Source organism: Molothrus ater, chromosome 3, assembly GCF_012460135.2.
Source record: "Molothrus ater isolate BHLD 08-10-18 breed brown headed cowbird chromosome 3, BPBGC_Mater_1.1, whole genome shotgun sequence".
Lineage (NCBI taxonomy): Eukaryota > Metazoa > Chordata > Aves > Passeriformes > Icteridae > Molothrus > Molothrus ater.
In genome coordinates, this window is record NC_050480.2 from 41,363,432 (window position 1) to 41,505,713 (window position 142,282).

At 42.7% G+C, this 142,282-nt stretch overlaps 7 protein-coding genes across 9 annotated transcripts; 3 read left to right on the forward strand and 4 right to left on the reverse strand.

Moving 5' to 3' along the window:
• Positions 1–8,740: 8,740 nt before the first annotated feature.
• Positions 8,741–15,322, reverse strand: PSMB1 (proteasome 20S subunit beta 1). Its single transcript, XM_036380944.2, has 6 exons — positions 15,172–15,322; positions 13,848–13,955; positions 12,605–12,686; positions 12,031–12,160; positions 10,384–10,490; positions 8,741–9,021 (listed from the first exon to the last, which is right to left on the reverse strand). The coding sequence occupies exons 1-6, from the start codon at positions 15,273–15,275 to the stop codon at positions 8,836–8,838; spliced, it is 717 nt and encodes a 238-aa protein (XP_036236837.1). The 5' UTR covers positions 15,276–15,322; the 3' UTR covers positions 8,741–8,835.
• Positions 15,323–17,265: 1,943 nt separating this feature from the next.
• Positions 17,266–26,977, forward strand: TBP (TATA-box binding protein). The gene is made up of 8 exons (XM_036380112.2): positions 17,266–17,327; positions 18,928–19,164; positions 19,742–20,073; positions 21,139–21,226; positions 23,203–23,294; positions 24,463–24,630; positions 24,936–25,030; positions 26,256–26,977. Exons 2-8 carry the CDS (start codon positions 19,111–19,113, stop codon positions 26,333–26,335), a joined length of 909 nt encoding a protein of 302 aa, XP_036236005.1. The 5' UTR covers positions 17,266–17,327; positions 18,928–19,110; the 3' UTR covers positions 26,336–26,977.
• Positions 26,978–28,599: 1,622 nt separating this feature from the next.
• Positions 28,600–33,363, reverse strand: PDCD2 (programmed cell death 2). The gene is made up of 6 exons (XM_036380111.2): positions 33,047–33,363; positions 32,712–32,963; positions 32,166–32,342; positions 31,031–31,146; positions 29,715–29,831; positions 28,600–29,209 (listed from the first exon to the last, which is right to left on the reverse strand). The coding sequence occupies exons 1-6, from the start codon at positions 33,345–33,347 to the stop codon at positions 29,045–29,047; spliced, it is 1,128 nt and encodes a 375-aa protein (XP_036236004.1). The 5' UTR covers positions 33,348–33,363; the 3' UTR covers positions 28,600–29,044.
• A 238-nt stretch (positions 33,364–33,601) lies between these two features.
• Positions 33,602–53,655, reverse strand: GNPAT (glyceronephosphate O-acyltransferase). 2 transcript variants are annotated; one of them, XM_036379892.2, is made up of 16 exons: positions 53,410–53,655; positions 49,811–49,999; positions 47,226–47,402; positions 46,259–46,388; positions 43,940–44,067; positions 43,408–43,483; positions 42,666–42,817; positions 42,445–42,575; positions 41,537–41,760; positions 39,126–39,371; positions 38,633–38,712; positions 36,769–36,909; positions 35,778–35,877; positions 35,591–35,684; positions 34,590–34,651; positions 33,602–34,297 (listed from the first exon to the last, which is right to left on the reverse strand). In XM_036379892.2, exons 1-16 carry the CDS (start codon positions 53,638–53,640, stop codon positions 34,254–34,256), a joined length of 2,205 nt encoding a protein of 734 aa, XP_036235785.2. In that variant the 5' UTR covers positions 53,641–53,655; the 3' UTR covers positions 33,602–34,253. The 2 variants fall into 2 exon arrangements, with proteins under 2 accessions (XP_036235785.2, XP_036235784.1); XM_036379891.2 differs by having other exon boundaries at positions 49,811–50,002.
• On the forward strand, positions 53,639–60,346 carry C3H1orf131 (chromosome 3 C1orf131 homolog). The gene is made up of 6 exons (XM_054514227.1): positions 53,639–53,896; positions 56,291–56,347; positions 57,406–57,501; positions 58,196–58,282; positions 59,289–59,341; positions 59,998–60,346. Exons 1-6 carry the CDS (start codon positions 53,639–53,641, stop codon positions 60,125–60,127), a joined length of 681 nt encoding a protein of 226 aa, XP_054370202.1. The 3' UTR covers positions 60,128–60,346.
• A 2,156-nt stretch (positions 60,347–62,502) lies between these two features.
• On the reverse strand, positions 62,503–103,279 carry TRIM67 (tripartite motif containing 67). Of its 2 annotated transcripts, none has more exons than XM_036380908.2 (10): positions 102,200–103,279; positions 96,872–96,967; positions 92,971–93,093; positions 91,617–91,727; positions 89,300–89,453; positions 81,721–81,866; positions 78,117–78,255; positions 76,847–77,150; positions 69,452–69,614; positions 62,503–68,416 (listed from the first exon to the last, which is right to left on the reverse strand). In XM_036380908.2, the coding sequence occupies exons 1-10, from the start codon at positions 103,121–103,123 to the stop codon at positions 68,351–68,353; spliced, it is 2,226 nt and encodes a 741-aa protein (XP_036236801.1). In that variant the 5' UTR covers positions 103,124–103,279; the 3' UTR covers positions 62,503–68,350. The 2 variants fall into 2 exon arrangements, with proteins under 2 accessions (XP_036236801.1, XP_036236800.1); XM_036380907.2 differs by having other exon boundaries at positions 89,294–89,453.
• Positions 103,280–130,736: 27,457 nt separating this feature from the next.
• FAM89A (family with sequence similarity 89 member A) lies at positions 130,737–137,406 on the forward strand. Its single transcript, XM_036381165.2, has 2 exons — positions 130,737–131,417; positions 135,407–137,406. Exons 1-2 carry the CDS (start codon positions 131,154–131,156, stop codon positions 135,563–135,565), a joined length of 423 nt encoding a protein of 140 aa, XP_036237058.1. The 5' UTR covers positions 130,737–131,153; the 3' UTR covers positions 135,566–137,406.
• Positions 137,407–142,282: the final 4,876 nt, after the last annotated feature.

The window sequence follows — 142,282 nt, forward strand, 5'->3', positions numbered from 1 at the left end:
CACATCCTTTGGTTTCAGTGATGCTACCAGGCACTGGGATGTCATTTACTGCCGTGGTAGCTGGGTACCAATTTATTGAAAACTACCTAGTTATGTGCCAATGGCCTGCTGCTTAACGGAATATTTTACCCCACAGAAACAAATATAGACACGCTAAAGGTTGCTCTTTGCTCACAAGGGTTGGGGTAGCTCTGCTTGGACTTGTTAAGGCAAAATTCCCACTCTGACATGTTGTGGTCTGTTGGATCTGAGAGGCTGTCAAGAGCTGGCATAGGTACTTCACATGGTGTCAAGTGATTTATACTAACATGAAAAGCAGGCTGAGAGTTTTCAGCCTGTGGTGGCCTGCGTTGCAGCTCCAGCTATGTTATGGTTACTGGATCTGAGACAGAAACCACAGCATGGTGCCTCAGTCCTTGGTGGATGCTTCCTACCAATAGCTTACTGAGACAGGGCTCAGTCAGAGCTGATGGCAAAGGAGGTGGCTCTGTGTAATATCTCTTTGAATAATGACTAGCAGTAGGCTGGGAAGAGAGACTTGGACAGCATATATGGGGCAGAACAGATGTTCCACACAGTCACATGTGCCCCTGCCCCTCGATCTTCTCAGTGTACAACAGCATCACAGGGGTCCCCTTCACTCTCATGAGTAACAGACACAAAGTGTCCTCTCAGCACCAGCTCAGGTCTTGAGATTTGCTTTTATGATCTGTGTGTCATGCAGTCCAAGAGGGGTGTGTTTATGGGTCTTTAATTTGGGGGAAATAACTTTGACAAGCCACAGTGAATTTTGGAGCTAGCAACTTTCATTACTCTGTTAGTCTTGGATCCTCCTCGACACATTTTTAAAAATAAGGCTAAGTGGCTCATTTGGAAAGAAGAGATTTGTAAAATGCTCTCTGGTTTGACAAGCAGGACTTTGCCATGCCTGTGGGACCTCCTCTGATGTCTCTTTCAGCGTCAGCAGAAGAGGATTGTAACCACTGAGAACCGCTCAATGCACACTCTGCAAAAGAAATTTTATCTTGGGAGCATCACCCAAACACTCCATGGATTGGATTGTGTCCTAGTGACATTTAAGGTGTTGTGCTCAACATGCTGAAAACAAGTGAGACCTTGCCTGTAGCAAGCTGTGGGGATGGCCAGACTCCTAGCTCAAACCAGGAGGGACAGCAGGTATATGAATATATATGAACTGCTACCCAAGGGAGGATGAAGACACAAAATTCTGAAATCCATATCCCAAATCCTCTGCATGGATCACACCTGCAAGTCAGGGTGTGGAGTGATAAAAATTTCCTCTGGCTTTCAGGAAGGAAATGCCTTGTGGGTGTAGTTGGATCAGTGAATAGAGCCCTGTGTATCAGTTGGTAGCTATAGGACAATGTAACGCACTGCCTGGCACAAGTGATTTCATATATGTGCATTTTTGCAAAGGCCATGCTATACCTCTCTGTAGGCTCTGTTGGACCAATAATACAGTGGTATTTCATAGATGGCACCTGTGCCCATTCTGAGTGTTAGAAAGGGAAAAATCAGTACTTGGATTAATTCCTTTCACTTGTTTCTGCTTTACTCTCAGTGCCCTTCCCCTTGCTCCACAGCCTGTGGGTGATGTTGTTGTTTGCAGGGCTGTGTGCGAGCTGTTCTGTGACTTTTCTTTAATAGCAGTTCTTTGAAATTCTGCTGCTCCTGTAATGGGGGCTGAGCGCGGTTGCGTCACTGTTGTGATGGTCTGTCAAGCCATCTAATTGGTTTGTCTCATTAAAACTTACAATTGGCATTTACAAGGCAGCAGTCCTGTAGTCCAACACTGTAGCTGGAGCCACGCTGGCTGACCAAGCACTTGCACGTGGGTTTTGGGATGTGGATGGAAAACTGTGTCTCTCATGAATTCATCCCACAGCTCCTAAGATAAATCTTGAATGTATCAGACCATCTCTGACTTCACCTTCTCTGTAGTAAGACTAACTGGAGGAATTCACTTAAAATCAACAAACAGCTGGCTTTTAATGTCCAGTTCAGAGCCAAGACTACTGAGATCTCAAATGGGACACTCAAGGGCCATCCATGAGTTGCTGTTGGATAGCTTGGCCTGTTGGATGTTCTTTTGTTGGCAAGAGGGTAAGGAGGAAATGGTGCAAGAAGAGGGCAGATTTGTGTAGCCTCTGATAGAAACTAAATTCTTGGAGTAGTTCCAAAATGCATTTTGGCTTTGAATGGAAACTTTCATGAAAACAACCCTCCACCTGTGCAGGTCAAAATATTAGTTAAAACACTGCAAGTGCATTCTCTTATGAGAAGTCTATTTTTTTTATTTTATTTTTAATCTGAGCCAACTAGTCAAAAGGACCTCACTTACTTCAGGAGTCTGATTCATTATTGTCCTTTTTAAATTTAAATTGCAATGATGACTTCTGGCAGCATAGTTAAATTTATCTGAGAGCATGAATTAGAGTTCAGAGCTCTAGGTTTGTGCAGAGAATGAATATCAGTGTAGCTTTTCTGCTAACACTGGGCTTAAACTAAGCACTGGGCTTAAACTAAACCACCAGAACCTCCTGTTAAATGTTTGTCAGGAACTTTGCGGGTCAAATTAGGCATGTGAATGCCAGCATATAGATACTGCTTTGGCCACTGTAACTTCCCAGCTCTTCAGAGAAGAGCATCTTGTCTGTTTGGTGTTTCACTGTGTTTGATGGAGAGTGTCCCTTTGACAGAGAAGTATCTTAACAGAGGTGAAGGGCACCACAGCCACTGACTTTAAAGGCTGTAGAGTCAAACAAAATCCATTGAGTGGTTTGGATGTAACAGCCTGCACTGAATCAAGAGTCTCTCTATTCAAGGCTGTAAGCTCAACAGCTCTGCACTGAGAGCCTGGAGGAACGAGGAGGAATCGAGCTACATACCAGCTGAAAACACTTTGCATCACCCTTTAAAATGTTTTCACTTCAAATGGTGCAGGTTAGCTCAGGGTAAGCACTTCTCTTGGCTTTTGAGAAAAGCCATAAAACCCTAGACTTTGTGACTTATTTTAAATCAGAGAATGAAAATACATCGCATTCCAAAGACAAATTATCTTTAATTTTTAAAAATCCCATCTAATTGTCATTAATCAAGCCATCCCCTGTGCTAATAAGATGAAGGCAGGGAATGGCATGCCATTCCAGCTCAGGCAGCTGTTGTGCATGTCAACCAGTTTCAAAATGCTTGGCAAAAGTTGTAAATGCAGTTCTAATGAGATCGGCTTGTCTGCAACTAGCAAACACATACCAGCCGCACCAAAATGTTTGTTTGCTGTGGGACTAAGTGGAGATTGTGTTAACTGTTCTGCATTCAGGGTACATGTCAAGAAAAGTTCAAATCAAGCACAAGGCAGTGACACTGGAATGCAGCTTTCTCCAGAACGGTCACTTACATAAACCCTGAAAAAAGCCTCCACCTCAGTTCATAGTTTTTGTTGTGCATGGGGGGCACATCAGGACTCTTGACTTTCTGGTATCTCAGTGCAAGAGGTTCTCTGCAGAGGCTGCATAAGTGAGCTACGAACAGAAGTGTGTTTCCTACTGGGATGTTTGAATATGGACTCCTGGTAGGGGACCAACTTCCAAGGCATTCTACAGCATCTCTCTCCTGCCAGGTAGCTCCAGCTGGTTATGCCTCCCTCAGCGGCCCAGGATGGAGAGGAGGTGCTCAGCTGAGCCAACCAGGGGCTCCAGGGTGGGAGCATAGCCTTGAAAGAGCAATGACCAGCTCAATCATCCCCCCCAGCCTGACTGCCAAGCTCATCATAGCCAGTTCCTCAAAGCCCGGTTAAACAGAGCATTGCTCCAGAGGGGCTGCAGTCCTGTTCAGCTAAGCCACCTCAGTGGGCCAGGCACCATGGGTGTCACATACCCACAGCTGGCTGGGCACCTAGGTGAATCAGCACATCGGTGACTTCTAGTAGAACCATCAAGCAGTTCACCAAACCTGTGTAGCTGCAGAAAGCTAAGCAACATAAATAGCTATGCTTCAGAGAAGTCAAATCTTAGGAAAGTCAATAGCAGTTTACCTCAACCATGAATTATCTATGTAACACCACAAGCTTCAACACCTTGTTCCTTTTCCTCAGCACAAAAGGGAATCCTATTTTTTAACTTTCCTTTTAAGGTTCTTTGAGCTTAAGTACAAAGGACTGGTTAAATTTCTGGTACCGTGACTACTCTCTTGCCAGTAGCCCTTTAATTTGTATCTTGTGCCAAAGAATATTAATTATTGTAGGCTGCAGTGAAGTCCATCCCTACCCCCACTTGAGCCTCTGAAATGAACAGTGAAGTTGAACTTTGCCAGCAACTGTTAGGAAAGGGGCCAAGAACAGCTTAACAGGAAAGATACTCAGGATTTTTTGTTTGTTTTTTCTGCTAAACCATGTTTTTGTAATTATGAATACTTTGTTGAAATTGCTTGGAAAAGGAAGTACACAGAAAACGGTCCATACAATTAAACTAACTACATATTAGTGTTGAAAGAATATAAAACTGGTCTCACTCTCTTGCACTCATCAGACAAAACCCCTTCTCAGAAGGAATTTGGCTTGAGAAGAGAGATCTGGAGACAAATCTTAGTTAACTTCAGGCCCATGTGCCTTATTGTCTGGTTTACGACTGCCCCAAATGGCCTAAAAGCAAAGGACATTCACACGAAACAAAAGCAAAGGCTGAAAGAAAGAGAAAAGAGGAATTTGAAAGCTGTCATTTCCAAACTCCTTCTACTCAAAAGTTGATTCCTGACTTTCCATAAGGAACCCTGAATAAGGCAGCAGTTACTTTATACTCCTAAAAACTATCTTCAACTAGACTGGAGAGAAGCAGAACTACTTTTATCTGCTTGGATTCACATGAATGCTGCTTTAATCAGTCCCCATTTGCTTCTGCCACCTTTCCCCAAGTTTAGGTTTGTAAAATCCTGAATTGATTGCTAAATATACAGAAAGAAATTGCCCAAGCAGCTTTCTAGGATGTATGATTACAGTGTATCAAAAAAGGTTTATCAAATGTGGAAAATTACAACTTTGTCCCCTAAGTTAATAAATACTTAAGAATATAAAGGAGTAAGATGCAGTAGGACCACTTCAAACTACTGTACTTCATATAGTATTTTTTAATTTCCATTTAAATGGTTTTCTCTAGTCAGCAGCCTGGTCCTGGCTCCCATCACTCTAAGGCGTATGTAGTGTTACACGCATATCTCAGTGTAAAAGGAAAAATGTCACCCTAGAGTGAGAAAGTTCGGTATTTGGATTATATAACAACATCTTATGATTCAGCCTCAATAAAGTCTTGGTTTTAGTTAAAAGAAAATTAAACTTATCCTTGACTGATATAGTGAACTAAGCTTTTAGAAGGATATATGCAATATTTATGTCCTGTGAAGCACTTTCACTTTCCATAGTAACAGGCCCCCTCTTCAGTACTTAAAATGGATTTGATGCATAAACAATATTGCTGAAAACACATCCAAAAATAGTGAAGAAGACTTTGCTTTACAAAACTAGATTTTAAGACTGGTTATGACCTTGTACAGTCCTTTACACAAGCAAAGGTACACAGCCATTCGGCTGAGATCAAAATAAAGCCTCCCATCTCCTCAACAAACAGTATCCCAAAGCGCATTACAGCGGGACACTGGGAAGCGTGTATGGCTATTTCCACCCGCCCCGCGGGAATTGTGCCGAGACCTGCGAGAGCAAGCAGCTATTGCCACCTTAGGGCGGCCCTTAGTACTGCTGCAGGTGAAGTGGAGCTGCCTGCTCCTGCTCCTGCTCTCGTTGTACACCCTCAGAGCTGACAGTGATCACTCCAAGGTCATTCCAATCCTGCAGCACACCCTCTCTCGAAAGGTACATACATTTAAAATTAATAGAAGGTTTCAAGATGAACATTTTTGCTCTCTCTCCTTTCTTTTACATGAAATTGTATTAAAGATGTCTAATCCCCGTCCAAGCAGATCTGCCAAACCCAGCCCTTTGCTTCTAGCATGTCTAAGTGGCATTGTTACAATTGTTTTGCCTAGCTGCACCTCTGTAGCCTGCCTAGACAGTTCTGTAACCAAGTAAGGCTCAAAATGCCTTCATAAACTGTTAATGTATATGGCAGGCACAGTGCTAGATGAATACTAAGCTGATTTACACCTGGGAAGTACAGGCATGGAACTAAGGAGAGCTGCAGACAGCTGGGCAGCTCTCCTTCCCACCTCTCATCCTGAGGTGATGACAATCTTCAGAAACCAAGTTAGGGAATATGGTGGATTAAAAAAAAAAAAAGCCTTTCATCCATAATATACATCTGATATTTGGGGTGTTTTAATACTAATAAGCAAGTAACTTCTAGCTGAACAGCCTGTGAATACTTTTTACTCACACATCTCCTGTCACTCCTGCAACTCTTCACTCAGAGCACAAGCAGTGATGGCATCAGGGCAGGGCATAAGTGCAAAGTTAAAAATGTGGAAAACAATCCTCCCCATCTCACTGGTAGCAAAACCCATCCACAAAGGGAGTGGACACAGTACTACATTCTTTGGTGAAAGAAACTTGGTATTTTCAGTCCAATGGGCCTGTGAAAACACTTCTTTTCCTGCTGGTTCTTCAGCTAGATGTACTCTGCAGGGAAATCTGAAAAGGAGACAAAATGGCCATCTCACATTGGTGCAAGTGCACCAACAGGATGGCACGGAGTCGAAACAGGTACCTGCTCTTATATCTCTTCTGAGACTGCAAATTACACCTGAAAATTCTAATTACCTTGTTTTCTACTGAAAGAACTTACAGAGGCAAGACTAGCCACATCAAACTAAAGCCAGTAATTACCAAAATCTGTCAATAGGCATTTATTTTGGATGTAAAATATACCCTTAAATATAAGAGCAGCCAAATTTATCAAAACTTTTCAGTTAAATCATTGCAACTCTCCTATATGTCTAGCATCCTGTAAGAACATTGAATTAGTTCACATAGAAATTAGATAGTTCCCCTTGTTTGTTGCTCTTCACTGTTTAGACCTTATATATTGCAAACAGACCTGTCCAAAAGGCAAGCATGTGAATTTGTTACCCTCTCCTGCTTTTCTTTGCAACTGAAACACTATTTAGTTTAGTTTCAGTAGATTTCAACAATTTTGCATAAAACCCCAACAGCCTATTGTGAAATGCTTGAGCAATTCAACATAAATCTGGTATCAAAGAGAAGTGAATTTGAGCTGCTTTAATTTAACTTTACAGATGTAACAGAGCAGGTATTTAATTCAGTATTGCTGATTTTTATTTTAAACAGGCACAGGCTTTCTGTTCTTAGAGAATTATTGCATTGTGTGCCATTTGCTCAGTACAGACAGCATACAGCTACAGTCATTTATACAATCAACCTTGTCCAGCTAAGATGACTTTTGAAAATGTTAAACATCCCTTTAAGACACTTGAACGTATCTGGAAGTTCTGACTTGTGTGCCCAAGTGACTTCAGCCACAGCGTTACTCAGACTGAGATGCTGCATGCCTTTCTTACAGCCCAAGCACCCGGGACTGATCTGTTCCCTCCTTACCCGGCCCAACACTGGCACCCAGCGGCCAAGCGCCTTCACAAACACCTCGGAGAGCTGGTGGATTTCCTGAACACAGCCAGAGTCCGTTTAACAGCACTGGTTGTTCGATTACTGATGTTCAAAATGTTACCCACTATTGAAACTGTCTACAAAGCCTGGGACAGCCATCTCTGGTCAAGATCAGCCAGAGCCAGGAATAAAGCACTGCACCCAAATGCTGCTCTGAAATCAGCCAGTCGCATCCAAACAAGAGATAACAATGTTACCATAGAGTCAAGCATGTCAGCAAAATTGTTCTTTTTAAGGAACTAGTGTGCCACCTGAAGCAACGAGATATTTTATATGTCCTTTTTTAAAGAGCTACAGACTGTGAAAAGACTCTTGGACAAGAGAAAACTATCTTGCCCTTGACGATGCAGCTCTCTTTTTCTAAAGGTCCTAATACTGAAGCCAATATCCAGGACTGCGATACAGCACATCAATTTCCCAAATTTTGATGCAATTTCCCAAGCAACAGGCCTAACAAAGGACCCAGGCATTAAAAAGGCACTCAGGAATCTCCATTCTAAGTTATTTTCCATCAGTAGCCACAAGGGGACAATGCTTCAAATTCTGGGCATTAACCTAGCAGAAACATGCAGAGGTGAGCCCAGATGCAGAGTCCAGGACTAAACTCTGAAAGATTCCATTTAACATTCTCCCCTCTAACACAGTGATGATACTGGTTTCAGATGACCAATACAGTCTTTGCAAATAAACAAAGTCAAATGTCAGGACAGCACATCAGAGAAATAATGTCAGCTGACAGCATGTCAAGAGAAATAAAGAAGACAGGAAAAAAGCAAGCTATGAAGTGCAGAGAAAGCAGCATGAACAGAGCAAATGCTTTACTCAGTAAATCAAGACTGAACTGAAAGGATTATCAGAATATGCTGAACTATGGGAGGGTATTAAAATTTAGGCTCACAGACTAAATTTTAATACCCTCCCATAGTTCAGCATATGGGATTGTGAGAAGGGGATTAAACTTCCACTAGAATTAGCCTGATTGATAGATTAAGATGAGATTAAGGAAACAGACTTGTAGCTTTAAGCTGCTTCCTCACCACAAACTGCTCTGGTTTCTAAAAAACACAACTTCTAACAAAGACAGCACCACAGTTGTTGAACTTCTTGAAAAAATTTTAATTGGACAAATGTCCTCATAACACAGGTAAATTGTACATCACACATAACTTGCTTACACATGAACTGAATTAGTCTTTTCGTAACTGGATAGTTTGCTCTTTAATTCCATCTTTTGTGACAATGCAAATCTTTAGTGCATCCCCAGTGTACACATCTCTCTCAGCAGCAGAAATGAAGACATCCTTAACCAGCTGCAAAGCCTTTTCCAGGGTCAGAGGTACATGCTCCACATTTTGCATGTTCTTGAAGCCAATCTATGAAAAGATAAAAGTGTATTTTATCCATCTATGAAAACTGATTCAGTCTCTGCACTAGAAAAAACAGATTTAGATGAATTAAAAAGAAGAAATGACCCATCTATTTTAAAAACCCCAAAGCTGAAGTATTCCTCCAAAGTATTCCTCCAAACAGTTTACAGTTGAGAGCTTTGCCAATACATACACTCTTAGAAAAATTACCTAGAAGCAGATCCAATATACAGCCAGCATAGCTCCTCCTGCTCATTCAGCATGTACAAGATCACAATGAACATCTGGATCTGATCTAATTCTTCATAAACTTCTCACAACTTTGGCAGTACCAGAACTGCACATGAGTCTTTTTTTCTCTGGTCACTTGTAGTTAGGAACATTTCTTAAAAGCAAATATTCCCTGAGATACCTAGACTTCAAAACTAAGTCTATATTGGAGCATATCTGGTCCTACCAAACAGCATTAAATTAGCTCATAAATATAAGCATCAACTTAACCATCAGAACAGGAAAAGGAGAAGAGTCCCATGTTTTGCCTGAAACCCATAAGCAATAAAAAATTATTTATGACAACTTGTTTTTTGCAGAATATATTTCCTTCAGTTAATAAAGTTTAAAAAAAAAGGAAATATTCTATTCCTTTCTCATCTGGTAAGAATCAAGAATGCTTCCTGCTTTTCTAAGCACAAAAGCTGTGATGGCATCACGTTCAAGTGACTAAATACCAACACCAATGTCAAAAACTTAAAATTTGTAAAACACGCTTTGGTATTTCTCCCATTCAATTATTAACAGCTTCAGCTAAATATGAAAATACTATTCAAGTATTTCAGACAGATTTAGCTGAATAAGTTTCCAGCAGTTTTATGTAAGAACACTCTTACTAAAAATGGTATCTGAATTGTACAAAACTGAAGACTTAAACAAGGCTATGTTAAATGATAAAATGTATTAATTAATTCTATCTTCTTAATTTGGTATTATCTCATACTAAGTAACAGGCATATTTATGTTGTCAGCCAGGAAAAAACTCCCAAAACCCAGAAAAAAACCCTCCAAACAACTTCTAGGATAAACATAACTCCCCAATTAAAACACTTCTGCCTTTAAACAGGCACTGCAAATACAAATAATGTATTAAAAACCTCAAGAGATCCCAAAGCAAAACTTTGATTTCTCTTGAGAAAGTAAAGCCACATAATTTATAAATGTATGGATTACCAGGTCCTACCTGGGTAATAGATTTAAAACTTCTCTCAAAAGTAATATTCTCCAGAAGTAAAGCTACATTAATTTGAATGTCACAAATCTTTACTGAAATAAAGTAAAAACCAAACCAAAACAAAAGCCAACAAGCTATTTTACCTGGTTATCCAGCAAAGGCTGCAACATTGCACTTGCTGATCCACCTGCTTTAAAAGTACTTCTCTCATAGGAGCCCACTGGATCAAAGCTATAAACTGCTCCCTTTCCTGAAGAAAAAAAAAAAAAAAAAGAATTAGTATGTAATTCAGAAAGCTGCCCAACACTGACAAGCATCTTCAGCAAAACCAGCTCTCTGGATAAGTAGTATCTGGAACATTGCAGATCCCAGTAAACCTTTACCAAACAACACTGAGTATGTTCAGATGATGCTTTTTACAGAAGACTCACTATGGCTGCAGCCTGGTACAATATCCAATGTTATTTTCTTTATTTAAGCCGCAATATCATGCTTCAACAAATGTTTCCCACACTACTTACCACAGAAAAAGTGTTGATGCAGAGTAATCAAAGCAGAAAAATGAGCTAGAGTGTAGTGCTGAACAAAGAGCCCCAGGGGTTCCAAGGCTAACACAAGCAGCTGAGATCGTTCCTGGATGATACATTTCTTGAATTACCTCCAGAAAGCACACCTGGATGCCTCTGCATCAAACTCCCAGGACCAGGGATGATGCTCTGGTCTCTTGCACACTTCCCTTTGAAGCCAGACCAGGTGGTGCAAAGTTTACTGGCTTGCACCAACATCAGAGGCACAGACACACTGTAGCCCTGAAGCATCAGCGTTTGATGAGAACATGCCAGTCAGAATGCAGCAGCTGGCCAAGCCCAGCCCTTCTGTGCAGACAGGCTGCACCCAATTCAATCAACTGGCCAGTGCCCTTGGCAGCAGAGCACAGGAGCTGAACAGCCCTGAGAAAGCCAGCCAAATCAACAATCAATCTTGCTGGACCCTAATTTAGTCCTTGCAAGCAAACCTGCACACTGATTCTTATCAGCTGCTACAACACCCTTATAATCTGAGATTTACCATTATGCAGGGCAGACTAATCCCCTGCCAGATCCCACAAATCACAGACATGTCTTAGCAAGACTGGGAAAGCAGTATAACTTACTGGTACAAACAAATTGCATGGAATGGCTAAAATTATCCAAACAAGACCACCTCTGAGCTCCATCTCAAAGCCAGACAACACTACTCAACCAAATCACTGGACAGCGACCCAGTAAGTTCTGGAAGAGCTGTAGATTAAACTACAGCTTCTGTGTAGAACTCATGATTTTCATTAGAGGTTAGTTAACGCTTTGAAATAACTTTGTAGAAACCTGTCTCTGGAGTAAGTCTTCATATTAAATAGTCTTTACCACACTCACAGGTCTGAATGAAACATATACAATTTTACTGGTGACATCTACTGTAAAGATGCAATTTAAAAATCCAGCAAAACCACTGTAAAATTTTCCAGTCTAAGGTATTAATTATTTCACTTTAGAGATTTTATTTGTGATCAAATAATTATAACATAGCTTTTAGACCTTCAGAAATGGAAAAATCAAGTGAATAACAAAAACTAGGAAATGAGCCAGATGCACTGTATTCAATCTGTGTAAGTACCGTAATGGCTAAAGGCGGGTGTTGGGAATAGCAACACAAACTTCGTTATTCAATCAGTACACCTCAGATGTAAAGGAACAGCTATCCATCCACAGAAATGCAGCTTCTCTTTTCCCTTTTTCTGTTTGAAGTCTTACCTTCTTCATCAAGTCCACCAATTATATTGTAAACATAGTAGGGAAAGAAACGTCGAGAGTACAGGATTGTAGACAGCATTGCTGCAATAGCCCCTGTAGTCATGGTCTTGTTGTTGGAATGCTTGTACATCTGCCAGTGGTAGAGCACATCCAAGAAGAAAGTCAAACACTAAAGCTGACATTCAACTAGAATTACATTTTCTGTAACCTCAATACAGAAGAATCTGACACTAAGCAAAATTATTAACCAGGACAATTAGTGAAAACATGCTGGTCTAAAAGGTAAAGCCTCTTTACAAGCCAAAGATTAACATATCTCTAAATTTGTGTAATTAGTAGGTGTTGCCTCATTTACAATATCCTTTCCAGCTCTTCCACTCTATACATTTGTGGTGTCACACTTAATGAGAACACATCACCAATCTTCCCTGCCAGATCTTTCACTAGCAAAACAGTTATGATACAAACACTCGGAAAAAAACAGCAGAAGTTATAGTTAAAACATGTCATATTATTGGTCTCAAATATAATATTAAGAATCTAAGTTTCTAAATGCAGTAAGATTCGTAGTTACCTTCAATCTGGCTTCAATAATTTTAGTAAGGGTAAGGCAGTCTCCATGGAACCCAGTGCATCCAATGACAGTTTGTTCTGTTCTGAAAAACATAACATTTTGTTGCAATTTTAGACTTAGCATGAACTACAGTAATTTCTTATACAGTAGGTTATTATGAAAACACCAAATGTATTTTCAGTTTTTTTCCAGAGGGCTGCATTAAGCTTGTACAATGGTTATGTGACATTTATGGCTTTGATGGCTTCTGTCAGCACAAACAGAAGTTATGTGGCTGCAGATGCACTACAGAAGCTTGGCTCTCTGCTCAGTTTTGAAATGTTTTATGAACACTAACCATGGAAACACACACTTGAAATTTTAATTCTAGGAAATAGAAAAGAGTCTAGAAACATTAACACACACTGACCAACCCAAAGTAGTCATTCAGAAAACATCTTAAAACAAAATCTTCTCTCAGCCTGTCACTAGAATTACACAAAGCCACCATGTGCAGTATGTATCCTGTACCAGACTAATCTCCATCTGGACAGTATCAAAGTCAAACATATAGCAGTAACAAGTTAGACAGGAGAAACCAAGTTATTTTGATTTCACGTCATCAATTCAGAAAAAGAAACAATAACCCTGATAAAAAAAAAAAAATGTTTATGTAGTTGATGACAGCCTATAAGACAAGCACCTGCTGCAGTAAAATGAACATAAGTATAATGTAGGTGTAAACTAAGGAGATTCTACCCAGGTGAGTTAACCTAAGCCTAAAATGAACATAGAAAGTTCAATTATGGAATGACTCATAGGTTTACCTCCCCTAAAACAAACCCCTCTAAAGTGCCAGGTAATTAACCAGAGAGATACAGTACAACTGGCAGCAGTGGGCACAGTTGTGTACCATCGCCAGATCTCCTGATGAAACAGAATGAGTTATCATAGGATTAAGTTTAGCTACAGTTAAATTAAAAATTCTTCTGATTATCCAGCCAAAAAACTCCATGTTAAGGTTTGTATCATGCGAAAAATGTTCTGTTCTCTCTTAACTTCAAGAGCATGAAACAAGAAATCTGGCTATATTTAGAACATCACATCACATCTTGCATTACAGCAAAGGTCACCACGAGTCCAAAATCTACTTTGTTACTGGGCTTTTTCTTCTAAGAATTCTGCTTAAAGTAGGAAGCAGGTGACATAGTCAGCAGTACAAAAGATTTTCCATCTTTTTGAATCCTTGCAGATCTGGACTTACAGCTTGTAGCATTTTGGGCTGTCCCGGGAGTGAATGGAGTAGCCTTCACTCAGACGTGTGTCAGAGGCAACGATACAAAAGTCTTCTCCAGCAATCGCCAGCACAGTCCTTAAAAAAAGAGTATTGATAAATCATGGCCTTCAGCACAAGCATCTTCTTAGACAACACAGAAACAAACTAGATAGTAATTCTACACACAGGCTCATGTTTTGTCAAGTATCTTACACTCTTTGCTATGCTTCCCACTATGCACATCCCTACTCAACACCAAGGGAAGAAGGCAATAGACAGACTGAAGAAAATATGTGCATGTGGCCCTCTACTCAGATTTAAACTGTATGGAAACTTGGTAAAACAGAGACTCCACACCAGGCAAGAACCAGACCCAATGGATGAGGTATTTTATATGCCTGATAATAACTCATCCTTCTAATACAAGCAAAGTACTGAGCAACAGTATCACTACACTAAAATAAATGTCACTTTTAAAATCTGGTGTTATTACTTCCTAACAACTAGTATTGTGATCACCACAGGTGTACCACCATTAAGTAACAAAGATGCCCTTTAAAAAGCAATAGCCATCATAAGAAAAAATAAACCTACCTGGCCAGATCATGCCACCAACTCAGGTGCGTAAAACATCACCAGCCTTTAAGAGTTACAGCAAGGTAGCATCCAACCCAGTAAAACGTTTACTAGCAGCACGGTAAACAGCAAAGGCCATAAACTACAACACAAGAAGTTCCACCTCAACAAGTGGAAGAAATTCTTAACGTGGAGGGTGGCAGAGCACTGGAACAGGCTGCCCAGGGAAGTCGTGGAGTCTCCTTCTCTGAAGACATTCAAAACCCACCTGGACGTGTTCTGGTGTCACTTGCTCGAGGTGACCCTGCCTTAGCAGGGGGGTTGGACTGGATGATCTCCTAACTCATCCAGCCCTAACAACTCTGTGATTCTGTAATAGGACCATTACCTGGGTTTCCTAAGCCACTATAAAGAAACAACCCTGCCGGTAACAACAGATGCGTACTTTAAGACCAGTCGAAGTTTAGGGAGCCCGAGTGTTCCAAAAGCCACACGGACAGGCAAGAACACCCTGAAAGGCTGCAAGGCCTCAAGGCAAGCCCGAGCCCAGCTGCTCCTTGTGCTGCCGCTCTCTCCCTACAAAGAGGAGACCGTGAGGGGAGATAAACCCGCACCGAGCACCGAGGAGAAACAGGAGTAAGGCGAGGAAGGAGTAAGCGAGCCCCAGCCCCGGCGCCGCTGTCCCCTGGGCCCCATGCCCCGGGCCGAGGGTGCCCCGTCCCGCCCGGGCCCTCACCCTCCGTTGAAGGTGTACGGCGAGAAGCGGTAGTGCTGCACGGGCGCCTCCAGCCCGCAGCCCGTCTCGGGCCGGGAGGGCCCGCATCCCGCGGTGGACAGCATCGCGGCCGCCCGATCGCTGCTGTCTCACGGCGAAATGGCGGCACCGGAGGCGGAAGCGGAGCCTCTCGGGGAGGGCAGGGCAGGGCAGCACCGCCTCCTCTCGCTGCTCTGCCGGGCGGCGAGCGCCGGGGCCTGGCCGGAGGGCGGCGGTGCCGCTGTGGAGCGGAACCCGCCTGCAGCAGGGGGTGTTGCCTGGGGCCCGGGGCAGCGCCTGGACAAGAGCCGGGTCGGCGCTGGCCCGTCGCCTGCGTGCCCGCTGGTGGGAACGCGCAGGCTGCTCAGTGGTGAGGCCATCACGCACCGCTCGTGTTTGGGCAGCAGCGTGGCTCCTGCTCTGCAGGGGAGAGCGCCTTTGGAACCGCCGTGAAGAGCAAGAGTCGGGAATCATAGAATCATCGGCTGGTTGGAGTAGGAAGAGACCTTAAAGATCATCTAGTCCTGTCACGGGCAGGGACACCTTTCACTGGACCAAGGCGCTCGGAGCTCCATCCTGCATTAAACACTTACAGGGATGGGCACCCACAACTTCCCGGGGCAACCTGCGCCAGTACCGCACCACCCTCAAGCAAAGAACTTACTCCTAATATCTAATCGAAACCATCTCTCTTTCAGTTTGAGGCCATTCCCCCTCGTCCTGTCACTACACGCTCTTGTGAAAAGTCCATCTCCACCTTTCTAGTAGGTCACCCTGAAGCCTTCCCTTATCCAGGCTGAATAATCAAAATTATCTCAGACTTTCCTTGTGCTTCATCCCTCTAAGCATCTTTGTGGCTCTTCTGGACTTGTTCCAACAGCTCCAGGTCTTTCATGAGCTGGACACAGTACTCCAGATGGGGTCTCACCAGGTCCTTGAGGTGGGCCCCATGGGGTGTGGTGCCAGGCACCCTGCCACGAGTGGAAACAAGTGGGAAGGGCTTGGATAGAAGCTCGAAGAGGCACTAGGGGAGTACAGGGTGGGGACAGTGAGATGCAGGGGACACATGGTGCTCCTGAGGAGAAGTGCGCTGCCCTGCTTGGGAAACACAGCCGTGGTGGCTGCAGTCTCCATGGGCACTGTGCAGACACAGCAGCGAGATCTGCAGTACAGCAGTGTGGAACTCTGTACAGCTTCAGTGTGAGGAACCACAGCTTCTGTTACGACCTGGTGCACTGCCAGGGACCCCCACAGATTCACAGGATCTGGAAGGGACCACAGGGGGGTATGTGGGGCAACCTTTCTGCTCAAGCAGGGTCATCCTAGAGCACCTGGCACAGGGTTGTGTCCAGATGGTTCTTGAACATCTCCAGTGAGGGAGACTCCACAACCTCTCAGGACAATCTGTTCCAGTGCTCGGTCACCTGCACCGTAAAAAAGTTCTTCCTCATATCCAGGTGAAACTTCCTGTGCATCAGTATCTGCCAATTGCCTCTTGTCCTATTGCTTGGCACCATCAAGATAAGTCTGGATGAATCCTCTTCACATCCACCCTTTAGATACTTATTCACATTTGTGAGGTCCCCTTTCAGTTGTCCCTTCTTGAGGCTGACCAGGCCCAGGTCCCTAAGACTTTCCTCATAATTAGATGCTCTAATCCCTTAATCATCTCTGTAGTCCTCTGCTGCATCTGCTCCAGGAGCTCCATATCTCTCCTGCCCTGAGGAGCCCAGAATAGGACACAGCACTCCAGATGTGCCTCAGCAGGGCTGAGTAGAGGGGCAGGATTGACCTGCTGGCAATGCACTTCCTAATGCATCCAGGATAGCACTGGCCTTCTTGGCCACAAGGACACTGCTGGCTCATGGACAGCCTGTTTGCACCAGGAGCCCCAGGTCCTTCTCCACAGAGCTGCTTCCCAGCGGGCTGGCCCCAGCCTGTACTGTGCATGTGGTTACGCCGTTGCAGGTGCAGGACCCTGCATTTGCCCTTGTTTGATTTCCGAAGGCTCCTCCCTGCCAAGGCTCCTGTCCCGCTGGCGGCGGGAAGTGACGCGCCGGGCGCGCCGGTGGCGCGGGGGCGGGGCGCGGCCGGGCTCCGGCGGGCGCGGAGCGCGGCGGGAGCGGAGCGAGCGCCAGGTACCGAGTGCCCGCCGCTCCCCCGCGGCCGCCGCTCGCCCCTGCCCGCGGCCGGGCCGCTGGGGCGCGATGGTGCGGGGCAGGCCGGGCCTGGAGGGCGGAGACTTGCGCGGGCCGAGCTCGCTCCGCACCTCCGGGGCGGCCTGAGCCGCGGCCGGGGGAGCTGGGAGGGACTCCCGCGGCGCGGAGGCGGCGGCCGCCTTTCTCTCCCCCGCCGCGAGCAGGGGGCGCCGGGCGCGGGATGGGCGCGGGCAGCGGCGGGACCCTGTGAGGGCGGGCGGCGGCTGCGCGGGGCCGGGGCCGCTGGGTGGGCAGCGAGGAGGGCCGGGGGGGCCGCGGGCAGGCTGTGGCCGCACGCCGAGCGCTGCCGTGTGGCGGGGGGCGAGCCCGAAAGGGCCCTCGGGGGTGGGTCGGGGCCTCCTCCGGGCTGTCTCCGGCTGCTGGACTCTGTTCCCTGGACCGAAACGTCGCCCGGCGTTTGTAGTGGAGATCGGAGCAAGCCGCGTTAAGCGGGTAGAGGAGGGAACTCTGCGTAGTCGGTGCCCTGGGTGCAGGTTTTGGCATGCCTGGTATCCAGCCTCCTAATTAAATATCTGGGCTGTCGAGGAGTTGACTTTGTTTCTTCCAGGATAATGTTTAGGCCTCTAATGTACCCACTTTGTAGAACCTGGGTGCTCTGCTTGATACCTTTGGTGACGGTAAAGATGATAATGTCTTATGGTCATGGGTGGAAAAATGCAGGTATTTCTAGCTACAGTGTAAATATTATTGTAGTTCTAAGCTCTCATATCTTAAAAAAAAGAGAGGCTGAATAGGCTGTCTTCAGATTTTCAGGTAGCCTACCTCTGGCCCAGTAATGACCTTGAGTATTTCTTAGCAATAATTAAGAAGCTTAGAAATTAATGGGATAATATTTTATATCATTGGTATCATAACATATAAATTCTCCAGTTCTGTTGTTTATTTTCATAACGCAGCAACAGAAGTATAGTTAAAAAATGAAAGAAGATCATTTTATGTTTCACTTGTGTACTTAAAATTTGTTTTAACCTATTTCTTTTTTCCCTGCGTGTCATTACAGTTTGAAATCTGTTAGTGCTTTGTTTTATGGAATTGGATGGAAGAGGTTTTCCTAGCTGTGATTTGAGCTGCGATGCTTTTCTCATAGAAGAAAAAACGTAATTTTTGAAAGCCCAAGTCTTAAAATGGCCAGGAAGAGGCTTACAAGCAATGTCAATCAGTAGCCAAGGGAATTAAATTCTTTAAAAAATCAGTGCTTTTGCAGCTAAAGGAAGCTTGGAGTAGAATGAGCATCAGCAGCTTGAGCTGTTTGTGCAGGAGGGTTTGGTTAGCCAGAGGCCTGCCCATGTGAGTCAGGTGACCTGCCAGGGACTTCAGCAGACTCATACTGCAAAGTTTCTATGGAGTGTGCCTGAAAAAGGTTATTTTTATGGATTGTGCATGCGTGTGTATGTACGCGTGAATGTTCTTATATGTATTTGTACGTGGGTGTCTCTTGTCTGAGTCAGCAGCTGATAGGCTTGCTTTTGGGTTTGTGTTTAGATATTATTCTCAGGATATTCCTTTTTTTTCTTTCCAGGCTTTGGTTAGTGTTGTAGACTCATATTTCTCTGAAGCTGATGTTTTCCTAACACTTACAGCTTGGCTTTAAAATCTACTTCGCTGGAATGTTTTAAACGGTTTAAAAACCTCTAGGATTTGAAGTTTATTTAAATTAATTGAAGGAAATACTTCTGGCCTCACCAAAGAAATAACTGGAATCATGGATCAGAACAACAGTTTGCCACCCTACGCTCAAGGCTTAGCCTCCCCTCAGGTAAAAACAAATTATTTAAAATGTAACTATGATCTGCTAGGGATTGAATAATTCTAGTATAAAGCAGAATTTTGAAACCATTGATGTCTATATTCAGAAGTATAAGAAACATGTGGTTTCTTATACATGGAATATATGTGGGATTTCTTAATGGGATTCCTCTTAAGTTGAAACATGACTGACAAGTTGGAAAAATTAATTTAATTTTGGTGGTTGCTCCTTAAACTATGCACATAATGGATTGTTGCTGGGCTATGAATGCAGTGAGTACAGTGAGCACAGTTGGTGTTCAGACAGTTTCAAGTTAAATTGTGGGTCAGAGCTGAGACATGCTTGCAAGGTAGTGTGAGAAGTATGTCATGTTCTCTAGATTCCTTTGGGTAGTACTTTATTCTATAGAACACCTGCATTTCCAAGGATTTTCTGATTTTAATTATTTACTACTATATGCTTCAGGTTTGATACGAGCAACTCAGCTAACATAGATTAATTTTTGATTCCTCCTGAAAACTTTGTCTCTAAAAACAAAATGGAGTCATCATGATCTGTGGTTTTCATGTCATGTTTTCTTCTGCAGGGTGCAATGACTCCAGGAATTCCAATTTTCAGCCCGATGATGCCGTATGGCACAGGACTGACACCGCAGCCTGTCCAGAGCACCAACAGTCTGTCCATACTGGAGGAGCAGCAGCGGCAGCAGCAGCAGCAGCAAGCAGCACAGCAATCCACGTCACAGCAAGCCACACAGGGAACATCTGGTCAAACCCCCCAGCTCTTCCATTCACAGACTCTTACCACAGCCCCTTTACCAGGAACCACACCTCTGTACTCCTCTCCAATGACTCCAATGACTCCAATAACTCCTGCAACACCGGCATCAGAGAGCTCTGGCATAGTGCCACAACTACAGTGAGTGCCCATGTGTCAGTGCATCATGTCCTTTCTCAGGTAGCCCTTTAAAGAAAGACTTAGGACCAAATTCATATCAGGAATTAGGTACTGCATTTTGGTGGGAAGGGAGGTCCTGAGAATTTATGTCTCCTGTAGCAATATGAGTAATTTTTACTTTTATTTTTAGCTTAGCTTCATTACTAAACCACTTAGTAATATAAACAGTTTCTTAGTGATTTGTCAATGGTACATCTTTGGAGCAAACCAGTGGAGGGTTATATGTCTTCATTTAACACCGTCATAATTTTTAACTCCTTGCAGTTTAGGAGTTCAAGATGTTTCCTTTTCCAGTGCTTGCCTAACACTGAGTTTGTGAGAACGTAAAAAACCCTAGAACTAGTTGGAAGAACCCTAGAACTAGGTATGGAAGTATTTTCAGTGAACTTCAGTTTTAAAGAGACTATTTCAGAAATTTTTGGCTGGGACAACGAGAAATGGTTGATACCATAAATTGAAAGAGTAGTTTCTCATATTTTTCTTAATTTTTCTCCTCACTGAGGACCTTTATATTTCCGGGTTTTCCCAGAAAACAAAATTGTTTATCTAGTAACTTTTTAAAACTTTCTGGAGACCTACTGTCCCATCTCCTGGCAATGCATTTACCTCCTGGGTCATTCCCACTAGTTTTGCACCCTCTTCCTTGAAGGGCATAGCAAGGAAAATTTCAGATGGTACTATATCATTTTCTCCTGTTTCCAGCAGCTTCCCTGATTGTGGTGAGGGCTCTCAGCATCAGTAATTTTTCCTCCCAAACTGAAATAGAGGTTCTTCTCATGGGACACTTTTCATAATAGCTGACAGATAAGGAGGAATCAGCAATTATGCCTTAGGAGCTTCTGCCCTACAAAAGGACGTTCCTGAGCCAAAACACTGCTCAGTGCTCCTGTTAGTAGGAAAGATGCCATTCAAACTTGCTTGGAGAAACAAAATAATTTAAAAAATTGATTAGGCTTGGTTAAAAATGAGGAAGACACATTAATTCCTTATTGTTTTTTTAAATATATTTCTCTGGTCTGTCTTTAGGAATATTGTGTCCACAGTGAATCTTGGTTGCAAACTTGACCTAAAAACTATTGCGCTTCGTGCCCGAAATGCTGAATATAATCCTAAGGTAAGAGAAATGTATTAAGGGTTCATCCTATAACAGATAAATTAAAGGCACAGGTTGTGGCTGCAGGCTGCTGCAATAGACTGAAAAACCTACCTGCTATATATGAGTTTTATACTGTAGTTAAAAGGGAAATCTTAATAAACTTAGGACATTCAAATTAGTAAAAAGCATTTTTATGCTGAGGTAGCTGTGATGTGCACCAGGTTGTAAGTTGTTAGATTTAGAAAAAACCTAATCAAGAGCGTAGTACACTGGCCAAGCTTTTTGTGGTGGAGGTGCCCTCTGCTGCTGTTCATATGGGCATATTTGTTTGTAGTGCTCAGTGAGCTCTTTTTGCTTATTACTGTGAAATGTCTGATGATGAAGTCTTTTTCCCTATCTCCGAACAAGGAGAAAGGAAAGAAGAGTTAAAATCCTGGACTTCTGCCAGAGCTGTGGTTTCCTCCACCTAGCTGCTCCTCTGGAATTCTTACGGTCACAGGGCATTCACTTATTTTTCATAGTCTCACTACCCTCTGTTCTCTCATGTTCTCCTCCAGTACTTCTGCCATCTCATTGCTTCTGATGGCTAACTTGATGGAACATTAAAATGGATCAAAACAAAACCAATTAAATTGATTTTTTGCATACTGACTTCAAAGTTGCCTGCTGCTTCTTAATAGTAGTAGGGTTCTAAATAAGTGGCATCTTTTTAGTTTGGGAAATCTGAACAACAGCAAAGGACCTGGAGCATTAAATGAAAAAAAAAATGTTGCTTCATGTTTCTTTTGGGTGGCTCCTCTTGAAAATGTTATCTTTGCAACAACAGTAGCTGGACACTAATAAAAGTTTAGATTTTACATAGTTGAATTGGCTTGTCTTGGGAAGGCTTCAGTTTTCCTGGAGTGTGTGTGGTTTTCTTGTTTTAGCATTTAGTATTTTGCTACAGTTGACGTGAACTCTGCTCTTAAAGGTTAAAGCACACATGCAGGCATATTTGATAAATGACTCTTACTGTAAGTTTATACCAGTGATGCTGTTACATAATTGTGAGTAAGGTATTAGCGCAGCAAAAATTTGAGCATGCCTTGGTAATTCCTAATTTAGGGGGTAGGTGGCTGTGTAAAATTTGTAGGCTAGAATAATCAATATCAAACGCTGTTTTCCATGGCAGAGGGATAGAAGGGTTATGTAACACGCTCCTGACATTTAGTCAGTAGATTCATCTATCAAAGAAAGATGTTGCTTGGCTATATTATTTAAGTCATATTTTGACAAATGTGCTGTTGGGTAACCCACGCTACCGCCTTGGTTATATCAGCAGAACAATTCATGGGACTGCAGGGTGAGCTGTTCTGAGTTAAATATAACAAACAGGAGTTTTTGTGTGTGTGTGTGTGTGTGTGTGCGCCCACCTCAGTTTCCAGTATCTCTTGCCTCAAGGAATTTAAGAATATTTGGAAATGCTTGCTGAGAATGAAAAGCTAGAGCTAATGAGGCTGCTGTGTCCTACAGTGGTAGCTGAGCTGACTTCTGTTTACACAGGACTTTGATCTCCAGCTGTTCTGTTTGCTGGTATAGTAACACTGTAATCCATTTTTTTGGATAGTCTTCCATCCTACTTATAAGATAAAATTCCAACACATATGGAGGAATTTTTTAAAAATTGTTTCTATTGCTCTGATGCCAATCTTAGTGTTATTTATATGTTACATACATATGTTTATATATATATATATATTATATGCATATATATATAGTAATGAGAGATAAACAGGAATGCAGTGGTAAATATCCTTCCTGCCTGGCTCTACCTCTCTGTGTATGTGCTTGAAGGTACTTATGGTTTAAGCATTTCAAGTAAACTTTGAGTGATCTGTAAGTATGTTTGAGTTTAGTTTTCCTTGCACTGCAGTGTAACTTCGATGATGCAGATTTGGTTTTAATGTAATGATGACAGCAGTATGTCACTAACAGTCTCAATGCTCACACTTCAGCGTTTTGCTGCTGTTATTATGAGAATAAGAGAACCACGTACTACTGCACTGATATTCAGCTCTGGAAAAATGGTGTGCACAGGAGCAAAAAGGTATGTTTAGGCATTATGAGCAAGCTAACTCAGGCTGTCTTTTCTTTTGTACCATGATGCTTGTTTATATAGACACATCAAAGTTGTACAGGTACAACTAATCTTGTTTCACAGTTATCTCAGATTATACACATTTCTACAGAAAATGCCTGTTTATGATTGAAGAGACTTCCCAATTTGTGGGGAAATGGTACTTCTGTTTCTGAAGTGCTTTCATTCAGTCTCATAAACTGGTTTGCAGAGGTTATTATAGTCATTTTTTGGCCTTGCAGTTACCTGCTTTTTCTAATAATTAAAAAAATTCAGCAACTATGCATTGGAACTGCTTAAATTGTAAGGATGGTGAGAGAAGAATTTTATATTTGAATAGATTCATTCATCACAGGACTAGAGCTCCAGATCTCAAGTTCCTGTGGTCTGATCTGTTCTTAACATGACCATTGAAGGACAAGAATTGAAAACTAAACATAAGCGTAACTCTGGTGGGCAGGAGAGAAATTCTGCTCCAAAGAAGTCTGCTAGGAATCCAGAAGGAATAAACTAATGAGCAGAGATGAATGAATAGATCTGTACAGGGGAACATTTTCTCTGCCTGGTGATACTTGAAATTCAAGTTGTCTTACTCTGCATTGGCAACAGATTCTCAGCTGTTTACAAACCTGAAGCAAACTGAATTCTGCAACAGTGGGTAAGGCTGTGCAGTTGTATTAAACCCATGTTTGAATGCCTGGGCTGAATCAAACAGAAGATTTTGCCAGTTGACAGATTTTTATATAAATCTGTATTTTCTAGCAGTAGTAGTTCAAGGTTGTTCTACAGTGAAATCTTAAGTAACAATCTAATCTTAAGTACTTAATCTTAAGTAACAGTCCCATTAGAGGGACTCTGGTCAATATTTTAAAATGTAAAAGGTATGGATTTATAATTTACTGTTTTGTGTCATGAACAGTGAGTGCAACACTAATGGTGTCCAGGAGCCTATTATCAAAATTAGCATGAAAATCAGTCAGTGGTAGTTGTTAATTTTGGATGTAAAAATTTCGCATGTGAACTCCCCTCTCCCTCCACACAGACTTTTTTCCCCAGTTAGGTATTTGGGGTTTAATGCTGTTTGCTTGAAGTAATACTTAACTGAGGAGGTAATACAGATATCCTTTTCTCACTTCAGTGAGGAACAATCCAGACTGGCTGCAAGGAAGTATGCAAGAGTTGTTCAGAAACTGGGTTTTCCTGCAAAATTTTTGGATTTTAAAATTCAGAATATGGTGGGCAGCTGTGATGTGAAATTTCCCATCAGACTGGAAGGATTGGTACTCACACACCAGCAGTTCAGCAGGTAAAAAAAGGCTTGCTTATGTTTCATTCTTGTTGCATACTATCTTAGAAGGTGACATCTGTTTAGATTATTCCCTTGCACCACAGGGAAACCTGCATCGTTGTTCCCATCTCTGCACTGCCTCAGGTGTAACTGAGGCTGCCCAATGTGAACCTGTCAAAATTTGGTTTTGACAGATTCACATTGCTGCCCTCCCCAAGTTTCAGGGAAGTCTACATCTGCTCTGCCAGTCCTAGACTGGGCCCTGAAGATGGGGTGGAACATGGGTCTGCAAGCACATTTAAATACTCTCTCTTCTCTTACAGCTACGAGCCGGAATTGTTTCCTGGCCTAATCTACAGAATGATTAAGCCAAGAATTGTTCTGCTTATTTTTGTTTCAGGAAAAGTGGTTTTAACTGGTAAGTGAAGACAGTATCTTACTCCAAGAGGTGAGATTCAGACTGTATGACAGAGAACAGACAGGGATACATAAGCTGCCAGGTATTTTCCTTTAGAGATGACAGTACTGAGAAAGGAGACTTAATAGAGTATTCCATGGATGGAGTGTTAAGGAAACTTCCCTGTGCAGCCATCCAGCAGCCACTCTGGCAGTCAGAGCCACACCAGCTGCAGCAGGACCAAAGCCTGTTTGGAGTGGGCAGCTTCAGCAAATCCAGCAGGTGTCCTGCTTGACTCCCTACACACTCCACTCACACAGTCAGACCAGGTTTTCTTGAGGGCTCAGCACCAGGCTTTGTTATGCAAAGATTCAGCAGTTCAGGCCTCTTGTCTGGGTGTGCTTCACCCAGAGCTCAACCTGCAGCTCAGCACTGCCACTGCACACACAGCTACCAGCACCATGTTCCTTAACAGATGGGAATGCACAAAGCAACAGCACATTTGGCTAGATCAAAGGAACAATCATCATGAACCCTAGTCAGGTGTGCAGGTGCCCAAAAAGCTGTAAGAACGTAAGATCTTTCTGGCAAAATCTGAAAGACTGTTTCTGTGGCTGAGCATGTGACTGAGCTAGCTTTTCTTTGGCAGCTTGGTTGCAGGCTGCTGCCATGCTCTATGATACAGCAGCCAAAGAAGGGGAGATACTTGAGCTCTAGGACATCCTCAACCTCTGGTGCTCAACCTACTCCCTCCATTTTTTCTCATGCTGTGTCTTACTAGGAAGAAGAAACCCGCAAGCCCCACAGACAAAAGAAGGATCACGTCCCTGCAGTGTGGGGAAATGCAATTCTCTGCAGTGGTCTCCATTGCCAGACCTTCCTCCCCCTGATACTCACACTCTCAAAACAAGCTCCACCAGTTAGGCCTTTCTGCACAAACATCATACAGGGCTGTGCTTTGTTGTTGGGTCTCTTGTGGAAATCATGTATATGAAAATTCATTTGCAACATAGCATCGTGGCAGAGATGCTAGTGAAAGTTTTAGCAGTTGTCAGATTAAACAGAGAAGGCAGAGAAGGTGGTAATGTAAGCTCTCTATGAAATGTGTTAAAAAGGATTGTAAAAATGGGGATTTATGGATACATGTAGGTTTTATATAGACTTGCATTCACATACACATTCTAAAAGCTAAAATTAAGTATTTGGCGAAAGGTACAAACTAATTGAATACCTTCTCTTTTTGCAGGTGCTAAAGTACGAGCAGAAATCTATGAAGCATTTGAAAACATCTATCCTATTTTAAAGGGATTCAGAAAGACAACGTAACAGTTTCTACACGTTTCAGAGAAATCAGGGGTATATTTTAAAAGGTATTGTGTATGGCACAGCAGTAACAAGAAACGGACTTCCAGTGCAACTGCAACACCAGGACTTGGACTATTTCCCAGTTAGTGCCTACTTCCCTGATGCTCAAGGGGAACTGTTTTCTTGAATATGTCTACTGAGTTACTGTGAGTTGCTTTACTGGGCTGTTCCTGGAGCAGCCCCTCCAACTTTTATTTATATTCTAGCTTTTAAATAGTTTTAATGCCAGTTCTATTAATAGAAAAATCTGTAAGTTGGTTTAAAGACAAATGCAACTGTGTCACTCAGTATAAACCACTTTAACTGCCATGTATATATGTTTTAAGTTCCTTCCATAAGACCATGGTTTTTATAATTTTCAGAACTTTAGCTTTTAAATTTTTTCAATTTTAAATTTCTTTGGTGCCAGACACATTCCCTCTTTCCAGTATTAAGCAAGATAGAATAAATTTATTAATTAAAATGGCTCACTGTACATATATATATAATATATACCTTTCTTCTCTTTCCTTCTTCAACTCCACATGTACAATAAACCCTGTTTATACAACTATGGGAACTGTCTTAATAAATTTTAAAATTACCCAGCTTGGTAGAATGAAATACATTGAATGACTTTTTTTATTTAACAGATTTTTTAATAGCAGATGCACTGCTCTAAGTGACATGTTGTTTTGAGAGAATCTTAGCAGTGCTCTGGCTTGCTTACCAGCAGTCACACCCTTGGCAATGTCCACCTTGAATATTTCCAACATGTTAAAGCAAAAGAGACAACTGGTTAAAGAAGCTTGTGTTTGAGTATGTGTTGCCTTATGTTCAACAGATGGCATATAGGTAAGTCTTAAATAGCTGCACTTGACTGAAACAATAGATCCCTGCTTAGCTTCTAGAATTTCTTTAAATTACTACCTTTGTATTTTACCAGCTGTGACAGCCTCACTATATTAGTGTTCCTGTAAAACGTCAAAGCCCTTCCAACTGGAGTCAGCACATACATAATCTTCCTTCTGAACGATGCTTGAAGCCTAATAGGCTCAGAGCTAAAAATAAACTTTTTTTTTCCTTCAGGAAATTTCCAGGAATAATAACCTCTCTATGACTTACACATTATTTCAAACAGCTTTTATCTGAAACTAGCCCAAATGTAAACAATGGTCTCATTTCTAAGTTGGTGTTTCATTCCAGACAAAATTAAGTTTTGGCTGGCTTTGATACTGCCCCATTTGCACATCCTGAGTGACCTTAATCTTCAGTCTTCTCTCTACATCAGTGTCTCTCCAGGTGTTCTAATGACTGGTTTCATGGATCTTACCAGAAAGATGCTGTTTATTAATGCAGCTGTGCAGGATATGCTCAAGCACTGTGTTGCCTTCAGTGCTGTGCCACTCTGTGCTGTGAGCTCATTAATGTTCCTGAGAGCTCTTGGCTATAACTGTATGGCTGTCCGTGCTTTTGTAGGACCTGAACTATTACCAACTTATGTGCAAAACTCTCTTCAACTCTTCAGAAAGCTTGAAGCCCCAAGAAACCATAGGACAGTTTTCAACACAATCAGTCAAGCTGTACTACAGTGACTTGAGACAGTTTGCTTTTTCACAACACAGACCAGGCCTTCAAACTACCCTGCTAGAAATTAAGTCCTGTGATAACAGAACCACTTCCAGGTACAGCATTCTCTGCCTGCTTATTTGAGTACTTTCAATGCCTGAATGATTTCAAAAACCCCACAGTGGGCCCCACAGAGTCACAGGTAAGCAGCCATGAATGGTTGGAGCAGGATAAGGGAATAAGTAACTGAAGTCAGTTCTCTAGGGAAACACACAAAAAAGCCTTTTCTGCAAATACTGCCATAGCCATAGAAGTAGTTAAGCAACTACCACAGTAAAGTTCAGCATTATGGTTTCACTATTCTCTTGCCTCAGCTATTTGGCACTCATACAGTGGAAGAATCCCTGCAGACTTTAGGTAGAATTCAGCCTGAAAATCTGCTGCTACAGGCAGTGTGTAACAGACAAATGTGTTCTGGTAGAGCTGACTTTGTTTAAACTGCTTCTGCACCAGGTAACCAAGTTAAACTATTGCATGGGGCTAATAGTTTTAAAGTCAGATAAAACACTTAATTTTTGTGCATTTTACCTCAACCAGTCAGTCAGAACATGTGACAAACTCCCAAGCTGGGTTTATGTATCTGCTGAGAAAGGGAAGTAGATTTAAATTCCACAGCAAAAGGTTATGTAGCTTTATTTTAGCTGACTCATGTACAGCTCTTCAACATAAGCACTGGAGTGGGTTTACAGTAGTCTGCTTTTCTTTGAATGAATATTAATTTTTGAGTAGCCTGATGAAAATCCTGACAGACTACAATCTTTTAAGTTTTTGAAGTTCCATTACCAACAAAATATAATTTCACCAATCCAAAAGTTTTTCATCTTTATTTAATAAACTTCCAGAAATGAGATTTGAAATAAAGCTTTCTGAACAAATGCATCTGGCTTCATTACCAGGTTGAAGTAAAAGCTCCTCTGGAGCACAAGAGAGGCTGTCAAGGTCTAGTTACAGCAGTTTTATCACTGTTACAAGATGCACTGTTATCAGTGACTTCAACTACCTGTTTGCATAGTGCAGAGGTGCAGTGAAACAAACCAAGTATTCCATTTGGATTACTCAATTTCATAAAGTACAGCCCATGGAATAGTCTTGTTTCCATATGAACTCTTCCAGGTATTCACTTTCCCCGCCACAGCTGTCAGCACAAGTGTACACCACCAGCGTTCCCCAGTCAATGCTCTCTCCAAGGCTGTCAACCTGAAGGTGATTCAGGAGCTGTGGCATAATCTTCAAGGAAAACCAAAAGGTTTAGAGGCAGGCCACAGACTTCTCCCCTCTCCCCACTTCTCTTGAAGAACAGTCCTGCATTTGGTGTAAGAATTTATATTCTCTTACACCAAAATCCCAACTGAAGCTACTATGTATATGGCAGCTCAAATAACCAAATTTGGAATTCTAGGTAAGTTTTATTTGGCCTTGTAAGACTTGCCTGATTTGTGAGCCTCCCACCATTTGAAATTCCATTAGTAACTATGTTTTGCCTTTCCATGACATAAGTGTGTTCATCATACATACACCTCTAGCATTCAAAGTTCTACAGCTGAATGCTTCCAGCCAAACTTATTTATAATGCACACAATGAATTGAAAAAGCACTTATAAAAGTAAATAAAGGCTCTGTACAATCATTTAGTGTAGTTAGTTTGCTGCTCAAATTACAAGCCAACACCTATACAATTAGATCCTGAGTCGGAAATACATTACCTGTATTATTTTTAAATGAGCTTACATACCTGGAATTCAAATATCCTTTTGGCACCACATACACAATTTGGGATATCTTTTTCTTCAGGCCTATTTTCACCTGACACCCAGAGTGGACCTTCTCCACCTCTGCAGTATCTAATAATCTGAAACACAGCAGAAAGTTTAAGTTCTTGTGACTATCCTTTCATCTTGCTATAAAATAGGTGTTTAGTGACACAAAGCTGTAGATAGAGCAGAAAAAGGTCAGTTCTTTAACAACCATAGCAAAATATAATTTGCAAATGCAGCATTCTAAATAAGACAGGTTGCTTATATGAGTTTTCTTAACTATGTGAGTCATGCAAGTATTCATACCATATTTTTTCAGTGACCCAGGGGATCATTTGTAATTCCCTAACCAAGGGATCCAGAAATGCAAGGTTGTATATGTTACAGTCTTGGGGCAGAGAAAGAGCAGCTGGAGAATTAGCACACAGACCTGCACACAGTTAGGAATGCAATCCAGATCTTTCTGTCTGCAGTTCTGCATCTAAATACAAGCAGACTAGCCTAATGTTCCAAAAGGTATTTTCTTATCCTTTGTTTTTCAGTTATTAGCAAATCACACATCATCAGCAAAGGACACTTGGACAGATCAGTCAGTAGAGAGATGGTCAGAGAGAGGCACATACCTAAGGCAGAGAATGGAACAGACTCAGTCTCCTACTTTCTGAGTGTGCACCTTAACCCCTCAGCTACCAGGCAAAACATGGAGAGAATTTCTTCACCACTTTGATGGATTTAGGACTGTGTCTTCTCTGAATGAAACCAGGGACCATGGTTTTGTTTGACAATGTAGCTTTTTAGCCTTTTGCAGTAAGAAATAGCATGGGGGAAAGATTTCTGTTTTAAATAGTAGACATTCTAAAGCCATCCTTCAACCTTAAAAACAGCCAAGCCACCCCCCAATGCAGCTGGTGACACTGACAGAGCTCTTCTCTGCAGTTTTTGTTCTGCTGAGAAGGAAGGCCAGCAGGGCTGCAGGCTGGGGGAACAGTGCAGTGGTTCCCCATGTCCTTTGGTTTGAACCATGTCTCAGGATGGTGGCTCCTTCCACACTGGGGAGGATTCAGCACCCTCGTGCCACCTCATCCTGACCAGCGGCTGTTTAAGATGGCTGAGCAGGTGCTAAACTCTTACTTGGGCACGAATTAAGTTCAGCACATAAGGAAGATGAGAGGGTGTGGGTTAGGTGTGTAGAGGATGAGGAGGCATCCCCTTTTCCAACTAGTACAAAACGCTGCATGTGCAGCAGGATGCTGTGTCAGAACCACTACTTTCAAAGGCTGCCCCATCTTCTGACCTGCTCTGGTTCAGCAGCTACTCGTTTTTTAAACATTTGGAAGATCTTTTCTTCTGCAGTCTCGTGTTTTGCCATTGCTTCCAATGTCTCTTCATCTAAGGACTGAAATGCTTCATCTAAGCAAGAAAGAAGAACAGTAAAACTTACAGACACTAAAAATTAAAAAGAGTATTAGCACGTGTGAATTTATTTTGCTTCATAAGTCATTCCTGGCATAAATCTAAGATCTTTTTTCTTTTCATGACATGTTAAGATTTGGTCACACACAGGTCCATTTACTAGTTTTAGCTGCATTTTAAACATAGATGTCAGTACTGAATACTGGAAAGGGAAGGAGTTAATCTACCGAAGTTTATGGCTCCCAGCAGATATCACTGAGACTACAGAACTTTCAGGATACCACACTGGAAAAAGGTCTGCATGCTGCTCATGTGCCAGACTTCAGTTTTTAGCACTGAAGAGTGTATCTGTTACACTCCAACAGCCACATCAACTGGGGCCACTAAACACTCTTGAGACAGCTTTGGACCACAGCAAGGGACCACCAGGAACCCAGCATCCTTTCCTGGCACCACCACAAACTCTCCACCCTGGGTGTCTTCAAAGACAGTGTGGTTGCAGCAAACCCATTGTGAATTTAGGGGGAGCAGGGAGGAAGGAGCCTGCACTTCAACTGCACTTCAACAGTTAAAATATCCTCAAACCAGTTCTCTGCTAGAATAGAGAAGAAAATTTTATTTTCCATAAAGTAAGACAAATTGAACTAAGTCAAGCAAAGACAATCTAACAATGTGCTGATTTCAGCAGCATCCAGCAGCAGGTGCTCAGTCCTGTCCTTCTCACTTGAGATGTTCCTGATCTACTGGAAGCACACAGGGACACAGTGTAACTCCAAGCTACCTGCAGCGACAGCTGCTTCAACAGCTCCTGGGGTCAGAGCTTAGTAAGTCTCTCCCAGAAAAGCAACTTATATTGTGGGATGTCTACAACAAATTAACTTTGCAAATGACTGCACGTTTAGCCTTTTTTCACCAGAAGTTTACAAGGAACACTTAAAAATCACAGTATTGGATATCTTAAAGATGTGATAACAGGCATAACCAGGAAGAATTACAGGCAGCATGTTATTTCTGACCTGCAGTGCCTGCAGCTCCAAGTTCCTCTTGTTCTTTTGCGTCCTTTGATGTATCTTCAGCTCCTTGTTCATCATCAGTGCTGTCAGCAGGAAATTCTGGTTCCTCAGGTTCTATCAAAATTTCATATTCCGGAAAAAGGAATTCGTTATGCTCTGGAATTGCATTTGCCAAGTCATCTAGAAAACAGAAGACAGACACCACTTCACAACGTCATCTAGTATTTCACGTCCTTCTCCCCAAAAGCTACACAGCAAACTACATAGCAGAAGTATTGCATGAGCAAGAAAGATTTACATCACTGCTAGACCTGACCTGACCTGAAGGTAAGAAACACTGTTATGTTAAGGACAGTGGAAAACTGCAACAGGCGTCCTGTTGCTTTGAGCCTCTGTAAATCCAAGTGACGTGGAAGGCAGACCAAACAGTGCTAGCAGCAGCATTTAAGAATTCAAGAGCTGCGGCTCGGCAGCTCGGTGCAGTATTAACCACAGCTGGCACGGGTGTCAGTTCCCCGTTGCAGAGGTCTCCGATGGCGGCGGACCCACCTCCGGCGGCGTGCTGCCCGCAGGAGCGGCGGTGCCCGCGCCGCCAGTCCAGCGCCTGGTGCTCGGGCCCGCAGTAGGCGGCGCGGCGGCAGCGCCCGCAGCAGCGCGGCCCGAGGCAGCCGCAGACGCGGCAGAGCGCGGCGCCACTGCTCAGCCGCCGCGGGGGCGCGGGGGCCGGGCCCGGGGGCGGCTCCTCGGGGGGCGGCTCCTCGGGGTACGTGTCGTTCCGCCGCGGCAGCTGGCTCCGGAACACTGCGGGCGAGACGCGCCGGTCAGCGGGGCGGCGGCCGGCGGCCCTCGCCCCGTCCCTCCCCGCGACCCCGCGCCTCTCTCACCGCGGAAGGGCCCGCCCGGGCCCGCCAGGCGGTAGCAGGCGGCGCCGCGGCAGGCGAACACGAAGAGGGTGCGGTGGAAGGCGTCGGCGCGGCCGGGCAGCGGCGCGTACAGCTGGAGCAGGAAGGCGCAGGGCTGCTGGCAGCGGCCGCAGCGCAGAGCCGCGGGGCCCGGCAGCCCGGCCTCGCCCAGCCACGCCGGCCGCCCCCCGACCTTGCTGGGGAAGTAGGTGCTGTGCAGCCGCCAGGCACCGCCCGGGCCCTCCGCCGCCGCCGCGAAACCCAACTCCACGCCGGGAGCCATGCCGCTTCCCGTCCGCCCTCACGCTCCGAGAGGGGCGGGCGCTGCACGGCCCCGCCCGGCCCGGCCCGGCTCTCCCAGCCCCACCCCAGCTCCGTTCCGGGCTCACCCCGCCCCTGCCCCGGCTCCGCCTTTGTAACGCGGCAGCTGGGAGCGGACTGGGAAAAATAAAAGCCCTGGAAGACGAGGGCAGAACTCTGGCACCTCAAGGGACAGCGCAGTCAGCGGTGAGACGGGGAGAAGAGACGACAGACACGTAATCGACGGTGCTTTAATTCAATGTTTAAATATAACATTCATTAAGTAATTAAAATAATGCCAAGCTGCCTTAGAAAAAAAAAAACAAAAAAAGAAGCCTAACAAAACCAAAACCAACCCAAACACAAAATACCAAAACACAAAACCCAACACATTTATCAGTTCTGGTTATTGCCCGAGGTTTGATTTGTGCTCTTCATTCATAAGGGCCTTGCCTTACATTTAGCCAGCCAGCAACATTTTTTTCTAAGTATTAATTTTAATAGCAAGTCTTTTAATTCCCTGTTACATTTTCACATCCATGAAATACTTGAAACCAATCACATTCCTTGTTACAAGTCTAGAAAACTGTATGTAGGTAGCCATTGCTGTGCACATCTCTTTCAATGTTTATTAAAAAAAGAAACAATGTTTAATTTTTTTGAAAAAACAAAAACACGGTGAGGATGTACATACACCTCTAAGCCCCTCAGCAGCAATTCCTAAGTGGTAATGGAGAGCTGTCCAGCTGAAGAAACACCTCTGTGCCTCCCACACTTGCAGGCTGGCTGGGCAGGAGGGGAACCTTGTCTGTTCCTATCCGTGCTCCAGTGGGGCAGTGGTCCATGTTCTCAGTAGGAGCTTACATCCACTCACAGCATCAGGAACCATTCAGAGTCGTGCAGCCACAGGTTTCTGTACAGGTATCCGAGCATCTAACAAAAAAACCCACACTAAATATTTCTGATCAACATGCTATAAACACCATGCCAATAAACTACTTCTTACTTTACTGCCCTCAGCCACTGGATTGCCAGTATGTGAAATAAAGAAGGGAGATTTCAAAGCTGCAGCTAATGATACCAGAAAAAGCACTGTAAAAAAATATTACTAAGATTTTTATGCAGTTAAATCTATGGAATTACTAGCTAAATCTAACATATGTGCATTGTCCAAAGTAATCTATAACTTGAGAAGCTCTCTTCAAATTAATTAGAGAACACTTACCAAACATGTCCAGGATTTTACTAACAGCCTCTTGATTTACATTGTAAGTGAATCCACTGGGCCTACAATTATTTAAAAAAAAAAGTTTACTAAAAAATATTCCTTATTCCAGTAATTTCTACGCAAATAATCAAAATTAAACATTTTCATAATTACATAATATTTTTCATGACACCAGCATACATATCTAATTGAAGAACATGTCAAACTTCTACTCTAGAACACTCATGGTTTCTTTACCTTTTCTCTTGTTCACAGTTGCCAAATTCTGTTGCACTCAATTTATTCCTTTTACTTGAAAGGGGAATTTAGCTAACATTTACCTTAACCTAATCATTTAATGAACAGAGGCATAAGGAAATAGCTCAGGCCATCAGCTGCCAACTATGTCTGTGGAACACTCAAGACACTGCAGGGACTTGTTCTACTGGGGACTTCCATGATCATACTTTTAAACACAGTGAGGAGCACCCCAACAGAAATTCATTTGATAACAGAATAACACATCATACAGCAACAGGTGCATTTTAATCTTAGGCCTATAAACCATGAACTGTGTAAAAAGACTCAAATTATTAAGCTCTCAGTTAAATTGCTTTGAGATGAGTTCAGTGCTGAAGTTCTTCAAAACTACCAGTATTCCTGATTATTGCTTACACTGCCTCACAAGGCTTACCGTAGCACACAGTATTACAAATAAGCAGTGCTGTTCTTTTCTTATCAGAGTCTTGGGAGGAAAGTTGAAAACAAAAGGTGAAGGGAATCAGAAGCAGCCTAATAGTGAGTTAATGAATTTTGTTAGGTCCCACAGGAGTCTTTCCACTATGAGGGCATGCCATTCCACTTCCACATCATGTACAGAAAGGAACTACTGCATCTTCTCTATGACTCCAATCAACCTCTGGTGCTCAGGCAGTTGGGGTTCTGCTGTTCTGCTAGGAGCTCAGACATTAAGCATTGCCACTAAGATTTCTATGCACCAGGTATCTAACTTTACTTACATTTTCTTCTTCTTCACTGCGCCCAGTTGCACAAGAGCTGATAAGGCATTTTTCTGCATGTCAGAAGACAGCGCTTCATAACATTGTGTACTCCCTATGGAGAAGGTAGAAACACAATTAAAATTTTTATAATTTTCAATTAACAGGCTACTCTTGTAAAACCATATTGAGTAACAGCTGTACACACCCTTCTCAAGAAGTTGAAAAACAAAGTTGCGGATTCCAGGTATAAACTGCTTCTCAGTAAATGCTTCTTTCATTTCCTTTGAGAGGTATCTGAAAATTAACTAACATTTTCAAGAAAATGAGCATTCCTTTCTTTTAGATTGTCAGCTTGTAACGAGTTATAAATAGATGTGTCCTTGTAAGTAATACTATTCCACTTTGAAAAGCACAGGGAGGACCTCAAAAGGTATTGCATAGGGCTACTGAAAGTTTTATTACTGTTTTACAGGTAAAAGAATCCCAATATTAAAATAAGACTCCATATTTCTATAATAGCTACCTTAGACATTAATTTTACATTCTTATTCTTACAACTCAAAACAGTTTAACTTTTTTAAAGCAATACCTGTTCTGAAGATGAGAAAAAATGGGCACATCAGTACACCTCATACATCAGATCACTAACTACATTCCGCTATGTTGAACACCTCCAGTCTCACCAATCTTATACTGACTTACCTGAGATTTTATCCTTCTGGGTTTGTATGTATTACTTACTACAGGAATGTAGTAAATGTTTATTTTATTAAAACCTTGGAAAAACCAGAAGAATTTAAAGAGAAATGGGTGGAATTAATGATTCCCATAAAAGCTCTCAGACAGGAGATGCAAACTCATTTCCACACCTGGCAGGACAACCCACATAAAATGAATTAAGCAAGAGCTCCTCATAAAAAAGAACAATGAACCTGGTAGCAGCACACTCCCTATGAATCTTATAAACCTACAATGAGCCATCACATCACATAACAGTTACTGCTTTGGCAAATTGGACAAGTCTGAGCCAAAAGCTAAAATTGGGATCCTTGGGGAAGGGTGGGTTTAAGATTTATTACTGCTGTTTCTTAACTTTTGCATTTCTCAGCCTATTTACACAGAAGTATCACAGCTCTCTTACTTTCCCTACAAAACACAAGAAAAAAAAAGAGATAATTTTCTGAAGGACAACATACCTGATAACCTTCCACAAAAGGTCTGAACATAGCTGACAAGAAAGACACTGTACCACTTCCTTTGTCAGTAGGGTAAATCTCCTGTTGACTCGTTTGAATGGCATCACATTTTGTGAGTAGAAAACATCCTTCCTCAAAATCCTGGGCAAGAAATGCATAACTAAAATTCTAACATTTACAGAAGTGCAGCTACTATTTCCCACAAAATCAACAACAGAAACCACAACAGGGCACCACTTTCATTTCTGAACTCAGTTGTCAAGAAACTTGAACCAAAATTTTTCTGTCTCCCAAAAATACTCATATAAAAAGGCAGTGGGAACATGTTCTTAAACATAGCAGGTCCTCAATGCATAACAGACCTTGGCCCAAAGAAAGTGGCTGTAGCTGCTATTGCAACAGCCAGCCTGAGCTCCCTCAGGATTTTGTCAAAACAGGGTCAGGTTGTCAGTTTAGAGTTTTTTCCTGGGGGTGTTTTTTATTCATTTACCTATTTTTAAACTAAGGGTTTGCCTTTATCTCATGTCCAGTGTTTGCAATAAATGATAATACAGATCACTGACCTGCCCTCTACCAAACAGAAAACAAATGGCCAAAAACTTACAAAGTATGGAAATGTCAAGGTCAAAACCATTTTACTGCCAATATAGGCAAAAGGGGGACAGATTACACAAAGGGATGGGACAAGGACATGACAGGCAAATGAATGAATAAAGCGGTGAGTGGGTGGCTAAAAGATCCCTTAGCATCACAGCAACTCTTTCATCAGACTCCAGCAAAGTCAGTCATAGCCAGCCACCTTCCTGCTCCCTGCTACTTTCTGCTATTTCAAGAAAGCTGCAAGAGGCAAAAATTGTCAACAAATAAAACTTAACTGTGCCAGTCAGCCTTTAAAAAAGGCTCAATTCTCATCTATATAAAAATCTATGAGATTTTAATACGTTTGCAAGTCTTGAACATTCTTGTGAAAATTATACTATCTCGTTTTTTAAGGCAGGAAAGATCGTACCTATCACCATCATATATTTGTCCTCAGCATTGATAAAAATAACATGTAATCAGTTTAAAATCCAGTTAAAAACTATACATACCAATTTATATTGGGTCTGAGGCTGAACCAGCTTTTTAACTGATAAACTTGTTTTCACCTGCATTTCAAGCAGGCTGGACCTGAGCCAGCTCTGACCAAGCAGGTTTGTGTACAAACTGACAGAGCAAGTCCTGCAGAGAGCCAAGGGCTGCCTGCAGTTTTCCCAGCTTGCCTGTAACCAGCTGTGCTAGGGGTGCACACAGGCACACTGAGCCCTGGAATAAGGCAGTGTGCAGGAACAATACTGGCTTTGTCTGACTGATGCCTGCATGGGGCAGGAGGTAAAATGAGAGGAAACTCTTTTCAAGCAAAAAAGGATGCAAGTAAAGCCTCCAAAGACTCTAAGAGGGAAGCTATTATGCCATTAGGAAAGCTCTCACTTCAAAAACCTTCACAGGCTGCACCCCTGACAGCATTTACACTTCTTTGAAAAGATTGTTTTAACACAGATTTTCAGATCTGTGCTGGAAGACTGGTAGCTTTATGTGAAAAAGCCAAACTTGTGCTACAGTTAATTTTAATAGTTCAGAATTGGGCAATTTAATTATTTTTATTTTTTTTTTACTGGAATGGAGAAAAAAATTGCATTGGCAACCTTGTGGATTCAGACAATATTTCACAATCAACATAATGACCCCCTTTGTAGTTCTCCCACTTACAGATCAAGGTGATATCTGGTAGGTAAACAAAGCACTTGTTTAGCAGAGCCCTGGAATCATGCTATTTTAATTGGTTGCATTACTATCAGTATTTTTGTATAAGGGATATTTTTACCTTCAATGAAATGCCAGGAAAGAAGATGAACTCATTAGAAAAAACATCTCTCAAGAAGTTGAAGCAGCTATAGACTTCCTCTGAAAAAATATTGTAAATGCAAGTGAAGAGCCATTTACTCCTTCTTTAAGAGAGTACCTACTTAAATAAAATACAGACTTGGCATTTGAAGCATACATACAAAGGCAGAAACCAAACAGAACAGCAAGTACTCAAAGCACTTGATTCAGCTGTAAAGAAAAGGAAAGAGCCAGGGCTTGCAGCTTCTCAGAACATGCATTAGATGCCACAATCAAATCCTACAAAAGGATCAAAGGGTAAACAAACAAAAAAAAGGGAAGCAAAATATCCCCATGCCCTCCCACCACATCCACCTTATCCCAAGCATAACAGTCTCGGATACCTCCCGCTAGCAGTCACAGGAAGCTGGTGCTCCTCTCCCAGCCGATGGCACAAGGAGCAAAGCCAGCAGCTTCCCAGAGCCCCAGGGTACCTTTTCTGAAGCTGGGTGCCATCTGCAAGGCGACTGCCACCAGGGCCGGGCGCACAAAGACGTTCAGCAGCTGGTTCCTGTACGTGGCACACATGAGCACGGCCAGCGCGTGCCTGAAGACGATTTCCCCTACGGCTCCATCTTCCACTCCCTTGTCATTCAGGACCACATGGCCATCGACAAGGCCAGCGATGTTGGAATGCAGGGTGAGGCCAGACAGGACTGCTTTTTTGGCACACAGGTTATCTAGGAGGAAAATACAACACTCAGGAAGTTGCAAAAGGGAGCATAACTCTACTGAAACAGCTCAAAATGCACCAGTATTTCAGACACTACACCAAACATTCAGTTAGAGAGCTGTTCCAATAGAATCCATACCAGGAACTGGCAAACTAGGCATAGTATGACATGGTGAGAACAAATTTCAGACATTTCTATAATTAAAATGCTTTGAATTCTTCCACTTACTAACAACTGCAAATTGTAATTGTTCCTTTGTCCCTGGAACAAATATTCTGAGCCTTCAAATAGAAAAAGGATATATCTGTTTGATGGAAACATTCATTAGTAAGGAAACAGAGACTATGCTTCTGCTTAAGCATTTCTGACATTACAAGCTTTGAATCAGAGGTACAAATCTTTCAATAAACTTTTTCATCAACTTTCATACATAAGCAATGCCTCATCCCAAATTAAATTTATAAAAATTCTTAGCATAAATATTATTACATAACATACGTACTCAATGAGAAACATTCCCTGCATCAAATCAGAAACAATTTGACAAGCAAGCAATAAAAACTTCATATTTAACACTAAAATACACTTTATATGCTCACTGCACCACAGGCATATCAAATCAATATAGCCTCTGACAGAAAAAACCCATCGTATTCCTTTCCTTTAAGACAGATTTCATGTAGAGTCTCCTTTCATCTTATTTACTCCTTCAACCTACTTTGAGTTTTGCTAAAGCTCCCAAGTTTCTCAATGCAATAGGAAGCAGAAGTCTGTGCAAGCAATTTTTACACTTCCTGTTTTGAATATAAAATTTTGCAAATATTCTGCCTGTAACGACCAACCAGCATGACAAGGGCAGAAATAACCAGCTGTTTGGAGACCAGAATGGAGAGCGTACATGCAGTTGCTGGCATCAGCAAACTGGCCTTTAAAATGTATTTCTTCTTTCAAATTGGCAATCCAAACCAAAACAACAAACCCAGTATGCAACTGATGCTTCGAGCACTAGACAGCACACTCTAACAAAATCCACTCAGCTGTTGTCCCTCCTCCATTTCTTTACCATGCCTATTTGCTATTTACTGACTACATGACAACTCTACTAAAGCAAATGCTTACTAACTGTTGCTAAGAAAATAAACAAAATAAATAAGCAAATCCGGATGTGGTATGTTTTTCAGTCTACTGTGTAGTAAGATTTGAAATGCTGTTTAAGTGTTGCCATGAAATTCTTGCTTTTATCAGTCTGGCAGAAGCAGACCTTGCCTGCATTCCCTGTAGTGCCAACCCCTGAAAGAAGTGGTTCTTTTTTTTCCAGAGGTGACAGAGCTCTTCTATACCAGCAGTCTGCTCCTATTTCTTTATTGTAGTAGTGAGAGGGATCCTTGATTATACACAGGACTACAAAAGCAAAGATCCTTGGCTTAAGTCTACCTACAGCAGAAATGCACCTTAGCCACGTGCATTACACAATACCACTCTTTGCTAGCTTTACCACTTACATCCTGAGGCTCTAAAATTGCCTGTGTCACTCTGGCTCACAGAGGGAAATTTCAAACAAAGTTTGAAAGCACAATCAATCTTTCAGCAGACAATATATACACTATACATACATATGTATATATATATGGGGGGGGGTGTATATAAATCATCATTGTTTCTGGAGATAAAATGAAATTTAAAAATAAACAGACAACTGAGAGTTTTGATTTCCTCTACCCATTTGTTTCTGCTAGTTCTTTGCACCAGTAACAACTTATACTGTAGCCAGTACCAGGCAGGACATGTAGCATTACACAGAGTTAAGTGGTGCAGATCAGACAACTGCCTGTGACTTACACACAGTTCAGAAAGACAGGAAAGACAAACACTACACAAACTGTAGTACTCTGACAAAGTACCTTATAATTTCCCTCTCACTTGATAATTTCCCTCCCTTCATGATACAACATTCATGATACAAGTCTGTTCTGTTTCCACCTGTTTTTCAAAGTATTATCTTCAACAGGTTAAGTCAAATGTCAGATTTCAGCATGATTTTTAGCATATCCTAAAATCCATTTATAACTCTAAGAATTCTGTAAAGCTGTTACTGTACATTGCTTCCATAGAAATATAATTTATCTTTCATAAGCAACAAGAGGAACAGAAATAACACTTTCTCTGCATACCAGGCCATTCAATGAATCCTCCAAAAGTCTGTGTTAAGCCTTTAAGCCACAGAGTCTTTTCTATTAGAAGCTCAAATTCCATAGCTGGCAAATTCTGGAGCAGGACAGCAGCAACTAGCACCCATGGGCTCAAAACCATGTTTTCTATTTGCAGGAGCTCCATTTTATAAGCTACATCACTGACAAATTCTTGGATATCCTCAGATGGCTTTTGGGGAAGATGTCTGAAAAAAACAATGCAATTTAAGGTAAAGAGCTCAAAAAGTCTAATAGAAATAACAACCCTCTTTATTTCTTTCATATTGTTCCCAGACCTGTCACTTTACAGCATCTAGCATCTGCAGGGTGATTCTATGTGCTATGTAAAACAGAAGTATAGAGCAAAGAGCATCAGTAGTTGCATGATAGTACCTGAAGCACAGACCTCTGTACTGATGCTGTATATTTGCTGTCTTCAAACAAAAATCAAAAGCATTATGTTTTACAGAAAAAACTGCAAAAGCAACACAATCCAGTCACAGCTACAGCTCTCCCTGTCATACGGTCACTTAACAGCTTGCAGGAATAATGCAAGAAGTGGGAGGAAGGTGAAAATTTCAAGTGGCAAAAGCACCACATTCTCAGGAATCAGAGTTTTGCCTGGTTCATGCATCACCATTAAATTTTAAAGTGGTGTCTTCTCAACACAGGGAAACCCACAAGGAACAATTCAAATTCATTTCAGAAACACGCAGTCACAAGCACAATAAGCCCCTGCTCAACCAAACAGGTTCAGCAATTTGAACAGTCAGATGGAGGGAGGTGAGAGAAGATGAAAACAAAGTATAAGAGAACATCTTAGGTAGTTCACATAGGTGTAGACTAAACCAGTGTTTTTCCTGCGCATACACCATGGAAAGATGCAGTACCTGGGAACCAAATTGTATGGGCACCGATTGATCCTCCCAGATGCCAAGGTTCTAAGGGATACTGGCTGGCCAACGTAGATATGTATGGTACCAAAATTGTCACTGAGGATTCTCCTGGCTTTTAACAACCCCTATGAAAACGAGAAGAGGAAAACTTAAATTCTGGTGCTACAGGGTGTGTATACGTCCACTTATGTTGTGTTCTTAAGGAATTTACATACAGATGTAGATTCTTTGGGCTTTGGGACTCCTAGGAGTTCATATGCATAGAGAGATTCTTCTAATATCCTCTCATAGCTGATGCTGATGGGAACAAGGTATGTGTCAAAGACTTCACGTTTGAAAAAGGGTTCCATCACAATGCTGAGAAGACCTGCCAATTGGGAAAAAAAAACATTAATCACCTGTCCCTTTCAAAGAGGGAAAAGCCACTGCAATTTAACTTTGAAAAGGATATCTTTGTATTTTAGAAACTGCTAATAGGTGTGCACTGTGCCTGTTCTCTCTTCAAGCAAGCAGAAGCAAAAGACATTGCCCAAGCCTTAAAATAGAGGGTAAATGGAAGCAACACTCTTGGACAGCTGTTTGTGCTCTTTTTAGCAGCACTGCTCTGTGCTTGCACAGCATCTTCCTTCTAAAGATTCCCTGTTACTTTTACAGTTAGAACTACAGTATTTCCCTGCTGGCCAGCGGATGCCTATTGTCTAGGAAGAAAATGGTGAAGAGTTACTGAATTCAGCACACAATGGGGCAAAGGGAACAAAAGCAGTAGAGTGCAAGTGAAATGTATTGCTGTTCTTTGTACGGCCTTGGAACCCAGCCATGGTGTTTTCCATACTCTGACAGACTTCCCCAATTTCCCTCTACATTAACATCCCTTCCTATCCAAAGAACTTACAAAGCACATAGCCACTAATGAAAACACTAATAATATTAGAAGTTCCATATCTTAAATAAACATACCAAATTTTGGAGTCAGAGTCTTGGCAGTGCGGCTTCTAGTCCCCTCAAGGAAAAATTCAATTGGGGCATAGCCACTCTTCAAAAGTAAAACATACAAACAAAATCGAGTCAGAAAAAACATTTCTTCTTTATTGCCCACAAATAGTTTTAAGTACTTCAAATGTAAGTAAGTTGGTTTTTATAATGAAAGACAAACATATCTAACTTAATTCATCTGTAAGCATACATTCATCCATTGTATTTTTCACACCATATAGTTTAATTAATGAAAATATTGAGTATTTCAGGAGCTATGGGCACACAATCCAAAAGAACTGATGAGGAGTAATTTGTTTATCACTTACTGAACTGTGTAATAATAATAGAGTGCACACATGGTCTTCACCTACAGCAAATCTGAGGTAAAAAGCACTTACTCAGATCGCCATGAAGACTTTCAGTCACACAGCCAAGACATCCTGCATATCTCACAAGAATTGTTCCAACAGAGTATTTCTTAGTACACATTGTGAGATCTCAGCAAGTTATTTACCCTTAACATGGTTTTTACATATTCAGCAAACACTGCCCAGTAGAGTCTGTTCCCACCGAAGGAACGTCGCATAAAAAAGGCACCTGCCCTTCGTAGCAGCTCACCAACTATTTTCATTTCTAGGAAATCTGAAAAACAATCAAACAAAAACAAAACCACACACACACAATTTACTGATTAATATCAGCCAGCAGAATCAACCACAACATTTCTAACACGCTGACTACCAGAATACAGAAGATCTCTTTCAAGGATTCCTTTGTTGCCAACACATTTATTTGCTTTCAAATTGTCTAGCAAGACTTATACAGACAAGAATGGCATATTATAATATGCTTGTGATTTTTTTTAAGCTGCATTCACTTAGAGAACAATTTATTTTCATAATTTAGATGGCCAGAGTTCAGCCATAATAAAGACTAAGTTTCTCAAGTACATTGTCTCACTCATCTTTAGAAAAAAGCAGCTCCTACTGAACATATTCCAGAAGACACAGAAATTAGGCAGCCAATTAAACTACATTAGACCATCTATGATCCTGACTCATCATTGTGGGGGATGTACACCAAACCAGCTAAAATTATTTTTTAGTTTTTCAGTTTTAAGCAATGATAGTCAATGCTTAACTTGTCAAAAGCAGGAAATAACACTTAATGTTAACAAAGTTCTTATGGAAGCATTTAAAACAAGTCCACATGTAAGCTGGCAACGTGCCATTCCAAACTCCTTGCCACCTCAATCCATGAAACACTGGAGAACAGATACTCAGTTAAATAAATTCGTATTTCTAGTTGCAACACTGACAATGACTGCCCTGAAGATGTCACAGGTGCCAGAAACATCATCCCAACACCAGCTAGATTCCTGCTAATGTACTGTATGAGGATGTACTGGCAACTGTTTACCTTCCCTTAGCTAATCCCTACAGATCTCTCTGTATGCTTGAAGCCAAGAGATAACTAACAAAGGCACTTACCACCTACATCAGGAGAGTCTCTCCACTCAGCAGAAGTGCTGATTTGAGACTGACTTTGTAAACCACATCTTGTGAACCTCTACCATGACATGCAGTTATGAAATACAACGACAACCATAGAGAACTGTTGTATCCTCTGTTTTCTCCAGAGGAATTTAAAATAATACACACGTGCAGGCAGCATCAAGCTACAAGCCCCTAATTCTTTAGGAGAACTTTGACCCTGAAGCACCCAAAGCATTTAAAAAATGTTAATCATTAAAAAAATCCTTGTAAGCTAAACTAGTAGTACCTTAAGATACTATTTTGAGGTCCAAAACTCAAAAATACTCTAATCCAAGTCAGCAAAGGACTACACCAATACCTGTAACAACACGTGAGCAGATTCTACAATACACCACAAGCAAACTGCAACACCTTGATCAAGGCAGCTGTGAAACATGGACTTGTGAATTTAACCTGCATCACCCAGATGCAGCAAACTCAAAGACCAGGGAAATCTCATCTTCCAGAGCAAGCCCATTCTCAAAGCTTTTATTAGTCTTGCTAACTTCTTGACTGGAAAAGCAGACAACAGTAAAGCAGAAAGTTCCAACATCTCTGCTAGGCTACCTTACCTGTGCATGGAAAGGTAACAGTGCTGCACCAGACCTGAGTGGTTTTCGGCCTGCTTAGAAGGCCTGTTTGATACTCCTGACTTCCAAGAACAGGTTTCTAAGTTAAGGGTTGACAGTATCCAGATTATCAAAAAGTACATGAACTTGGAAGATACTGTTCAAACCCTCAAGAATTGTTTCCTACAAATTTACTGGCTTCGTCTGCTTTACAACTAAGTATGCCCAAAATCCTGACCTCTAATATGCCATATCATTTCCCTGCCAGCTCTGTTCTCAGCATGTCACAAAGTTCTGCCAATACTTCAAAGGAATCAGTCACATCAGAAACAAGCATGAGATGTCTGGTACTTTGTAACTGGCTGCTGTGACTGCACTTTAAACTGTATGAAGTACCACAGAAAGTTCTGCACCCACAGTAGCAGCTGGGTAAGTTCTTCCCAGTTACCAGGCTATGAAAGCAAATAGAAGTATTCTTCCCAACCCTTATCTATGCCCCAGCCTCAGGTCTACAGATGGGATACTTCTGGGTGAACTTGCTAAGAAAAATATTCACCTTTGACAGGACTCAGCACCAATGAGAAGCTTTCAGACACTATAAGCAACTTACCCAAGGAGGATTTAACAAGATATATTTGGAGCAGAAGTTAAACACAACTACTTATAGTTGCAGCTACCAGAGAATGCTACCAATTCTCTGAATCCTGAAAATGTTAAAAACATACTTGCCTATTCCTGCTGCAATGACAGGCAAGGCCAAGTCATAGGTGTATAGCAAATAAGACAGCATCAAAAAGTCTATGTAGCTTCGGTGGCTGGGCAGCAGCACCACGGGATGCTCCTGAATGGCGTGTTGCAACTGAAAAAGAACAGTGCAAACAATATTGTCCCAATATTTACTGACTGTTGAAATTTGCAAATATGGACTTGCACAGGGCTTAAGGCAAACAAAACCCCATTTGCTTGAGGGTTGCTTCTCTGTCCACACAATCAATACCACTTTCAGCACAGAACCCATTGGAAATTTGGAGCAGTTGTTTCCAGAGTAGCCACCTGAGGCTCACAAGCATCACAAGACTCAAAAACTAGGGGCACCCCATCATGGGATAGTCTAATTCCAATCCCTTTTAATGGGAATGGGAAACCAAATAGGGGCTGTCAGGACTGACATTGCTGACTTCCAGGGAATGCACTGTACCCTCCAGAACAGCAATATCCTGAAATGAAATAGGGGGACAATGGTTCCTGGAAACTGAGGAAAACCTAAAGCATCTCCTTCCTCAGAGGTGCACAGTGTTTCACCACACTTAGTTGTATGAGGGTGTTGCTGAACAGCCAAGTAATATTATATTGTGACCCCCAATTCAGCTAAATGCATTCTTATTTTATAATATCAGATAGAAAACACTCTCTCAGTGGCTGATCTAACATACTCACAGGTACATGGTATTCCTTATTATAGGAAGCATTTGGAAAATATACAAAAAATCCTGACAGCTGTTTGCCTCTAAAATACTTACATATCATCTGTCTTTCCTCCTACATTTACTAAGAAATGCACTAATAAACAAAAGTGAGTGCTGTCTTTTTTTTTTTTTTCAGAGAGTATTTTTCACATTTGTTATTTGTGATTAGAGCTCTTGTCCAAGTGACTGGTCTGAAAATATTTTAACTTTTTCCTCCCACCAGTACTCACTCTCTGCATTCCTTCTTCATTCACACAAACTCTCTGGAAAAGTTGTTTAAATATTTTGCTCAGAGTGAAGGCAAAAAATCTGACAGCTCCTAGTTGCATACGGTGGCCCATCTCATCCAGGATTTCTGTGGCTTCTTCTTGAATAATATCAGGTGATTCTCCCATTTCTTTTGCTAACTAAAGAGAAACAAAACACCAGTGACAAGTTGCTCCCTTCTCTTTGCCCACGTACACCATTCTAATGTGCCACAGCTACTATGGGAGAACTACTGCAATAGTCCACAAGATTTTGTTTTATGTAATAGGTGTGGACTAAATCATACAGAATCTGTCTGGTGCCAGCCAACAAAGCCAAGTTAAAGATGCTTAAAAACCAAAATAACCTTGGACGCCAACGGTGGCGGGAGGACATATAACAATCCTCCCCCCAAACACAACATATGAATGTTTTAACTTGCAGCACATTCAGAGGATATTTATGTTCAAAGAATATTTCCTATATTATCAGTCTGAAGAAGACTCTGTGCATTTTTCTTTCAATAGTAAAATGAAGGCTATGTTTGTAGAGACAGTCAAAATGTAAATATTTTAAGTGCATTTGGGTTAGAGTTTACAAAGAACCTCAGCCATATCACACTACCATTTCCTTGTGATGCATTCCTTTGGCAATGGAGAGCTGAATTGCATACAAAGCACTGTCTCTACCAACTGTGCATATCAATGATCTTTCTTCTGTTGCCATGCACATCCCCTTTTGAAGTTCCTTAAAATAGATTTAAATAATGGCCATCCCTCTAATTTGGTATTTGAATCTAGAAATATTTATTGAAAAGTTAAGCCTTTTACTGTTATGGAATAAGGAACATGACTTTTACTCAACATAGAGGAGGAAAGGAATGTCAGAAGAAAGAGCCTCCAAAAAAGCACATCTCTGTTTGGAAGCCAGTGCTGCTTACCTATTATTTCCATTTTGTGACATAAGAGAAAATCCATCTCCTCCAATCTACCTCCATATACCTTACTATCACAGCTACTAGGTCAAATGTGTTTTCTTAAATGCATTACCCATTATCCTACATATTTCCACATGCAGTTTAAACTGATTATTTTAGCCACTTAAAGAAGCCATAAACTGCTTTCACTTAAGCCTGAGAAAATCAGTCTTGCTTACGAAGCCAAAAAATTCTTCTTGTTATTCAGCAGGAAGAGATTCTGTTCTCATTCACCAGCAAAAGGCTTACCATACAGTTCACTTGTGTGATTTAAGGGCAAATCTACTGGATATGGCACTAAGAACTTTCCAAATCAGAAACCAAAACCCCAGACCAGTCACATATAGAAAGCTAAAACAAACAAATGACCTTAACTTCCCACACTGAACTTTAGTAACCGCAGCAATTTGGCACAAGAACAAATTCAAGTACGCCTGTGTAAAGCTGTGCAAACCTTGCCCAGGCTGGAGGGACCCTCATCGTAGAGGACTGGGCACATTGCCCAGGACACTCTCAGTTAGAAACTTCCAGTAACCTCTGGTGCAAAACTGGGAACCAGGCTGCAATGGCAGGTCTGCTAACTCCCTTCAACCACTTGATGCAGCCAGAAAATATTCATCAAAATAATTTCCTATCAAGAAAGTACTTTAGAAGAAAACATCACACAAACGTCTTTCTATCAAATCCTCTGTAAAGTATTTTCTTTCAGTAAATTTTTAGTGTCTCTGGAGTTGAAAGATTTTTTTGGCTTTCATACTACTTAGCAATCCATAATGGAAACAGAACTACTTTGTGGTGTAGAGTGACATACTTTACTTTGTCACATTACAACACATTTTGATGTATCACAGGTAATACTAGCCATTAAAAGAAACAAATAGAAAAAAATTTACAGCAGCCTGTCACTCAGGACTAACCAAAACACCTTAGGTATTTCTACACGCTCGCAATTATTTTTATGGCTACTGAAATTAGTTTATGCTGCTAATTAACACACACACATATTTCAGGTATTTAAAGACAGTGCAAAGTATCAGCCAGCCTAACCATAAAATACTTTATTTGTTATAAAGTAGTAGCTGCCCTTCATGTTAGAACAAAAAATATGGTTACATCTTAAACAGTATTTCTAATTCAAAGAATTATCTGTGATATAGAACTCTCATTTTAGTGAAAGTAGCATTTAGGACTTGTTCATAAATGCATCATTAACCTATAAAATTCCTACAAGACCCCCCTAAAGTACAAAAACATCTGCTAGGAAGGAGAGTGCTAATGTCTTTCACAATGTTGTTCTGTGGTGAGAACAGTGGAGTATGAGGAGAAAGAGAAAAAAGAAGTCAGGTACACTGGATAAATTAATGATGAAGTGTTGTATATGCAAAATCAAAACACTGTTTCATGAACCTGACAGTTTTAGTGGCAACTCCAGTATTTTCTTTTTCCTGCCAAAAGAGTTATTTATTTACTGGACCATCTTCCAAACTACAATTACCATTTTAACAAGGTCAGCAACAATTTCTTTTTCCCTGCTGCCACACAAAGCTTGGCTGTGTGATCGACCTCATCTTAGAGCTCATTGTCCAGACTCACCTGCTTGATAACATACTGAACTTGCTCTGAGTGGAGAACAGCACTTTTGATAGCGTTGGGCTTGCAAGGTGAAAGTCCCTTGTAGATCACCGGGGTGTAACACTTCATGGCGTATCTCAAGTCACTGGACAACCGTCTTTCCTCCAAGATATCCTCAAACTCATCTCTTTTCTTTGATGTGAGCTCTTTCTGCTAGGAACATACAAATGAAGAATGAGACACTGTCTCAAGCTGTTTGGTGACCTGCTTGGCTACAGCACTAAAATAATGATATGTGCTACTTCTGCAACATTTGGGGTTTCTTCTTAGCTTTCAATAATGTCTGCATGTTACACTCTGTGACTGCAGGAGCCAATACCACCTGCTTGCATGAATGATCCAGAAAGAAACTAAAAAGCAAAATAAACAAACAAACATACACCCCCCCAACCCCCAAAAAAAACCCTCACTCTAATTCCTTTCAATTGCAAAGATCCCCAAATCACCCTATGCCATGTTACTTAATTCTTCCTCCCCCCCCCTAAAAAAAACCCTTACCCTAATCCCTTCAACTGCAAAGATCTTAAAATCACCCTATGCCATGTTACTTAATTCCACACAACAGGGAGAAACTGCAAGAAGACATGGGTTTTTAAAGCTGAAGTGTCTTGCCTCCAGCCTCTCTGTAATTAATAGGTATTAACTAAAAGACTTTTGATTCCAACTCTCACAGCTTCATGAAGACAATACCATGATTCACATTATAAAAACCCAATCATCAACACACAGAAAATAATCCCTGCTACTTAAAAGTTGCATCTGGAACCTTGGTGACTTGTAGCTTTCACACAGCTTGGATGTAAGGTGCATGAAACATTACCAGGCAAGAACAAATTAAAAAAAAACAAGATACCTCTCTGTCAGCCACATGAATGCAATACAGGTGCACATGTAGGTAAAAAGAGAGCACAGCCTCTGAGTAATCAGTACCACCACTGCCAAGCAGGAAAAACCCCAGGGCACCAAGAACTAATTGTGAATCCATCCTGCTGCAAAAAATTCAGACAAAACTCTTCCCTTTGAGCTAGCAGACCCTTGTGCTGGAGAGAGATGTCTCCTATTATCTCCTGTATCACTACAGTTTGTATGAATGACCCTTCAGTCTTCCAAGAGTGAAACTGTATTTCTCCAAGCTTCAAACCAGCAGCAACAGCCACCAGGTAAGTAAGACAACTGGAGTAAGCCTCTGTTAAATAAAAAAGTATTAGTTATGACCAAACATATTTATTAGAAGATATTAAAAATAAAAATGCTTATGTCTTCTTCCACAGTTCCACTTGAAGAGTAGCACTGGCAATCTTTTCATTCATTCAACCTCCCCTTTCTATATCTGACCCGTGCAGAACCAAACTGATAATGAAGGTTAAAACATGCTTCATGAGCTCCTTCAGTGACCTTTTCTGGTGCTGAGTGGAAAGCCTGGCCAGCAACATACAGGGGAGCACCAGCAAGAGATAAGCAAAATGCCCAGCAGTGGCAGCTGGGTTTTCAGCCTTGGGAGAGGGAGTCGGGTTTCACTGCCAGCCAGCCAACCAGAGCCACATCAGCAACACGGTCAGAGAGCAGCTGACATTTGCAGAGAGCAAACCTTTAGCTCCTGTCCATTCATCACCACAAGGTAATTTGGTGGAACAAAACAAAACAACTCAAATCAGGAATATCTCCACTTAAGAACGACAAAAAATCCTTCAAAGCCTCATCTGTATCAAAAGTCAATTTCGTTTTATTGGAGGACACAAATCTCACTATAATGTTTGACCTTCTCAAGTTCTTTGACCCACACAGGACAGGCAAATTTGGAGACCATCCCTCTACTATAATTGCATTTAGTAGATTGTATAACTTTTCTTTCCACAGCTACAGTTTAGAGAATTAACTGCAGAACAAACTCAGCAGGGACTTTCAAAACAATCCCAAACAGGTATTAAAACTTTTAGGGGGTTTTGTCCTGTATGATTTAGCATTACAGCTTTCAACCTCTCTTCTTTCACAGCTTTCAATTGGTTAGTATTTTGCAAGAGCTGAGTAAGCTAAGATCTGTTAAGACGACTGCAAATAGTTTCTATCAGCCATCTGTTGCTGTTGACACCTTATATCAAACCCCTTGATTAAAATAAAACAAAAATAAATCCCTTATGTTGTATAATGGCAAAAAAAGCTCAGAATAGTAGCAGAAAATGACTCTAAGTATCACCTACTCAGATCAGTATGTGACAAGTCATTGCTCAGAATATCTAAGCAGTGTTTATGTCAGTTACAAAAAGTTAAAACCCTGCAATCTGCAACTACATGAAATCCAGACAAAGAAAGGCAGCACTCAGCACAGGCATGATCAGCCACATCAGCAGTCACCACACTGCTGCAGCTGTTCCCCAGCACGACTCCTGTGAGCAGAGTTTTGCTATGGCCATGGCCCACTGAAAAATCACCTCTATGCCTCTGCTCTTTGTCTGAGGTCTTCAGACTTGATGTGCAACTGAATTCTCTCCATGGCAATAGTTATTTTCATGCCCTGTTCTGAAGGAGCACTGAGGGAGCCAAACCACACACTTTACCAAACACTAAGGATTTGCAACTGTGCTTTTACGCATTACAGCCAAGCTGTTGTTCCAGCCTCAATTGCCAGCTGGTAGAGAACACACTTGGAAAACATACTGTTGGAAACCCGGACATCAGAAGATTCGGTGGCACACACTGTTACTGTGACAGCGGTGAAGTGTGGAAGCAAAACAGCAGGAGCCTGGAACTCCTCTGCTTCCATATAACTAGGATATGCAACGTAACGATGGTGCTCACGATGCCCTTGGGATACCAGCACACAGACAAGACACAGAAGAGAAGTTTGGGAATCTCTGCTGAAACAAGGAGCGGTTTCCCTCTCTCCCTAGTCCCCTCGGCCAAACGCTTGCAGAGAGGTGGGGTTTAGCACCCCACACCTAAACCTCCTTGTCTGAGGCTGACGAAGGAGCTGCGGGGAACGAACAAGGTCAATAAAGTAATTTACACTGTGTAACACGGGAAAACCCGCTTCGGCCGCTCCATGCCCACGACAACCTCCCAGCGCGGAGTTCCCCATGGCTGGCAGGACAGGTTGCTGCGGGCTGAAGCCCTGCGGAGCGCCCGGTGTCCGGACCCCTGCCCCCGCAGAGAGCCGGACTCCGGGACGCTGCCTCCCTCAGGAGGAGACACTTTCCACCGCCCCCAGCCCGGCCGCCCTGCCGCGGCAGCTCTGAGGGAGCCGCGGCGTTCGGGATCGGGAGCTCTGGCTGTCGCGACTGTCACGACAGGCAGTGAAGGAGCAGCTGAGGCAGCGAAGGGCGCGCGGGAAGATGAACTGCTGAGGGAAAACGTCCGGTCCCGCCGGGGCCCGGGAGAGGCCTCGTCCCTCCCTCCGGAGTGCAGTTCCCCTTCCCCAGGGACACGAACCGGGGGTGAGGGATGGAGGGGCAGACTGCGCCAAGCACCGTCATTCCCCTTCAGAGAGAGCGGCGCCGCCGCAGAGCGGGTGAGGTGAGCAGCCCCTTCCCCGCGGCACCGCTCCCGCCGCCGCTGCCGCCTACCGAGTACATGGGCGCCCCTCGCCGCGCCCGCCCGGGCGCCCCCGCCGTCGCCATAGTCCTGCGAGCTCCGCCGCGCCGCCCCGCGCCCCGCTCGCCCGCCCTACCCCGTCGCGCTGCCCTGCCGCCCGCCGCCGCCTCCCGCGGCGCCCATGGCCCCGCGCCGCCCCGGCCCGGCTGCCTGGCGCGGTGCGGCGGCGGAAGGCGGGGGCACCGCGCCATGGGCGGCGCCATGTCGGGTGCGACGGGAGCCGCCGGGGGTCACACGCCGGCCCGCCCGCCCGCCGCGGCAGCCATGGGACCGCGGGAGCCGCGCCGCCGGCTGGAGGCGGTGCTCGGCGCCCTCTACGACCTGGGTGGGTGCGGGGGGCCGGGCCGGGCGCTGCGCCGGCACCACGGTCCTCCCGGGGGGCCGGGGAGGGGGCTGGGCATGGGCGCTCTGGAGCGGAGCGGCGGCGCGGAGCTGACCCACGGCATGTGCTCGGCACAGGTGAGGAGCCCGGAGGCGGGCGGCGCGCTGCAGAGGACGGCGAAGCGAGAGCAGTGCTGCCGCCAGTGGAGGAAGAAGAGGAGGAGGAGAGACGGGAGCCTCAGCCGGCGGCGGGCGGGCGGCGCGGGGCCCGCGGCTTCTTCGGGGAGCTGCGGGCCGAGCTGAGCGCCGCCAGCCCTGCCCCGCCGGCCCCCGCCGGCCCGCCCGCCGTGGAGGTCGTGGTGTTCCGCGGGAGGAAGAGGAAGGAGCGGCACGACCCCTCGGCAGCGCCCGTGGGCCCAGCACAGGTAGAGCCGGGCGGGCGCTGTCCCCGCTGCCCCCGAGCCGGCCCTGCCCGAGGGTGGGCGCCGTGGGGCGCTCCAGCCCTCTGCCGTGCCCGGATTTGTCCCTCTTGTGGTACAGCTGCCTGGAAATCCGCATGGTTTGGCCATCCGCGTGCTCAGTTCGATGGCATCTGGTCCTGCTGATTCCCAGTGGGGCTGCTGGAAACAGGGGCAGGATTGAGCAGGGGAGGGGGTAGGACTTGAAGACCAATTTTTTATCAATTTCAGATCTCTGGATAAGAATCCTGTGTTTGAAATAGGCGCATTTCAGCAAACTAAATTGATTTGCTGACAGGCCTGATGTTACGGCAAGAAGTGAAAGAGATGGAAGTCAAAGCCTGTTGATTACTTCAGTGCCCAGGAGTTTTGTGTGCTGCTCTGTTCCTGTCAGTAGCTGTGGATGCGAAGTGCTAAAACTTGCTTCTCTTCTCTGGCATCACAGCAGCACTGGGCCATTGGCAGGCAGCATTTGTTCTTGGAGGATCAGTGTTGGGTAGTCAGTGGGGGAAGGCATGACAGCATTAGATATCAGTCCTCTGGTTTGGTTTCTCACCACTAAACTGCTTTGCGCTACCAAAAACTGTAGCTGAGTTTCTTCAGCAGGGAGATCTGGATAGGTTTGGCTGGAAGCTGAGCTGAGGGGTTGATTGGTCTCCAGATTTTATAGCTTCTCTGGTTGTTTTCCTTGAGTTGTCTTTATGGCCATAATATCAGAAGCCCATTCTAAAATAAGCTCTGATGGGCCAACATATGGCTGTCTTGAGTTCAGGGAGACTTACTGATATTGGGGATTTGATTGCTTGGAACTGGGGACTTCAAGAGACTCAAGCAGTTATTTGAATCCATAAACTTCTGTGCTTTTCCCAGCATGTCTTCCTCTTAAGCTTTTTTTATAGCTGGAGTTTTTTTACCTGAAAATACTGGTGTTACGCTTGTTAGCAAAATCCTCTGAAGATAACCGGGTTTATTTGTGGTTGAAATCACAATTCTCTATAGAAGCCTTGCAGAGCTTAGAGGAGTTTCGCTGTGGTGGATGCAGAGGGAAGCCCTGGTGTAACCCTTGGGCCTGAACCTTTGACTTACTGTGCCCTGAGGTCCTGCAGAGTGAAAAGGAAATGCATGACATGTATTTCAGTTCAGCTGTAATGTTTATATAGTACTTGGGTTTCTTCTGAGCGGATTGTACCTTTGGGAGCAAACAGGGAAGGTGAACAGGGTAATCTCTTGAACAAATGGCAGTTTGCCTGCCTGCATCAGCATGCTTGGGAGTGGGCAGAGCTTCCACTCGGAGAGGTGCCACAGCACATCCTCCCTGAAATCAGAAAGCAGACAGTCCTGGAGACAATCCTGGGAGATTTGTAACTGCTCCACAGTGTCCCATGGGGGAGAGTCTTGTAACAAGCAAGCATGGAACTCTCCCTGGGGATTTTGTGCTTCTTTTTCTTTCTAGGAGATAGTGTGTTCCCCCTGGAGAGTGCCCCTCCTAACTGAGAACTGCTGATGGAAGGTGTCTGTGTAAATTGTGGAGTAGAGAAGATACACTTTTCTCTGAGCTCATTTTGAGCCAGTCCTTTCTTCAGCCTCTGCTAAGTGGGTTCTGCCATTGCTGACAGTGCACCCTTTGGAGCTGTTTCTCTGGCATTAGTGAAGCTGGATATGGACACTAATATATGTCCATGCTATTAGGAATTAAGCTTGTTCTGTATATTGCCCCAGCTGTGAGTAGATGCACTGTTACCAGTCAGTAACAGTGACTCAAATAAAATGACAGTGAGCTAAAATCCATGAGCTATCCTACATTAGCTGTTCAGTATGGGTTTGGAAATGGACATATGAGTGATACATAGCTCACACGTGGCGGTTTTTCTCTTACTTACCTAGAACAATGCCATTGAAACTGTCTCTTTTAGCAGATCCTGGTAATAAAGCTAGAAAAAATGCTGCTGGAAACCTGTGTATTATTCCATACTACTGACTTTACATCTCACTGCTTTTCAGAAAGCTATCCCAGTCAGCATTTAAACTGGTCTTACTTGTCATATTAATTTGAAATGCTTTGTTTTGTTTATAGACTCAAATAGTGAATGAAGAGAAAAATGCAGTCAGACAAGAATTTAACTTTGAAAAGGTAAGTCAGTAGGATCAGACTAATGTCACTCTTTTAGTGTACAGTTATGTGTACACATATACTTCAGAAGGCTATGGTGGGACTGATGGGAAACCTTTCTAGAAATGGCTAGGTGAGGATTCTGGGTGAGGATTTCCTAATAGGAAATCTCTCTTGTAGGTGAGGATTTCCTAATAGGTAATTCTGGCTACATGCCACACCAAAGGAGGAACAGGCTGGCAGCAGTCAGCTGCTCCATATGGAGAGAGGTGTGTTACAACTTCATGACCTTTCTTTCTGATCTTCCAATGAGAATTTGAGGGGGATGTGTAAAGGTGCTTGAATTCCCATAATGTTTAACATGGTTCTTTCTGCCCTATGGTGTTAAATCACTGACATCTCATGTGGGAAGGAGAAAAAAAGTGTATTTGCATCTGTTTTTGAAACAACAAATAGCTTTTTCCATTTGTCTTTTTATTCTCATCTGTTCTTACGTGAACATAGCTAGCATTGGCCGCCTTATTAGCTACTAATTTGTTTACAGATCTGTGCAAGTTGTTTTGTGTGCCTAATCATGGCTCAGGGATGCGTTATGATCCAGTGGAATCTGTCTCTGGAGATTCTGCATGGAGCTCTGTACTAAGGAGCTAAGGAGGGTGGAGATTTAACCACAGATTTAAAAAAGATTATGGATTCATTAGTGGTTTTGCCATGGTATGCTTCTGTAGTGTTAACTCTACCTATGTATGTAGTCAAACCACCTTCTGCCTGTCCATGTTTCTCAGTGATAAGTGCTCATTTTTTACATGGAAAAAATCCATTCCATGTGTTACCTCATGTGAAATGAGGAGATTTGAAAATCGTCCCCCTGACAGTCTTCACCATCCAGAGATTAGTTGGACAATGGTTAACTGCTCTGCAGTATAGTTCTGAACTCAGTTAGTTTTATTTTATAGCACACCAATTTCCAGTATTAGCCAGGATTTCCTCAGGAGTATGACTTCATTGAACTCTGCCAGGCATTGCTTTACAACAGGTTGGACATTATGAAATGCCTGCAATTTTCTGCAATGTTCTAGGCTCGCCTGGAAGTGCACAAGTTTGGAATCACTGGCTACAAGAAGCAGGAGCAACGTGTTTGGGAACAGGAGCGTGCTATCATGCTGGGAGCCAAGGTAGTTGTCCCTTGGTTTGTGCTGGAGGTCACCCAGCTGTTACAATGCAGAAAAGCAGTAAAGAACATGAGGGGCTTTGGTATTACTCCTTTAAAACACAAAATCCCCTGCCCTGACCCTTCTCTCACTTCATCCTTACTTTTACGTCATCTGTTCTGTCTTGTCTATTTTCTGTAGACGATTAGAAAATTAGTATGGTTGTGTTATCAGGAAAGTTACAGATTACAGATCAAATATGACTGATCAGGCTGAAAAACAACATTTACTGATTTTTAATCAGGCCATTCACGAATAAATAGTTGGAGAGTGGGGCTCACTTTTTAAATCTTTATTCTCACAGACAGATAAAGATGGAGAAAAGTTTTTAGTTCATCATAACTAGTATAAAACAAAAAAATAATGTTTGAGGTGTTTTTTAGGAAGGGGGTTGGGTTTTTTTGCTCAGAGTATGTATGTAAACCTTGTAGGACCGATAACAGAACAGAATTGTCTCTCTCTGCTGTCCTCACCAAGAAAGAAACAATTAGTGATTACCTGATGTCTCTTAAGTCAAATCCTCTCACCCAAAAGGAAATAAGCATTTCTAATGTTTTGCCACCACAGTGTGAAAAGTGCTGTCTGTACAAGTGTGTGAATAATTTTTGAACCTATTTGAAAATTTAATCAGCAGTATCCCTCCCAATCTTTGTTGCAGCCCCCCAAAAAGGCACATATGAACTACAGGACTTACCAAGAGAAACTGAAAGAGAAAAAAGCAGTGAAAGATGCTGATAAGGAAAAGGTTTGTATGAAATTTTCTGTAGAAAAAGGCAGTGTGTAGGAGCCAGCCCTCTTTAAAAGAGCCTGACAGATAATAACACCTCAGGAGCAGGAGGAGTGCCTGAGCTTGACACCTGCTGCTCCCTGTGGATTGGGCTCCTGGCTCCTACAGGATTAATCTCATTGGTAAAAGCTGGTTGTGTGCACTATGAAGACACAGAGTTAGGCTTGTGTTGTGGTTGGTTTCACTGCCTCACCCTTCCAGGCTGTTAGACTGATGACACAAAATCAGCAGTGGTTTTTTTTTTTTTATCCTTTCCTCTTAAGAGGAAACAGAATGGTCCCCAATTAAAGTTTGTTGCATGTTGTCTGACCATAGGGAGCCAGATCTTCAACTGCTTTTTTATCAGCAAAATTCCATCTAGGATCCTACTCATTATTTAAAGCAAGGGTGAGGCTTCTGTTGCATCCATCCTCTAGCACAGCCCATCTGGCTCTAAGCCTACTCTCTGCCTCCTTATGGAGCTTTCCCATGTAGTTGGGAGCAGGCTGGTGGGGCTGGTAATTGCTCTATCAGCCTGTTTCCTGCTGCCCTCTTCCCCAGGGACCTACTTCTCCTGCTCTGTCATGTGGCTCAAAGTGCATGACCAGTCACAGCTGAACCTGTTATTTGACAGCTGGCCTCAGCTGGGTGACAGGACTCACCTGCCTGGTAGCAAGTCCATCTTCTGACCTTGGGATCTGTCACATGCCCAAGAAGGAAGCCTCTGCTTTGCACGTGGCAAGGACAGCACGTTGGTCGTGAGTGGGCTGTGCTTTCCATAGGCATTAGGAGGGGCTCTGGGTGCTCCTGGCAGTGGCTCCATAATATGTTGCATCACTTGTTCTGTCAGAAGGTCTCCCAACTTGCTTTAAGTTCCTGCTGCTCTGTGAAGTAAAGGCTATTTACTGAATGTTCTTTGTGCAGGTGGTTGTTTAACCAGCATGCTCTGTTCCTTTTTCATTAAAATATGTGTCTTTAAAAACAGGAACATAAAGGTGATTCTCTTAAGAAGAAGAAGAAGCAGAAAGAACAGGAGAGGTGAGGTGTTTTTAACATGGTCTCCCTAGTGTATCTCCCCTGTGTAATTGCACAGTCTTACTCCAGAAATCATGCACATCACAGTGCAACAAAATTCTCTGGGTGCTGAACTCCTCAAAAAATAGTGACACTGCTCAGTGCCAAGCTGTTCCAGAGGCTTCAGTTCCACAGCTTTACTTGGGAGTATGTCAGTTCTGCCTCAACACCTCTTAAGACTGCAGCGGGAGGTCAGAGGGATGAAAATCCCTGTGTGCAGACTCATGAGACACCACTTGCTCAGAGCATTTGCCCTAAGAGATAATTTCTGCAAAGCATAAGCTACAGTATACAGAGGCTTGAAAGTGAGCTGACATTTCCTAATCTTAGTGCTGCAGGTTTCCTCTGTACTCTGTCTTCCTTCTCTATCCAAAAATCTTCGTGTTTCTAAACTTTTAAAAATGTAAATCATGCTGTAATGTGCTGTAAATTTTGCATGTCAATGAAGGAAAAATGTTCTGAAGTTTTTACATGCTATGGTGTGATAATACCATATATAATAATGGTACCAATACATAATACCAAACTCTGCATAAATAGGTGACTTTTTCACCATATTAAGCATTTACCTGTGTTTCTGCTGTTTATTTTAATTTTTGTTTTTCCTCTCCGTCTTTCAGGAAGGCCAAGAGGAAGAAATCAGTGCCTAGCATCTGGCCTGCAGGACAAGTTGGAAAATTCAGAAATGGGACCTTGATTCTGCAAAGCCGTGACATAAAGAAAATTAAATCATCTAAAGTTAGCAAATGAACTTCATGATACAGAGTGAAATGGACAATATGCAAATATGCATAAGAGAATTCACATTGCTAGCAACACAGACTTCTGGGGCCTTTTGCCTATCCACCATATCCTAATTTTTTAATCTTGTTATTACAGGATTTTTATGTACCATTCTGCTTTGGGATGGGTATTAGAATTTACTATTTTATAAATAAAGATAATAAAGATTAGAGTTCTTATTAAGAATGTTATACAGGCTATTTTTATTAGTCAATATGTGCTAAAAAAGCCCTTTTTTTGTAGAATCAGCTGATTGGCTGTAAGTAAAATACTCATTTAATCCATAAATTAATGGATTAATATAAATATATCTTTGGATTAATATACATATATCTTTCATATGGAAGGAATTTGGAAAAAGCAATATCTTACTCACTCTGAACTGGAAGTAGGCATTCTCCAAACATTTATTGGACATAAATCAGTTTCTGTATCCTTATAGATTATTAGTGGATAGTGGAACTGCAAAAAATTTTTCTGTCCAGCAAAACCTCTTAATGGTTCAAAATTACCTGCTTTGGAATGAAAATAATACTTTTCTGAAGTTTTGTCCCAGGCAAGAATTACACATTCATCTTGTATATCTCCGTAGAGATCTCCAAATAAGCACTTTGGAATAGTGGTTTGGTGGCTTGGTTGTTTGGTTTTTCAAAACAAAACCATGTAAGACTGAGCAAAATGAGCATGGACACTCAAAAGCTACTGGTTGTTCCAGTTAAGTCATGTTTGATTTGATTCCATGCTTCTTAAGGCCTTTCTATGAAATCTTTACCAAAACTGCCTTTTGGTGCTATTCGGATTTCAGCAGTCTGGTGTATCTGGAACAACACTGATTGTTTTCTGTAGCTAAATCCTTTATTTTGTTACTTTTAAAGTCCAACCATTAGAAATGGCAATTGTTAGTAACACTTCCAAAATGAAAGTTCAGTATTTTAGGGGGAGACAAAGATAAGGATAACTTAAATGACAGAATTTGTTGTGTGTTGTAAGGAGATGTGGAGCTTGTTGGAACAGCTCTGGCAGTGAAGGATGTGTACATGGTAAGGAAAACAGCCCTTACAGCAGGAACTTGTTTCAGGTGTACTGGTACCCCTGTGGGCTGGGAGCCTGAGCAAGGTGATCCCGGACCTGAGGTCTGTGTCTTGCCAAGCTTGCAGCACCATTGGAGGCTGCCCCTCCCAGGATAGGAAAGTGTTCTGGGATAGGGAGAGCCACACCGTGGACAGGGATGCTTTCTGGCACACAGCTTCCCCCACACCTTCCACCTTACTTTGCTCTGTGCTCTGCCAGCACAGAGAGGACCAAGAGGAGGGAGAGGGCTTGGAGGGATCAAGTGCCAGAGAACAAGCAGAAGGGAATGTTTCTGGAGCCATGTAGGAACAGAAGGGGTGTGCAGAGTTTGGTTGCTAAATGCTGTTATCACATTTCCTAATTGCATAATTTGATTTCTTACTCAGTATTGGTTGCAGATTCAAACTAGAATTAAGATTCCTGTCTGGTTACAGACTTAATGACTTATTTGACATTAGGGAAATGTCAAATCACAATGGCGTGTGAAGGTGTAACCACTAAGAATTTAGTACAGAGCATCAAGACTTGTTGAGGCAACAGCTGTTGCTTTGGATGTTGTAAGATAACCTGTATTTTACAATTCATGGTTAATCCTTGAGCTTAGTTTTTACTGCTCACTTCGTGATAAGGTTTTGTTCATTTCACTTGGCATATAATGTGGGACTTCATGTTCTCCATCAGTTTTGGTAAGTTAAAATGTTCACTTTCCACCTCCTCAGCTGCCAAAAGCTACTTGGGAGTGAAACTTAGTCAGAGTGGAATGTAACTTTTGCAGTCGAGCTTGTAAGATCTATAACAAGTTGAAAAAAGTCAGTTCTTAAAGTAAAAAGTTGAAAACTGAAATGCCAAGTCGACAGTGGAATGTGAAAGTTTTTGGGGGAAGGAAACAAAAAGTTTATTCAAAGTTTTGCATTTTCACACTTAATGTGTGTATGCACTATGAAAGGCTTCTGTTACATGGAGATAGGTTTGCTTTTTCATATCATGTCTCCAAGTTGTTTTGAGGTGTTCTGTAACCAACATGAGCCAGAGCTAGCAGAGCAGTGCTGACAAAGAGAGGTGTTCCATGCCACTGAATCAGGATATGTCTGAAGCTGAGGCACAGATGGTTGCTCTAAGGAAGGACACTCTTGGCTTTCTCCATTAAGTGGATTATTCTTGACTGTAAGTAACAAAGCAGTATCAACAGTAGGAGATAGGCAGGCAAACTTTATGAATGCCTCATCTACGTAATGATAATTTGTAAAAATAAATAGGGTACTGATGCTGGATTTGTTGGCAATGTTATAAGAATTTATTTACAAACTGTAAAACAGCATAAACTTATATGTCAGGTTTTCCAAAAGGGTAATAATATTAATAATACACAAAGTTTTAGTTGGACCAAAAGACAAAAAGCAGTTTGTTTCTAATTCAAAAAATACAAACGTTTGCTACAGGTACAAAATTATAAAAAGTTTGTATTGTCCTCTTGATCTGGTGACAGACACATATAGCAGAGATGTATATTTCACCAGCTCCAAATTCATATAAGCTATGGGAAATGATAGTAAAAGAAATTTTGTAGTTAAGAAAACTTAGAAACAACTTCTTGTCTTCCATTTAACTGGAATTGAACACCGTTTTCTTTTTCCTTTGCAGTTTTTTAGTTGCCAACATTTAAATTAGTGTTACTCATGCTTCATATAACAATCAGAAATAACAGCAGGTTTACCTCATGCATTTATTTTTAATATTCATCACATAATGTCTTCTCACCATGCTACCTAGGAAGGTTAGTGTTTTTATTGACAACATTTAAGGGAGGTGGAGGATAAAGGAATGCAATCAGGATCCAGGAATATTTCTATCTACTGCTTCACAAGAAAATGTTAGAAATTCTCCAATTAGCATAAAAATAATTTTTTCATTAATTCAGCTTGGAACTGTTTGCAATAACAAATGTAACAAAAAGGTCATTTAACAGAAGGGGAAAATGCTGCTGAGTGCCTCTGTCAGTGAAACACACATCTGTCTCCTGTATTGTGCAATGATGCAGGAGCCCCACACATCTAGTCTCTTGGGTTTGCATATGGGCTTCTTTCTGCACCTGGGAAGACCAAGTGTGTCCTATTAATGATGGATTTGTGCTTCAGGCTGCTGCTCCACCTAGCTGTGTGTGTGCAGCATTCAGTAGAGCTGGGCAGAGGAACCACCAGAAATGTTGTCAGTAAAAACTAGAAGCAGCTCACCTTTTTTCCCTAAAAAAAAAAAATAAAAGGTCTCTCCATCTTTGCCTGGTAATTTTCAGTGACAAGTGCCCTTTACATTTGCAATGTGGCTGATCTGTAACTGTAATCTCCCTTCCAAAGTTGATCTGGCCAAGATGCTTGGTGTTTTCATATTACCTTGCCTGGTTCAAAATTGAATTCTTGGTTTTGCTATTTAAAGCAGAATGCTGCAAAGCTAATAAAGCCTGAGACCTAGAGGTCTAACAACTCTCCTTCCTCATCTTTCTGTTTGTGACCAAAGGATGTACCAGGTGGCACCAGAAAGCTTCTGTTCCCAGGTTGTGGAATTTTGTGTCCCTTTTCACAGGGACAGATGATCTGAACTGTGGTCCATAAATGCACTACCTCTTTTGGCAGTTGCAAACACAGTGGTTTTCATACAGTGGTGGTGGCAGCTTAGCCTTAATCTCATCTCTCTTACTTTAAGAAATATTGTCATGTAAGAAAACAACAACAACAAAACAAGCTGCGTCTCGCATTTCTTCTTCCTCTAGAACAACTGGGAAACCAGAGTGTGGGGTGGTCTCTGTCATCTTTACTAACTGTGCTTTGAGGGAAAAAAAATAAAATAAAAAACAACTTACACAGCACTACCACAGAACTCTATCACCAGCCAAGAACAAACTACAGCAATACACTATCATGGCATTATTTACAACATGATGGAACATTATGCATATAATAAATTACATTTAATACTTCTTCCTCTTAAACTCTGATAAATGTAAGCTCATGCTTATTTTATTTATTTTGTTCAGTCCAATATATTTTCCTCTATGTATCTTAAGTGCATAGGCAAGTATAGGAGGTGACAGTGCTGTTTGCCCATCTTTTCTATGTTTTTAGAAGTCAAATTGCTTTCCAAATTTGTAATACATCACAGTATATTACTGTCCTCACTGAGATTTATTTTACAGCACATACCTTTCCACAGCAGAAGGAGCAAGGGATTGTCAGCTACATGTGTGCTTATATTGACATTAAGTCTTACTAAGAGATCTTGTGAGCTCTTTTCAAGTTGATGAGGGAAAAGGAGGAAGTGGAATTTGTATAGAATTGCATGCCTTCGGAAGTCTGACTGTGCTCCTGAACTTAATAGAAATTGGCAGAGGAAAGAGCCAGGAAGAAGGTTTACAAAAGGCTAAGGTTATGGCCCCCAGGGGTAGGTGAAAACTGAGAGTCCTTTGTTGCTCTGCAGGACAGAAAGTTCAACTGCGGTATTTACTTTGCAGCTGTTCAGAGGTTCCGTACTGGTGTGTGCAGAAGTCGAGCTTTGTTTTGTTAATAAGGGGAGGGCCTGTTTGTGATTTGGTGGGTTTTTTTAAATGTTAAGTCAATTTACAGCTACCTCGTGTAGCCTCTGTACCATAGTGGATGGGATTTATCCCAGTGCAAGAGGCTTTGCTCTCCTGCTTATAAGAAGCAACCTGGCCTCTAGGAGCTGAAGAGTCCCATGACAGCCAGCTTTGAGTGAGCTTGGAGCCCCAGAGAGCTGCAGAAATACTCTGAGGGAACAAAAGGAAGAAGAGCACACAAAGTGGTCCCCTTGGGTATCTATTCCACTCTTCTGGGTTCTCCCTGAACAGTCAGCAATGCAGTTTCTACAGGGACTAAATGCTGGCTCCCTCCCAAAGAAAGGATTTGGAGGAAACAAAAACTGGCGTAAGAGATACTATAGATGAAGAATGTGCAAACTGCTGGGTTTGTAATGAGATGGACCTTGGGGAAGTTGCCTGCAGAGAAGGAAACTACCTCCAGCCTGAGCAGAGCAATGGGAGTGCCCCACCTCTCCCTGCTGCTGTTCGGATGGCCCCTGCAAGCTCTGCATAAATATTAATGGGTGGAGTTGTTAGTTTCCTAGAGTAATTTTAACTACTTAGGCATTATTTCTGTTAATCAAACTAGGAAAATGTATCCAGCTGAAGTCACAAGAGTGCACTCTATGAGGATAACAGGTTTATTGCTACAGGCCAGCAAATGTAAGTCCTTGATTGTGTACACAACCAACACATGCAAACGCTTTGTTTAGTTCTTTACCTAAGGTAAGTAGTCTTACTAATGCAGGTAGCCTACTTCTAACTGTATTCCTTTTAACTTATTTGCATTTCTGCTAGGTTAAAAGGAGACTATAATGGTAGCTACCCTACTTTTGTGAATGTTGGAATGCATAGAGGGTAAAAACTGAGCTTCTCTACTCACTGTTCCTACCTACTGTCATATATTCATTAGAATCAACAACATGTCACTCAATGTGTTCTCCCCAAGACATAATACACCAGGAACCAACACCAAAGCAACTATGAAAACAAAAACTGAGTACTGCAAACACTTCTAAAACCCATTCAGAATTCATTTTAAACATCTGACAATGGTTGAAGATTGGAGAGATGTAAATTCATTTGAGTTTCCTTTACAGAAGTTGGGAGTAAAGACAAAGGTTCTGTCCCAAAAGAAACAATGCCCTGTCTTTTTGAATACAAGTGGAAGTGGAGTGCCTTCCATATTAAAATTATCACAGGATGTTTCCCAATATAAAAACTATGTGCAATTTATGTACAATATTCCCATACACTACTCTGACTGGCAATACTCAAAGCCAATGCTATGATTACAACTGTTAGGTTCATTGAAGAGCACACTCAAGAGGAAATTTGGGGTCTGGTAGCGTTCTAGCTGAGGTAGGTGAAAACAGACCTGCTAATTAGAAAATCTTGCATGAGTTCATATGGTATTGAATGAAACCGAAGATAATAACACAGTTGGTCTCTGTTATTCCTTACATAACCAAGATAAGCATAGCACAGTTATTCCATTGTCTATAAGTTTACTAATACAATCCATTCCAGACTTTAAAGGAAGTGCTGTTGCTTCCTCACTTAAAAGCATATGTCATTATTTTTCCATTGTTGGTTTTATTTCCTGTTTCATTCTTGACGTTGCTGAAGGTGCGTGGCTGTCCTGCAGGAGAGGTGGGCTACAGCATACTTGGATGGCTACAGCCAGCAGGATGGCAGACTGCTTTGTGTCTGTGCAATAGCCCAGCTCTATTCTGGGCTGCCTTTCCCTTCCCACAATGGCTGTGAGGTGGGATGATCCACGGGAGATTCTGGCTGTTTGCCACAGGGAAGCCTTGCCATCACTCAGCACTACCTGAGTGATGTGCTCCAGACAGAGAGCAGAAGGGGGCCTGCAGCAGGATATCTGGGGGCTGGCAGGCTGCCTGAAGGCAGGCCTGGGCTGTTTGTCCTATGGCTGTGCCTTAATGCAAGGCAGTAAGCTGGATTTTGGTCAGAATATTTATTTTCATGTTTAATAATTACATGCCTGATATGTGTGTGCGTATATGTATGCTTAAAGAGGAAAATTTGTATAAGCAGCAGGATTTTAAAAAAGAAAATAGTACATTGATAGGATTTGAAAGTTTATGCTCTTCTTGTTCGATAGCACCACATTTCTGTAGGGTTAGAGTGACGAGAGTCCAAGATGTCATGGGCTCACCAAGGCTGCTGCATCTCGTCCTCACGCATTGCCACTATACACACACACACACATGCACACCTTAACTGGGTTCAGAGGAAACGAAGCACACAGGCAAACCAGTGCTTGGTTTTCTGACAACTGCATGCAGGTGACAGTGCCATGGCTGTGAGAAAAGATCACTGTCAGTCAGACTCCAGTTGTCACGGGCAGCACCTGAAATGGCTGCTTGTTTCTGTGGGACATGCCAGGCACAGGTCAAGTCTTGCAAAAGATTTATGTCCCAATCCAGAAAAATTCATAGGGATTGGTTTTGCATTACTGCTATTAATCTCTCTCAAGTGTTTCATTAGGATCAAGACTTTATTTAGCTCACAGTAATCTAATAGAAAATTAAGGCTTCAGATCTCAAAGCTACATTGGAACTACAGCTGCACAGGTTTTATTAGGATCAAGGCTGGAAAGCATCATTTCTCAATGTGGGAGACTTTGCATGTGCCCTATTTAAATAAATCTTATATTTCAGTTCAAAGGAATCTCCCATGCACTGTTTTTTAAGAGTTGTGCTGATAACCACAATCAGATCTTCTGGAAGTGTCTCCGTAGTCATGCCTAAATAAAAAACACTAAAATGCATCAAGGATGTTTTTCTTTCGACTTTCTGTACCTGAATTCTGCATGTATCGTGGTGTTAGTTAAAATGAACCCAGATATTTCATGGCAGCGTTTGGGAACCAATCTTGTTCTCATTGCAGATAAGTTCTGCCACTGAATTCTAAGGGGACATTATCCTATAGCTTACTGCAGTCTAGAGCCAGAAGGAATAATCCATGATCATTTGAGCCCCTGAAAGGAATTGAGAACCAGGAATTCTTGAGCATATAACCTCCACTTCAGCTGTCAAAACATATGCTTTCTTCATTTAAGGACTTCAGGTGGCAAGGGAATCCAGTTCATCTACTGCTAAAATGCTCCAACATCCACTGTCCTTCAGGCTCATCCATTTTTTCCAGCATCCCTAATATTTAAGCACAAATCCAGCCATGAGAGAGAAAATACACTCATTTAACCTTTTGCTTTGCAGACGTGTTTGTGTGTGTGTGTGCACATGAGTGTACATATGTATGCAACGCAGAGTAGATATGTTCAGGTACCCATCTGCAGTTGAGTGCCAGTCCAGTGGATGTGCTTGCTATAGCTGTTAAATTGAAAATGGAGTGGCCTAGCTCTAACCAGCCGATTACTGGGTGAGCAGCATGCTGCACAGTGTTTGAAGTCAGGGAAGAAGATGCTTTTTTACTGACTTTCTGAAAAGTGCCAAAACACACTGAGAAAGCTTACAGAATCCAGCACAGTGTCAGACGGGGCTTCATTAGTTGTTGGGCAGCTTGGGCTGTTTTACAGATTGTGGCACCTCCAGTCCTGTGTGCAGGGTCACCTGCACAAAGAAGAAATAACATTAGATTCAAAACTGAGACATCCTCAGCAAAGAGCATTTGTGAAGGCAAAGTGCAGGCAAATGACATGGAAAGGGCTGCGGGACTGCAGGTCCAAGTTTAAATCAAGACTATTAATAGAGATGATATCTAGCCTTAGAAATGAACAAGTCTCCTTCCCCCTTCCCTCCTGAATACTTTGGGAACAAGAAGCCAGGTGTCTGTATCTTTTCCCAAATCTAGCCACTAGTTGTAGGTATCCAGAAGGTAGGTAGGTAGGTAGGTAGGTAGGTAGGTAGGTAGGTAGGTAGGTAGGTAGGTAGGTAGAAGGTTGATGGGATGTCTGCACGAGGGACCCCAATTGCTTCAGGACAGAGATCACACAGTGGAGCCCATGGACATGATGAGTGCTCCACCTTGGCTGTCCTGGTCCTGCCTGACCTAAGCTGACCTCCCTCAGTCCTCAGGCTCCTGGGTGTTTCCACAGGTTCTCTCTCATACCACACCTGGTTTCTAGCCATAAGCAGTGGTCTTGAAGTAAAAACGCATTATTTTTATAGACAGTTCCTCCAAGAGGAAAACCTCTTGTACACAGAGCACAAGAATGATGTGTTGACTGATATGCTCTGTTGTGCCAATTCTCTGACCTATGTTGCCTTTGCTCTCCTTACCACTGTGCTGTTCATACTTCAGTCATTTGCCAATGTTAATTATCTCCAAACATGAGATCTAGGAGGAATTAAGATGGTTTTTAGTCAAACTGGCAGGGGAGAACTTTAGAGACACTGCTTTCCAAGTGGAGCATCACAGGAAAATCAGAGCAGGAGTTAGTGCATGCAGGTACTTTCACTTGTTTTACAGCAGTACTCTTTACATTGGTCAGGCAAGGCAGAAAGTCAAATGTGGTCCAAAGAGTGTAAGAAGCCTAGATGTAAGCCTGAGAAGGAAAAGAACCCCTGTCTGAACTGACTACCCATAGATGATGCTATCAGCTCCTTTAGTTGGAAAGGGTAGGTGGGGCTGGACTGCAGATTTACCTGGACATTTCGATTGAGGCTCAGGGCAGGCATGAAGACGCCCTCGATGTTTTCAAACGCTGGAGGCCCCTGCTGCTGCCCATTGATGTAAAAGGTCAGGTTGTGCTTGTTCAGATCCAGCAGCACACCAACAGTGGCACCTTTAGAAACTCCTCCTTCAGTCCTAAGGTACAAAGGGCACTTTGTTGGTGAAGGCAGAGCACACTGTGCTGCTCTCTAAGGACAGGCCAGCCTTACTAAGCAAAGGGAGCGTGGAGCAGCACAGGGAAATTATTATCCCTGAGGCATTTGGTGATGACTGATCCACACCTTTATCTGAAGCATACATAGCACATCCATGGGAGCTTAAAGAAAGGATCCTAAACAGAAATTAGATCCACTTCTCCTGCAACTGCAATTTAAGAGGTGAAAATGGGGTCCAGAGCTAACAGGTCCCCTCAGCTAATGACAAACTGGGAGGTGAGCCAGGGGAGTCCTGGAGACACATCACCTCTGAGTATCCCTGTTACAGTGAAGTGATGCATGGCAGGAAAGGAAAAAGCAGGAAGCTGTTTTGCTAGGTGTTCATTTCTAATCAATATGCCTGCTAACAGCTCCAGAGAGAGATTTTAAGTTCAATTATTCACCTTTACATGCTCCAAGGGAACCCAGATTCCCAGAGCCCAGGGAGGAGCACAGGTACAACAGACAGTGGTTTTGGGGAGGAAGGGAAGTTGGGACTGGTTAGGCCTAAGTGTAGCTTCTGATTGACAAGGTGCTCAGCCAAAGGACTGGGAGCTGTCTCGAGTGTGCAGGTCCAGTTATTAATACCAGTGATAATTGGTTGTGTCAGGAGCAGCTGCTGAGAGCTCCTGCAGTGTCAGAGCCTGCCAGGACACACTCAGCCAGCCATTACACGCCTGAGTGATTTGACATTAATGCACTTTGACTTGGGGGTTAGTCAAACTCAGTATTACTTTAAAGGACACTGAGCAAAAATACCCACTAGATATGCAGATTGGCCACAGGCACTGCCATTCTGCTGATATCATGGGGCTCTGCAATGGATTTACAGCCTATTTGTCCAGGGTAAATCAGATTTCAAATCATTTGCAGTAGGAAAGGAAGCAGCTGTCTTTTGTCCCATGCACTCGCCTCAGGCACACAACATTCACAAGATTAACGGTATTTTATCGTAAAATTTATCACAATAGGTAGGCAAAACATAAAAAAAATTAAAAAGCAGGGGGGGACTGGAATATGATTAGGAAGAATGTAGCACAGGGTAAGAAATTTTCCTCTTGTCCGCTAGGTGTCACAAACTGTTTTCCTTTAGACGAAATGTGGCACGTGGCACTTCATCTGAAGGTAGATTATAGAAAACTGTTCTGACTTCTCCATTTAAAGTTCTTCAAACAATAATAGTATATCTAAGAATCATGGATTGAATCTGAGAGGTTTTAGATATGGAAATTCACTGTTCTCAGATGCCTTTGATTTGATTTCTGGTCCTATAAGCATTAATAGGTTTTTCGCTGAGCTCTTCTCCAAAACCACAAAATAAATTATTTTCCATCAAAACTTAAGATGCTTACCTACCATGAATATCTCAATATATAGACTGTTTTTATTAAAAGCCCTCAATCATAAAACTCACTATGAGATTGTGGGAAGCAACAGTACAATGATTTGGAGCTATTTACATGTAAATTACATTTTTTTCTCTGTTTAGGAACAGCTTTGCATGTAGGACACCATAATTTAGATCCTGCTTAAAATGGATTTTATTGCATCCTTTTAAATGACATAGATTCTCTTAGGGAAACAGAAACAGCAACTTCATTTTTTTGAGATTATGATGTTCTTTCCTCTATGACAAGCCAATTTGTTTCTCGTGGGCTAATTAGTCGTGTGCTGCACAGTGACATTGAGTGACCCCTCTGCAGCCCCTGGGGACAGCCCCACTGAGGAGGAGATAGATTCTGCCTGCAGATTCCAGCCAGGCAAGGGCAGGACCCAGCTGAAGCCCCTACATGAGCCACAGGGGTGTGGGGGCAGAGCAGAAGGATGGGGACCTTCTCACTTTATTCCTGCCCCAAGTTCTGCAGGAATTCAGAAGGTAGATGGTCCCATTCCTACTCCATCATCTCCCCACAGTGAGAAACTGGCTCTGGCAGGATTTAGGGAGGACAGAAGCAGGCAGCAGCTCTTCACCACACTGCTAAAAGGGAAGCTGGACTTCTGCTGGGGCTGAACAGCTGCTCTTACTCAGCATCCCATGCTTCCTTGGGAACAGTACTTTGAGGAATCCAGCTTTTTTTGGACTATTTTCCTGGTTCTGGCTCCTTCCTCTAGGAGGAGAGCTGGAGGAGTCTGTTTATGAGAATACTTATGCAATACATTTCCTCACTCTTATGTACACCATTTAGACGGCATTACAGGATAATTTTTCTAATAAATGCTTTTGTTGTGGTAAAAAAAGCCAAATAGCTCAAGAGACTCAAAGTGATGTTGCTCCCTCCTGGTACACTTCTGTGGCACCACGTAAAAAACCTGCTCCTTTACTGTGATGCATCTTTAAACTACTTAATGACACTTATACCACACAACCCCAATAACCTTTCATGTAAAAGGAAAATACAACTTTTTTGTTGCAATGCTCCCTTAATAAATACTTAGTATTTATTAAAGGACAATCCAGTTCTGGAGATAGGTAACACTGTTTCATTTTTTCGAGTAAATCACTTGAACATTTTGATTTCTGTGTGCAACACTAAGTCCTGAGTGCAGAAGTGCTGTGCAGAAGCCTGGAAGGTCAGAGTACAGCAAGGGGAATTTGGCTACCATGAAGAATGCAGTTGCCTGTGTCAGTAGAGGCTGTTATTCCAAGATGCTTTCAGTAACAGCTTGGACAATGTGCAGAATATGATTGCATGAACTGGCTTGAGGAATTAAGAGTAGTTTCACTATTATTTAAAAATAAATATTAACAATTTATGAACAATTTAATAAACTGAATAATTAATTCAACTCTCCATTACAAAACTTTAAGTGTTAGCTTTACAGCATCTTAAAAACTTTATATCTATTGCTAATTATAGCATTTTTCATTCAGTTGTAGCATTTTTGTGTGATGAAAAAACCTGCTCTTAAGATATCTGAAGAGACTCTCCTGATTGCAAAGGACTTTAAAGACTAAAATGCAAATACTCTAGATTTCAGCTTTCTGTTGTTTTCCAGTATAAAATATTTATTTCAAGGAGATTTACATCTCCTTCTTTCCATAGACATGTAGTGGCTGGAGTATTGCCTGTAGCACTTGGTATTCCTGCTCTTGGGAACTTTGCCAAGGAACAGATCTATTGCATTGAATGTCAATGCCTCTTGTTAATGGGCATCCAGGACCTCTCAGAACAGTTTGGATTGGAAGGGACCTTTAAAGGTCATCTAGTCCAATCCCCATCCAAAAAACAGGGACATCTTCAATTAGGTCGAGCTGCTCAGAAGCTCACCCAATCTGACCTTGAATGTTTTTAGGGATGAGGCATCCACAACATCTCTGAGCAACCAGTTCTAGTGCTTCACCATCCTCATTTTAAAAAAATGTCTTCCTTATAGTTAGTCTTTATAGTTAGTCTGAATTTATCTTCTTTCAGTTCAAAACTACCTCCCCTTGTCCTAGAACAACAAGCCCTGCTAAAAAAAGACTGTCCCCATCTTTCTTATAAACCCCCTCCAAGTACTGAAAGACCACAATCAGGTCTCCCTGGAGCTTTCTCTTCTCCAGGCTGAGCATCCCCACTCTCTCAGCCTTCCTTCAAAGGAGCGATGTTCCATCCCTCTGACAATTTTTGCCCAGGATACAGTTGTCCTTCTGGGCTGCAAGTGCACACTGACAGACCATGATCAGCCCCTCAGGCACCCATATCCCCAAGGCCTTCTTGGCAGGGGTGCTGTCAATTCTCCCTCCTGCCCTGACCCACAGGCAGGGCCTGCACTTTGCTTTGTTGGAGCCCATGAGGTTCCCATGGCCCCGCTTCTTGAACGTGTCCAGGCCCATCTGGGTGGCATCTTGTCCCTCAAGTGTGTCAACCACAACACTCAGCTTGGTGTCATCTGTGACCTTGCTGAGGGTGCACTTGACTGCACTCTCTATGACACTGATGAAGACAATAAATAGAACTGGCCCCAGTATGGACCCCTGAGGGACACCGCTTGTCACCAGCCTCCATCTGAACATCTAGCTGTTGACCACTACGCTCTGGATGTGACTATCCAACCAATTCCTTATCCATCAGACATCCATCGAATCCATGTGTCTCCCAGATGAAGAGAAGGATTTTGTGGGGAACCATATCAAGGGCCTTACAGAAGTGCAAACGGATGGTGCCCACAGCTCTTCCCTTGGCCACTGCTGTAGTCACTCCATCATAGAAGGACTTGCCCTTGGTAAAGCCATGCTCACTGTCTTCAATTACCTCCCTGTCCTCCATGTGCCTCAGCATAGCTTCTGGAAGGATCTGTTCCATGGTTCTCCCAGGCTCAGCTTTCTGGGAACAGCAAGACTTAAAGGTGACTCTGAAACCTTTATCTCTGCCCTAAAGTATTTTCTCAACCACTTTCCTCAGCCTGTTCTCAAAAGGATCCCTCTGTTTCTGGAAGCAATAGTCTCCTGTTCACGCCCCTTCCAGCATTACAGAAGCCATGCTAGATCCAATTTTGCATCCCGTGAGTGAAAGGAACAGAAAATGTGACAGGTCACACAAATTAGTCTTCCAAGCTCTATCTCAGGTTATCCTTAAAACTAGTCATTTATTAATTACCCTAATTTATTCTCATGAAGATTATGAAGCAAGAAACTATTACTAAGGTGTAACTTTCACCACAACAACATCCCAGAGGCTAAAAGTTGACAATGAATTCGCTTTGGATTGTGATGCTGTGCTGTCATGCACTCGTGTCCAGCAGGGAAAAACAAATAGGCAGCAATAACTGTTTCCACAAGACTATTACATCTAATGAGTTAAAAAACTGACCTAGTTGACTGTCACAGTTAAAAATATAATGCCTAGACCTAATTTCATTGAAGCGCATGTGATTTCATAAGACTGCATGCCCTTTGCGAGTGTACTTCTCTTGAACAGATATTCCATGGGTCTATCCATGCCTTGCACATGCCTTTGTGTTTTATCAGGTAAAAACTGGCAAACTATCATCAACAGAAAGCACTTTGTTCTCTTGATTAAGCAGGATGATTGGAAATCCTAATTGTTTCCATTGCTTGTGTTTCCATTGCTTGTGTTTCCCAGAAAAAAGCTTTTGCTTAGCTTGTGTGCTGCTTGCCGGGAGGAGCATGCCAAGGACCAAATCCATAAAATAGGTTTCTGGGACAGTGGTGCACAGAATGGTTGCCAGCTTTTTTCCAGAAAACATAAGCTGTTCCACAGAGCATTAAAATTAATACAGCTTAGCATTACTTCCGCCCTGAATTGAATCAAGATGTTAAAGGCACAGAGAACTTTTTGGTATATTTATTATACTGATGTTATTTTACTCTGTATTGTCTTAGAACATGATCTAAGGCTTTTGGACCCATGGAGAACAATCCAAGTGACTTCAGACAGTTTTGATCCAGCTACAAGGTCCTTCCACCTGTCTGTAATGAACTGCAAAATCAAACCATGTTTCAAACAAAAATTCCCAGCAATTGCAGTGTACTCACTTAAAGCACAGGTATGCTGTAGAGTATAAATGACTATTCCCTGGGAGACATTACAATCAACCTCAGGACACAGTGCATGTTGACACAATCTTATCACTTTAAGGAGACACCTGCATTTCAGCGCTTTAAAAATCACTGTAAAACTTTGTTTTAATCATTTGGTATAACAGAAAAAACACCTGAGACAGTGAGAGTCTGGTGGGACAGTCAGTAGAAAACTAAACAGAAGTTGATTCCAGCTCTGCTACAGACCTGCTACATATCCTTAGTCAGTCACTTTACTCATACATCAGTTTCCCATTGTGATAGAACAGGTATATGAATACACCATTTTCCAAAATAAGCAAGTTACTTCAGATCCTTTTCAGACAAGTTCTCAAGGGTCTCAGTACCCAGCTGACCTTCAGCTAAGGCTGACCCTCTCATGGGACACAGAAAGAGAGCAGCGCAGTTCTGCTCTGATACCTTCAAGCAAAGTTAACCATGTGTCCCCTGCACAGTCTGGCACCACTTCAATGAAACAGAAGCCAGCACAAGGCAGAAGTAACTATCCTGAGCACTGAAAGTCATGCAACCGTGTCAGCACAACACACGATCTGTGCTGACAGTTGTTCTCTCTGTGTGATCCATCCCTGGAGGTACCTGCAGTTAGAACATGTCTCTCCACTGCTCAGTTGCATTGACAACACAGAGCCTCTGAGTGATGAGACAGAGAGGCGTGGTAACAGTGGCTTGGGGGCATTCTGAAATCCTCCTCTGTCTAAGTTGGTTGTACTAGTTGAGGTGCTTTTCAAAGCTCTTCAGTACAATGAAAGCTGTCACTCAGCCCTCACTGCCAAACAGTCCCTTGTATCCAAATCTTCCTCAGTGTGACCTACAGCAAAACCCTTAATAGCTGTCAGAACTGGAGACGAACACCTGCAGCCCAATTATTGTACAATCTGCACCCAAGATTCCTCCTAATGAAGAGAATCAACCACCTTTCTCCCTCCAGCAATGAGAGAAATCCTGCATCCCATTGTGCTGTGCCCCTGTCTGCTGATGTGGGTGGGACACGCAATAATGGGTTTAAATCCCAGCAGGGGGCATTTAGGCAAAATCTCAGGGAAAAACTGATAACTGTGAGGATAACAAACACCAACACAGACTGTTAAGGTGCAATCACTGTCACTAGTGATTTTTAAGAAGGAAGAAAATGAGTACATTTAGCCAGGAGCTGGACTAGATGGCTTGCTGAGACACCTGCCTCTGATGCACTGTCACGGACATATTTTATGAAAAATCCTTTCATTAGGATCTTTTCTCCTGAGAAGCTGAGAGGACTTAGAAATGAAATGTAAACAATAATTATCTGCTGCTGTGGAATGCAACAGGTGCATCTTTGATTGGTCTCATATGGTTGTTTTTAATTAATGGCCAATCACAGTCCAGCTGTCTCAGACTCTCTGGTCAGTCATAAGATTTTATTATAATTCTTTTCCCTTCATTGCTAGCCTTCTGATGAAATCCTTTCTTCTATTCTTTTAGTATAGCTTTAGAATATAATTTTCTTTTAATATAATATATATCATGAAATAATAAATCAGCCTTCTGAAACATGGAGTCAAGATTCTCATCTCTTCCCTCGTCCTGGGACTCCTGCCTGCAGGGCAGAAGAAACGCCTGTGAGGAGAAAAGCCCCAGGCAGCACTCACCGGTTGGTGTGGGAATTGCAGTGCATGAACCAGCTGCGGTTGTTGTCCACATACATGGCCCACGCCTTGTCATCCTTGCCCAGCATCATGTCCTTGACCACGTTAATCCTGGCGATGCCGAAGGCCGGGTCCGGGTGGTTGTCGTAGCGGTCCACGTGCAGCTCCCAGTAATGCACGCCCTTGGAGAAGGCGGCGGTGCCCAGCACCACCCGGTCATCGTAGCTGTTGCAGGTGGCAGTCTGGTTGTCATTGGACAGCACTATGTCTCTGTGAGCTGAGGAGGGGTCAAAGGTGAACCATGCCACTGTGGAAAGGGAAAATGAAAGGTAGGATTAGATCAGGAGGTGCTGTGTCCATGTGTTGTCTGTTCAACTCAAGTAAGAAGGATAAAATTCTGCCTTTGTAAAGACCCCAATGTACTCTGAGGTAATAAAGACCATTTTTCCTTGTTACTGTAGGCAGCTACACAAGATGAATCTGAGCTGGTATCCTGCTGCTCTTCAGCTCAGAAGTGCTTTACATCATTTGTGCTTGTTCCCCTGAAATTTAGCTGCTAAGGGTAGTGACATTCTGTCCACACACAGTAACAAGAGAGTCACTGAGGAGACAAAGGCTGCTCCATGACATGGAAACTGCTCATGTCAGTGAATTGGTTCAGGATCGCCTTCAATGGATATGGAGATTAGCTGCGTCCATGCTGGTTAGGATTGACTTCACCAGTTTTTCAAAGTGAAGGGTTTTTTTAAGGAAAGGAAAAAAAGGCCCCAAAAGCTCTTAAAGTATAAATATTTTATACTGGCCTATTTTGGCAACACAGCATAAAAGTGGAAGTGATAATAGCATGCACTTCTCAATTCATTACAATATCATTAATGAAGATAAACTTCCCATAATGTCCGTATGGATGTCAAGTATAATTACAGAGGAACAAGCATGAGTTCCCATCTCTGTTTTATCAAACCTTGCAGGGAAATTGAAACAGTAGTGAAGAAAAAGGCAAATCCCAAAGATGTATGTAGAAAGGGAGACAGAGTGGAACAAAAAATATCCCATGAGTTGCATAACTGTTTCTGTATGATAAAGAAACTCTCCTAGTTAGATCCTAGACTTTTACAGCCAACTAAAATCACACAACTTGAAGCCTGAAGCGTTACTGATAATGGAAAATGCCAGTAGGTGTCAAATACATTAATGGGTGTAAAGGGATGAAAGTGTCCTGCTACTGAGACATGCAGCTTTTCACTTAGAGAGTGGCAAAGGCCCAGCTCACCATCCGACGTCTGTAAAATGACCGTCTTGCTGTAAGGACCAACGCCCGAGGAGTTGAAAGCTTTGACCCTGGCATTGTAAGTGCTGTTGAAATGAAGGCCATCGATGGTGCAGAGGGTCTCCTTGCCGACATATACCTCCTAAACATTCCAAAAAATATGGGAAAGAGAGAATGAGGGAGATAGTTTAACATAGTTAAGACTTCTAAAGACTTCTAAAAAGACTTCTATAAGCCAAAAGTGAACAGCTTCTCTTTGCTTCCCAGGATGAATGAGTTATGCTGTTATAATAGAAACAGCCACAGCATGGGAGACATCAAGGATGGCCAGCACTGGACAAACTAAGGTGAAGATGAAGCTGGAAGGGTAAAGCAATAAAGGGCAACACAGAAAGATCTTCATGCTCCTCTTATCCTAAATATCTACTCTAAACCACTATTTTGGAGAGTAGTCCCAGTATCTGACACACTATGACTGCTATTTTATGCAAGACAAAAAAGGGGCATTAAGAATAAAAAAAAACAAGAGCAGTTTTGCTCTGTTGGAAAGGTTCTCTCATGCCTAGGTTAAAATATCATTTTGAAACCTGAAAACACAGATCCAGAAGAAATTAACTCCTAAAAGTTAGGATTACATGCACCACATGTTGAAACAGTATCTAGACAACAGAGACATCAAAAAGATCTTCAAATATTTATCATACAGCAAGTACTTCTGTAATGTGAAATATTTCAGAGGGAGGAACATCTAGGCAGACCAATGAAGAGGATCAGGTTATGCCGGCTACGATGAACTGAAAGAAGCCTAGAAAATCCTGTCTTGGAAGCAGTTTGAAAGATAATTCCTTTCCACCTCTGATTGTCGGGATCTTAGCTTGTCAGAGTGACCCTGAGAAACGTTAGAAGGTCTCTTTTCCCAGCCCGGCACTTGAAGAAGGAGTCAGAGCTCTTCATTTTCGGTCTCAAGGTTGTTTATTGTATCTTATCTATAAAGTTCTTCTGTCCTGCTGAGGTCCACTCAGCAAGACAGTCAGAGGCACTCTGGCCGCCCCCAGGGCGGTGTTATGTCTTTATACTAAAAACTACATTTACAATGCTTATGATTACCTTCCAATACCTATCACCTATGTTAGACAGTGAGCTTCTACTCTAAACCAATCCGTAAGTGCCAACATCACAGCAGAAGATGGAGGCCAAGAAGAAGAAGAAGAAGAAGAAAGGCTGGACACGCCCAGTTCCCTCCATCTTGCCCCCTGAACCCCCATACCAAAACCCCTAAAATCTACTTTTCCACCCTGTGATAACTTCACTATTATTCTACCTAAACTGTTGCAGCTTGCTGATCTTCATATAAGGTTGGTAATTTGCTCCATGGGTCATAATCAAAACCACAGGCATTTTGGGCTCTGTGCCAGGGCTTCTGAGCCCCCTGGCAGGGGTCCTGGCTGTTCTGGACAGTCAGACGGATGTTCTGGGTTCCCACATCTGATTTCTCTGGTTCTGTGAAATCTGTAGGTTTATGGTAGCAAAGGCACCAAAGTGCTTAAACCTGTCACTAGGCAAACCACTCAGATCCCAGTTCAGTTAAGATTTAGTAATGCTCAGTAATAGTTCTGATGGTTAAGGCTCTCTCATATAAACCCAAAAGGATGTGATGAGTAAGAAAGGAATTGATTAAGTTTACAGCAGGACATGTGTTTGTCCTCTTTGCTACTATGGTGGCTGCTTCAAACAACGAAATGTCTTGGGTCCTGAGTTAGCTGGTGATCGTTCATGGAGACAAAGAAGAGTTTTAATAGAATAAATTTACCTCCATGTCATAAGAGATGCTGACTGTGAAAAAATTTTGTATTTGTTGAACAACTCTCATATTTTTTAATCCACTTAATGTTTACCACTGTTCACTGCTTCGTGAACAGTGCAGGTTGATGCTCTCTGCTTCTACAAAGATGTTCTTTAAATCCACCCATCAAATACTGATAAATTGCAGTCAACATCTTTGCTTTCAGACATAGAATTCTCCATTTAAAAGGTCAGCAAACCCTTATTGAGATGGCATTGCTGAGAAGCCTGCCTTTTATATTTTAATAGGTAAAACCGAGGATGCTCCTACCACAGCAAGCAGATCATTCCCCTTAGAAGTTGTCACCTTACATTTTTAAGGATTGAGATAGTTTTGTATCTTTTTCAATCCAAAACCTTAACACGGCACTGCTGGCAGTCCTAAAACCTTTGCAGTACCAAAACTCACCCACACAAATGAGCTTGGATACACACCAGCCTGAAATCTTGTCATTCACAAGACATGAATACCACTTTAAAAGGTTTATCCTGGATAAACTGGATAAAAGATACTGGAATTCTAACACCTTCTTCTAACTCTTCATTCATCACACACTGATAACACTCTTACCTACTAACATTGACTATATTGGCAGCTCTCAGCAGCCATTCACAAAAATACCTTTTCACACTTTCAGTAGTGGAAGCCAGGCTCTTCAAATCCCTGTGAAATGTTACTTGGACAAAGGAACTGAGGAGACCTTCCAAAAACCACAATGACCTCTTAAAAATGCCCTGACAATACTGCTGCCTCTTCTAATGAGGAGTGTCCAAACGAGGCACCTTTGCTGGCTATGGGTGTAGTGGTTTGGCAGTTCCTTAGGTGGATCCATGCCAGGACATTTTCAGCTTGAGAAATCTTTAGGTTTCCTGGGAGAAGCCAGTTTGCAGCTCCCGAAGAAATGCCATCACAAGTTTTTGGCAAAATTCCCTGTTTGTGAAGAGAGCAGCTGTGCTCCACAATGATGTCCAGATGCTTTTGAGGCACCAGCCCCTAGGGAAAGCACTGGGCCAGCCTGGTCCTGAGCAACAGGAGCCTGAAGCCTGCCTGAGGCAGAAGGGCCACAGCTTCTAGGAGGACATGGCTGGAAGAAAGCTGATTGAATTGTTTCTCTAGTTTGTTCATCAGGATGTGTTGAAAAAGTATGGGAGCCCATAAGCACCCTGCACCTGCAACCAGGAGCATCACGTTGTGGCATCAACCAGAGGATCTGGAAGGCAGCACTTGGGAAGCCTTTCCATATTTATCAATTCCATCACAGCACGATAGTGGAAAAAGCTTCCACCAGTCTGGTCCCATCCATTCCCAAGGGAGAGGTTTAGAAACCCTGTATTTTTATGCAGGATCATATTTTTACTCAGAAAATCAGGAAAGACAGAGTTGCATTTCTGGACCAAGAATGTCAGCTGTTGAAACAGGTGAGAGTAGGGGCTTCAAAGAAATTTCTGGTTTGTGCAATGAAACACTTCCAGCTTCTCATACTCAGCAAGCTCATATGGGATTTTCTACTCCAGAATGCACTGGGCATACATCAAGGCCCTCTTTCCAAGAGCCCTGAGAATAACCTCAGACAAACTTCCTACCTAGGCCAGTGGTCCTTAAGCAGCATCTGCACTGCTTTCTCCACCAGCACAATGGAATTAGGGATGTTTTGACAACCCAATCTTCCCTACCCCTCTCCCCACCCTCAGACAGAAACAAATCCGTATCTGGAGGAAACTCACATACAAAGAAACACAAATAAATGCTGAATGAAATTCTCACTCGGAATTGGCCACCATCTCCATCATCAAGTTCCAAGATATAGCCCTCCACTGGGTTGTGGCTCAAAGGTGGCATCCTCCAGGCCAATGTCACACTGTTGTTCCTGGTGCAGCACTTCTCCAGCTGCAGTAATGGGACAGGTGGCACTGAAACAGGAACTGGGTACAGGTTAGTGTAAGTCTGCCCTACCCCATTAGTCTGTGCTGTGAGCACTAGGGCAACTGCTCACCTCCTTCCCCTTGCAGGGGAGCCAGTGTTTGTCAGGAAGAGAGTCCATTCTCTTTCTTGAAACAAAAGGCAGTAAAATTACATAACAAAATCTTCTTACCCAGTTAGACAAATCATTTCACTGAAATATGTAGACAGAAACATATCTGGACTTGATTGTCATGTCACATAAGAACTAGAGTCTAGGGAATCCACGAGTGGCTTCCTTCCCAGGAGTCACTGTCTGGAAGAATTCTTTTTCACACCAGAGCACCCACTGTCCCCAAAAGGAAGGGCAGAGGGTGTCTCAGGCCATAGAGTGGCACAGGCAGTCCTGCCAGAGAACCCAGTGCATTAACAAAGAATTGGGTTGGTAGCAAGCAGAGCAGCCACTCCTCCCAGCACAGCTGAGAGACAGCCTGAACTCCACCAACAGCAGGAAAACAATTCTTCACTACAGTTGGGGGGGGTTAAAAATCTAATTTACCACCCCTCCCTCTCCCCCTAGTTTTTCATCAAAAACACCTTGGATGTGTTATCTTTATGGCAACCATACTTAAAATAAACTGTTGAAGCAAATTTTTCTGTTTGCAAACTTTATCTAAATCCCATGGTTCAGGTAGCAAAACGAACTTCTGCATCACAGGAGACTCCTCATGGAAATTACAAATGCAAATTTTTCTACCAACATGCCTTTTCAGTGACTTGCTCAGAATAAACACCAAGAGACTGTTTGCCAGACCAGCATCTTAAAAATAAAAAGAAACAGAGTAAAATATTCAGCTGTGTCTCTGTGGGAAAGAGACCTCTATCCAACCTCTCCTAAACAGAACTAAACTCTCACTGTTCACTCTTTGCTGGCAATTCTAAAGTGAAAATTTAGTCTTCTGGATAGAGCTGGCATGCATCTCATGCACTGTTGAAAACATACAGGTTAAGTTAGGATGCAAGTGATGCACAAAGCCTGCCTGGTCTTCTGCCCAAGGCTAAATTTTACCATCCAGTATCTCAATATCATTTCTGCTGAGCTCAATCATGTCTTAGAAGAAACTGAGTGCTCTGAGAATTCATTGCCCTAATAATATTGGTTTGCTCTTCTTTTATCTACTTTGACCCTCTAGTTTATTTTCCTCCTTCTGTCTGCGTGAGAGCTAAGCCCTTGAGCTGTTCCTTTCGCCCTATTTTATGTTTCTGGATAAAAGAGGACTGTTCATGTTCTGTGTACCAAGCAGACTGTGGGAAAATGGATGCTACTGTGTGACAGGGCTGAGGCTTCACCCCCACTTTGGAAGTGACTCGAAAGTCAACATCACACTTGTGATAAACAGCACAGAAGCTACCCTGGCTTTCCGCTGGCATTATCCATCACCACAGTGAACGCAGATGGTTGGTAGCCCAGAAGAATGAAACAAAAGAGCTTTATAAATTAGCTCTTGAAGGTTTTTCTGTGAAAAGGAAGCCTTGTTCCTATTCCTTGATATTTAAGGATGATTCAGAGGGTGTCATAAATAAAAACCTGCTTGTTTTCTCACATGGAAAGTTCAGAGTTTCCTCTAGGAGACACTGTGTCTGGAGAAGTCACAGAAATGTAACAAGAGTCAAAAACCTGAAAATGAGGAATTCAGAGGTAATGGGATTTCTTAAGTGAACCATTTTAAGTTTAGAGTTTTGTCTGTGTTTGTTAACCAATATATTCCTGGTGACTGATGAGCCTGGGAGAAGACAGGGCTCTATCAGCCATCCATACTCCTGCTGCTTTTGCTAGCTGGTTAGCCCTCTCAGGAGGCATTTTTCTGGTCCTCCCCATTTCTGAGACTCCTCCTGGCAAGACTGGATGAAAACCTAGTTCCTGAAGTTTCTAAGATGCAAAACAGACAGTGCACTAACCTTTCCAACCTCTGAAAAACTCCTAGGAACGCTGATAGGAGGCTTTCAGGAACTGTTCATGTAATGCACAATGCCAAAAAAAGAGCAGAATTTTTGGAGAAGGGTATGTGTTTTACAATTCCTCTTTAACTATGTAAACAGGAATGCTGTCTAGGAATAAAATACGTTTTCATCCAGTAGAGTGCTGTTGTTCCCACTTCCCAGAGGGAAGGGTGAATTTTGGCCCAATGTGTGAGAGTCTCACATATTATGGGGAAGTGCCTTGGCTTCTTTAATGTGTTGCTGGATATTCAAGGCTTTGTGGGCAATCCATATCAGCCGCCTGCTCTCTTTGATCCAGCCTGAACTGCACAACTCTCCTGAAGGAGAGGCAAGAAGCTCCTGCCAAGCATCTTTGCTGCATGATGCTCTCTGTGCCCGACCTGCTTTCTACACTGGATGTGGATGGGCAGAGATTTGCCTTGATCTCAAATTCCCTATGGGAGGAGAAAAGATGAACACCTCTAAAAATCATAGGAAAGTGCAAAGTGATTGAATAATCGGGATACTGGTATGTACTTCACAGCAACAAGCAGTGGAATAGGACTAAGGAAAGAAAAAATATAGGCTAAGTGCCAGGGAGAAAAAAAAAGACTTAGATGTTAAATTGCAGTTCTGTCCCACTTCTTGACCAATTTAAAGTTCTCAAGAGATTTTTTGGAAGGAAAATATTAAAAATATAAAGGGAGAAATGTTACTGCACTGGCACAGCAGGACTTATTAATGAGTCTGAATGATGTCCTGCTATTTTAAACGTGCTTCATGCAGGTCACTCTTTGATAAGAAATGTGACACTGACTAATGTCTCTTGTCAACTGAGCAGTTCTCAAAACATATTGCTCAATGCATCTCATGGCTGATCAGGGTAGTCCCCTCACAGGGTACAGAAGGGCTGCTCTAAGATGCTGTCTTTTGTCCTCTTGACAAGCAATGATGTCACCCACCTTCCCAGACTAGTTTTTAAAGGACTAAATGCACTGAAAGAATGGGACCCCTCAGAAAGAGGAAAACTTTGACTTCCTCCAAAACTGCAGTACAGCTCTGGAATAGCTTGAGTCACTGCTGTAGCAAGTGCCTTACAAACAGTGTTTGGAGAGAAGGAGAGACCACAAGGAGCTGAGTCCGTGACATAGAGCAGAAAGAACCAGAGGTAAAGCTTAAGATGAAACAGCTGTCCTTTAATTATCAGGGCAGTATAGTTCATACCTGCAGAAGCAGAGAAGATTTGTAGGAGACATGTCTGGGGAATCTTCATGGTTTGCAGAAGAGGGAAGGAGTCAGTCAGAATAAGGAGAAGCAGTATATGAATAAATGTTCAGAGGTGGTACAGAAAAGTAGAGTAGCTACATATTTTCTGATTTTGTATCTAGTCCTGTTTTTCAACCAATGAAGACTGCCCACCAGTTACAGCTGTGTGAACAAAGCAGACCCAGAACGTGCATTTGCCTGTGCCAATAGCTCTAACTGAGAATATGTGAACTACACATTAAGCCAGGCATCAGAGGACAGGAATTTTGTGACAAGGCATTCTGTAAAAGCCTCAGAGAGAAGAAAACATGGAGAGAGAAAATTATCTGGGAAAGCTCAAAATGCCAGCAACCAGTAGAGCTGTGTGAGTGTCTCTGAGGTCAGCTGGCCCAGGGAGTGTGGGACTCAGTGAGACCCTCTGATCAACATGACTGCCTAAGCATTACTTCTGCACCTATCACATCTCTGCACATTTAATTTGTTCTCAGATTGCTTCTTCTTTCTGCAAAAAAGAAAAAGAACCCTATGATCTTTATTTTTTAGATGAGCTTTTGATCTGTGCCTATAGAGAATGCATCAGTAATGTAAATGAACGTCATCAAAGCAAATGAAATGTGATTTGTTCTCATTTTCATTCTTTGTCTAACACAGTGAATCAATGTTTACTTTCAAGCATGCTTTCACTCTAAATGACCCATGCAAGTTCAATGAGGTTGAATGAGGCCAGAGTTTGAAAAAAAAATAGAAATTCAGTCATGTACTAGGCACTGATAAAAATAATACAGATATTACATTGCAAAACTTTTGGAAAAAAAACAACTTACAGTTGGAAAAGCCATGCTTGCCCTGTTCTCCTAGATCTCCCCAAAACATCCTTTACAGATCATTGAAACGGCTTAATAACACTCACCTCAACACCAACATTTGGCTAAGACGGATGAGTTGTTGGTGTGCTGGCGTAGGTAGGATTGAAGAAAGAGGAGCAGATGAAAGAGGAGGACATTTTTTCTTTGTGAAAGTGGATGCTCAGAAATATGGAAGTCACAGAATCACAGAACAGGTCAGCTTGGAAGCGACCACAGGGGCTCATCTGGTCCAAACTCCTTGCTCAAGCAGGGACATCCTAGAGCACATGGCACAGGACTGTGTCCCTACAGTTCTTGAATATCTCCAGTGAGGGAGATGCCACAACCTCTCTGGGCAATCTGTCCCAGTGCTCATGGTGATAAATAGCAAAACATCACCATGCAACTGCAGCTTCTCCTTACAGTCAGCAAAGGGATGTTCCCAATCAGTTTGGGTGCTTGCTCCTGAAATGCTGAGTTGATTACTCTGATAGCTGCATTTCTAGATGCAAGACCATTCTGCATGAGAAAACACAAGTAGCGCATCTGAAGAAGGCCAAATCATGCCTAGAAAATTTGGTGGCCTTCTATGACAGAATAACAGCAGTGGCAGATGAGGGAAGATGATCTGGTGTTCACCTACCTGGACTTGTGCAAAGCGTTATCCATATAACATCCCTGTCTCTAAGATGGAGAGACAAGAATTTTAATGGATGGACCTCTCAGCTGATAAGGAATTGGCTCGATGGCTGCACTGAAAGAGTCATGGTCAATGGCTCTATGTACTGTGTCCATCTCCAGGGCCCCCAACATAGAAAGGACATGGAACTGTTGGAGTAGGTCTGGAAGATGATCAGAGGGCTGGAGCACATCTCCAATGAAGACAGGCTGAGAGAGCTGAGTGAAGAAGACTCCTGAGAGACCATATTGTGGCCTTCCAGTACCTAAAGGAGGCCTACTAAAGAGCTGGAGAGGGAGTTTTTACAAGAGCATGTAGTAATAGGACAAAGGAGAATGGCTTCAAACTGAAAGAGAGAGGGTTAGATTAGATATTAGGAAAGTCTTTACTGTGAGGGTTGTGAGGCACTGGAAGAGGGTGCTCAGGAAAGCCATGGATGTCCCTTTCCTGCAAGTGTTCAGGGCCAGGCAGGATGGGTCTCTGAGAAACCTAATCTAGTGAAAAGTGACCCTTCCCATGACAGGGGGTTGAGACTATATGATCCTTGAGGTTCCCTTCCAATCCAGATTATTTTATGATTCTAAAATAATGCAGAGTTGGTTGAGGTCATAGAAGTAAAATTTCAGAAAAAAAAGGCCAAAGTGTCAGACTGAGAAGTTCAAATGGAAATAGACTTGCTGTCATAAATGAAGAAAGACAAATACATGTCTATATACTAAACAATCCCCAATCCCTATGAATGCTAGCTTGGAACTGGTCAGAGGCTTGTTCTGCTTGGGCACACAGAGGTCTGAAGGTGAGTTACGCCATTCCTTATGCACCTTAAGGAAAGCTGGCCAGGTTAACACCTTTCCACTATTCTTTGCATGGTGTGTGCATGGTCACTCTGGTTGTGCTGACCAACCTGATGGGACATGCAATAGATAATACCTGGTCAGGACCAAGACAGCTCAAGAAAAAGCCCTTCCTGAGGGCTAGCCTGTCTCTGGGGAGCAAAGTCCAAGGGTGTTTGGAAGCTCTGCACAGGTTTGGGCTGCAAAAGTCCTGTCTTCTTCTCTGCCCCTCGGATTGTGTCTAACTCAGTACCAGAGCTTCCCTGCCATCTTATGATAAATGAGAGCGTAGCAGAAAACACTTTAATTCAAAAAACACAAGTGAAGCTGGCTCAATTAAAGTTTTGTAAGTCTTCAAGCTTAAAGCCAGGTGAATGTCCACAAGCCAAATACCAAAGCTGCTCTCACCTCAGGTAACCTGTGGTTAATTAGCAATCTAGGTGACTAGTTTAAGTAAATCCTTCCTATGTTTGTAAAGGAGAGTGGTGGGAGATTAGTATTAAATATATTTTGCAATAAATATGGCTAGCATTAAATATAAACTGATTTTAAAAAGACAAGTGCAGACAGCATTCAGAAGAGTTTCATCAGTGATATTCCTGCTCTCTTGACTCCACTTGCCTGTCTGACAACATTTCAAAGGAGCAGTTCACAGATGTTTATTGAATAACTTTAACACAGCCTGTTTATGCCAAGATGCAAAGCATTCTTGGTGAGCAGACTCTGGCCTTTAACTGTTTGTACATTGTTTCTCCACATATCTGCCAAATTATCCACCCTAATTACTTCATCTTGGGTGTCTTAGATGCAGAATTAGGCCCAGAGAGAACACGTAAGTGGAACAAAGTTCTTTATGCTTGCTCAAAACAACAAAAAAACCCACATCTGACATCAGTACACGATATCCTTAACTCATTCACTGACTTCTGGCAGCCTCTATCCTGTCACCCCCATGTATAATTAGGGCTTGAATCACCACTGAGAGAAGCTAATGACATCATTCCCAGGGACCACAATGGCTTTCAAACCCAAGTGTTCTATGGATCTGTCTAATTCTGATGCAGTTCTCAGCCTGCTTCATATAAACCAACCCCATTACAAGCTTATTATGTTAATTTTCTTTTTTTTTTTATGTCAGTGACATGTCCTGTTCATCAGCTTCTTCTTTTAGATACATTTTTTAACCTCAGTTCCCTCTAGCTTGTTCATCAGAATTATCCAGATACCTGGAACCATGGAATGGTACAGCCATGGAGCTACTATCCCCTTGTGTGGTACAGCCATGGAGGTACTTTCCCACTGTGAATCTCTTCTTTGTGATTTTTTTTATTAAAATGGGCAATTTTTACAGCGCAGTCCAGATACAAGTCAAAGGTCAAAGGCTGGGGGTGGGGGGGTGTTCCCTATTCAAGTGTGTGTGAGTGTATATTTATTTTCTACTTCAGCTGTTTCTGACAAGATAGGGGTAACTGGTATCTTGAATTAACCATGTCAGCCCTAGGAATGCTACAAAATGGCATGAAGTCTCATGCAGCTCATGTCTTACAAATCTTCAAAGCCCTACTCTGAAGCAAAGTTATCTTTACAATCTTTAAGTCCATCTGGTATTTCTATCTGAGCTTGTTCAGCTCAGACAGAAATACCAGATGCACGTAAAGATTATACATGTGAGGGGAGCACACCTTTCCAGGAAACACCCAGTAACCTGAATTTGCCTGAACACCTTTTAAACCATCTGGCAAATACAAGTCATTCCTCCTTTGAGTCCTTACACCTCCCAGCACTGTTTCAACACATGCATGAAAAACAGGAAAAGGAAAATCATAAGAGCTCACCCCTACATTTCATCTGAATAAAATCCAGCTGGTGAATTGACTGCAGTAAAGGTTCACTATCCAGAGTCAAGTCAAACTCAGCAGACACTTTTGGCTCCAAGGCTCCTTTGACCCACTGTTCCTGAGATACCTGAACACGCTTGATTAAAGCATCTGAGATCTGAAAGAGAGTGTCAGGTTTATAATGAAATGGCAGATGCACACATTAAAAATGACAGAATGCCTGTCAGATACAGCACAAAGGAAACAGAATTAAGACAGCAAAACAGATGAGATGGGATCGGGTCGTTTTGGGGTGAGGTCCATTTTTGCTGCATCTTTTCATCTTGTCTTTTCAAAATAAATCTCATATTAGGCTAGGAAAGTAAAAACTGCATTTATAAAGCCTGTTAAGATTATGTTGTGTGTCATGCCTCTGAATGCCACATATAATTCTGTACTCTGTTCTCTGATCTGCATGGTCTACTTTTGCTCTCCTGTTTAAAAAGAAGTTGCACAAAGAGAGGCTTAAATGTTTGAGTCTCTCCATTCAGAAGAAATGATTCAGTGGATGAAAGCTAAAGGATTAAAAAATCAAATGGTAAGGAAGGTGTATATTACTCACAGTGAGGGTGATAAATGGTCAGATAGATTTTCACATATATGATGGATTTTCTACCATTACATCAAAACTGAACTTAATTTTTAAAGATTTGCTCTAGCTCAGCCCACAGACAATCAGACCAAAAGTCAAACTGAAATGATCACAACAGACACTTCAGGAAGTTAAATCCTGGCCCTGTGGAAATCAATGAGCTCAGCTGTCCTTAAGTTCAGTGAAGCTGTCATTTGGGTATCAGGAATCCCTGACAGTGAATTTCCTGTAAGTCACAGAGAGTAAAATTTTTTTCTGGGTATAACAAAGAGAGTTTTCCTCTGTTGTAGGAATTTGGATACTTTTCCTCATTACTTTTACTGAGGACACTCCTGTCTGAGCCCTTGCATCCACAGCTCCTTATCGGTCTGTGCAGTAGGTGGAGGAGCATCCCACATCCTCCTGCAGCCTCGGTGTCACTTACTGGGATGCTCTTGGCCATGTCTCAGTATCCTGGCTGCAGGAGTAGTTGCTCAAAGTAATGCAATGCCTGAGGGTCTGCTGGCTGTATTGAAAGCATCATTAGATTGACCAGGAAAAAGTAAAAACAAAAATGGTTTGTGTTTTTTTTTTTTATAAAGGGGCCTACAAAAACTGAAGCCACAGAAGTTACAGGGAAAGTAAGCTGAAAAGAAAGTAAAGCATATATCTAGATAGCATGTAGGTAAGACCCAAAGGTTTTGTTTGTCCTGCAGAGTCCAGCCAACAGCCTGCTAAAATGTGTGTAACCTAGAGATTAATCTACACCACACATTTCCCTCTCTTGCTTGAGACCAGACATGACAGTAACTATTAGTCTGGAGTGTTAATAGGTTTAGGTTGGCTAATTCTCATCCTGTTTTTTAGGGATGCTCTGACAAACCCCTGACACTCATGCATTCATGTGTGCAGGTCATTTTGTTTGATGTACCTTTCTTTTTAGGAAGTAAATCAGGCAACAAAACCACTAGGGCAAAATAAAGTTATTAATAAACATATAAGAATAAATTAAGCAAAATAATTTATGGGAAAAAAAACACTGTTATGTTTTGTCTCATCAACAGACATTTTCACTGTTTGCACCTAAGAAGCAGTATCCTGCAAATTAAGGCAATTATTGGCTAGGCCATATTTTGCAAAGAAAAGGTACCTGGAGCTGCCACAGGTCTTGATGCAACAATCTCAGCAAAGCAAAGCTACAGGCAGCCCCTTCAGACTAGATATGCTTACAGGGGAGGTGCTGAAAGGACTCTTTTACACAGGAAAGCAAAGGGGAGAAGCACAAGGGGGAGAAGTACTACTCTCCTGAGTCACTGACCTCTCCAAATTAATCAGAGAGCTCTGTGAGGCCTTGTGTTGGGTTTCTGAGATGAGAATAAAATAATATTCTGCAAAGAGCTATCATCAATTGCATAGCATATTTTTCTCATCCCAGAAGGAAGGGCTGTCAAGAGGAAAGACATCAGGAGTTAGGGCAGTGGTGTGACCACTAACTCCCCACCTCAGTCAGGGTGCAGCTGTTAAAGCCATCTCTTTGCTGGGACACTCATGCAGTCACCCGGCTCTCTGAGTTTTTAGACAGTTCTTACAGGAGTTAAGGTGAACCTGCCTTGGAGGTGGAAGGGGCTAATTAACAAAGCCATACATTTTTAGACTTAGCTTTAATTTATTTTCCTTTTTTCCCCTCCAGAACATTAGGAAGAAAAATACCTGTAAAAACCCAGAGGGATCATTTTCTTTGATAACTTCTAGGCAGTATTCCATGAGCCCTGTTGACTGGCGTAGCTTCAGTGTACAGTGATTTATCTGGTCCCAAACAACCTGGAAAACAAATATCAGTACAGTTCTATGACTGCCTCAGCTTGCAATGAATCATATTAAATTATTTCAGAAGAGACAAGGAATGGGAGAGTGTGTTAAATCTATGCTTAATTTAGCTGCCATATGGCCACTGCTGTATCTCCATCAGCTTCACTCACTTGCTCTGTATTGTAAATAGTGATAATTATCTTGGCAAAATGTTGTGCACAGGGAATCTCAATTTTCAGAGCAGATTAATTTCTCAAAGATTAGGCTTGCTTGGGCAGAGAGGGCACAGAACATGTCTCTGCATTTGCAGTGTTCACATTTCCAGTCATACTTCCACTAACATCTGAACTTTTAAAAAGTCCTGCACTTTAGAGGCAAACTGCTGGAGTGGTTTCTCACAGATCATACCCTAAACATTCTCTTCACAATTTATTATTGAACCTGCTCTGCTTAAGAAGAGATTTGCTGGAATTAACAAATAAAATAGCTACATTCCATTTTTCCAGATTTTGGTCTTGGTTCTGCTGCCACATGGCTGTGGACTAGGTCTAGTAGCACTGAGTTCTGTAGGACAACTTGTGACTGCAATAAACTGCAGGGTTTGCTGTGCTGTCAGCAGTATGTCCTAAGTGCTGGTTCTTGTTAAGCAAGCTGAATGCTGATCTCAGGTGGATTTTGTTAACTGATATGTTAGATAATCCATTTCACTTTTTCCTTCTGTCTTAGATACTTTTATTGTGAATGACACCATAGTACCTCAAAATCACATTAAGATCACCATTTTAAAAAATGTGTCTATTTAAATATGTCTTAACTGCCACTTCATACAACCATTTTAGATTTCTTCTTGCCATCTTCTTTCACTGTATTTCTTTAACATGTTTTGAGTAGCCCATGTATTTCTGGAGGTGGCTTACCTGAATTTAAAGATTCGAGGAGATATCAAAATCATAACTGTTTACTTGGGCAGAAGGTGCCAAAATCCAAACCACACACAGGTTTCACTGATAAGCACCCCTAAAAGATAGCCCGAAACCATAAGACAAATAAAGATTGATGGCCTGATTCAACAAACTGCTGAAGTATATCCACCATTTAACGTGTGTAGGCACAATTCTATTACACTGCTGAACTGGAACCTGCTAAAGGAACTTTATAATTTGGTCACTATGAGATTTCATTGTCAAGGGGAACTTGACAAACCACAGCAGGTATCTCTCAGCAGCTGTGCTGAGCTGATGAGAGAAGTGCTCACCTTCAGCTTGTGCTCACGCTCCTTGGTGACCTTTGTGAGCAGTTTTGCCTTTTGCCGCGTTAACGCGTCGACCAAGGCATCGCACTGAGCCACGAGACAGGCTTCGTAATCCAACCCGTTCTCCTACAACGAGGACAGAGTCACACACATCAGAGACTGCACAGTTTGCAGCTTAAGCTATTGCTCATACCTGCTTTTCTGCTCAGAAAAGATTTCCTTTCAAGACCCTCAGCATTTTTGTTGCCTTTCTGATTTCATTACAGCTGTACCAGTACTAGCTGCATGCTGTAAAATGAAACAATAACATGCCATGCCACAAATGGTCTTATTCAAAACCATGATTTACTGGCACTTTCCTGACGACAGATGTACTACAACATGATATAAATGCTAAATGTAACATACACAATGCATACATACATAAGAGGATTCTGCTCCAATCTGTTTTGATTATCCCACTGTAGCAACTTTGAAATCACTGGCTCTGTACCACAGCAATTAGAACAGAATTAGGGACCAGAATCTGGTCTACTGGCTTATTACAAGGAAATTAATGAGGTACAAAGCCCTAAGGTTTGTGTATTGCTTCGAGTACTTTTTATAAAATAGCTAGCACTTGGCAGTGGAGCTATGTACTTGATTAGCTTTTAAAAAAAGAGGCAACTTTCTATTCACATTATGGTAAAATTCTTTGCTAGGCAGAAACCAGCATGAGGTATACAACACCGAGCATTTAATAGGCTCTGGGAACAATTTAGCATTACATAAATTCCTGGAACTGCTTCTCTAGTACCCATTCAAAGGAAGACTCTCCCTCACCTCCTCTGCTCGTGAGACTAGAAGGAGAAAACTTTCAAGCTTCTCTTCCAAGGAGATGTTTAGGTGTGCTATCAGCTTTCCTCCCAAATACCCCAATTAAAAAAGAAAAAAACATCATTAAATGTGAGAAGATTTTAAGCATGTACTGAAGCAGAAGCGCCTCTTTGCTAAGACATTGTACTCCCCTAACTCATTATTATCTCTTATCTCTTTAGCTTTTCTCTTATTTTCTACTCATTTGCTTTGTCTTCTTTATTTTGAATTCAGAACTTTCAGCACTGTACTCCCTTCCCTCACTGTGACCCGTGCATCCCATTCTCCAGCCGATGGGTGCAGGGTCAGCGTCCCCTGGGAAGCCCCAGTGCCGTCCTGCACCTGCCGGGAGATGTGGGCGGGGGTTTATCCGGGGCTGGGGAGACTCCAGACGGCTCAGCTCCTGCTCATAGGAGGTTTGTCTTAGACTCTTCCTGTCTGCATCTCCCCCACCTCGGCTGGTGTCACTCCCAGCTCCCCCTTAAGCCCATTTCCACCCCGTTACTCCTGAAGTGCTGCTTTGTGCACAGAGCCTGAATCAGTCGGTGGCTGCAGTGCATCGTTTCTTTCTCTCCTCATTTTCTGCCCACACATCAAACAGGGTGTTTGGCTATATGCCTCCTTCAAGTGAGAAAGTATGAAATTGTTACAGCAGATGGGAAAATGGGAAAATCAGATCATGACAGCAACAAGAGAAGCAAGGAAGCAACAGGAGCAATGAGGAACAGGCAGTATCTGAAAAGAAAAGACCAAGAGATATAAAAGTCATCTCAGAGAATAGAAAGGCAGGAAAAAAGAGGGGGAAACAACAGATCTGCAAAGCAGGGAAAAGAAAAATAGGTTATGAATTTGCAAACTGCCCCAGGTAAGACGAAAGCATGATTCCTGGTAGCTCTGGCAAACTCAGAGAGGAGATAAAGAATGTGGGTGGCTGCCTGGTCTGCAGTGCATTGAGACAGGATAATAAAATCTACATATTGCTTGATCCTTTGTGTACAAGTATTGCTAAAATACATTTTTGCTGAGGGGTAAATGTCCATATGCAAGTGTGGCAGCCATCATAAGATTTCTGCTGCAAATAACCAGCTCTATGTGTCTGGCTACAAACCTGTGCACAAAGGCTACATCTGTTCCCCCACAAAGTAACAGTACAAGAACTGGCTTTTGTCCAAATGTCAAAAGGCACAGACTGGCTCATGACACATCTAAACCGTTTCCCCTCTAAGAGTGTGGCTGTACCAAACCTGACTACCAGGAGCATTGCCTGGTATGCGCTATCATCAAAGGTGGCTCGAACATTGCATGAAAGGAGTGCAATTTGTCACGAGAGAAAACCATTCCAGGAGCTCCTTAAGGGTTAAAGTGTGTGAGTGATCATCTTGGAGCCATGCCCCAGTCTCGTTTTACTTAGAAATACAATATGCAGCTGATTAGTCCTGCTGTTTTGGTTTGCTGAAATTTGATGTTTCACTCAGACTCAGGATGAAGATTGCCTCAACGTGTGAGGGTCGGATTCAGATTTGTGACCAGACATGGCTAAAAGTTAGAGAGTACTGCTGGATAAAATTTCCTCTTCTGAGCTCTCCTCTAGCATTTTAAGCAATAAGCAGCATCAAATAAATGGCTTGGTCTTTTGATCCAACTGTAGCAGCTCCCTTATGGAGAGCAATTTGGCAGTGATTTTATTGAAACACATTAAAGGATTTTACAGCATAGTCATAAATAGTCATAATAGGCCACTTCTAGGTTTCAGGAGGGAAAAATACATTTGTAATGGAGCTAGATGACTCAAGAAAGATTGGTGATAGACTACTGTTTTGGATGGGTTATCCCATCCTAAAATAGCTGTTCATACCTACAGGAAGAAATGCTCTCTAGAGGTGCCTGTCTTTTCTCCTTGGACAGTGAAAGAAGTCTAAATGAGTAGACTACATAACTATGTGAGCTACATAACTGTTAAATGGGTAAGTCAGCTGAGAGAAACCTCACCCTATAGCCAAAATACAGCACATTACAAGTGCCAGTCAGTGGCTTGGCACTGGTTTCTTTCAGTTAATTGTCCTTTAATTTTACCAGTTCCTCATTTTGGTGTGCTCCCTTCCCCACGTGGCTGTGGCAGACTGTGAGGGTGCCTTGTTAGGCTGCCCTGAGGCAACCCAAGAGCTTGGGCATCTCTTGTGGTACAACTTTATCCTCTGAGGTTTTAGGTGGAATACTTTAATGAATAAAGAATAAACTTTTTGAATTTCTGCTTTGGTTTTCCCTTACTAACAAGTGCAGGACACAAGTGTCCCCTCCTGGACACTGCACAGCCCAAACTGGAGTGGCACATTTCCAGGTACACTCCGCAGGGCCAGAAGGACCTTGAGGATCATCTGACCTCCAGCACTGATGAGTCTAAATTTGATTGAAATTAAGGCTTGTTTCATTTTGGGTTTGTGCCCTCAATTACTGCACTCACTATGAGCTCTTTTTCTGACTATTAAATCTAGACAATTACAGGCATGAAAATAACTTACGCTCCAATAAACGACACATTGATTTAGCAGCAGTTCCTTTTTTTCTTTTTAGCAGAATATTCCTGTATTTTTGAGTATGTGTAGGACATTCTTACAAGTACTCTAATAGGCAAGCTGACTGGATTTTTTGCAGAAATTAATGCATTTTAAGGAAATGTAAGATGAAAAGCTAGCACATTTTGAATGTGTTAAAATGAGAATTTATCCTAAATGCCAAATTCAAGCAATTGCAGTCAGTCAGGGAGGAGCCTAGAAGCATGACTAATGGATTCAATCAAACACTAATCAACACAGCTCAGATGTCCAGTATTGAGTATCAGCATTTTGCAACAAACAGCAAACAATCTAGAAGCTAAGAGGGGCTTGCAAGCATTATTTGATGAACAATTTTACCTAGCAAATCCAGTCAAGAAAGGTCAGATGATTCCAGGAAAGATGAGAATAGCAAAGGAAACAAAGTCATCAAATAAATTATTCACTCAGTTCTATTGATTACTGTATTATCAAAACAGATTATATTTTACAGTTACCTGGATCTGCTGCAATAAATTTTTCAGCTGAACCAAAAATTCTTTAGCTTCCTTTGCTTTATCTGAAACGCCATTTAAAGCCTGAGACAGCTGTGCCTGCAAGGGAGAAAAAAGGAGGAGAAAAAAGGAAAAAGTTAGTGATAAAATGCAAATGTTTTTCTTAGTAATCCTTGGATTTGATTATTAATAATGTGCAAAAAGACTTACATGTATTCCTAATTCCACAAAGTGTTTCTGCTAGAAAAGAACAGTTAAGATTTTTACTGTAATCAGATTTAATGAGGGTGAGATATGCATGTGGGGGCAGTCAAGTATTGTGTCTGCATGTTCCACTTTATTGCAGCAACTTGGTAAGTCAAACACCTTTTTATAAAACAGCTACCCACGTTTATAAGGAGGTAGTAGTCTTACACTTACACAGTAGCATCTGTCATGCTGAAAAATCCCCAAGTGCTTTCCAAAATGACGCTTCTTTTTCATCCAAGTCTGAAATCTTTATAAATGTGGTAGATCCTACCAAACCTGAGATACACTAGGACTTTAAAGACAAATCTGCCTTCTCAGACTTCATAGTAATGTCCCTTGAGGCTCCAGTTTCCCATGTTACAACTCAACAAATGGGTGAATGTTTCTGCAAAAGTTGGAAGAAAACCTTCCTCTAATTTTGACTGGTAAGGCACATAGGATATGTCTTTTTTAAGTCCACACTCTTGGCCTGACCTTCCCTTTCCTCAGCCAACACCTGAGATCTCTAAGCTGAGCCAGAGGCTTGTCGATGAACTTCAAGGACAGGAAGGAAAGAGTGGTTTTGCCCCTGGCAGACCCAGTGATGCATTTTAGGGTCCCAGTGTCCTGAGCTGGAGGACCATGACTGTGAGAGTGATTAACTCCCAGTCAACCCCAAATTTGTGCAGGATTTTCTACTCCAGATGGATCCCTAAGTCCAGGAGTCCCAAGAGGATTAACTAAGTGTACTCAAAGAACTGGCTGATGCCATTGAGAGGTTCTGCATCTGGGATGGAGCAACCCTGGACGAATGTATGACAGGGCAACAAGAGGCTGGAAAGCGGCCCCTTGAAAGCACATTAGTGCTAAAATCTAAATGGGAATATGCTTTACAAAATTCATTCATTACAAATGTAAGGGGAAGACACATTATTGTGCCTATTTCTCAGTATTTATATCTCTGCTATTTTCTTACACAAACCCTTGTAAATGCACAAAAACCTGAAATGATGATGTTTGATATTAACACTATGGGAGGCAACAGAAGCAAACTCCAGGTCCATGAAAAAATCTCTGTTTTCTGCGACATCAGACAATCAGGCCTTGAGATCAGCCCTGCACAGGCTGATCACTTTTGCCAAAGTTTGAAGTTTTTGACCACACTTTCTGTTCCACTCACAGGGTACATCTGAGCCTTTGATTTGTCAAGATGACACAGAACAAGGTTAAAGCAGCACATGACAAAGCAGCTGGGGTGTTAGCAAGAAAGAAATAGGTGGCAGAAGCATTATATTCTCTGTCATTGACCGTCCTGACCAAATTGTCCCAGGGAGGAAAGGGTTCCTTTCTTTCAAATCAAAACCAATGGTTGGTCCCAACAAAAGTGAAACTTCCACTTTCCCAACATCTGCCCCAGCTCTCAAATCATCTCAAAGTTCATTTCTCCAGATCAGAAGAGACAAAGGCAGCATGTGGGCATCAAAGCAGCTGTAGAAAACCACCACAGATGAATTGTAAGCAGCATATATACCAATGGCAATCAGCACAGTCACTCCTGGCACACTCCCATCACAGAGAGCTGCAACAGAAACTCAGCCATGTCACTGGCTAAAGGGCTCATAAGTAAATTGATCTGTTCATTAAAACCTGTGGTTGCATTAACTTTACTCCAGCATGAAGCCGAGTAGAAGGCCAGATTTCCATTTGTGAAGTCCACTTAGAGATAATAGCCTTGTTTTTCCAAGCATTTGTAAAAGATACCTTGCAAATCAGAGAAACTTAGTCATGCACTTCTCATTAAAATCAAGTGGAGCTACATGACTAAGCCCCCAGTAAACCAACCAAGCCATAAAAAAATGCTCTGTACACCCAGAGCAATCTTTCATACCACAGAAATATTTATTGTAAGCCAAACTGAGATGTAACAAGCTCCATTGACTGGGAAAATTAATAACTCCTGACAAAGGGTATTCCACCTGGTGTTATTCTCACTTTCATACCTGGTCTTGCAACCAATAATCTGAGGGCTGGAGATGGAGACCAAGTTTCTATCTCCACCAATTACAGGAACACAGAGATCACAAGGATAAGTAATTGAAGCCAGATGGGCAGGGAAGACCTCTGATTTCAGAAAATGAACCAGATAATGGCCATGTCCTTTTTCAACCAAACAGTTCATGCTCATTTAGCTTGCCATCCCTCCATCTCTCTTTAGCAGCAGGTTGACTATTGATTAGATAAGCCTGTCCTGGTGTTGAATTCTCATAGAGCCCACATGTTTTTGGGAACACAAGTCTTTAGGTCAGAAAATAAAAGCAGGCATGAGGACTCCTGCACTTGCCTGCCTGCCTGCCCTTCACAGACAGTTCCAGCTGTGGGTGTTTTCAGCATTTTGGTACATATGTATAGTTAACCCTTTAGAATGGGCAGAGCTGAAATGTGTCCCCCATCATTCCTCACATTCATAGGTCTGAAGTCCTACCTAAATGTGATTACAGTACCACTGTACTTGTTAAGAAGACATGAAAGGATTAAACTTCAACAGAAGACTAAGAGTTTTTCTTAATAACCTTGAACTGCTGGTCCAGATGCACTTTTTAGGCAAGTGAATATAATTAAGTCCAGCTAAACCAGGGGATTTTCATAGATTTGTGCCATTGAAGCCTTGTTGTCATTTTACACCAATTTTACTTTGTCTGTAGAAGAAGTTACACACAGCAGTGCAATGGGGAACCTGCACCACTAACAGGGGCCAACCAGTCCAGTCCAGCTTTGGTATCAGCAGTACAGCTGAGAGTAAGGGCACATTTCTCTGCATGGCCTGCAGCACTGCCTGGACAAGCTTTTACACTCTGTAATTTGCCACTAGGTCACTGTAATAAGGCCCAGACAAAGGAGGAGCCAAACAAAGGGCTAACACAAGGAAGGCTCCTTGGTCTAAGAACAAACCTTTCAGCTGCCTCTACCAGCTATGCCTGGAGCATCTGCAGAGAACACATAAGCCTTAAATTACCTTTGGCATGCCAGTCAATGTAAGTAATTTATGGTTCGGCCAAAGTAACTGCAGGTAATAAACTTGTAGAAATTGCTGTAACAGAAAACTATTTCTAAGCAGAAGTATCTAATTCCAAAACAATTTATCTGAATGAATGTGAGATGATGATTTAGGCTGCCTGGCTATTCAGTTCCATTATATTTATTCTGTGCTAAGCACATTTTTCTGGGAAATATAATATTCACAAGAGCATAATTTCAGAGTCCCCAAATTACTTAATTTTGAGGCTATCTTTTCACAAGAATTTTGACATTGATTGAATATGCAAATCAAGAGAAAAATAATGTTCTGTGATACCTCAGTCATAGAAAAAAAATGTAGTAAAAATACCAGACAAAAGGGTTTTTTCAGTATTTGACAGTAGGAAAGAGACAAAATTATTGATTCTGAACTTTGATTAGACTGGACTGTCATGTTCCAAAAGGCATCAAACAGTTTTAACTCAAGGTAGATCATAGTACATCACAAGCTGGTCTCTCATGCCCTCCAAAACATCAGCCACACTTGAACTGTGAACTCAGACCCTGCTCACCAAAACAATTCTGCTCAGAAGTGGATTCTGACACTGGGATATGAACAGCAGCTGCAAAAGTTTAATCTGCAAGAGAACTTATCTGCAAAAGCACTCATCATGTTAGGGAGGAATGATGGCTGAGCTGCTGGCAGAACACTCAAACTGAAACACCTCCAGTAGAAGTTTGTCTTTCTTCTGTATGGATCAACAAAGCAGATCACCCCACGGGGCATCTTCTTTGGATCTTAAAATAGAGAGTAGTTTTTTTGTCTTGCCAAATACCTCAGCCTATCTTGTGCTGAGCTAAGATAGATAGTGCTGACACCAGTCTTGATTTTGACCTTTCCTGCAGTGTCTGAAAGGATCTCTCTGTGCTTTCTCCACTGCTAACTTCAAGTAGAGAGTAAAAAGAAGGGAATCCAGCAGCCAGCAGAGCTGGTCAAGTGCTCTTTGCACAGCTGTGGGAGAAGTCCTTTAACCCCAATACAGCAGGAAGCTCCAAAAGATTGTCCTCAGCTGTCAGGTATTGAAGTCCCCTCTCTAAGTTCATATGTATGAACTAATCATTTTTCCAGGATCCATCATTCTCAGCAAGACAGAACTAACTTCATACATTTTTTCAACTTCTAAGGCCACATCTTGCTCTTTATTCACATGGTTGCAAAGCCTTATTTTTAGCAAGGAAAGCACGACCAAGTGACCCACCAGCTCTCCCACACTTCACTAAACCCCTGTGTAGCCAAGCAAATGGTTCTGACCTCTCCACAAAGGAATCCAGGGAGGGGTAGGGAGCATCACTTGCAGGGAAGCATGAATCAGACAGTGACAATATCTGAATCAGAAAAAGCTTTACTTGTCCCTAGTCCCCATCTACAATTCCTTATTTATCTTTGTATCATGAAAATCCCTCCAGCCATTACTCCTGGCTTCTTTGGGAACTGAGTGGGAGGAGACCTCTTTAAGGCCCAGAAAAACACCCAGTGTCAATGATCATCTGTACCATGCTTTCTTGTCTAAAACACTTGGGTGGCTGTGGGCCACTCTCCCTTGTTGACAAGAGTTGTGGCAGCTTGCACAGAGTCCTGGATGGAAGGGAGGTGGTGAAAAGAAGGAACAACCACCCTGTCTCCTCACAGGTAGCTGCTGCCACTGCGAGAGCATGGGAAGGCTGAGGACAGGATGCCCAAGGACCCTGTGGAAGGCAAACAAGTTGGTGAGATGGACTTGCTAATTCCAGCTATCTGCCTGAGACCTGGCAGAACCTCAGTGGTCAAGGTGAGTCCAACACAAGAGGGAGTCTGGGATTTCCAACCCTGAGCAGAGGCTGCAGGGTCAGCGGGAAGTCAGGAAGGGCCAAAAACCTAAGAGCACCATGCCGAAGAGAGAAAAGTCTGAGAGGATGATGGACATGAAGGACCTCATGTCCCACAAACTGCAACCCGTTTTTGGGGCATTGAGATGAACAAACCACAGTGCTGAGCATCACCCCAGCTCTGGGTATCACCCCAGCTCCCGGCCGGCTGCCAGGACTCACCTTGTGCTGCTTCCACATGGCTCCCAGGGCCTTCACGTCGTGCTTGTTGTGCTTGCCCTCCTCCAAGCACTGGTAGCAGACGGGGCTGCGGCAGCTCACGCAGTACATGCTGTAGTTCTCCAGGTCGTGCTCGGCGCACGTCGGCAGCTTGCGGCCGCCGCCCGCCCCCTTCCCGCCGCCGCCGTCCCCGCCGCCGCCGGGGGCGCCCGGGTGTGCGGGCGGCGGGGCCAGGCGGTGCTTGGCGAAGGGCCCGCGGGCCGGGTGGCAGCGGAGCTGGCATGCGGCGCAGTACAACACCTCGCACTGCTCGCACAGCACGGCGGCCGGCTCGGGCGGGCTGCGGTCGCACAGCTGGCACTTGGCGGCGGCGGCGGCGGCGGCGCGGCCCTGCTGGTAGCGCTGCACGATGGCCTCCAGCAGCCGGTTCCGCTGGAAGCCGCGCAGCCCGCGCTGGTCCAGGGACGCGCTCCGGTGGCACTGCGGGCAGGTGAGGGAGGAGCTGGCGGGGCCGGCGCCCCGCGGAGCCGCCGCCGCCCCCGGGGGCGCGGGCACCAGCGGCAGCACCCGCACGCCGTTGGGGGACTTGAGGCTGGGGGTGTAGGAGCCGTAGCCGCTGTCGGTCTCGCTGTGCAGGCTCAGCTTGTCCGCGTGGTCCCCGCCGCCGCCGCCCGCCGCGCTCTCCGAGTCCAGGCAGGCGGCGGAGCCCGCGGCCGCTCCCGGCCCCGCTCCCAGCCCCGCTCCCGGCGCGGCGGCGGGCGGCGCGGGGCCCCGAGAGTGGAGCAGGGGTGGCAGGTGCTGCTCGCTCTCCGGGGTCTGCACGGCGATGGTGCGGGCGCAGGGCAGGCAGACATTGTGCGAGCAGGGCAGGATGATGGGCTCCCGGAACAGCGAGCCGCACACCGGGCACTTGAGCTCCTCTTCCATGGCCGCGGCGTGGCTTTGTGCGCGGGCTCCTCAGGCGGGAGGCGAGGGGTCGCCGCCGGCTCCCCCCATCCCCCGCGGCGCCCCCTCCGCCGCCTCCCTCCGCTCCGGGCGCCGGGGCGAGGCCGGGAGGGCTCCGGCCGCCGCTGCCGCCCCGCGCGGTTCAGCACCCGCCGAGCGGAGACAGCTCCGCACGGCCGGGCCGGCGCCGGGGGAGCCGCCCCGCGGCCGCGGGATGCCCGGGGCACGGACTGGCTGCCGCCGGCCGTAGCGCGGGCACGGAGCGCCGTGGGACTGTTTTAGCGGTGGTGGCATAGAGTAATAATATATGGGGAAGGGAGGCGGGGGGCGGAGGCAGGGCAGGAGTAGGAAGGGGCGGGAAGAGCCCTTTCCAGCAAATAAAGTGGTCGCTCTCTCTATAGCTGGGAAAGGCTAAAACGTTTTTTAAAGGATCTCCACGCAGCGATCTCTTCATATGTTTAAATAAAGCCATTGTTTGGGTAGCAGATTGAACGCAGCCGGGGTTTCGTTATCTCTAGTAGCCCATCACCGAATTAGAGAAGGATGCTCACCAACAAACTACGCTCAAACCTCTCATTCACACGGCTCTCACCATGCTGGAGCACAACCACGATGCACAAAATGTCAGGCACTGACAGAGGGAGGGATGAGAAAGGGGTTAAAAGGGAAGCACGAACCCCAGCTACGAACACTGTGGCTGGCAGGGGCGGCAGAGCGCAGCAAGCGGGGGATGTGCCACATCGCCCCAGCTCCCAGCCCTGTGACCCCAACAGGAATCTGCCGCGAAGATAAATCAGGAATGACAGCTGAGAGTTTATGAACTGAAAATAACCATCCTTAGGAGAAAGAAACCAGCAGCGGGAAATCCCCCAAGTGTTTTGTTTACATATGCTTAGCGTGGATGCAGCAGTGGTTTATTTCATAGTGAAGAGATTATATGTAAGAGTGATTTCACTGATTTTTATTATTGTTTTTCGTCAATCTTGTTTAACAGCCACTACCATATTAAGCTCAATTCTATAAGCAGATCCTAATTTTTTGTTTGTTTTAAAATGCAAACTGGTCTTTTCAGAACAGCTATTTTAAAAATTAGTAACTAAGTGGTATTGAATGAAAAGGAATAATAAAAAAAAAAGAAAAGAGAAGAAGAGATAAGGCATTAAAACATCATAACGTTTCTCAGTAAATGACAAGGGTTTTTGTGACACTGGTTAGGAAAGGGTTTTCTTGTTTCAGGGTTTGCTTTTGCCAGATTGTTAAAACAGTTGATGCACAGAAAAGGAGGAATGGGGTCAGAGAGTAGGAATATATTAAAGCTTCAAATTTTTTTCAGTCTTTCCTCTCTGGAATTCTTTTTTGTATCTCGCCCAGCCACTCTCATGACAAGCTGAGGGGGAAAAATCCCCAAGGGGTTTAAAGCTTTGTAGCTCCCCATTTCAGGGTGAAAAGCAGCAAGTTTGGCCTCTGGCACACAGCAGAAACAGCCGTGACCCACATAAACCTGCCTGTCATCTGGCTAGGTATCTTCTTCTTTTATATGACCTCTGTGCTGAGATTGAGAGTTTCTAGACTGAATGTGTGTTTGGGCTACCTCCAGCCAGAAACCTCAGTACTGCAAGAAGTGTTCTGAAACGCCCCTGATTTCACAGCTACCTTATGCTGCTGCATAGTAAGAAAAACCCGTGGGTGAAATACTGTTATCTTCATAGTGGCTGTTCTCTGCTCTACCATCTGTCAGCAGCAGGAGTGGAAGTACTCTAAAGATTTCTTCCAGACCTATAGGGGAATCCAAGTCACATATTTCAAGTCTATGTTCAAGCCATAATCTGAAAGGTAATTATGAAGGCATGGTAGCTTTTTCATGGACTTTTGCCTTGTTTCTTTACCTATCCTTTGTGGAAGGTGACAATGATCATAACGTGCATAATAGTAGCATCAGGTCTGAGACATCAGAGAAAAAATGAACAGACAGGTAAATGGTGAAATGTAAAGCTATGAACACCAAACCTGACCAACTGCCTTTTATAGCTGCTTTTTAGCTGGGGTTTGCAATTTCCAGAGTTCTAATACACTGAATTTTACATATCCATTTCCAATTCTACTCTAGAGTTTATGTAAAATCCTAGAATCGTTGGCACTTGACACGGGCAATGGCAAGAAATAAACCATCTCAGAAGCACATTCTCTTTCAAACACAACTTTTCTTCTCTCCTCAAACCTGACTTAACCTGAGAGCATATCCCTATAGTAGGTGACATTTGAAATGGAGCTTAAAAATGTGATCTGTTCTTCTCTGTTCTGTGGTGTGACTTTTACATCATTCAGAGTCTTTTTAACCTTCTGAGTGAGTCTGAAATGTTCATGCCCAAGAGAGCTATGGCTTTGAGAGCAGGGAGAGCTACACTTGTTTACCTGTCCTACTGGTCCCAGGACAGTCCTTGTTGCCAAGGAGTTGTAGAGTTTCAATGCAGAAACCTTCATCCCCATGGCACCAGAGACTGCTGCTGGAAGTAGCACCTACTTTAACAATATTCAGTGTTCTGATGAGTTTAGGTTGCACAGGACAGGTTCTTCTCCTTGTGAAAAGTATTTCTGTGTATACCTGCACTGCTGCTGATAGAAGTGAACAGTCAAAAAATCACTGTAACCCTTACTACTCCAGGGGTCAGAACGGAATCTGGTCTAAGAACTGGTTGAAAAATGTCACTGAGCTTGAGCAGACTGACCTTGGAAATTCCTACTTGTGATGAGGAACACATCCCACCAAGATAATTCCACTAACTTTATTGGAACTATTAATAAAGAACTACTTGGTCTGAGCCTGAAAGAATTGGGCCTTTACTATGTTTTGTAATCAAGGCACTATTATAATGGCTATGATCCCTATGATTTTTCATCTTTTTATGTTCAAATGAGTCTTTAATCTGTTAGAGCTGTAGCAGTGTATGGATAACCTAAGGACCCTATACTGGCAGTCCTAGCTTTGATCTTCATTTTAATACTTCAGTATCACTAGTATCATCCCCTTAAACTATTTACCCTTTGTAAGAACTTATTAGCATCTTTTATATCCCCCCAATGGGGAAAAGAAAGCCAATGAGGTTTATTTATAGATTTACATTTTAAAAAAGCCATAAGGCAAGTTGTGGTACAACCCTGCAGTAAGGAGAGATTTGATTAATCTTTCCTCTCTTGCTTTATTGCTTATGCCTTCTCATTATGCTTGTTGTGACATTTTTGTTGACTTCCTTTTCTTGTTCTATTTAATATTTTATATTGCCCTCCCACATTAACCCATTTCCTGATAGCTTTCCTTCTTTCTTTTCACATTTTTTTTCCTTCAATAGCTGTCCACGAAGGTCACTTCACTTTATTCAGTTTCCTTCTTTTACCACTGCTGTTTCTCCATAGGGAATTTTTTGATTCCAGTATTCCAACATACGTTCCGCTAATGGGCATCACTCCAAGCGCACATCCTCTCATCTGAAGGGCAACAGGGAAGAAAAAGGATCTTATCTCCACAGGTTCTTATTCTATTGCAAGAAGGAGAAGAGACAAATAGTTCACAAGAGCAGAGAAGATAAAATGCACTTGGGCTAAAGCCAGCAGCTTGTGTGGCAGTGTGAGCTGAAGAGTTCCACTGCCTCGTTAAAAATGCAGGGGGCTCAAGGATCAGCAGAGGATGCCCCCAGCAACCACAGTGGACAACACAGCTGCACCTGCTGCCCATCTCTGAATTTTAGGCTGGATTCTAACCAGTGGCTACACACCCCACACACCTCGGCATTGCTCCCACGCATAATAAAAAACACAGCACAGTATAATCTCTCCTGTCTGCTTTTTCTTCATCATGTTCTTTACCCAGACTTGTCTTCCTAGCATTACCAGCTCTGGCTGGAGCTGACACTGCATGTTCTGTTTGAGGGTTGATGTGGCAAAGAGGCATAGGAAGGTAGACTTCCACTGTGGCTTAGAGGAAAAGCTGATCTATATGGTCTGTGGGTCAGGGAGCTTTGGAAATGGCAGCTGTGCTCCTTGGTTTTGTAGATTTGCACTAGGCACATTATGTAGGTGTAAGAGTTTTGAAATTGATTTTGTTTGGTGTTGTTTTTTTTTTCGAGAATGCATTCAAGTAGCTATTATATTATTTAGGGTTTTCAAATATTTGCACGTTGGTCTGCTTATGAAAGGAAGGACGGCAAAGCTTGGCAGCGGCCCAGAAGAGTGCCACAGAAGCATGGCTGCTGATAAAAAGCTTATCTGTTGGCTAGCAGAAGACTGTATCTGTAATAGAAATGCAGCTACATATGGAATTTTCTCTGTCAGGAAGTAAATCTGCCATGAAAAATGTAATTCACAGTTGAGGACAATTCGATACAATGGAATTTTATTCAGAATGTCCGCTGAGTATATGTTTATTATGATGGTTAAATGGCAAAAAATGGTGCTGGATCCTAAACATTGCTCAACAAATACTCACACTTCTAAATCTATTTCAGCCATCTAAGAATGAAATTCAATACAGAGAAAAATAGTGCTTTAAACATACATGCCAACAAAAAGTGGTAGGTTGGCACAGACAAATCTCAGTAACAGGTCAGTTTCAATACTTCTTAACCAATTCATATCTAAAAGAAAGCACAAAGAAAGCACAAAAGGCACTAACCCATAATCAGGACTCTTGAAAAATAAGATCTCATGTTTCTGTGATGCTGTAAAAATACATCAGCCTGCAAGACTTTGGAATTACTCCAGGGACATCTTGGCTTTCCTGCTGTGCCAGGAATCCTCTCTTTCTTGCTGCTTTTGTGCAGTGGAGTGAGATACTTTTCCTTCAATGCTACAGTTCAACTTGCAAGCAGCATCCTCAGGGGTGCTTGCTCTTTTGAGAGGCGAGAGGATGAGAGCACTGGACCCTGAGCAGCTGCATATGAGGGACAGCAGGGAATGGGGCCCTGCTTTGGACACATTTCAGAGCACCAAAAGGTTAAAATCCTAACACTATGATTGTTAGAGTACTTGTGTCACATGTGCTGCCTTTTTAGAAAGTAACTGTAAACTTCTGGCAGAGATTATTTGGTTTCAATGGTATTACAGCGGAGACTGGGGTAGGGTTCCTCATCTGTTCCCTGGGCCAGCTTGAGGAGAGAGGGTCATAGGAAGCTGTTCTGAGCATGGGCTTGCAGTCTGCCTCAACCTCTGCACCTGTCCTGACATGGTTCCCTGCTCTCTCAGCTGTCCCTCTGGTCATTCCATTCATGCCTGTAAAGAAAAGTGTACATGGCACTTTAAGAAAGTCAAGGATTACATAAAATCCAAACCCATCCCAATATCCTCATTTGGTAGGAAGGCTGGAAGGAGGAAGGAAAAAGTAATGGTATCCTAAGCATTGTTGAGTGGATGGGAATAGACAAGAGGGACAAACACCCCCACAAAACCAAACAAGGGGTAACTAATCTCAACATTGAAGCATCAGTGTTTCCTAAGAGCAAAGGAAGGGCTGAAGGAAAACTTGTTTGGAAAAAAATCCAGGCTAGTTTAGACACTTGTATGTACAACTGTAAAGTGGAGGCAAATTGCCACCACGTGGCAATCTCTTCTCATGGAAAGAAAATACTTGCACAAAGGGGGTAGTGAAGTTTTGTCCCTGAAAGGGTGGGCAGTGTTGTGTGAACTGGGCTAGGGAACTAATCCAAGTGCAACTCACTGAGAAAGGTCTCTTATCAAGAAGGGAGGCCCAAGTAGCTTTTCTCCTTTACTAAATGTAAGAAAAGACAAAAAGTGCTATCCTTGTTTAGCAAGACACAACTAGCAAGGAAATCTCCCTGAGCAATGAAGGATCTATAGATATCCTGAGAGATGGACATTGCTCTTCTATTCTGCAAGTAGCTCAAGTGAGCCCTGAATGTGTATTTGAAAGACCAAGAGACCTGTCAGACCTGCCTTCTCTGTAGGTACTGGGACAAAATGTACATGGAGCTCCAGAGGGTTTGACCAAAGCCTCCTCTACATACTGCAATGCCATGCAGGAGCCTTGCAAGCTGCATTGAGAAATGAGGGGTAGGAGCCAAGAAAAATGTAGGAGATTATAACTTTGAGTGGGGCCAGATTGAGAGGTTGCAGAAACAGAGGCTGCCTTGAGCTTCCCCTTCTCTTTTCAGCTTTGTTTCTGATAAGTAAACAAGAACTCCCACATTTCTATGCACCAGAGAATCAAGACAGGGGAGGCCTGTAATGTGCACAGAGACTCAGGTCCTGCCAACTGCTGATGAGATGAGCACTGTAATCCAGCATCAATCTGTGTCACCGCTGTACAGGAGGGTTCTTTCTGACACCACCCCCAGCTGCCCGTTCTTGTCACCTCTCCTGCATTTACTGCAGCTTTCAGACAGCCACAAGCATTAATCCAGACCAGGAAAATTAGCTTTCAGCATCAGCATCTTGATTCAGAGGTTTCCTTGTGCCTACACAAGGACAGGAGTGGGGAGGAATGGCCCCTTGCAGCACTACTGAGAATTTGTACAAGATCCAAAAAGCCATGTCTGTGGTGTGAGACATCAGCATCAGTCAAGTGGGGAGGCAAGTCAACAAGATGCCAAGGTTTTTTCATCAACACACCTCACCTACATGAGATTTATGCGTCCTTCTCTTCAGCAGCCCATTGAGCTGCCCAGTAGGAGGGAGCAAACAGACGTCAGCCAAATCAATCACGCTTATACCAGCAATGTATTCTTTTGCTTCATTTAGTATTACATTTCCTGACTTGAAAAACACCTTCATTCTGCTTTTGTCCTCTCTTTCCCTTTGCTACATTTTCTTTTCATCTGTGACAGCCTCTTTGAACATTCTTATATAAGCACAGAGATTCTGCTTCCCTCTTCCTTATGTTGCTTTCCCTTGCTACTCTTCACTACTCCTTGATGCAGAGAAATTCCCTTAATCCTTCACCTTCCCCTCCTGCCTTTCTGCCTTTCTCCTCCTTCCAAAGCTCTGCTTTTTCCCCACTTCAAACCGAATCCAGCCCTAGTTGGGGATCAGCCTTATAGACAAGAGGGAAGTGATCTGAAGAACATGAATCCTACAAAAAGGTGGGGTTTATCCTATCATCAGTCCTCTGCAATGGCTATGGCAAGAAACCCTTATTCAAGAGAAGGAAGATGTGCCTATCTGTCCCTAGGGCACAAAGGATTGCCCTTTTCCTGCCCTCACTGCAGAAGGACCAGCCTGCTGATTGGGTATGATGCTGGCCATGAGATTTTCTTTCTCACGTCACTGTGATACAAGAGGCAGAGGATCCTCCTTGGGGAGAACCCCTTACATAAGAGATTTTATTTGTCAGTGTTCATTACCAAATGCCAGCCCAAAACAGAAGCACAGCAGAGAGGTTTGTGTAAAGATAAAGAAAGCAGCATCACTCAACTCCTGTGCAGCTCCAGCAATCTGGGTCATGGAGGGGTGTAGGGAGCTATTAGCCTACTGAGAAATACTGTTGTAGAGAAATGCAAGGCCCTCTCTGGTCTGGAATCAAAAGAGAGAGAAGAGAACTATGAATCCCACAGACACACCAGACAACCTGGTCCATTATATTCTAATTCTTATTTAAATCAAACTTCACACCATTGCAACCACTGGTTTCAAGTGCTTAAGCTTCTTTTTCATCATAGCCTGTACATAATATGAAGCATGAATAGAATCAAGAATAAACACTAGCTAGTTCCTGTATATGCTTCTGCTATCATCCTGTAGAAATGGCTAATCCACTTTCAGGCCTCCTGTTCATTCCTCAAGCTTCATAATTTCCCAGTACACATCACATGGGAAACGAGAATTCCATAAATTGCACTCCTCAAAAAAAACCCCAAACCATTACCAATCTGATTTCAATTTTCTTCTTGTACGTGCTTCGATACCCACTAAGATAAATGAAATGGCAATATTTGTGAAATACTCAATCTACTGTATGTGTATTTAAAATCAAATCTGTCAGCACATTACCCCAGCTGTAGAGAGATTAGTCAGAATCTCCCTCCTCAACTTTTCCCTCCTAAGTCTCTTGCTGGGCTCTTGCTTCCTATGAGTTGATTCCACTTTTAATTTTATGTTTCCATCAATACCAGAAGAGTAAAACAGCTGAAGGGAACAGATAAGGGACTTAGTCCACTACCACCACCATCCAACTCCAAATTGGATTGACTGGCTGAGTGCCCCCAAATCCTCTATGGATATGCAATTTAATAGAAAGAAAAAGACTCCACACACAAAGAAAAATATGCAGAAAATAATAAGACCACTTTATGAAACATAATAGTTTCAGCAATGTGCATATGATTATATCCTTAATTCAAATGAAATGCAACAGACATCCTTTTATGTTACCCACGGAAAAAAGAGCCACAGCTGATGATTTAATTTGTCCTTTTACTAAATGATTTAATTTTAGCAAGCTGTAATCCAAGGAAGAACATTAAAAAGGGCCATATCGCATCAGCCTAACAATAAATCTGGTCCACTTTATCTTTGACAGCAGCCAATAAAGGCAACGGGGGAAGTGCAAAATAGAAGTGAAAAAAAAAAAAAAACAGATGGGAAAAAATACTAAGGACAATTTGAGGAAGATGAAAAATAGGTTAAAGCAAGTGGAGGAACTAAAATAATTCCTTTAGTTAGAGCGAGGCTTTATTCCCATGGATGAGCACACATGGATTTCTAGAGAGGCAGCTCCAAGCAGGATCAGTGCTCACAGGGAGCAACGCTCTGGACTGTGCATGACTGCTCCCTTACCTGATGGCAGCAGTGGAGATCAGCTGTCCTGCCTGCACAGGGAGAGCCTCAGGGATTTGGCCAAACATCCATTTTTAATTTGTTTTCCTTTTAACTTGAGAGAGTGCCCCTAAGATTCAACCAATTTTAACTTCAAGCTGAAATTATGTACCTTCAAAGTATGTATTGGCATCATCTGTAATTGCTCAGTTAATGGGAAAATTAGGATTATAATAGTCCTACCAAACTCCTTTGTCCCAAACCAGGCAGATCTCTGTCCTAGTGCTGTGCTGTGCTGGCCCCATCTCTCCCTAGCACTAGTCTCCTTTAAATTATTCCATTTGGCTTCACGACTTGCCTTCCCTTGATCTCCTAATAGGATGGTGAGCCCCTGACCTCTTTCCAGGAGCTCTGCTTGAAACCTAACCTTTCCAGACTGCCAAACTTCCATTTGCTCCTCAATTCCTTCCTGCTGTGCCACCAGTCTCATCAGACTCTTTCTAAAACTTGAGATTTCAATCTTCTTTCATTATTTTTCTGCTAGGAAAACTCAGCTTAGCCTATTCACTGCTCAACCACCACAGTAGTTGCTGAGTAACAAAGAATCAGTGGAACATTACAGCATTTGCAGCAGCTCATTTAACAGCACCACAAATGTTTTGTACAAGGAGAGCGCCGTGATTTCTATTTGTTCCTGATATTTGGAATATCTCCAGCTCAAACACTGCTGTGTTGGGTTTATTTTTTTTTTTCTGATTTGGTAGAACAGAGTCTTCATTCAGGATCTGTGCACAGCACAGGTCCCCAAGCAAGAAATGGAGGGTGGGATTGATTCCACTTGGAGACCATGGCTCGTCCCTCCATGGGGCAGGTGCCTTTGGCTGCAGGGACCTGCTGCCCACTGCCTGCCATGCCCAAGCTGCTCCAGGCAGCTGGCAAGGTTACACCTGACACTGACCCTTCAGGTGAGCCAAGCTGGCTTCAGGTGGGAAATGCTGCCTGCAGGAGCTTTGCCCCCTGAAGTGACAGCAGCACCCACGGTGAGGGACTGGAGAGGCACTGCAGATGTCAGCACCAGAGGAGAAGTGTGGATGCCATGGGACAGAGACAGAGAAACAGCAAGCGTTTCTCACAGCGCCTTGTGTGAAAGTTGTAAGGATGTGATAACTTGTTAAGTATAAACAATCTGCAGGTGGTTTTTTTCTACTTCATCTCTCTGTTCTTCTCAAGGATGGTGTATGAGGAAGGTGTTTTTGTTAACCAGCCAATCAAACAGAATGCATCGTATCACTCTGTAAAAACTGCGCAGTTCTCTTGAATAAAGCCTTCTTTTGCTATTTCTACAATACTGCCTCTCGCCTGCTCCTGTGTCATTCTCGGTGCAAGAGTGACAAGAAGGGGTAAGAACATCCCTCCTTTGGCAAAAGGCCAGGTTTTTGGCCTTTTGCCAAAGGAGGGATGCACAACAGATCCCTAACCCCACTTGCTGCCCTACCTGCTTCAGGTCATTTCTGGCCTTGCTGATAGCCCTCTCAGCTCCTGCTATGGCTGTGGGTAGTGATGTTAGCTCTGACATTCAGTTGTAATTGACCCTCATCCCCAAGGACACAGAGCAGGACAAAGGGAGGCTGCACTATAAATACACCAAAATAGGCCACACACTCTTGTCTGGAGGACCCTTCATCTCCCCTGCCACTGTCTTGCCCAGGGGATCAATGAGACTGCAGGCTCTCCATGGTGCCTGTCCCAGGCATATGGCCAGGAGCAGCCTTCCCCCTGCACATGGAGATGGTCCAGCACTGGCCCTGTTGTGGGCACTGGTCCTCTCTATTGCCTCTGGTGTGCTGAGGAACATTCCCCTGGTCTCCCTCATCGTCTCAGTAACTCACTAATACCGGATGGATCACTTTGTGGATTGTTGTGCAGGGCAGTCTGTTTGACCATTTCCTCAGTGGAAGCCATCATTACCAATATTCTTATCTGAGGTGCAAGTGCCCGTGACAAACATCCCTTGCTCAGGCAAAAGGCTGGACATTCTAAGCTTAAATGGGTTACTATCCAGTGACTACCCTGTATTACTACCAGTGACATCATCAGAGAAATCATTATTTGAGACAACAGAGGTCTCAAACTAGGAGTTCGAATTTTTTTTCATACATGTAAATTTCTTCCATGGGTGTATTTACATATGATGTTGCCTTGGTTTTAAAAGATAGGTGTTTGCTAATGAAGGCAGGAGCCTCCCCTGAAATGGAAAATGTAAACCCCCTCCCTCTGAATTACTATAATTTTGAAATTAAGGGGCTCTCAGGAAAAGATATGGGAGCAGAAATAACTTTTCTTTATTAGGGAAGAAAATAAAAATAAAATAAACAATGCAGTAATACAAAACAACACTGATAGAGTCAGAATATGACCTGACAGCCTGTTGGTCAGGGTGTTGGTAGCGGTGTGATTGAATGGTGGCTGCAGCCCTCCTGGAGTGACAGGTGTGGTTCTGTTGAAGTAGTGAGCCTGTAGAAAGTGGAGTTTTCCTCTGAAGATCAGTGGTGGTGTAGATGGGCCTGATCTTTCTCTGGGGAGCCCAGTGGGAAAAGGCTGTCTCTGGTGTTCCAAATCTCTGATTATATCCAGGTAGTAATGCTTGGCTCCTCCCTCTGGGCGGAGCATCTCACAATGGGATGATGTAATTTTATCAGTCATGCAGTGAGACTCAATGCCCATTAACAGAAGATATCTCTCTGGAGGGAGGATTGGTTGTGGAAGAGATAAAGAAAACTGCCCAAGTAACAGAGCATAACTGCCCCACCTTTAACAGATTGAATACACCCCCCCCCCCCATTTCCAACCTGAGACAGACCTACCTGTTGATCATCTCTGAATAATTATAGCCTGCTTTTCTGTATTTCCATCACAACCCAGAGAGGGTGTATGGGAATTAGGGGTGAAGGAGGTCTGCAGGGATTCTAGAAGAGGCTTCTGAGGTGACCCCAGTGAGATGAGAAAGGCACTCATCTTCTGCCTGCCTCTTCATCTTTATATTTAAAATTTCAAATATTTTTACTTAACCATTTGTCAGTCCACTAATAATAATTACCATGGCAATCACAACATCACTGTAAGATATAAACTGTGAGTTTGTGATGTTCCAAGACACTCCATTAGTTGAGTGGTATTATAAAATAAGAAGTTCAAAATTTTTTTCTGCATTGTTTTTTTAAATTTTACATCTCTGTGTAAAAAGTAAAGACAGTATGCCTTGAATCTGTAATATAAAAAAAGCAGCTGCCTTCACCTTCCAGCAATACAAATACAGCACAACAAACTGTATACACATACGCCCCACCCTCAGTCTGCACAGCTGCTAACAAATAAGTATTTTACATTTAGCCACTAACTGCTGTTCAAGGTTTCTCTCTAGATGCTCAGGGACAAGCTAAACATCACTTTGATTACAGGAGGCGCATTCCCCATCTCAAAAGCTAGCAAAAGTAGTTTCTTTAATAGCAAAAGAAACAGCCAGTGGTGATTAAAACAAGCAAATGTCCTGGGGAAGTGTTTGCAGGCCCTGATCAAAGCACAGGTATTGTAAGCACACAAGCTAGCAGGAAGAAATCCTGTCTTTTATTAGACCAGCATGCACTACTGGAGAAAATGGGCAACTTTTTATACAAAAGCCTTTCTTCAGCTCTGTCATTTGGTGTATAAAAGGTGTTGTGTCTCCCCACCTATGTTGTCTCTCTTCTGCTCACAGACCACTGCTGAGCCAGTGCTCCTGCTGCTGCAGCAGAGGAAGGTCTTGCTGGCACACATGATTGATGCCACACTTGGTCCTACACTTTAGGGGAATAATCTCAGAGTTTAATTATTCCAGTACAGAAATGCAAAGAGAATTTATCTGAATTATTGAAAAAGAGCTCTGTCTGAGGAAGAAGAAACAAGCAGTTGAAAGACATATTTTTCAAAACCCAACAATTCCATTGCAATGATAGCAAAAAACTGTTTTCAGCATGATTCAGGTTACCACAGAGCAAAGCTGTCTAAAGTCTCTGTCTTTTACAACTGCTCTCTGGCTTTGTTCAACTTTATTCCAGTGGCTTCAGATACCCGTTTCTTAATCTGTAGCTTTGCACCCTCTGCCCTACCTGTCTGTTTGCCAACCTGAGGCAAGAAGAGCTCTTCTGCCACTTTCTCTCAAGAGCTGTGAGATTGACAAGAAGCACGTCTGACAGTGAATAGAAAGCTGAGAAGAGCCCTCTCCAGCTCACATTTGCAAGGGGTTCACTGCTTCTCAGCTTTTCCTCATCTCTCAGCAGCAGCTTTCTCCATCCTGAGGCCTTGCAATCTCTGCAGGGAAAGGAGGCTGAACTGCTGATAGAAGCCTGAGCCACATGTGGCATGGCAGAGAGACAACAGTGAGACAGGAAGGAAGAAGGGAAAGGTGATTAACAGGGGTGAGAATTCCTGCAAAGGCAGCGTTTGACATCGAGGTAGGCAACAACTTGAAGAAGAGCAAGCCTCAAGTTCACGTTTTGGCTACAGAAGGACATTAAACAGATTTTGGGATTGGAATTAATTTTTCTTGAACAGATAGTTGGATGCCCTGGAGAGCTGTGGGATGGGACTGAACAGGGGGTACCAGTCCTGGGAGGGGTGTGGCTCTTCAGTAGCAGCTTGTTGAAACTACCTCCCCTTCAGTGGTGTGTGTATGAGGTTCATCCACGGTAAAAAGCAAGACAAGGCCAAGAAGGACAAAATGTTAACCTAAGCCTTTATTCTTGTGCCACTAAATTGAATTCATTAGTGAAAATTTTTGACTGAAGGTAATGCTGAAACACACTCCACTTGTAGATCTGCCAGTTTGCTTCCAAGCCGTCTGTGATCAGAGAAACATTTTCCCCAGCCAGCTCTGCTGCCAAACAGGCAGGCAGGCAGGAGTGAGACAAGGGGGCTGACTAATTTCCAAATGTCAAAGTTTGCCTTTGACTGTCTCCCTTCCCCCCACAATTTTGGAGAGGTAGAACTAGCTGTTTGTGATGGCTGTGCCCTGGGCAAAAGAACTGTTATTGCTCTTGGGACACTGGCTACCAGTGCTGACCACGGCTCCTGAAGTCTCATCACACAGTAATCCCTGAGGAATGCACCTTCATCTGTTTCTTCAGGGGTTGTTTTTTCTCACTCTGTGCAATATTTTGTGAGCAAAATACTACTGTGAAATCCTGAGTAAATGTCACTTGTACTTTCCTTGTCAATGAAGAGTGGAGTTCTTGCTACAGATCCCGGCTTTGTAGCGTGTGCCTGTTTATTCCTCTTACAGACAGACACAGTACCCTGTGAACAAGACTCTCTCCAGAGAGCATGTGAATAGTTTAACAATAACACATGGCCCAATGTATTTCCTCTCAGCCCAGAGGCAAAAGAGACAGTACTTCCCCAAATAAACACAGTACCCATCTATCCAATCCTTCCATATTCCTGCAGACAAACACCTGGGGAAAGAGATGAAATTGTAACCTTTCCTGAAAGCCACTGAAAGTCCTTGCCTGTCTAGGACATGGCACAGTGGAGGTTTTTACTGGAAATATTGCATAGCTGTGGCACATTAGACCTAGGCCATGGTCTGTAAATTCCCAAAAGCTCTTAATGAAAGATTTGACTCTGCAGCTGTCAAAAATCAAATGCTGAGATATATGCTGAAGAAAACAAGAAACCTCTCCAACAGCTGAGAATCAGAGTGGTGGCAATGTCCATCAGCTACTGCCCATCACCAGGTCACGCTGCAAACTGTGAGATGCATGAGATGCACCCGTGTTCTGCTGAGGCTGTAACTCCTCTGGAAACTCTCAGAGTGATGCAAAATGGGATAACCCCATCTGTAAGTCACACCACAATACAAGAAAGATATTAAGCTGTTAGAGAGCATCCAAAGGAGAGCTACAAAGATGGTGAAGGGCCTTGAGGGGAAGCCGTATGAGGAGCAGCTTGGTCTGTTCAGCCTGGAGAGGAGACCTCACTGCAGTTACAGCTTCCTTGTGAGGGGAAGAGGAGGGGCAGGCACTGATCTCTTCTCTCTGGTGACCAGTGACAGGACATGAGGGAATGGTGTAAAGTGGCATCAGGGGAGGTTTGGTTTGGATATTAGGAAGATGTTCTTCACCCAGAGGGTGGCTGGGCACTGGAACAGGCTCCCAGGGAAGTGGTCACAGCACCAGCCTGACAGAGTTCAATAAGTGTTTGGACAATGCTCTCAGGCACAGGGTGTGACTCTTGGGGTGTCCTGTGCAGGGCTGGAAGTTGGACTTGATTATCCTTGTGGGTTCCTTCCAACTCGGCATATTCTGTGATTCTGTGATATATATCCATAAACATAGAAAAGTTATGTGGAAAGGTGCAAAGGAACATGTGAATAGAAAAATAAGAGCTCTTCACTACATACATTGATAGAAGCTTGAGAAAAAACAGAGGAAGCAGAACCCCCTCTCCCCTACATGCCTTTCAGCCTAGATGTTCTTGTTTTTCTCTTTTCTCACTTTGTTTGGCTTCTCCTTTTCACCGTGCTGACAATTTTACTTACTGTTTTAAGGCTGTTATTTTTCTCAGCACTTTTTCCAGGAAACACTAATTTCCTTTTGCCACATCTTTCTTTTATTTCTTTCTTTATTGTCTCACTTGTTACACAATTCACCATACCACTGGGGCAGTGTCCTCCAAATACACACTTCAAATTTGCCTATTATTCCTCATTATTTTTGCCCCAGCAAAAGCCCCAATGACCTGAGCTCCTCCTTTCCTGCTGAGAACCTAACCTCAAAAGAGGCTTTTCTTCTCTCTTTACTTCTTTCCCATTTCACTGTTTCTTTTTCAATGTCATTATCTCTCTTCTCCACAACCAAAACAACCCCCTCAAAGCTGCCCCTGTGTTTATTGTCTTCCAACATCTCCCATGACTCTCCTCATTGAATTTCCCATAAGGAACCCTGCAAAAATCACGAGACCCACAGAAACCCCTGCCACAGTGATGAAAAATGGATTGGCTCTACCTGTGCTGAGAGTGGGAGCATAATTGAGCCTCTCACGTCAGTTGTGAACTCTGCTGCTCACATGGTCTTCTGCAAAGACTGTAAACTAAGCACAGGCTCCTGTAGAGAAAATAAAAGCTGGAAGGGCTCCCCTGGTGCTTCACATTACACTGAAGCTTCAAAAAGGTAGGAAAAAATACATTTGACCTTTGCAAGACAAGGAAGCACCGGAGAATGCTGCAGAATGACTCATTTAAAAGAGTTTGAGAAATGTGAAGGAAATAGACAATGCTGGGTTAAGATGCAAATGTGATACAGAGCAGAGTGGTATAAAACTCAGGAAACTTCAAGGAAAAAGAAGGGACTGGGAGGAATTGGAGCCAGTGAATTCAAAGTTAACCCAAATGTTGCATATATGGAAAATCACAACCAGGTTAGCTTAGAAATGCTTAAATCTGTCTCAGCACCTTGCTGCTCCAGGTTCTCTAACAGTGTTTGTCCCTGGACTACAAAGAATTTGACAACCTAAACTCTCTGTAGCTTTATTAGTTCTTTGCCCCATTTTGGTGTCATCCTAAACTAGGTCTAGCACAATTTAAGTTGCAGAGGACGTACATAAGGGAATATTCTTGCACACAGGGCTGTAGTCTTTTTGAAAATTGTAAAAGCTTAAAGTAGTTAGCAATTTCCCAACGACTGACATCAATAAATTATATGAGGAAAGAAGGCTGGAAGTGAACTGAATCCTTGGATGAAGTACAAGAAAAAGAGGACAGGCACTTCTGTTGCATTATCAGAGCAAGGGCAGGAGAAAATTTGATCTTCTCATGGCTCTTTGGGCAGCTTCTGAGGTACAGCTGTGGCTTGCTCTGGGGCAAGGGTATTAAACTAAAGATTTGAGCTCTTCCTGCTGCTTGTTCATGAGGCACCATGAATAAGCAGCACCTCTGGTCAGATCATGGATGTGTCCCTCCTTCACTGAATAGCTGACCTGGTACTTAAAAACCTGTGACACCACCACTGACATTTATGTATGCAATTAATTTCATATTAACAAATTTTCCAGGTGAAGATTTTGCTTAACATGTCTTAACATTTAGCCTGTTTTCTCTAATGGTTCATTAAAACAGTCAGTTCTAACTTGATTTTTGCATTGTTTTTATATAACCATTTGCTTCTACAGCAGAGAACAGATGATGCCAGCTAAACCCAAATTCATTACTTCAGTGATTACATTGAGGTTGAATTAAGTGATGCATTTAGCCTTGCTTGGTAGTGTTCTGCTCCTTCTGTTTTGGATAAATTAACCACTGATGATCATGGAGTTTTAATAAACTGACAAGGTTTAATTTCTTCATACAGCTGTGAGCTTCCTACCTGATAAGCATTAAAAAAGACTTATAATGTCACTATTTTAATCACCTTTTAACATATGTTGTTCTTGTTTATATCTCACTTATTTAATTTTTTGTTGATTTTCTCTCTTTTTTGCCTAAATACCAGTAGAAATGAAGCAGTTTGTGATGGCTGAGAAAAATTACCATACAAGCAATATTTAAAAGAGTGTAGTTGTACAGTGCTCCCAGTGTAAACTGGGAGGAGAGGAAGAACCAGGGGGAATAATTCTTTACTCAGGCTAGGCTGCCTCTGTCATTCAAGAGGACAAAATAAAGACAGTAGGGCATTGCCAGGCTGCACTTCCACCTCCATCTGAAAAGGGCCCAAGGGGAGTTGTGCTGTGCTAGCTCAAGCTATTTTCCTTCCCATCTGCTCAAGCTGATTTAGAGAAGTGCATTATGCAACCCAACTGCTGTGCTGGGGTTCAATGAGTGTAGCAGTGCACTTAACAGTTCTAGGAGATGTTTTGAGGAAAAGGAGGGATTACATAAAACCTGGCCTTTCAGTCTGCAATGGTAAAGGTATTGCTATATGGCTATTAGAAGAAACAAAGAAAAACCTAGTAGGAAACCCCCACACAACAAACCAGAAAACCAAAACCAACCCAAAACAAACTCTTAAGAAGATGAAGATTAAAATTGAGAAAGGCTGAACCACACTCAAATGTATCAGTAAGATGGAGCAATAGTGTGAAAACCAGAGAGAACAAGAGTAAAAGCACCTTACCTGCACATCTTGGGCATTTGGCAGCGAAACACTGATGTTATTGCACAACAGTAATCCAGGACACGGTCACCAGCAGTTCTTCAAATAGTTTTGCATCACTGCCAGTATCAAAAGTAGCATTTGTAAATCACACATTACACTCTTGCCCTCGCACTAAAAAAACCCCACACATTTAGTGCTTGTTTGTGAAATGTGATGGAACTTTGATATTAATATTGCTTAATGAAAGCCTTCTTCAAGTTCCCTACATTTTCTCTTACAAAACTGATTGTGTCCTTTACACAGGCTAGTATTACAAGTAACACCATTTTTCTCCATCCTTTTTATGTGATTATTATGCACCTCCCAGGTTTATTTGGTGTATCAGTATTGCTCTGAAGACCGAGGTCCCCTAAGGAAAAGCCTGACAGCAAGATTGTTTGTCAGTTCTTCTCTGAAACATCCAACATTCAGACACCACAGGCCTCCCGTTGATTCAGACACAGGCTCTAACCCAATCCCCTCTACAGCTGAAGCCAGTGGACAGACTGACACTGAATTTCATGAGATTTGGATCAAGCCTCATGAGGCTTATTCAAGGAATGACAGAGGTCACCAGAACATATTAGGAAGCATCTTCCTGTGAAAATTTTGGAAAATATCTTAAAGTTTACACTTCTCGCAGTTTTAGCTAGCTGTGGCTTTGTTGATACTTCATTAAATTAATGAGAATTAAAAGTAATTAATTTTCAGAATCAAGTCTGGAGCAGAGACAGCAACATATTTCAGTTCTGAAATCATTAAAAAATCATAGTATTTATGAGTTACTGTTTATCTTCTATGATAGTTCACCAAAGTGATATCAAATTATCATTTTACCTCTTTCTCTCTCTACCTCAAAGCAATATCAGAGAAAACCATGACTTGACAAGAATAAACTTGGTAAATATAAATGTCTTCATCAAAAGAGTGAGTGCCACAGGATGCAAGTAACCTATTTTCAAAGCACCGACAAAATTATGTTAATTCTATTCTAAAAGTTTTCATAAGCATTGAAAAATAAAAGAGATGGTACTTGATTTTTTTTTTATAGTTGAAATTTGACAATAATTGTGAGATATCTAAAAGTTATTCCAGGTCACTGGTTTTCCAAAAAGTTCTGAAAACTCATAATAAAGAGCAATTGCACTCTAGAAGTGATTTAAAACAGTAAGTTGAAATCAAAGCATACATACCTTGCACTCCACATCTTATTTCTCACAGTATAGGGGTTTGTGGCCTTGTATAAATTACATTTTATTTATCCTGTCCCAATTTTGAAAAAGAAGCTAAGAGAGAGAGGAGATTAAGAAGGAAGAAGTTGCTTTTTCCTGTCCAACCTGTAAACAAGATCTTCAAAAGGTCTCCACCACTTCTAACTCCTTAGCATTCTTTAGAGATGCAAGTGGAAATAAAATTATTGATGTGCCTTAAAACTGACTTTTATTTTCACAGCAAGTGTTGAACTTGATAGCAATCCTATTTTTGATGGTTCTTATTCAGGCTGTCTCTGTAGGCTTCCATCTTCTCTGGACAACTCAACAAAGAAAAGCAAAGCAGCCTTTAGATTACATTTCCCAAAGGGAATGACTCTTATTTTTCCAGACTTGCCAGAAATACTTCATAAATCCTTGTTTTTCCCTCCAATTCATTTGTATACCTGTTTGTTCCTGTCAGTGACTGATTAGGGATCAGCTTGAACTGATCTCATTTCCAGCACTGATGTTTGGACTCAGCAGCTTCCCCTCCTTGCGGATATTTGCTGTCGCATTTCCCCCTGCAGGGGCTTCAGCCTTTTGTTTTACTTTACATTTTCGTTTCCTTTTGCAACCTCAACATTTACTGTAGATTGCTTTTTGGGTGAGGCTCTCTCTGTGCCATACTCCAGATGGCACCAAGTTGTAAAATGACAAAGAATTGACGGGATTATTATTTGGTTTGATCCTGTCACATGTGAGCTGTCTCCAGCGTTGCAGCAGGTGTCTAAGGTGTGTGCAGGAATTGCTGCACTCCAGCACCATTCCCACCTGGCAATGGCAGCTGTTGGCATTACAGTTATTCCTCAACATCTCTACCAGATGAACAACTCTGAAAAGCTGGAGGGACTCCATGGAGGGAAGATGAACTGAACCTTTGGATCCCTCGGTGAGCTGGATGTGTTTCTCTCAGTCCACGTGTCAGCCTGGGACAAACACGTCTGTCTGCAATAAACTGAAAAGCATGATTGTGTTGAGAGGCACATGAGCTCAGCACATGCTGATAAGGATCATCTTCCCTCCTGGCAGGCACATAGAGTTCTTGGGCAGGAGACAGAGAAACAACCCCACAGTTTGCATTGCCTGAGAGGGGCTTTTCTAACAGAGAAGAAGGGGGGAAAGAGGGGTGGATTGTTTTCACACTGTTGAAAATGTAAACTGCTTTGATACAATTTCTCTGCCAAGTTCACATCAGGTAAATATTGGGTATCATGTACTTACACCAAGAAGTTATTTTCAAGCATTATGTTTGCTGCATAGAATGTATTTAATTTTTAAATACTGACAGTATTTCAAAGACATTCCTTTGTCAGTACCATTACAGAAGTAGGTTGCTCATTTGAAACAAGGCCCGAACTTGTTGCGTTTTGGGTGCTACACACTAAAATGCTGCAAGAGGCAATGATCATAGTTCAGCTAGGAGAACATCTGCCTCTGAGGCACTAATTGCTGAGTGTCTCTGCACTGAATTTAGGGGTCACTGGGGCTGCTGAATGTGCTGTTCTTGTATGAAATACGAAACAAAAATTCTAGTCACTTGTTGGCCATTAAACAACTGATGACAACTTTCATCAAAGACTCATAATAGCTTTGCTCCTCTAACTGTGCCAGGTAATTATATTCTCTCTAGCTAAATGAACTTTCAATTACATAGAGTATCTTTCTCCTCTAAACTGTTTAGAAATAATGTTACACACCATTAAATGATTTCCCCTGTCCCGCCTCAGAGGTGGCTCAATTTCAGCACAACACAAGGAGATCCAGGTCCACATGAGGATCCTCCCCTCAAGCTCTGGCCTGCCCTCAATTCAGCTGCTGCTGTGCTCTCAGGCATCTCTGAAGCCTCATCCATCCTGTGCAACCCCAGCTGCTGCCCCACTGAAATGTGCTCATCACTCTCCCTTGTGAGTGCCTGCAGAGGAGTGCAGCCTCCTTGCAGCGGCAGGCAGAGCTCCAGGCAGGCGGAGGGCAGTGTGGGACAGTGGCATCTGCACAGCTGAACTGAAGGCTGTGGAATGGGGCTTTCTGCAGCCTCAGTTTTGAACTTAATTATTCAGCAACTCAGTTCAGGCACAAATCTGTCTACTTGCATGCAGCAGAGGAAAGGTTATGTTACAAGAACACAGGTACATCTGAATATAAAATTATGCCCCCCCAGCCAGCATTATACCCATTTACAGCTGAAGAGGAATGTTTGTCTCCTGAGCAGTGTAATCTACTTATATCTAGTGAAAACATGTTATCTAACAGATTTCCATATTCAGGCTAGAAAAAAAAATCTGATATACACAATTGCTAAGGGCAAACACTAAGAAGAAAGAAGCTAAGAAGCTAAGAAGAAAGAAGCAAGAAATATGATCTCTTTGCTAAGATCCCCAGACATAACAGTACATAGAAACTTCCATGTTTATTCCAAATGACCATTTCACAGAGAAATAAAGAATTCTTTTTTTAAAATTACCAATGACCACTCCTCACTCAAAAAGGCCTTGAGGCAGATACAAATTGCTAGAGAATCTGCAATATACTGCACTCAGCAAGCACAAGTCCTTCCCACTTCTGTGCACCCGCAGCCATTCCTGCTCAGCAGCTTGCTTCCCGCTGTGCTGTTTTGCCTGCAGATTTAGAGCTCCCATCATTTTTACCTCAGATGACCTCAGCCCATCCTCCAGATCTGACCCCAATGCAGATCTCACTAAAGGAAAGGGTCTGCTCAGTGTCACTGGGATAATAAGACAAATACCCTTAAAGCCTGTAGCTCTGATCCCCTGGCGATCTGCTTTCAGTAATCAGATTCTGGAAAGCTGTTACTGTAAGTCAAGTCAGACTGTTGAGAGTAAGAAATGAGTTGTTGTGAGGCTAACAAACTGAACTAAGCAGAGACTGGTAATAAATGCCCCCTCAAACCATCTTTTGGAAGAGGCAAATGCTTATCAGAACTATACTGAACTCATGGGAAAGAGGAGAAAAATATCCCAAAGCACTTTGAAGTCCTTTTTACTTTTCTTCTTTTTTTTCTTTTTTTTTTTCTTTTTTTTTTTGACACAGCAAAAGGAGATGTAGGGAAGATGTTCAGAGCCACTGAGAACTTTGGGCATGAGGCTAGTTTATTACGTGGTTACCTCACAAAATCTGCTGTATTCTTTCATGACTATGAATTTTCATATAATACTGAAATTATAAATTCCTACAGGCTACCATTGTTTCTCATTTCATTTTAGGGGATTTACTTTTTCCAACTGATAAGAAATAATAAAATGGCTTGCTTTCTTAACTACAGCAGAAGTCCTGTAAAAAAGGATACATTCTAGGATTATGAATTTGGTGTGGTCTAAATTACAATTCTTTTTTTCTAGAGTTCACAAAATGGGGAAGAATCTATGAGGCTGGAGAGGTAGAGGAAAAAAAGACTGATACCACTACATCTAATTGAAAAAAGTGAGAGGACAGAATAAGGAGATTTTAAAACTAGTGTTGCAGTGCATGGAGTGATGTACTATGGAGAAGATTTATAGTTTGATCTAAATTTGAACAGAGATATGAACAAACCATATTTTGACATCATCAGGAAAACAACAGCTGGATACCTCAACTAGAGTTTCCATCAACTTTACTTTCAGATCCAGTCCTTATCTTTCCTTAGCATGGTCCTTCCTATAATCCTGAACTGGAATTTTTGACATGAAAGTACATAGTTTGAGTCTCTTTTTTCCCATTTACAACACAAAACACAGCACTTGGAACTGACTGCAGTGTAAAAAATACAGTGAGAGAGAGGAATTAGACCACTCATCACTGCAGAAACGTAACTATTTGCCACATGCACACGCTCTTCAGATTTCCATACTGCTTCTCACTGCTTTAACTGATGGGCATAAATTAGTTCAAAAATCTATACCATCCTCATTGAGAAAGGGAGAGAGGAAAGAGAGCTCTGCTTTGAGTTGCTGCCACTTAAAAAACCAAAACCAAACCCAAAGCAAAGCAAACCAACAACCCAAAAACAAAAAACCAAAGCTCACAAGCCAGCTGGGAGTTGCCATCAGTGATGAAACAGTTGCTAACACACACTATGAGATCTCTACAGATCACTGCCTGTAACCTCTGATTCCTGCTGAATCTATTGCCCTTGCTTGGCCCAGTCCTAACCACCTTTCTGTCACACCTACTCCCCATGCCCTAGACACATTCTCTCTCTCCTGTTGTCAAAATTTTCTCTTTTTTGTCTCTCCATGAAAAAGGAAGAATTAGCAGTCTGACTCCACTGCAGCAGGCTAAAGGGTAGCATCAGATATGGCAGAGAAGCTGAGGAAGACGGCAAAAAGAGTGCTGAAGAGTAAAATAAGTTTTCTTATAGAATGTTAGGAATTAATTGTGTAGGCATAAGTTTAACTGTAAGTTGCTTACAGCTTAGCATGAGTGGGTCCTGCTTAAAAATTAGCATAGGTGCACTCTAAATGAACTCTGCTAACATGAATGGCTAGGCAGAGGATAAACAAAGACTGGTTATCTTCAAATAAGGACTGAGACCCCGGAGGGCCCGAAGGCTAGTCCAAGCTGTAAGGTAAGAGCTGCCCATCTGGGCATGGAGAAAGACTTCAATGGTGGACCCCACAAATTGCCAATAGACCCAGAGGAGAAGGGGAAGTGAAGATTTGGTGCACAGCTAGTGAGGGTAGAAAGGGCCAGGGATTTCTTGGCCCAGGATCCCTCTCCAGAGACACACAGATTGAGCATCCATGTGTGGCAGCTGAAGCAAGAAAAGGCACGGATAGGAATGATGACATTGCTTTGGAACAGGGTCTATGCCAGGACAAGGACAGGATGTGGTGAAAAACCAAAAACAAGGGCAACAGCAGCAGGCTGAGAGAGCAAGTGGTGTGTACCTGGGTTTACACAAGAATACATTTCATCAAGAACATTAAACTGGAGCCTGGATCCCCCAAACGTCCATATTTGTGGTTTTGGCACTTTGTTCTGAATCCTGTAAAGGCTGAAGTGTCTTTCTTGGGTATCTATGAGGTAGCAGACCTATAAAAAAGGTAAAAGCCCTCTATTGCTCCTGTTTACTCAGGTAGCTTAACTAGAAGGATCTCTGCTCTAGATCTGGGATGCCACTTTGCTAGGGGCCTAGCTGGAAGCCCCTGTGATATGTGTTAGAATATGCTTGGGGTTTCACCTTTTAGGCAGAGATATAAAAATTTACCTGGGGAAAAAGTGTGAAAATTAGGACCCAACCTAATTTTCATTTTTCTTTTTTTTCATTTTTCATTTAAAATTTTTCATTTAAAACTAATGAAAAATGATGCCTAAGAATTGAATGATCTTTAGCTGAAAATCTAGTTTCTGTTTGGATATACCACTATACGGCATCTAATATCAGGTTCCAGTTATAGCCAGCAAATTCTGAATTCTCTTCAGCCAAGTGGCTGTGATTCACATCATTCCCAAAGCACCCCAAAACAGTCTGATCTCTGTTCTTCCATACCAGTGATAAAAGCCATAGGCCCCATAAGAAACAGAGTGTGTTCAGGCACTTTAACTATGGGGGCAAATGGAAGAGAAAAGCATGTGCAACTAATTATTAATTTGTCTTGCTTATGCCCAGATTGTGGTATCTGGATCCTGACTGGCCCTTGACAAGTAATTTTGACTGCAAGTTAACCCAATGAGATACATCTTCCCAACACAAAAAGGATACTGACAGAGGAGCTCTGGTGCATCTTATTTGGCAAGTTTTAGGATATCGCTGATGCACAGGTGACAAATGTGACACGTGCCACATTGCTGCAAACTCTGGAGTGTTACCTTAAAGTTCTAATGAAGGTAGCTTTAAGCAGAAGTGCTGCTCTGTGCAGGGTAGCTTGAAGCAGAGGCACATGTTCTTTTGTCAGTTCTGTTGGGTTGAAAGTCATTCCGAGGAATCACAAACCAGGCTTTTAAAATTAGTCAATGTTTTTTACCATGACCTACCTTCAGCTCCCTGTGTCCTCATGTGCTTGTTCCAACGGGGATAACAATACTACCTTCTAACACAGGGCTGTCATAACGAGGAATTCCATTAACATCTGTGGATAACTCAGTTATTAGAGGGGAAAACATCAGAGAAAAGGCTATAGGGAACAGTCTTAATGTATCAGTTCAAGGTACACTATAATGCATATAGATCACCACATTTGGAGAGAGGGCTGTTAGTAAATGATGCACAAATGATAACACAGGCATTGTGTAGCCTCCTGATGAATTAGGAAAGGAGAACCATCACATATGAACATGTAAATTAAACCCATGTCGTAAAGCATACGGAGATGTTATGGGACATCACTCCTCTGGAACTTCCTAATTCTTTATGACATAGCAGCATGTATTTTTAATGTGGGGTTTTTTGAGGTAACATCCTTAGCAAAAATCAGTTTTGACAAGTAACATGTTTCTGTAGTTCAGTTCTGGGAACCCACAAAGACCAAGAGGTCTATACAGCTAACAAAGGCTTGCTTCATAACCAGAAGACATAACTGCAAAAGACTCCAGCTTCCATTATCACCCTGTTATAACTAGGTCAGAATAAATAAAGCAGTAGATTTAGATTTTAAAAGATAATTACGAATTTAGTATGAATGAAGGCTAGATAAGTTTGCCAGTTGAGAGAAGGGTCACTGAAAACCCAACAAGTAGGTTTTTTCCTTTTTCAGATTACAAAGCTGAGCAGTAAGACAACATAAAGTTCTCGGCAATGGTAAATGTGACAACAAGGTGCCTAAAGGACACAAGTGTAAAAAAATGCACTCAGATTTTAATGAAATCAGGTAAACTGAAAAAAAAAAAAAAGATAAGGTGGTCTAGATAAAATAATACAAGCTTTTTCAAATAGCTGTCATCTGGGAGAAAAACGGGGGGTGGTGAATGGAGAACAAATAATGCATTTGCTAATAAGCAGAAAAATAGTACAGTGTGTACTTCTTTAGCAAACCAAAACAAAGTTTTTGCACTCAGGCACCCTTGGTTGACACTTTTAATCTACAATAAGGATGGTTTAAAATGCCTTTATTTTCATAAAAGCTATGAGCACAACTTTATTTTTCACAATCAACTTGGGCAGAAGTAGCATCATGCTGAACAGGGGGAAAAATCTTCTTCATTCCAGGGCAAAAAGCATAAAAAAGACCATCAGGTTGTCTGAAAAATCAATTCCTAAAGTGTCATATAAACATGAAGAACAACTGGCAAAAGCTTCCTCAACTTTAAGCAGTTTGAAAACAATTGTCACAGAGTCCAGTGACATTTAAACCATGAAAAAACCATGCAAGTCTGGGAACAAAACTGAAAGTATGTAGAGGCTTAACTCAAAATCACCATATCTGGGTATTTCTTGAAGAGAAAACCCCACAAACAAAGCAGGGTCATGGGAATAGGAATGCACCTCTAAACAATCTGGCTCGGCAATGGCAGCATATTCCCAGAACTCCAATTTAATACCCTGCTTAGGTTTGGATTCTGAATAATCCAAAACTGCCCTATTTTTTTTTTTTTTAAGAGACTCCAGAGATGCAAACATGTTAAGGAGAAAGGGAGGAAGCATAAAAGGCACAAAATCAGAGTTGGCACATTGAGATTGTGCTGCTGTGGCACCAGAGCTGTGGCCACACTGGCAGTTTTGAGGATTCCCGTACCACATCCTCGAGCATGGCTCCCTCTCCACAGCCTTCTCAGGAAAGCACCTGGGTATTTCTGTAAAGCAGAGCAATAATCCTCTCTGTGAATAATGCTGGAAGACAGACAGCGAGCTAACTCTCAGATTGAGAGGTTTGACTCACAAAGCAGATAGACCTAGGTTTGTGTAGTTGCAACGCTCGGAGATAAAACACTTTAAGTACAAAACTTGGCTGTGAGCATATGAAAGGGTCGTGGATTAAACCCAGCTGGAAATAAAGCACCACAGCTGCTCGCTCAGCCACCCCACTCCCCCACACCCCCCTCCCTCTCCCCCAGTGGAATGGGAAGAATCATCAAAAGTAAAACACGTAGGCTGAGATAAGAACAGTTTAATAATTGAGAACAAAGTACAAATAAAAAAAGGTGAATATCCCTTTGGCCAGTTTGGGTCACCGGTCACCGCTGTGCTCCCTCCCAGTTTCTTTTGTGTACCTTTTCCCCGGCAGAACATGAGACAAGCACACAGAGACAAAAGAGAGTCCTTAGGATAAACACGACTCAGCAAAAATAAAAGCATCAGTATATCATCAACATTATTCTCATTCTGAATCAGAAACACAGCATGGTACAGGCTACAAAGAAGACGTTTATCCGAAGCCAAACGGGGGCAGAAAGAAACATCTTGATGGGAAGGGTGAGCAGTGTCGCCTTATGCAGGCGACTGATGCAACACCATCGCCACAGACGAACCGGTCACCTCCGCCTGCAGCAGTTAATCTGCTTTCATGCCTGCTTTCACTGCGCTTCATCCCTCCCCCAGCCCCTGGGCCGAGCCTGGAGGCTCGGCCCCGCTGCCTCAGGGCCCCTCTGCCTGCCCGTGCCCGGGGACCGAGCGCTGCCGCGGGGCTGTTTCTGTGGGGCACGGGCTGAGGCCGCGCCCGCAGGGACTCACCGCGGCTCACACAAAGCGGGCCCGGCTCTGAACCGGGGCACCTGTGGCGCGGCCCCTCCATCACCCTGCTGCTCCCCGGCTATCTCCCCTACCTCCCCTGCCTCCCTTCCCTCGTCCGGCCCCGCACGGCTCCCCCGCCCCCGCCCGGCCTGGAGGCGGGGCGGGCTCCGGGCGGCGCCTCCCGCGGCGGGGCCGAGGCGGCTCCTTCCGTCGGTGGCCGCGGCTGCAGCATGAGCGGGCCGGGGCTGCCGGGGCCGCCGGGGCCCGGCGGTGGTGCGGGGCTGCCGCCGCTGCCCAAGAGCCTGAGCGGGCTGCTGAACTCCTCGTCCTCGGGCGGCGGCGGCGGCCAGGGCGGGCGGTGGCGGGACCTGGAGCGCCTCTACGCGCAGAAGTCCCGCATCCAGGACGAGCTGAGCGGTGGCGGCCGGGGCTCGCCGCGCCCGCCCAAGCCTCCCAACCTGGACGCGGCGCTGGCCCTGCTCCGCAAGGAGATGGTGAGCGGGGCGGGCCGGGGCTCGGCGGGGGTGGCGGACGTGGCAAGCGGCGGCGGGGGCGCCGCCACCTCCCCGGGGCCAGAACGGCGCCCCGGCTCCGGCCCCGGGTGGGCGCTGGCCGGTGCAGCCCCCGTAACCCGGCGCGGTGCTGATGCCGACGGCGGGGGAGGGCCGGGGCCGGTGGCGGCGGGGCTGCCGCGGGTGTGGATGGGGAGCCGCTTACCGCGCCCTGCGGCACCCCCCGGGACCCGGCAGCCACGCTGAAAGGCTGGTGGTCAGAAATCCCCCAGCGTCGGCGGCGATTCGTGCAGCCCTGGTGGCTGTGGTTCGGCGTGGTTCTCTCCAGGACTCTGTTTTGATCCTGTAGCGCGGCGTTATTATAGCGAAATTCTTCCGGGCGACCTGGCGCACCTTTTGATTAAACACTAATTGGGTGTTGGTGCTTTGCTGGTGCAAGCTGCAGCTGTAGTGACTAATAATAGCCTAAGCCTCGCCCGCTGAGGGTTCTGTACAATCAGTGCAAGAAAGACAGGGAGCTGCTGGAGAGGGTCCAGCGGAGGGCCACTAAGATATTTAGGGGTCTGGAGCATCTTTCTTATGAAGAGGGGCTGCAGGAGATGGGCCTGTTTAGTCTAGAGAAAAGAGGACTGAGAGGGAATCTCATTTATATATATAAATATCTGAAAGGTGAGTCTCAAGAGGATGGTGCCAGACTCTTTCTGGTGGTGCCCAGCAACAGCATGAAGAGCAATGGCCATAAACTGAAACAGAAGGAGTTCCACCTCAACATGAAGAAAAACTTCTTTACATCCAGGGCAGCAGACCACTGGAACAAGCTGCCCAGGGAGCTCATGGAGTCTGCCTGTCTAAAGACATTCAAAACCCACACAGGACAGGTTTGTGTGTCACCAGCTTGAGGTGACCCTGCTTTGGCAGGAGCTTTGCACTGGATGATCTCCAGAGGTGTCTTCCATCTCTAATAATGCTGTGAAGCATATAAAATATGGCATTGCTGAAAATCTGCCAAGTTAAAGACTTTTTCTCAGGCTAAAAATGTGCTTGAGGACAAAAAGCTCTTTTGAAAGGTCTTTCTGTGGATTTGGAAGAACAGTGTAGTGTGATGAAATCCTAGTCTGCCACCAGTGTTTCAACAGTTAGAGATAATTCTTAAAACTGTGTATTAGAATTGCCAGTTTGCATTAAGGCTCAGGAAGGATGTGTGTCTATTGACTGCTGGGGCTTTCTTCTGCAATGCTGTAAAAGGAAACAAGGACATATGGTCTTAGTCGTCTTAAGCCTTTCCAAAAAAGCAAAGAGAACTCATTAGGCAAGTCTAATCTATTTTTTTTTCCTAATGGGAAATCAAATGAGATAGATACTTCTCAAAGTCATTTGATAACTAGACTTCCCCTTTAAACTTTCTTTTAATACTCTGTTATCCTTGATGATAATTTGATAAAATACTTCTGAAGAAAAAGATACTTCTGAACACATCAAAGACTTTCAAGCAACAGGGTCCTTGGTTCCAGATGTACTTTTTTGTGGCCTGTACAAATTAAGAGAGACTCTTGTGTACCAATAGGCTGTCTTTCATCAAGAAGATTAAAGTGCTTTATTACTGATATTGAACACTCTTTCTTGCAGCAATCAAAGATATTTTTATTGAGTAATAGTCTTGATTTAAATTTTCCATAGTGAGCGAGGAAGAAATGCACAGAGCATCTTTTCCTTCATGATCAAGCAGGGTACTGTGTGTATGTATGTAAGTTTCTAAAGCTGAGAAAGTGATGAACTTGGATGCTTTGGAGAGAGAGAGAGAGGGAGGAAAGGAGAGGTCATTTCAGAACTGTGATTGTGAGGAACAGAGTTATCACATGGAATTGTGCACTATAGGTTTTCTTATCAAGAGTCAAACACAGCTTGGCTGGCATTAAAAACTGTGCTAATGCTATCAGTGTTGGACATTTCTTCAGGCTTTTCTTACCTCAGGGATCATACTTGAAAGTTTTGAAGAGGCTGCATTTTTCTCACTAGACTTCCTGTTTGATTGTTTGATATTCGTGACAGCAACAGAAAAATAAGATATTAAACATAACCATTTGGTTTAAAGACCTATTATGTTAATTCTGCTGGGCAATTTTTCTCTTGAAGTTTGTGCTTGGCAGTTAGTAGGATTGAACTTTACAGAAAGTGCTCAAGTCTTTTATGGAGCTGAAACAGGAGAGCTGCTGGTGAAAATGCTCCCACTTTCCTTGGGAGACAAAGGTCACTGGTCTCCAGGTTGACTTTTTTGGCTCGACTCACTCCTGATTGCTTTTTGAACAGCTCTGGACTGCAGTCTTGTCCCTCAAACATTTAGCTCTCATGCAGGTCTGCCAGGTGGATCTCATGCTTGTATGCCAGAGCATTAAGTCCAACTTCACAGCATTCTTTCTTACCTGAGGTGAGCAGTTTAGATTATAAAGGAAAATGGATGAGAAAAGTAGCATAGATCTGAGGTGGTGGAAAGACTTACCTCTAATATCCTGGCAGCTAGCACAGTACTCCATGTCTTGTCCTAAAGTCTTCACATTTAGCCTGTGCAAGACGTCATCTTTTGGCTTCATGATGTCACCAGGTAATATATGTTGTTCTTGAAAGATGCTGTATCCTCTTCTTCTCAGTGGCATTGTGGTGTATGATTTTTTTTTTCTCCCTGCTTTCAGAAAGAGCTGCTGGTAGAATAGTTCAGCAATGTCAAAGTAAGATCTTCATGCTGGCTTGTTGTGGTTTTCTTGTGTGCTGAGTGTATTGTCCTGAGAATTTAGAAGCATAAGGAGAGGTTAGAGTTCTCATTATGAATAAAATACAGCCTGGTGTTCAGGTTGCAGTAAAGGCTGCTAACATTATTTATTTATTTATTTATTTATTATTTATTTATTTCCTCTTGACATGAGTTGTGGCAAAAACTTTTTATTTGATGAAACTGAGGCTCACTAGGAGCAGTCTGTTGGCTTAACACTTCGTTGAAAAATAAGGCTGAAATGGCTGTTTCTCTAGAATCTCTAATTGGGTGGTGGTTTAAATTAGCTGCAAGGCAAAACCTAGTTTTAATTTGATCTGACTTGGATAGGTGACAATGTCAAGTAAACTCTCCATTTTGTTGCCAGAGAGGGAGACTGAACTGAGTTAAATGAGGAGCATGATTTCAGTTTGCAGTGCAACATACTGGTTTTGTACCTGACATAAAGATGCGGCCTTTTTTTTAATGGTTTTTCAAATCCTTAATTTGCTCTGGAACTAATATTTGAGAAGCTTAAGGACCAAAATATTAGGTGCTTAATTATAATCAAGCACCATGTGCTGAGTGGCACATGAAAGTACTCTGAAGATTTGTAAGAGATGAAGTTTGTCCTTGTGTCACTTCTGCTTTAGTTTTGCTGCCTGGAAGTATTGTGCTAGACATACCTGGCTTTGCCAGATGCCTATGTACATCAACATTGAAAAGAAAATTAGAGTAGAAATACTTAGCTGGGAAGTGGGAAAACCAGTCAGAGTCCCATTTAAAACTTTTACTCCAGGGCTGTTTCAGACAAAAGCAGAGCACCTTGTAATGGTGTCAGAGAAAGATGTGTGAAAGACACACGGTGTTTCTGGAGAAATATCTCCCTTGCATAATGAGGAATATAGACTTCATGAATTTATCTGCCATGGCTCTGACAGCAGTGAACTGCTTATTGGAAGTTAGGCCCATCATTGTAATACAGCATCTTGAAGAGAACACTTTGCATTTGTTCTGTACTATTGCATCACATCGTTCCTTGTTCTTTTGTCCAGTTTATCCCATGGGGCATCTGCCACCTTAGAAAATGAATTTTACTTTCATTTTTTGTAACTGTTCAAGGTGGAAAGAAGCTTGAACCTCCTGTTTAGCAACAAAAGATACATAGCATTATACTGCCATAGAAAGACACTTGTAGTAATGATGGTTTGAATTGTTGCCCCTTCAGGTTGGCCTTCGGCAGCTGGATATGTCATTGCTGTGTCAGCTCTACTCCCTGTACGAATCCATTCAAGAATACAAAGGTGCCTGCCAAGCTGACTCTAACGCAGACTGCTCGTACGCCATGGAAAACGGATTTTTTGATGAAGAGGAGGAATACTTCTAGAAGCAGGAAGATTCCCCTCAAGGCTGACTGGACTGAGGTTCTTTGGTCCTTCTCTCCCTGTAACACACCTCAGCAAGAACGACTGGAATTTGTATGGATCCCTCTTCCTGAGGAGGAACACCCAGCTACCCTGAGTTGTGTTAAATTCTCTTATTTTAAAAGGCTGTCAGTACAAGTTACTCATGCAAATACCACTTGAGCAAAGTGCTGTACTTTAACTTTTGAAGAGTCTTCAGACATGCTTGACAAGAGTTTTCAATTTAATTTGGAAGGTGGGTGTTTTCATCTTACAAACATCGGTAGCTTATAACTGGAATTCTAATCATAGTAGACAGCAGTGACTTCCTGAGTTGTAATAACTTCATAAGGGGGGAGGGAAGCCTCTGCTGTGGTGTAAATAGCTCTAGGTGATTTTTGGGGGGGTCAGTGGCATTGATAAATGCATTTTGAACAGGCATCTGGATGCACGCACATCCTCAGCACTACTAAGCTAGTTCTGCTCTTACCGGCTGCATCCAGTTTTGTACTGGGTGAATTGTTTACACAGTGAATTTTTTTTCTCCTTAAGCTAATTTATTCCTAGCTTACAAGCTGTACATGTGATAGTGAATGTTATCAGCAGGGTTTTTTTTTCTGTTGATCTAATTCACTTTCTTGGTACTGCCACTTGGCATTAACTTTTATACTCTTCTCTGGATTTCTTGCATCAACGTAGCTCTTCGACCTGCTAAACGCTGCTCTGAAATGGTTTGCTTAGCTTTTACTGCACTGCATAGTAAAAGCACATTTTCAAACATAGTCTGTCTGCCACTATGTGGCTTGGAATAACATGAACTCTTGTGCAAGTGTTCTTGATCATATGAAGAATAAGGAAACCTCTCATATGACACAATGGGACAAATTGCAATATTTTATACTGGGTGAACTTTGTTGCTGTAAGGTAGATGACAGCTCTTTTTAAAAATGCGAAATAAGTATTTTGAGCACATACTTTGCATATGTTAAAACTTTTTATACTAACTTGTTCTTTGAAATATAAATTATTTTTGTTTTCAGAACTTACTAAAGCACTTGGTTAAGTTTTTTTATTAATTCATTGTGTGAAATGCTTAATCAGCTGAGAGTTGCCAACTATCTGAGTTTTCACCCTTCTCTATTTTAAGTAAAATCAACTCCCAATGCGATTTTAGTTTCTTAAATTTAATTCTGAAGATTGCTGTAAAGCACAGTGCCTGAATCTTGACACAAGGTAATAATTAAGGGCTTAAACCTCAAAGGGTTTTTGCATGGTTCATGTCTGGCATGCATGCAGTTTGCAGGAAGAATTGGAGATCACATTCTGGGGTAGCTCCTCTGTTAGTTTTTAACAAAGGCTAGGATGTTTCAGTGATAAAAGCCAAGAGATTTCCAGGGTGCATTCCCTCTAAAACTGGCTTATTTTAGTGGAATTTGAAGGCCAGGAGAGTAAACACTGTGCTGTAATTGTGTATGTGTATAAGTTCTTAATCTAGTCTGTGGCAGTGGTTGGATATTTTTTTTAATGTTAATTCTGGTCTAATTGCTTCACTCACCCAAAACTAAACTGAATGATAAGGAAAACACAGATAATTCAGATAGTTATATCTGTACTTAAAAGTTGTGTGCCTATGTGTGTATACATGTATAAATATATATACACACACATATTTACATGCAACTTTCTGCTTTGACTTAAGAATGTATAAGCTTTTAGTATAATTTGCTGTGCTTTTAGTATTTACATGAGGCTTTTTCTAGTCTGTTGAAGTACTGCTATTTTCTTGCTCTTTCCCCAAAAATAAAAAGCATGATGTTTAGCATAACTTTCTAATGTTGTGTGTATTTTAATTTACCTTTTCAATGAATACAAACCCTACCCCCCTTCCCAACCCTCCCATAAGAAAACTAGGACTAGTCATCACCCTGGACTGAAGAAAGCAATCTTTGAATTAAATTGGAAAAAGTTCCACCTACCTCTATTTGGAATGGAATTTCCTGCTTCTCTGTCTTAATTGGATTTTATTTGGTTTTGAATTCAGGAGAAAATCCTGTTTCTACTACTAAAACTAATAATTCTGTTTTACAGATCTTTAGACAACTATTCCTTAATAGTCTTGGTGATGAGAATGGACTTGAGCAAAATTCACAGTATTTTCTCTTACATAAATTAAAAAGCAAAATGATTTATATTTCTAATCCTGCTCATGATTTAGGCAACATGGAACATTTGGCTGGTATTCCCTCTACCAAGGGAAGAATAAATGTCCTAAAGCATTACTCCACAAAATTTGGACTGAAAACCAGGATGGATTATAAGGACTTGCTAAGTTTTCAGCACCCTGCCCCTTTTAATAACACCATTTTGTGTGGGAGAGAAGTTATAGTCTGTGTTCCTAAGGAAAACCCAAATGCCACAAGGGCTGGCTAGCCAGAAGGTGGTTGTAAAATAATAACCAATAAGCAGTTGTTTCAGAGGCTGATTTCTATGCCTGGTGTTGCAGTTGTGAGCTGTATCTCTTTACCACATTATAACAGCATGAAACAGGGGAATTGCTCTGAAAGAGGTGCTTGGTATGAAAGTGTAGCTTAAATACTGAGTAGTTGCTACAGGCAGCTTCAGTCCGAGTTTGGTGTGCACACAACAGAACGGAGTCATGTTACTACAAAAGCTTCCTACCCATGGTCCAAACCTCATCCCAACACAGCTTTCCCATTTTGACCCATAACCCCAGTTCATCTCAACTCCTAAGTTTTTAAGGGTGCCTTTTAAGAATACAATGAAAGAAACCCTTGGAATCTTCTCTGCCCAGTGAACACTGTGGAACTTTTCCAGTCCCACATAGCACAGGCAATAATGAGCAGGCCCAGGAAAAGACAGGTTTACGAGGAAGCAAGAACAGTCAGGCTCCTGCTGCCCAGAGGTGGAAAACTCTGAGTGCAGCAGTTCAGAAGGCAATCTGCGCTGTGTGACTTCCATGGCCTTTCTCCAAAGGGCCTATAAATGTGGTAAAGCAGTTAGAAATAATTGTTACTTCTCCACTAGCTGTAGTTGAAGTTTTATTTTTACTTCACAGCATATCACCCTCATTCCATTGCTATGACAACTGCAGAGTCATACTGTCATAATTACATTACAGTTTAGTTCCCTGGAAATTTCCTTAGTCTACTAAAAGAGAAGAGTCTGGAAGGAGTGCTCTGCTTTGGAGAAAGTGGGTGCCAAAAAGTAATGGGTGACTGATACTAAGGCTAATATGACAAATGAGCATTTAGGTTCAGCTTCAGCTCTTGGTGAAGTCACTGTCAGTGCTATTGACTTTAGTGTGGATTGACTTCAAAGCAGGGATCTTCTCTTAAAATCAGAATTGCTGTTTGTTATTTCCAAGACTGTGGAACAGCTGCATGCTTAGATTAAGGAGATATTCAAATACACACTACAAATGTATTACTCAAAGGTAGTGCATTAATGCACTGAAATGCAGTAGGCAATCATTAGAATAATTTGTAAAAAGCATGAATGTTGCTTCAAAGAAAGTTTTCCAATAAAGGTGGGGCAAATCTGCACTCAGTTTATGCATAGTTTAGATGCTTGCTAAAGTTGAGGCTTTAGTATAGTATTTGGTGTAGTCATGAGATTGGAAGACTAGGAGAATTAGGCAGCAATTACGATAGTATTTGTAATTAATTTAGTTCCTAATCATAGGTAACCAATCATTTTACGTGGCTTCTAAAATAAGTTGATTTTTTTAGAATTATGTTTACAATTTCTTGTAAATAAGACAGTTTGCAAAGTTTAAATGCAATTACGAGAATAGCAAAGCCCCCACAGTGCTTATAATTGATCCACTTAGTACTTATTTACAAGCCTAAGGTTTTGTGTCACATTTAGCCTTCATCCTAAGAAAACAAAGCGTATGCAGTAAATCTGTCCAGGCATTTTCCATCAGTCTGCTTGCTATGAACTAGAGCTGATAGGACAGAAGTTGGTCTGTTCTTAGAAAGCTTGTAAGAATTTGGAGCTGGATGAGGAGACTTAACTGCTTCTTCCTTGGACAGGATCACAGGTATAATTCCCCTTTTGGCTTCTGTTAGGCCACCCTGCTGCCAGAAGGCAAAAGCTGCGTGGTCACACAGCTGCTGGCAGCTCTGCAGTGCTGGGTGCCAGGGGGGCAGTGGGAAGGAGGGGAGTCTCAGCACATCTTTTAGGGACTGTATGAAAACTGCATACACATTGAGGGGCTGCCTTCAGTGGGATGCTAGAAGGGAAGAGCAGTGGGGAGGAATGTTAGAGTTTCTGGAGGTGAGGGCTTGGCACAGTTTGGAAGAGATGCTGAGGTCCTGGGACACAAGTTCTTTAAATCCCATGTTTGATTAGTTCTGCTGCTGACACCTTGGGGGATTTTTCATGTCCTTTTTTGACCTGTTTTAGAGACTGGGGGTACACTACTTCTCATGTATTTTTAACATGACAGTCATTTGTTGCAGGTACAGACTTTTGCTTAACTGAAAAGAACATGTTTTCTTTGACTTTATTTAGCTGCTTAGCTAAAGCTATCCATTTTCTTTGAGGAATTAGATTGCTCTGAGGGCAAAGGAAATTAATTCCCCCATTGCTGTTCTGCTGGCTGGTGGGGAGGAATGTGAAATGGAAGGATTAAGCAGGTATGTGCCAAAGGGAACCCTAACAACAGGTCTTTTCTCCAATGTACAGCTCTGTGACCTTCAGCCACTTTGAAAGAATTTACTCTGGTTTTTTTGTTGCCTGTCTGTACAGGATACATTACCACAGCAGTTTGAGGTTCATATTCCTTTTCATATGTGACACGCATTTTCTCAGAAAATAACTCCTCAGAAATACATTTTTCCATCCATTATTTTTTGTTTATTTGAAGTTACTACATTTAACTCTGGACAATGCTGCATGACCTAAGGAAATAGCTTGTTTGTTTTCTTAGCAAAGTAGTTAAAAGATTTCTCCTATTTCCAAAGTCATCTTCTCTTGATTTTAACATTTTCTGTGAGTTTCCAAGCTCCCTATGTGGTAAAGCCTCTTAACTGCTTATTCTATGATCCTGGGCACTCCAGCTCTGCAGGTAGCTTTACAAACACCCAGGGTCTGCTGTGAGGACTGGGTTCTGCCATGGCTGAAAGAGCCTGGGGGATCTGTGCACAGGGACACTCTCCTGAGCTGAGGTGGTCTGGAAGAGCAGAGGTGGCTGCACAGAACCCAGATGTGCTCTAGGGATTAAAGCCTAGGTAAGGCTGGATGTGTGCTGGACTGGCACCTGCAGCTTGTGGGGCAATTGTGTCTTGTAAGGAATGAAGAGGATTAGCAAGGGCCTTTCACTGAGATGACTCACTCAGCAGTGAGTTTGGCTATTTGGTTTTAAGTGACAGAGGAACTTTGGAGGGGATGAATATTCACTGCAGAAGTCTCTTTCCCTTAGGTTTTTGTCCCCTTCTCTTTCATCTGTTCTAGTCACAAAACTTAATTAAATGATTGCAGAAACAGCCAGCCTAAGCAATGAAGCCCACATATGATTTCAGAGGAATGTGCTTTTAGCAGTAGAATTTACATTTTTCAGATAAGGTTGGTATGCAAGTTAAAAAGACAAAGCCATCTGCTACTGAAATACAGACTTGTGACTATTTTGGCTCTTCTCTGAACTTTTGCCACAGATTATAAACGCACTTGTGCTAAGACTTTATTAAGATAATGTCTTCAAGAGAATGTAATTTTTCAGAATTCCTCAGTTTAATATGAGATGAGAAATCCCATGAAAATGATGGATTGTTAGAATTTAGTCGTTCAAGCAGATTGTTTGGAATTGTTGGTGCATAGAGAGTTCAGTTCTATGTCAAACCACTGCCTTAAATTCATGTTAGCAGTTCAATCCTCCTTGCAGTGCTAACTACTCACTTTCAGAAATCACAAGCATTTCTTCCACAGGTCAGAAATGTCCCTGTGGTTATTTGGGTAGACACATGAGTAAGAGTTTGTGAGCTCCTTTTGGCTCAGGATACCAGGTGCTGTCACAAACAATAAAGTTGCCTGTCTGAGCCCTACCAGCTCTTGCTTAAACTCTTCTGACTCGTCAAACAGCAGAACCTTTTTAAATAATTTACAAGCAGGCAGTGTAATAAGGTCGTTTCTTCAGTTATGAAAGCACCTGCATGACAGGGACAGTACATTTTATTGTTTTTTTTTCTCTCTCAACTCTTCACAGTATCTTTGGCTACCTGAATCTTAATTTTAACAAAGCACTAATTATTTGTACTGAAAGGCCTCATGGATAATGGAAAATTCAAACATTGCATGCAGAAGTGAGCTAACAAGTAAAGTTTTGAAAAGGTAAAGTACAAGCTTAAACAGGACATTTTAACCTGTTCCATTACTCCTAAACAACATCAAAGGCTGTATTCTGGAATAAAATTACTTCTTATATGCTATGTTGCACTAAAGGTAACAACTGAAATATTAACACAGTTTGGGATAGGGGAAGGACGTTTTATCAGAATCAGCTGAAATAAATAGTACATAAAATCAGAGAGCAAATTAATTTCTCATAGGATTAGAATATCAAAGCTCTGTTACCATGTGAAGTTTATCCTGTATGAACAATCTTGTATGTTTAAAATAACCTTGCTCTTTCTGACTGATACTTAGTCATGATACTCAAATTGGAGAAGGATTTCCTTAAA

Coding starts and splice junctions, on each gene's coding strand:
- PSMB1 (XM_036380944.2), bottom strand. CDS start 15,275: ATGCTGTCCACCGCGGGATGCGGGCCCTCCCGGCCCGAGACGGGCTGC. Junction 12,161..12,604: donor TTATTGAAGCCAGATTGAAG/GTAACTACGAAT, acceptor TACCACTGGCAG/ATGTACAAGCATTCCAACAA. Junction 10,491..12,030: donor TGGTGGACTTGATGAAGAAG/GTAAGACTTCAA, acceptor TTTTTTCTTCAG/GAAAGGGAGCAGTTTATAGC.
- TBP (XM_036380112.2), top strand. CDS start 19,111: ATGGATCAGAACAACAGTTTGCCACCCTACGCTCAAGGCTTAGCCTCC. Junction 19,165..19,741: donor AAGGCTTAGCCTCCCCTCAG/GTAAAAACAAAT, acceptor TTTCTTCTGCAG/GGTGCAATGACTCCAGGAAT. Junction 20,074..21,138: donor GGCATAGTGCCACAACTACA/GTGAGTGCCCAT, acceptor GTCTGTCTTTAG/GAATATTGTGTCCACAGTGA.
- PDCD2 (XM_036380111.2), bottom strand. CDS start 33,347: ATGGCTCCCGGCGTGGAGTTGGGTTTCGCGGCGGCGGCGGAGGGCCCG. Junction 32,964..33,046: donor CCCGGGCGGGCCCTTCCGCG/GTGAGAGAGGCG, acceptor TCTCGCCCGCAG/TGTTCCGGAGCCAGCTGCCG. Junction 32,343..32,711: donor CGGGCAGCACGCCGCCGGAG/GTGGGTCCGCCG, acceptor TCTGTTTTCTAG/ATGACTTGGCAAATGCAATT.
- C3H1orf131 (XM_054514227.1), top strand. CDS start 53,639: ATGTCGGGTGCGACGGGAGCCGCCGGGGGTCACACGCCGGCCCGCCCG. Junction 56,348..57,405: donor AAGAATTTAACTTTGAAAAG/GTAAGTCAGTAG, acceptor GCAATGTTCTAG/GCTCGCCTGGAAGTGCACAA. Junction 57,502..58,195: donor CTATCATGCTGGGAGCCAAG/GTAGTTGTCCCT, acceptor TCTTTGTTGCAG/CCCCCCAAAAAGGCACATAT.
- TRIM67 (XM_036380907.2), bottom strand. CDS start 103,123: ATGGAAGAGGAGCTCAAGTGCCCGGTGTGCGGCTCGCTGTTCCGGGAG. Junction 96,968..102,199: donor CCATGTGGAAGCAGCACAAG/GTGAGTCCTGGC, acceptor TCTCCCTTGCAG/GCACAGCTGTCTCAGGCTTT. Junction 89,454..91,616: donor ATCCCTCTGGGTTTTTACAG/GTATTTTTCTTC, acceptor ACTCTCTTTCAG/ATCTCAGATGCTTTAATCAA.
- GNPAT (XM_036379891.2), bottom strand. CDS start 53,640: ATGGCGCCGCCCATGGCGCGGTGCCCCCGCCTTCCGCCGCCGCACCGC. Junction 43,484..43,939: donor ATGTAAAAACCATGTTAAGG/GTAAATAACTTG, acceptor TTACTTTTGAAG/AGTGGCTATGCCCCAATTGA. Junction 36,910..38,632: donor TTCCTGGCATTTCATTGAAG/GTAAAAATATCC, acceptor TTTCTTGCCCAG/GATTTTGAGGAAGGATGTTT.
- FAM89A (XM_036381165.2), top strand. CDS start 131,154: ATGAGCGGGCCGGGGCTGCCGGGGCCGCCGGGGCCCGGCGGTGGTGCG. Junction 131,418..135,406: donor CCCTGCTCCGCAAGGAGATG/GTGAGCGGGGCG, acceptor TTGCCCCTTCAG/GTTGGCCTTCGGCAGCTGGA.